This window comes from Bufo gargarizans, chromosome 10 (assembly GCF_014858855.1).
Source record: "Bufo gargarizans isolate SCDJY-AF-19 chromosome 10, ASM1485885v1, whole genome shotgun sequence".
In the NCBI taxonomy this organism is placed as follows: domain Eukaryota; kingdom Metazoa; phylum Chordata; class Amphibia; order Anura; family Bufonidae; genus Bufo; species Bufo gargarizans.
In genome coordinates this window covers 88,798,605-88,942,783 of record NC_058089.1, presented here as the reverse complement: position 1 = coordinate 88,942,783, position 144,179 = coordinate 88,798,605, and the positions used below count along the sequence as shown (strand labels likewise).

General features: G+C 44.4%; 1 protein-coding gene across 1 annotated transcript; it reads left to right on the top strand.

Annotated features, from left to right (window-relative positions):
- The first annotated feature begins 52,986 nt into the window (after positions 1 to 52,986).
- On the top strand, positions 52,987 to 105,377 carry DNAAF1 (dynein axonemal assembly factor 1). The gene is made up of 12 exons (XM_044270167.1): positions 52,987 to 53,196; positions 54,558 to 54,645; positions 56,776 to 56,867; positions 59,875 to 60,096; positions 62,335 to 62,501; positions 72,380 to 72,501; positions 72,969 to 73,135; positions 74,063 to 74,374; positions 77,321 to 77,427; positions 86,752 to 86,826; positions 89,072 to 89,336; positions 105,245 to 105,377. Exons 1-12 carry the CDS (start codon positions 53,085 to 53,087, stop codon positions 105,358 to 105,360), a joined length of 1,845 nt encoding a protein of 614 aa, XP_044126102.1. The 5' UTR covers positions 52,987 to 53,084; the 3' UTR covers positions 105,361 to 105,377.
- The last annotated feature ends 38,802 nt before the right edge of the window (positions 105,378 to 144,179 follow it).

Sequence of the window (144,179 nt, the reverse complement as noted above, 5' to 3'; positions counted from 1 at the left end):
TCACTTTATGTGGTTATAACTTTAAAACACTTTTACTTATCCAGGCCATTCTGAGATCATTTTCTTGTCACATATTGTACTTTATGACAGTGGTAAAAGTGAGTCAAAGATTTCATTTTTAGTTATAAAAAAATACCAAATTTACCAAAAATGTGGAAAATTAGCAAATTTGCCAATTTCAATTTCTCTACTTTTATAATAGATAGTAATAACTCCAAAAATAGTTATTACTTTACATTCCTAATATGTCTACTTCATGTTTGGATCATTCTGTGAATGGCATTTTATTTTTTGGGGACGTTAGAAGGCTTAGAAGTTTAGAAGCAAATCTTGAAATTTTTCTGAAAATTTCCAAAACACAAAACCCACTCAGGTCTGAAGTCACTTTGTGAGGCTTACATTATAGAAACCACCCAAAACCCTTAACTTTGTTAACCCTTTAGGTGTTCCACAAGAATTAATGGAAAATGGAGATGAAATTTCAGAATTTCACTTTTTTGGCAGATTTTCCATTTTAATCAATTTTTTTCACTAAGAAAGCAAGGGTTAACATCTAAACAAAGCTCAATATTTATTGCTCTGATTCTGTAGTTTACAGAAACACCCCATATGTGGTCGTAAACTGCTGTACGGGCACACAGCATTGCGCAGAAGGAAAGGAACCCAATATGTTTTTTTGAAAGCAGATTTCACTGGGATAATTTTAAGCTGCCATGTCACATTTGAAGACCCCCTGATGCACCTGTAACAGGGAGCCAGCAATGCACTTCCCCTCTGCAGTGCCGCTGGCATCCCGCTAGTGAAGAGGAGCGAGCACGTGGCTGGCTTCTTCGTCTCTATAGCTACCAGAGAGCGGGGAGGACCCGCCCGCAACACTTCCTCAGCGTGGCCAGCGTCCTCCATACCCCTAGGCAATGAGCACGTGGGGAACTGAGTGCCGATATTGATGAGTCGGCGGTCAGCTGTTCTGAGTTACGGGGGACGGGTCATGTGATGCTGGCCACGTCACATGACCCATCAGGAGGACCTATTTAAACAGGTAACCTGCTGGCCACAGGTTTGCCTGTGATTGGTCTTGCTACCCTCACTAGCAGTTTCCTATTGTGCATTTTTGTGTTCTTGGACCTCGGCTCTATTTTTGACCTTGACCTTGTGATCTCCCTGGATTTGACGTGACCTCTTGGCTTCTGACTCCGGATTGTGTTTTTACCTCGTTATTGTATTGCTCCCTGTGTACCTGCATGACCTCCTGGCTTTGACTTTGGCTTGCTTGACTCTGTTACAGTATTCCTCTTATCTTCTTAGGCCCCTGCACGTATCTAAGCGAGGGACTGCCGCCAAATTGTACGCCGTCGGTTAGAATGGGCCGTGCAAGTAGGCAGGGACAGAGGTGGGGTGGAGTTTAGGGCAGCACTTATCCCTCCCCTCTGTCGTAACAGCACCCCTAGAGTAGAAAATCCAAAAAAGTGACCCCATTTTAGAAACTACACTCCTTAAGGTATTAGAAACTGATTTTAAAAACTTTGTTAACCCTTTAGGTGTTCCACAAGAATGAATGGAAAATGGAGATGAAATTTCAGAATTGCACTTTTTTGGCAGATTTTTCCATTTTAATAATTTTTTTTTCAATTAACAAAGCAAGGGTTAACAGCCAAACAAAACTCAATATTTATTGCCCTGATTCTGTAGTTTACAGAAACACCCCATATGTAGCTGTAAACTGCTGTACAGGCACACGGCAGGGTGCAGAAGGAAAGGAATGCCATATGTTTTTTGGAAGGCAGATTTCACTGGGTTAATTTTAAGCTATCATGTCACATTTGATGCACCCCTAGAGTAGAAACTCTCAAAAAATTACCCAATTTTGGAAACTACGGGATAAGGTGGCAGTTTTGTTGGTACTTTTTCAGGGTACATATGATTTTTGGTTGCTTTATATTACACTTTTTGTGAGGGAAGAAAAAAAATAGCTGTTTTGGCACAGTTTTTATTTTTTGTTATTTACAATGTTCATCTGACAGGTTACATCATGTGGTATTTTTATAGAGCAGGATGTTACGGACGCGGCGATACCTAATATGTATACTTTTTTATTTATGTTTCAGTGTCTCCATATTTTGAGAGCCCTAGTTTTTATATTTTTTATTGTTTTAGTTAGGGTCTAATTTTTTACGGGATGAGATGACGGTTTGATTGGTACTATTTTGGGTTGTGTATGACTTTTTGATTGTTTGGTATTACACTTTTTGTGATGTAAGGTGACAAAAAATTGCTTTTTTGACACTTTATTTTTTTTTACGGTGTTCACCTGAGGGGTTAGCTCATGTGATATTTTTTTTTTTTTTTACATTCAACACGATAAAAGCATTTTTGAAACAATAAAATCATGTTTTAGTGTCTCCATAGTCTGAGAGCCATAGTTTTTGTATTTTTTAGGCGAATGTCTTAGGTAGGGGCTCATTTTTTATAGGGATGAGGTGATGGTTAGATTGGTAATATTTTGGGGGGCAAAAATTGACAGTCTTCATCTGAGGGGTTAGGTCATGTGATATTTTTATAGAGCCGGTAAATACGGATGCAGCGATACCTAATGTATACTTTTCTTTTTTTCCCTATTTTTTTTTTTTAATTGTTTACTTTAATTTGGGAAAAATACGCTTTTTTCTTTTTTACTTGAAACTTTAATTTTTATTTATTTTTTTACTTTATTTTCACTTTATTTTTTTGTCCCACTCTGGGACTTCAACTTTTGGGGGTCTGATCCCTTTTACAATGCATCACAATACTTCTGTATTGTGATGCATTGGCTGTTAGTGTATTACAGTAATAGACTTACAGCCTGCTTGCCTGTGAGATCGAGGGGGCTGGATTTCACAGACTCTCCCGGAAGGCAGCCACGATGCTTAAGGAAGGCATCAGGCTGCCTTCCCTGCCATCGGGTCCCCGTCACAGCATCGCGGGGACCCAATGGCTGCTTCCTCCCTGCACAGACATCGCACGTGCTGCGGTCAGCGCTGATTGCGGCAGTGCAGGGGTTAATGTGTCGGCGCATACAGCAGGGGTCCGGCTATCAAGTCACTGTAAGGTCACGTCCAGTTGCGCCGTACATGTACGGCGCTGGGCGTTAAGGGGTTAAACACAAATCATAAAATCCTTGCCATTGACCACAAAGAACAATAAAAGGCGCCACCTTATGTACAGATCACTTTTCTACAGCTTTCTGCTTTTCTATACACAGACATGATATACAGTGGGATGCGAAAGTTTGGGCAACCTTGTTAATCGTCATGATTTTCCTGTATAAATCGTTGGTTGTTACGATAAAAAATGTCAGTTAAATATATCATATAGGAGACACACACAGTGATATTTTAGAAGTGAAATGAAGTTTATTGGATTTACAGAAAGTGCTATAATTGTTTAAACAAAATGAGGCAGGTGCATAAATTTGGGCACTGTTGTCATTTTATTGATTCCAAAACCTTTAGAACTAATTATTGGAACTCAAGTTGGCTTGGTAAGCTCAGTGACCCCTGACCTACATACACAGGTGAATCCGATTATGAGAGAGTATTTAAGGGGGTCAATTGTAAGTTTCCCTCCTCTTTTAATTTTCTCTGAAGAGTAGCAACATGGGGGTCTGAAAACAACTCTCAAATGACCTGAAGACAAAGATTGTTCCCCATCATGGTTTAGGGGAAGGATACAGAAAGCTGTCTCAGAGATTTCAGCCGTCTGTTTCCACAGTTAGGAACATATTGAGGAAATGGAAGACAGGCTCAGTTCAAGTTAAGTCTCGAAGTGGCAGACCAAGAAAAATCTCGGATAGACACAAGCGACGAATGGTGAGAACAGTCAGAGTCAACCCACAGACCAGCACCAAAGACCTACAACATCATCTTGCTGCAGATGGAGTCACTGTGCATCGTTCAACCATTCGGCGCACTTTACACAAGGAGAGGCTGTATGAGAGAGTGATGCAGAGGAAGCCTTTTCTCCACCCACAGCACAAAAAGTGCCGCTTGAGGTGGGCTAAAGCACATTTGGACAAGCCAGCTTCATTTTGGAATAAGGTGCTGTGGACTGATGAAACTAAAATTTTGTTATTTGGCCATAACGTGGCGGCGTTATGCATGGAGGAAAAAGAACACAGCCTGCCAAGAAAAACACCCGCTACCTACAGTAAAATATGGTGGTGGTCCCATCATGCTGTGGGGCTGTGTGGCCAGTGCAGGGACTGGGAATCTTGTCAAAGTTGAGGGACGCATGGATTCCACTCAGTATCAGCAGATTCTGGAGACCAATGTCCAGGAATCAGTGACAAAGCTGAAGCTGCGCCGGGGCTGGATCTTTCAACAAGACAACGACCCTAAACACTGCTCAAAATCCACTAAGGCATCTATGCAGAGGAACAAGTACAACGTTCTGGAATGGCCATCTCAGTCCCCAGACCTGAATATAATTGAAAATCTGTGGTGTGACTTAAAGAGAGCTGTCCATGCTCGGAAGCCATCAAACCTGAATGAACTAAAGATGTTTTGTAAAGAGGAATGGTCCAAAATACCTTCAACCAGAATCCAGACTCTCATTGGAACCTACAGGAAGCGTTTAGAGGCTGTCATTTATGCAAAAGGTTCCCAAATTTATGCACCTGCCTAATTTTATGTAAACAATTATAGCACACTTTCTGTAAATCCAATAATCTTCATTTCACTTCTCAAATATCACTGTGTGTGTCTCCTATATGATATATTTAACTGACATTTTTATCGTAACAACCAACGATTTATACAGGAAAATCATGATTATTAACAAGGTTGCCTAAACTTTCGCATCCCACTTTAATTACAGGCAGGATTAAGGCTCGTTCACACGAACGTGTGCTGCCTATTTCCGTATTGCGGACTGCATTTGCTGAATCGCAATACACGGGCTCCGTTTCGTGTGTATTCCTTCACTTCAATGGGTACGCAAATCCGGAGATGCGGAATGGAAGCACGGAACGGAACACTACGGAAGCACTACGGAGTGCTTCCTGGGGTTCCGTTCCGTGCCTCCGCACCGCAAAAAGATAGAAGATGCTCTCTTTTTGCAGTACTGAGGGATCGTGGACCCATTCAAGTGACTGGGTCCACGATTGCCATGCGGCTGCCCCACAAACGGTGCCCGTGCATTGCGGACTGCAATTTGTGGTCCACTGCACGGGTTTTACACGTTCGTGTGAATGAGCCCATAGAGAGACAGATAAGACAGGATCCACCATTCACAATAGGTAGTTGTCAGGTCACAGAGCATGCCTAGAAAACTCTCACATCGAAGTCAATGAGGTTCCCTCCTGTCCATTGTGCCTATGGACTATAGGGCTGCCGCAAGGCACATTTTTTAATCGGTGTAAGTGCTGTTAAGAACAGCTCAGGCAAGATGGCCACCGCCATAATCAATAGAATAAAAAATCTGTAATCAGAAAATAAAAAGAGATTAGAAAAAAAGGAAATGTTTTAACTGTCAGAAAAAAAAATTGGTGTGTTTCTGATGATGCCTTTCTTCTTGACTTCTATTATGACTGAATGAATAACAGAATGTCTCTAAAGGCATTTCGTCATAGAATTGCGTTATGGTCCGTGGTAACGGAATCCATAACGCAATTCACCTTTTACTACCAAACGAAGTGTGAACGAATTTCAAAATATGAAATTCGCTCATCTTTAATTACCATACTCTGACCCGCATAACCATTTTATATTTAATTCTATGGAGCTGTTTGAGGGCTCATTTTTGTGGGGTGATCTGTATTTGTTTTGGACTGTGTATGACTTTTTAAATCACTTTTTATTTAATTTTTGTGGGCGTTGAAGCGATCAAAATCGATGAATTGCCTATTTTGATTTTTTTTTTTTCCGTTTTGGCATTCGCCAAACGGGATCAATACTTTTATACGCTAAAGCACTTTGGGATGTGGTGATACTAATGATCTTTATTTTTTTTTAAATGGTGATTTGATTTTTTTTGGATATTTTTAAAAACTTTTTTTTTTTTTTTTTAAACATTTCCTTGAAGTCCACATAGGGGACATGTGATCGTCTAATCGTTTATTCCACATACTGCAGCGCTCTTGGAAAATAAACGCTCAGGTGCCGTGTTTTGTTTGCAATTGCCCACAGCATTTGAGGGGTTAAAAGTCTGTAATTTGCATTATCGACGATCAAGGGCTCTGCCACCAGCTGTCTGCTGTGTAAAACAGCAGGGCCCTGGCGGCTGTGATGCCCACTCAGCTGTTGAGCAGGCCCCATCCTTAGGCTACTTTCACACTAGCGTTCGTCGGTCCGCTCGTGAGCTCCGTTTGAAGGAGCTCACGAGCGGACCCGAACGCAGCCGTCCAGCCCTGATGCAGTCTGAATGGAGCGGATCCGCTCAGACTGCATCAGTCTGGCGGCGTTCAGCCTCCGCTCCGCTCGCCTCCGCACGGACAGGCGGACAGCTGAACGCTGCTTGCAGCGTTCGGGTGTCCGCCTGGCCGTGCGGAGGCGTGCGGATCCGTGCGGATCCGCCCAGACTTACAATGTAAGTCAATGGGGACGGATCCGTTTGAAGATGCCACAATATGGCTCAATCTTCAGGCGGATCCGTCCCCCATTGACTTTACATTGAAAGTCTGGACGGATCCGTACGAGGCTATTTTCACACTTAGCTTTTATATGCCAATATAATGCAGACGGATCCGTTCTGAACGGAGCCTCCGTCTGCATTATTATGATCGGATCCGTTCAGAACGGATCCGATCGAACGCTAGTGTGAAAGTAGCCTAAAAGACCCAACATCAGGTGTACTTGTATGTCTGATGTCCTGAATGAGTTAAGGGAGCAGTAAGTAAACAAGTAAAGCAAAATTTGCGGTAGTGAGTATTACATGTTGCTGTTTTTTTCATGACGACGTTGGAAAGGAGGTCTGTATGCTGCCTTTTAGTCTCAGTCCAGCCATGGTTGTGGGGATATCAATTATGTTTCTATTTGTTTTGTTTTTTGTTTGGTTTTATAAAAATTGGAAAGGGGGTGATTTAAATTCTTAATACAGTCCTGATCAAAAGTTTAAGACCACTTGAAAAAGGGCAAAAAATCATATTTTACATTGTTGGATCTTAACAAGGTTCCAAGTAGAGCTTCAACATGCAACAAGAAGAAATGAGAGTGAGACAAAAAATTTTTTGAGCATTCAATTAATTAAAAATAACGATTAAACTGAAACAGGCGGTTTTTCAGCTGATCCAAATTTTAGGACCACATGCCTTGAAAAGGCCAAATCTGAGCAAAGATGTGGATTCATTGTCATTTTCTGTCAGGTAGTCACACGTTGTGATGGCAAAGGCAAAAAAACTCTCCCTTTTTGAACGTGGTCAGGTTGTTGAACTGCATAAGCAGGGTCTCTCACAGTGCGCCATCGCTGCTGAGGTGGGACGCAGTGAGACAGTCATTTGGAATTTCTTAAATGATCCTGAGGGTTATGGAACAAAAAAGTCAAGTGGAAGACCCCAAAAAATGTCATCAGCACTGAACCGGACGATACAATTGGCTGTCCGTCAAAACACTGGACGATCCTCGACCCAAATTAATGCCCTTACTGGTGCTGACTGCAGCCCCATAACTATCAGACAGCATCTGAGACTGAAGGGCTTCGAAAACAAAAAACGTCTTCAAAGACCTCGTCTCCTTGAACGCCACAGAACTGCTCATTTGGACTTTGCAAGAGAGCACCAAACATGGGACATTCAAAGGTGGAAGAAACTTTTATTCTCTGATGAGAAAAAATGTAACCTTCATGGTCCTGATGGTTTCCAACGTTACTGGCATGACAAGCAGATCCCACCTGAGATGTTTTCTACGCGCCACAGTGGAGGGGGCGCCATAATGGTCTGGGGTGCTTTTTTCTTCAGTGGAACAATGGAGTTTCAGGAAGTGCAGGGGCGTCAAACGGCCGCTGGCTATGTCCAGATGTTGCAGAGAGCATTCCTCATAACTGAGGGCCCTCGTCTGTGTGGTAATGACTGGGTTTTTAAACTGGACAACGCTACAGTACACAATGCCCGCAGGAGAAGGGACTTCCTCCAGGAGAATAACATCACTCTTTTGGCCCATCCTGCGTGTTCCCCTGACCTAAATCCAATTGAGAACCTTTGGGGATGGATGGCAAGGGAAGTTTACAAAAATGGACAACAGTTCCAGACAGTAGATGACCTTCGTGCGGCCGTCTTCACCACTTGGAGAAATGTTCCCACTCACCTCATGGAAACGCTTGCATCAAGCATGCCGAAACAAATTTTGGAAGTGATGAACAATAACGGCGGAGCTTCCTATTACTGAGTTCATGTTTGGAAGTTGGATTTCTGTTTTGGGGGGGTTTCGTTTTTTTGGGGAGGTGTGGTCCTAAACTTTTGATCAGCTGAAAAAACAGCCTGTTTCAGTTTATGCGTTGTTTTCATTAAATTGAATGCTCAAAAAATGTTTTGTCTCACTCCCATTTCTTCTTGTTGCATGTTGAAGCTCTACTTGGAACCTTGTTACGATCCAGCCATGCTAAATATGATTTTTTGCAATTTTTCAAGTGGTCTTAAACTTTTGATCAGGACTGTATTATTGTATTACTTTAAATTTTAGCCCCAGTTTGGGGACTCATATCACACAGACTGCAATAGTTTACTATCGCAGTCTATGGTATTTCTGCCGACTTGTTTGCTATGGAAGGCCTTGGAGCCTTCCAATGCCCCAGTCTCCCATAGCAACTGAAAGCAATTACAATTTTACAGTTGCTACTGATTGCGACATCTGAGGGGTTAAATGTTAATAATTAGTCACTAACACTGCAAGCAGCTGTCTGCTGTATAACGCCGCTTTTTATTTTTTCAGTGATTAAGCTGTGTAAGGGCTCAGCCACACAAACGTATTTTCTTTCCGCTTCCGTAATAAATTTTTGCGGACCGTAGGCGGAACCATTCATTTCAATAGGTCCACAAAGGTACTCCGTGTGCATTCCGTTTCCGTATTTCCGTTCTTCAAAAAAGTAGTGCATGTCCTATTATTGTCTACAAATCACGGTCCGAGGCCCCATTCAAGTCATTGAGTCCGCAAAAAATACGGAACGCACACGAAACACATCCGTATGTCATCTGTATTTTGCGGATCCATACTGTAGAAATGCTAGGCCCAGCCCATATTGCTCATGTGTTTGGTGATTAATAAGTTACTGTTTCCATTTCCGATCCGCAAAAAACAGATTGCATATGGAAACCATACGGAAACCATACGGATATGTTTTGTGGAATAACGGAACGGAGGAGGACTTAAATCAGAGAAAAAAAAACTCAGATATGGAACAACGGATCAGTGAAAAACGGACAGCAAAACAACAACGGGCCATTTTTTTTCTTTTTTTGTGGCACAAATAAACGGACATGGTGCATTGTTCATACACTTAATTTTACATTGGTGGCTATCATATTTTAACATAATAAAGCAATTTTAATGGAGGAAATGGTGTTTTGTGTCCTTTTGTTTTAAGCATTTTTATTGACTTTTATGTTAGTCCACTATCATGCACGGTCATACTTCCTCATTGCATAACTTCGCAGAAGTTCACCAAGAAATTTGATTCGTTCTGACATAATTCGCCATGAATTGCTATAAATCAGGTATACCCAGGCCACCCTGCCTAATCATATTCTTCCCACTTGGTGGCCCAATCTCAGTGTGAAGGCTTGGAAGTTAACAGGGCATTTAAAAATGGTGCCCGCTGGTGTGTGCAGAGGGAGCCAAGGCTACTGGGTGTCTGCTGTTTTAAAGAGCAGACACCCGGCACTAAAGGCACTTTTTACTCTTCAGATGCTGTGGTCATCCGGGTGTGCTCTGTCTCTCCCTGGCGGGGATCGGGGAGCCGGAGCGGCAGAGCGTGTATGCAGCAACTTCTGTTCTCCTGCGTGATGGTGCCAAAGATGATACACAGCATTTAGGCAGGAAACCCCTCCTCAAAGCAATAAAATTGAGGGATCCACAACAGCGAAGACCATAATCCCATGTGGATCCCTCCATAAGGTCCGGGATCCCACCCTACTATGAACCTTGTGGTATTTTTACCACTAGGCTTTTAAAATTATTAGGGTAAACCCAGATGCCGAACATAGTGGATGGATTAAACATCGCTGCCGGATTATTGCAGCAATACTGTCCCTAGTGCATGAGTGCTTGCTACATTTCTCCCTATGCTGAGCTCACAGGACAATGGCGGAGACTGCGCGGGATGACCCTTTTACAGTGGGATGCGAAAGTTTGGGCAACCTTGTTAATCGTCATGATTTTCCTGTATAAATCGTTGGTTGTTACGATAAAAAAAATGTCAGTTAAATATATCATATAGGAGACACACACAGTGATATTTGAGAAGTGAAATGAAGTTTATTGGATTTACAGAAAGTGCTATAATTGTTTAAACAAAATTAGGCAGGTGCATACATTTGGGCACTGTTGTCATTTTATTGATTCCAAAACCTTTACAACTAATTATTGGAACTCAAGTTGGCTTGGTAAGCTCAGTGACCCCTGACCTACATACACAGGTGAATCCGATTATGAGAAAGAGTATTTAAGGGGGTCAATTGTAAGTTTCCCTCCTCTTTTAATTTTCTCTGAAGAGTAGCAACATGGGGGTCTGAAAACAACTCTCAAATGACCTGAAGACAATGATTGTTCCCCATCATGGTTTAGGGGAAGGATACAGAAAGCTGTCTCAGAGATTTCCGCTGTCTGTCTTCACAGTTAGGAACATATTGAGGAAATGGAAGACCACAGGCTCAGTTCAAGTTAAGGCTCGAAGTGGCAGACCAAGAAAAATCTCGGATAGACAGAAGCGACGAATGGTGAGAACAGTCAGAGTCAACCCACAGACCAGCACCAAAGACCTGCAACATCATCTTGCTGCAGATGGAGTTACTGTGCATTGTTCAACCATTCAGCGCACTTTACACAAGGAGATGCTGTATGCGAGAGTGATGCAGAGGAAGCCTTTTCTCTGCCCACAACACAAAAAGTGCCGCTTGAGGTGAGCTAAAGCACATTTGGACAAGCCAGCTTCATTTTGGAATAAGGTGCTGTGGACTGATGAAACTAAAATTTAGTTATATGGCCATAACAAGGGGCGTTATGCATGGAGGAAAAAGAACACAGCATTCCAAGAAAAACACCTGCTACCTACAGTAAAATATGGTGGTGGTTCTATCATGCTGTGGGGCTGTGTTTCCAGTGCAGGGACTGGGAATATTGTCAAAGTTGAGGGACGCATGGATTCCACTCAGTATCACCAGATTCTGGAGACCAATGTCCAGGAATCAGTGACAAAGCTGAAGCTGCGCCGGGGCTGGATCTTTCAACAAGACAACGACCCTAAACACTGCTCAAAATCCACTAAGGCATTTATGCAGAGGAACAAGTACAACGTTCTGGAATGGCCATCTCAGTCCCCAGACCTGAATATAATTGAAAATCTGTGGGTGGTGTGACTTAAAGAGAGCTGTCCATGCTCGGAAGCCATCAAACCTGAATTAACTAAAGATGTTTTGTAAAGAGGAATGGTCCAAAATACCTTCAACCAGAATCCAGACTCTCATTGGAACCTACAGGAAGCGTTTAGAGGCTGTCATTTCTGCAAAAGCAGGATCTACTAAATATTGATTTCATTTCTTTTGTGTGGTGCCCAAATTTATGCACCTGCCTAATTTTGTTTAAACAATTATAGCACACTTTCTGTAAATCCAATAAACTTCATTTCACTTCTCAAATATCACTGTGTGTGTCTCCTATATGATATATTTAACTGACATTTTTTATCGTAACAACCAACGATTTATACAGGAAAATCATAACGATTAACAAGGTTGCCAAAACTTTCGCATCCCACTGTATATGACGGTTTTATAGGGCCATCTGCGGATTGACTGGCTGCACGGTATTATAGGTGGTCTCATGTTCCCGGGCTTCTTACTTTTACTTTGTAACACGTGCAGCTGCCATTTTAGGAATAACTGATTTGTTACCACGAAGCGGAAGGAATTTCTAATTTTTCCTAAACTTTGGACCGAATTCCGTTAGCAATGCATCAGCATGCAGTGATTGCCTTGTGGAGGGACCAGTAGGGTGACAGAGGGAGCCCACTCTTTCTGTCTAACCCTTTAGATTCCACAGTTAACGCAGCCATGGCATCTATGGGTTGAATAGTATGAAGGATTGTGGGTAGTTGTGTACCAAAGGAAGAGTAAATTTAGCAGTCCTTCACCCTAAAATTCATAAACATTATATATTCTATAAAGAGGTATTTCCAGCATAGGTTATTTTATTAAGCAGGCGAGGCATTTCACAGGAAGGGTTTATGAGATCCCTTTGAAAAGTGTCAAAAGTTATTTTTGATGGGAGAAAAGGTACTTTTTGCATGAAATTTGTATTTTCTCCCTGCATCTGGGTGGTTACAATACATTGATAAGTTAAAGGGGTTTTGCAGGGAACTTATTTTTTCAAACAGGGGCGAAATGATAATTAATCAATACTCACCCTCACCAATCCCTTCATGTTGCCGCTCTGACACTGCTGCGGACCCCGCTGCTCTCTACTGCTACCCTCCCAGCCAATTACTGGCTGAGGCGGATCACTACGGCCAGTGGAAAAGGCTGCAGAGCCAGTCACTGCACATGCCCTCCCATACTGGCGCCATACCTCCCCTTTTATCTGCACCGCAGTACTCCCAGCATGACTATGCAGAGCACAAGCCTCGCCATGCACATCTTCCCTCCAGGACCCTGCTGGGCCACTGGGCATTGTGACCTGCCCTTTGAACAACAAAAATCAAAAATACTAAATTATATTTATTATATATTTATATATATTTATATTTATTACTAGCAGAAGGACCCGGCTTTGCATGGGTATATTTAATCTATTTCCTTTAATGAGTGTGTGTCATTAAAAGATATCGACAGTATCTACTATAACAGTGACATCTACAGTACCCTGCCCATTTAAAGCTGACCTACAGCAGTGAAGAACAATGGCTGGGTTGTTATGAAAACCTGGTGTAAAACTGTGTGTATGTTGAGACTAAGGGCCTGCGAGCTTCTATTGGCTGATAAGGGTCATGTGACCAGGCTTCTATTGGCTAAAGCATTTTTGGGGGAATCTCACGCTGTGGTCATCCGGGTGTGTCCTTTTGAACAGCTCACTCTCAGACAGCAGCACTGTGCTGTCTAATCGTGACCTGCAGGGAGAAAGTCACTGTCCCTCCCACCCCTGAAGCTGACAGAAGTTGTTTACCTTCATTTTTTCAATCCCTGTCGGCTGCGGAGTGGGAGGGTGTGTGACCTAACCAGATTGGGGGCGTGATTTAGCGGATCCTAGGGGCGTTTTTTTTTTAAGTCCTGAATGGCCACCCTACCCGCTCCCTGAACGGTCACCTCCACAGCACTCCGCTCTCTTAACAGTGTCATTCATCCCTTTAAAGCTGGCCTGCAGCAGTGAAGAAAAATAATTGGGTAGTTATTAGGGTGGCCAGGTGTGACGGTCACGTACACTACACACAGGGGGGAGGATAGTGACCACTGCGCTCCACCCTCACCCCTGGCCCTGCCCACTTGTCTCGCAAGTCCTAATGACAGGGGACAACTAGACGGCAGTCCCTAACTTAGGATACGTGCTGGGAAGACAGACAAGACAAATAACGGAATGTGAACGGACCGGGTCAATACCTAGAGAGCTACGCAGCACTAAGGAATGAGCAGAAAATAGTCAGGAAAAGCCGAGGTCAAATACCAGGAGAGAAACAAAGTACCAGAGGAGTCCGCAAAGAATCGTCAGGTGGAAGCCGGGGTCAGGATACCAGGAGAGACGCGCAGTACAGGAGGAGCAGGCAAAGGATCGTCAGGGAACAGGGTCAGGTAGTATTCAGTAGTCCAACAAAATGCCAGGAACCTAGAATTAACAGGCAACCTGTGGCCAGCAGGCCGCCTGTATTTATTGTGGGGTCTGAGGGTCATGTGACGTGGCCAGCGTCACATAACCGACAGACAGACAAGTCGAGCACAGAGTGATCAGCTCGGTGCTCAAGGCAGACCTAGGAGCAGGGAGCCTCCCAGCTAGCAAAGCAGCCCTGGGAACGAGGCCAAACACAGATCCTTGCTCCTGAAGCTAAGCAGCGGGTCTGCGGCTGATGGGAGACTGAGTGCGCCCTTGGCACCCCGTGACACCAGGCGTCCGGTTTTTAGACTCCTGGTCCTCTGCCCGGCGCAAGGCCAGGACAGACGTGCAAGTGTCAGTCACGTGAGGATCGATACCACGTGTTTAGGTGAATGACATCGACTGAGGAAAATGAAAGAGGTCAGCGCATAGTTCAAAACTCTGCCAGGATCCCAAAAAGGGAGTGTCCTGTGCCCTTTATTTATACTCCATTCTAAGGGTGTAACCTCTTAAAGTATTGACATCATTGGTTTACAAATATTCCGACAATAACTTCTGATTGGTACACAAATAATACTTCTAATTGGTCAGAACTGAATCCATCTATTGATTGGTTAGAATTCTATATTCTACTAATGGGTTAATAGCTAAGAGTACTTTTTCTTTAGCAAGAAATGCATATTGGCTACTTAGCACATACAAACCTTATCTTATCACAACACACTCTTTATAATATCCAGTTTTCAAGAAAACTGGGTTTTCCTTAACATCTCCCTCCTCTTGTTTCAATTTCTGTGAGCGCTGAAGAATCTCTTCACATGGTAGATGTTTCCTCTGAGTCGATTGTATCATTTGTGTATCTAATGTGACACAATGAGACGTTTGGTCTGCGGTTTACAATCCGCAAACGGACGGTCTGGTAGAACGGTTTAAACAAACATTAAAAAACATGTTGAAAAAGGTAGTGTCTAAAGATCGGAAGGACTCGGACCTCCTTCTGCCCTATCTCAGGTTCGCAGTGCGAGAGGTACCCCAAGCCTCTACTGGGTTCTCGCCCTTTGAACTGCTATTTGGCAGACACCCTCACGGTCTCTTGGATGTGGTCAAAGAGGTGTGGGAACAACAACCCACTCCACATAAAAGTGTCATTGAGTACGTTACCCAGATGCAAGATCGGATAGACACAGTGTTGCGTCTTTGTTAGGGAGCATATGGAGGCAGCTCAGCGAGCCCAGAGTCGGGTCTATAATCTGCAAGCTCGGGTCCGGATCTTTAACCTGGGTGATCGGGTTTTGGTTCTGGTGCCGACTGTGGACAGTAAGTTCCTGGCTAGGTAGCAGGGGCCCTACGAGGTACTCGAGAAAATTGGAGATGTAAACTACAAGGTACACCAGCCAGGGCGGCGAAAGCTGGAGCAGGTTTACCATGTGAATTTACTCAAACCGTGGAAAGATAGGGAAACCTGTACAGAAGACAGGCCGCGGCCGGGTTTTCAAGGAGAAGAGGTACCGGACCCTCTGTCTGATGCAAGAGAGGCGGCTGCCACAGTAAAAATGGATGACAGCCTCTCCTCTAAACAGACTGAGGAGGCCAGGCAGTTTGTTAGTTGGAATACGGATGTGTTCTCGGACCTCCCTGGACGCACTTCCATTATCCAGCATGACAATGCCACTAAGCCTCAGGCAAAAGTCTAATTAAAACCATACCGAGTGCCTGAGGCTCGACGACAAGCCATATCGGAAGAGGTGCAGCTAATGTTGAAGCTAGACGTCATTAAGGAGTCAAAAAGTGAGTGGGCCAGTCCTATAATATTGATACCCAAGCCGGGCGGGACGTTGCAATTTTGTAACGACTTTCGAAAACTTAACAAGGTTTCCAAATTCAATGCGTATCCCATGCCCCGGGTGGATGAGCTCATCAAGAGGTTAGGACAAGCCCAGTATTTTTCTGTTTTGGACCTCATGAAAGGGTACTGGCAGGAGCCCTTAACGGAGGCTGCCAAAGAGAAAACTGCCTTCATCACACCTGAGGGGCTGTATCAGTATAATGTCTTACTCTTTGGTCTGCATGGCGCCCCGGACACTTTTCATCGACTAATGGACATTGTGCTTCGTCCACATCATCGGTATGCTTTGGCTTACCTGGACGATATTGTCATCCACAGTACCGACTGGGAAAGTCACCTACCCAAAGTTGTAGTGGACTCCCTTCGGAAAGCTGGCCTAACCGCTAACTCAAAAAAATGTGCGATAGGGTTAGAAGAGACTAAGTACCTGTGGTATGTCATTGGGCGCGGAGTCATCAAATCCCAAGCGAACAAAATAGAGGCGATATGGAATTGGCACCGACCTGTCACCACTAGGCAAATAAAGTCATTCCTGGGAATGGTGGGCTATTACATGAGGTTTGTTCCCCACTTTGCTACTCTAGTCGCGCTCTTGACAGGACTCGGCCCTGTCCGGGTCCCCGGTTTTGGTGACGCCCGACTTTAAAAGGGAGTTTATAGTACAGACCGATGCCTCCGAAGTAGGCCTCGGTGCTATACTGTCTCAAGAAGGCAACGCGGAGGAGCATCCCGTTGTCTTCCTCAGCCGTAAGCTCACCCCAGCAGAGACCAGGTAAAGTATAGTGGAGAGAGAGTGCCTGGCTATCAAGTGGGCACTAGAATCTCTCCGCTATTATTTATTGGGGAGAAAATTCCGCCTGGTGACAGACCACCCCCCTCTCAAGTGAATGAGTCAGGCCAAGGACAGAAATGCCCGGGTCACCCAATGGTTTCTCTCCCTACAAAACTTTAAGTTTTCGGTGGAACACAGGGCAGGCCGGTTACAGGGAAACGCGGATGCCCTGTCCCGGGTACACTGTCTGACATGTGTTCACCCCCTCAGGGTTGAACAAAGGGGGTATGTGACACAGTGAGAGGTTTGGTCTGGGAAAACAGGTATTTTCCACCCAGCATGTGCTGCTGGGCTGATTTACAGCCAGATGAGGACAAATACTTGACCGGATTTTAAATGCTGGTCCGGGTTTTGGCAGCACCTGGCTGTCCTTAAAAAGGCAGCTGGGCTCAGAAGCCAGGTCTCTGTGTTGGGATCTGGGAGCCTTGTGTCTGGATGAAGGCTTGCTACCTGTGTGGTGTGAAAACAGGTTAGTGCTGCTATCAGCAAGAACTCTTTGAGGCAGAATTGCTGCATGGTGTGAATTACCACCAACACCGCAAGGTGACTTTTTGTTTGAATATGACTGTTTGTGTTGTCACTTGCCTAAAGTGTGAATAAAACACTGAACTGTTTGATCCAAAGAACTTGTTGTTGCCTCTATACTTCGTCTTTAATCCTGTCTACCAGAGCGAGTCCCCACACTAACTACTAACCTATCTAAGCAAACAAATGAGACCTTAGACAGTCTGTACTTCACAGAGTATACAGATAAGCTGCATAGACCATGCAATGCAAGCATCGATTCCCGACGGTCTAGTAGTTGTTATTTTTTCTAAGCATTCATACATTTTATTAAAACCACGCAAGGAACACAAACATACACTAAGTGTATGTAGGTGCAGCATTGTTGTCCCATGCATCATTGTCCATAGTTCTGGATACACCTTCTTCTGCTCCTGTGTTGGAATCTCTAGGAGCTGGTAGGTCAGCTATACCGCTAGGAGCATCAGCAGTAAGCCTAAACGTTTCTGTGTAACTGTGGTCCTCTGTTGTACAGTAGAATCAGAAAGGTGAGCATCATCTTGGGCGATCAGCAGTAAGCCTAAACGTTTCTGTGTAACTGTGGTCCTCTGTTGTACAGTAGAATCAGAAAGGTGAGCATCATCTTGGGCGTTGCTGTCACTTGGTTGGACAGTGCTGTCAATCATTGCATATCCCTTGACCAATATGGTGCGGTCTGGAAGTGTAGCTACTTGGAGTAGGCCTGGAATCACCCTGAAGTTCCACCTCCGTCCTCCTCTGGTCACCACTACGAACACTTCGGTGATGGGAAGCCTGGGACGGACACTTCCTTCCTGCCAAAGATGCGCCTCCATCCAAACTTCCACTTAGGTCCCGGAGCTACTTAATATAAAACAGAAAGTGATAAACGCAGTAACAGTACCACCTGGGTGATTCCATTTGGGACCACCACTATAGTCTCTATACTGTTGAGAGTGTGCAGGGCGAGTGGGTCCGCAATTCCGTTCCGCAAAATGTAGAACAGAATTGCAGACGTGTGAATGGACCCTCAGGATTAGATAATGGTATTTCAGTAACATTGGGTAACCCTTTTGTTTCTGCAATCATCAATTCATTACAGTTATGATTTGCAATTGGATCAGACATTTCTACTACTCCCACTCCCCCCTCCTCTTCTAAATCCACTGGCATCAAAGTAGCCGGATTTAGAACTGTACATCGCTGTATAAGGTAATGTGGGGACTCAGTAGTGTCATCTCTTATTTTGTAATTCTGGCTTGAGACAAATGTTTCAGCTTGGTGGTGTGTAGTAGTTCACGTTCGCCTAACATGACTGTTTCTGTAGTGTAGTGGTTATCAAGTTCGCCTAAGGGCCCATACCCCTGAAGACGCCAACGAGCTTGGCCAAACATGTCGGGGGGCAGAGTGTGATCGATGTCATTTTAGCCAGTTAGAGCGCCGCTTAACTCCTCATGATTAATAGTATAAACTAAGTAAAGTGGATCTTAGACAGGACTCTCACAACCAATAGGCAGCTAACTGTGAAAAGAAAAGAGAACAGAGAGCACACAAATAAAGTGCTGAGCACTGTGTTAATACTCAAGAGAGAACCAGGTAGTGAATAGTGCAGTTCCAGTCCAATCCACAGGCACTATTAGGTTACTAGCGGCAGTGTACCTAACTGAAAGTTCTAGCCAAATTAGATTCATATCAATAAATGTTAAATTTTAGGTAATATAAAAGTAGCACGTGTCAATCAAGAGACAATTATTGGTCAAAGTGGTCATCTGTAAATAATAAAATTTAGAAGTCTCAACACGCGCGAGTGGGTCTAATGTAAATTTAGCGGGGAAAGACAGTCCCATTCTCTCCCCAGTGAAATGAGTACCTCTGTCTGACTCTATCACCTCTGGAATCCCATATCTGCAGACTACTTCTGACAATATTTTCTTAGCAGTGTTTTTGGCTGTAGCCGTAGTTATTGGCCAGCCTGAGAATACATCAATGGTGGTGACATACTCATACGTGCCCACCTTGGGTAGCTGTACCTTGGGTAGCTGTATGTAATCCACCTGCACTCTTTGAAATGGGAACAAAGGTTTGGGAGTGTGTTTCCTGAGGGTCTTTACGAACCTCCTAGGGTTTTGTCTGGCACATGTAAGACAACTTTTCAAAGAGGGTTTGAATTCCAGGTGCAAACCAATGTTCTAACACTAGTGCGCTCATAGCTCCTTTTGGCAAAAATGGCCATCATAGGATACAAACTCCGAAGCAAACATGTTCTACCATTTACCTTCCAGAGTTCTCCTGCCTTTGTGGCCCCCGCCTCCATTCATCCTCCACCTTTTTGTCTTGAGGCATTATCTGAGCCTGTAGTTCTTGCAAGAGCGATAAGTCTGGCGTAGTTGGCAAAGACAATGTCAGAAGTGGCAGACCAGCTGCTTGTTTGGCTGCTTGGTCTGCTTGAGCATTTCCCATGGCTAGCGGATCATCTTTCTTCACGTGGGCTGGTACTGTCACAAGAAGGGGAATGGGGAAGATGCAAACTGACTCCACCCAAGCCCCTGTCCCTGCCTACTTGCACTTACCCGTCCTAGGTAACGGAACGCAAGTGGGCGGCAATCCCTAACCTGAGTAAGTGCGGGAAGACAAACAACACAGACAAACACAGAGAGGTGAAACTAGCAAAAGGTCAAAACCAGGAGGTCAAGGCGGAAACAGGGGACAAGCAGAGGTAGTGTTAATATACAAACGAGAGTTAATAGCAGTAGAAGCAGTCGGACAAAGGGAGCAGGCGTGGACAGGTCTAAGTCAAAGCAGAAGTCAAATACCAGGAGTAGCAACAGTACAAAAGGAGCAAGCAAGAGACAAAGTCAAATAACAAGCCGGAATACAAATACTAAGTCAAATGTCGAATGAAAGATACACGAGGTATAGGACCTTAATGGGCCACCAGGTTTAAATAGGGGAAAGAAGGAGTCATGTGATGTGGCCAGCGTCACATGACTCATCCCCCTGCAAACTGCTAAACGCTGAGTGCCCAGTTCGGCACTCAGACTTTCAGCCGAAACTGCGGGAGCAGAGGACGCCGACCACGCTAGGGAGGCCTGTGCAGCCGGGTCCTCTCTACGGCTACAGCCAAAAACATTGCTAAGAAAATATTGTCAGAAGTAGTCTGCCTTGGAGACGAGGACGCAGCGCACGTCCTCACTCTGAAGTTATCGCAGGGCGCCGGCGGCACCGAAGGAAAGGAGCGTAAAGCCGGCGCCCTGTGACAGGTACTTTAACAATGGCTACCTCTGTGGGCAGCTCTAGGGCCTCTATGAGGCTCTGTACTGCTTCTGAATTGTTTTATTGGTTTGCCCGATGAAGTCAGAAATCCCCTAGTTTTCTGGATAACACCAAAGTCATGTGCTACCCCGAAAGCATACCTGGAATCTGTGTAACAAGTAATTCTCAGACCCTTACCCAATGTACATGCATCAATGAGTACCTTAAATTTTTTCGGGATCGGAATGGTGGACCCGGAAGTGCGGGTCTGCATACCCGGATCCGGGCTGCACATTGTGCGGCCTCATAGAAATGAATGGGTCCGCAATTCCGTTCCGCAAAATGTAGAACAGAATTGCAGACGTGTGAATGGACCCTCAGGATTAGATAATGGTATTTCAGTAACATTGGGTAACCCTTTTGTTTCTGCAATCATCAATTCATTACAGTTATGATTTGCAATTGGATCAGACATTTCTACTACTCCCACTCCCCCCTCCTCTTCTAAATCCACTGGCATCAAAGTAGCCGGATTTAGAACTGTACATCGCTGTATAAGGTAATGTGGGGACTCAGTAGTGTCATCTCATATTTTGTAATTCTGGCTTGAGACAAATGTTTCAGCTTGGTGGTGTGTAGTAGTTCATGTTCGCCTAACATGGCTGTTTCTGTAGTGTAGTGGTTATCAAGTTCGCCTAAGGGCCCATACCCCTGAAGACGCCAACGAGCTTGGCCAAACATGTCGGGGGGCAGAGTGTGATCGATGTCATTTTAGCCAGTTAGAGCGCCGCTTAACTCCTCATGAATAATAGTATAAACTAAGTAAAGTGGATCTTAGACAGGACTCTCACAACCAATAGGCAGCTAACTGTGAAAAGAAAAGAGAACAGAGAGCACACAAATAAAGTGCTGAGCACTGTGTTAATACTCAAGAGAGAACCAGGTAGTGAATAGTGCAGTCCCAGTCCAATCCACAGGCACTATTAGGTTACTAGCGGCAGTGTACCTAACTGAAAGTTCTAGCCAAATTAGATTCATATCAATAAATGTTAAATTTTAGGTAATATAAAAGTAGCACGTGTCAATCAAGAGACAATTATTGGTCAAAGTGGCCATCTGTAAATAATAAAATTTAGAAGTCTCAACACGCGCGAGTGGGTCTAATGTAAATTTAGTGGGGAAAGACAGTGACCTAAGAAAGTCACTGTAGATTCACAAAGTTGCAACTGCTCTTTGGAGGATTTACAACCATTTTCAGCAAGGAAAATAAGCAACGATAAAGTTTCCTCTTTACACTGTTCAGGACTGTGACAACAAAGTAACAGATCATCAATATATTGCAGAAGAACAGCGTCCGGATAGGCCGTCTGCCAGGACTGCAACACAGAGTGTAAAGCAGTGGAGAAAATATCAGGAGAAATGGCGGCCCCTTGTGGTAAAACGACCCATGCATACTGCTTGTGGCCGAAAGTGAAAGCAAAATAGGGCCAGCATTCTTCATGTAAAGCAGTGTTTCTCAAATAGTTGGGGGGGGGGGCGCCCCCCAGGGGGGCACCAGGCTCCGTAAAGGGGGGCTCGCAATGTAATATGCGGCAGGGAGATAAGCGCTTCCATTGTGGAAGCGCTCATCTCCCTTCCTCTGATCAGAGGCCGGCGCAGGCGCTGAGGGACTGGGAGGAGGAGCTGGGGGCCGGGAATAGCGGCGGGGCGGTGCAGTCAGTGTACTATAGCCCCGCCGCTCCGGTATAGCAATATAAAATATCTTATTCAATTAAAATGTATTAGATATGCCCCCTCACTCCTAAATTCCTAGTACCTTACATCCTATACCTAGGTTCTGTAATGCCGGCAGGTCGGGCGGGCGGCAGCGTAACTCCCTGGTGTCACGTGCCTGCGCCGCCTACTTTATGAATGAAGCAGGCGGCGCAGGCAAGTGACGTCAGTGAGTGACGCGCCGGCCTGCCGCAATTGTACAGAACCTAGGAATAGGATGTAAGGTACTATTAGGAATTTAGGAGTGAGGGGGCATATCTAATACATTTTAATTGAATAAGACATTTTATATTTGAATACTGGGGGGCGGCGGCGGGGGGGGGGGGGGGGGGGGTTTAGGCTGATCCGTGGATGGCACAGTTAAGGAGGGGGGGGGGCTGTGGATGCCACTGTTATGGGATGGGGGGGTCTGTGGATGGCACTGTTATGGGGTGGGGGGTCTGTGGATGGCACATATATAACAGTGCCCGCCACAGATCCCCCACCCCATAACAGTGCCATCCACAGATCCCCCCTGTAACAGTGCCATCCACAGATCCCCCCTGTAACAGTGCCACCCACAGATCCCCCCTGTAACAGTGCCATCCACAGATCTCCCCTGTAACAGTGTCCGTCATCCACAGAACCCCCCCGTAACAGTGTCCGTCATCCACAGATCTCCCCTGTAACAGTGTCCGTCATCCACAGAACCCCCCCCGTAACAGTGTCCGTCATCCACAGATCCCCCCATAACAGTGTCCGTCATCCACAGATCCCCCCCATAACAGTGTCTGTCATCCACAGATCCCCCCATAACAGTGTCCGTCATCCACAGATCCCCCCATAACAGTGTCCGTCATCCACAGATCCCCCCATAACAGTGTCCGTCATTCACAGATCCCCCCCATAACAGTGTCCGTCATCCACAGAACCCCCCATAACAGTGTCCGTCATCCACAGATCCCCCCATAACAGTGTCTGTCATCCACAGATCCCCCCCATAACAGTGTCCGTCATCCACAGATCTCCCCCATAACAGTGTCCGTCATCCACAGATCCCCCCATAACAGTGTCCGTCATCCACAGATCCCCCATAACAGTGTCCGTCATCCACAGATCCCCAGTAATAGTGCCACCCACAGACCACCATTAGTTCCAAACCCACCAAAAGCACACCTTTTGGTTAAAAATATTTTTGTTGTAAATTGATCCACATTTCTTTCTTTTTTTATTCTCTTATACGTTAATAAGGATACAGTGTTATGCAGAGGTGTACTTATTAATTATAACAATTTTATAGACAAATGATACTATTTACAGTCGCGCGGGGGACGCGAAATGTTTTCTTCTTCCTAGGGGGGGCATGACAGAAAATAATTGAGAAACACTAATGTAAAGGGACAGAGAAGAAAACATTTGCAAGATCAATGACAGTAAAAGATGTGGCATCTATAGGTACATGGTTTAACAGCATGTGTGTTACAGCATTTACTGCCTTTAAATCATGTACCATACAATAGACTGGAGGCTGACTCTTCAGTCTGTCTCTTCTTCACAGGAAATAGGGGCGTATTGAAGGGGCTTTTTAATAGGGATTATTAACCCTTTCCCCAGCAGATCTTATAGATTATTTGCAATAGCATCTTCCTGTGAAGAATTTAGTGGGTACTGAAGTACACATGGCGGTTTAGTGCCAGGTTTCAGCTGCACAACTACCGGAGTTACTAGTAGTCTGCCCACGTCTGTCTTGGAAGTCGCTCGCAAATGTGATGGCACTTCAGACATCCAATCTGGGGGTGTAAATTTAGAGGTAGAGGAGGCACTAAATGTCATTAAGGACATAAGTGCACACAGAGTCTCTTCAGGCACAGGGGTTGTGATTTGGGGTTTTCCGGAAGAGAAATCCACAGATGCTTTCATGGCACTAAGCATGTCAGTCCCCAGCAAATTGTATGGACTATCTGAGCTTACCAACACATGTGTGACAATAGATAAGGCATCATGAATGTTAAGTTTAACAGTCTTTGTTAGTGGGAGTTTAACAGACGTTCCCTTAACCCCTTGACAATAGATGTAATCTGGGGAGATAAGCTCCTCAGGCACATATTTGTCTTGTATTAGGGTATGGGCTCCTGTGCCTACCAAAAAGTCAATTGAATTCCCCGTGTCCTCACATGTGGATATGATGATTAGTTGTGGACCTGGGGATGTGTCAAGGGGGTAGTTAACGTTGAGGGAACTCACAGTATTGCCATCACTTCATTGAGAGTTCTGGGCAGTACCCTCACCTCTCTGGGGACATTTGCCTGAGTAATGCCCCTTTTTCCCACAATTCCAACATGTTACTTGGTCCCAGTTACGTACCCTTTTCTGGAACCCACCCTTTGGTTGGAAGGGTTGGTAAGCCATTATTGGCTTCTTTTTATTTTGTAAGTCTAGCTCAGCTGCCTTTGCTATGGCCACTAGGTCAGGAAACTGGCAGGTCCGCCAATCAGGGCGAGCCTTCTTTACAGCATCCTGTATGGGTGCTTTTAATCCAGACATGAATGTATGTTTTAGTAGTCTCTTGTCCTTACTGTCTCCTGTCTCATACCCATAGGCAAGCCAGAGCTGTTCTAAAGCTGTGGCGTAGTCAGCTACCGTCTGCTTAGCGTCTTGTGTTTGCGTCATAAAGGTATCAGTCTGATTGTCCTGTTGCTCTTTCACCTAGGGTTTAAGGGCCATGATAAATTCCTGGCCCAACTGGTCTGTGGCCTTATCTATAGGGACAGCACCAGGGGTCTTTGCCAACATTTGATTCTTAAGTACCTCCCCTTCTTTTGTTTCTAGAAGACTCTCCAGATCCTCCCAAGTGGCTTTATATGCTGTCTGGATACTTTCCAATTTACAAAGTGTAACACATAGCCAGCAACTCATTAGCAGTCCATGGACGATAATACTATTAAAGTGCTGAACCTGATTCACCATGCTAAATTACAGCGTTCTGTGTCTCTTGTCCACGGAAAGGCATTGACAGAGTGAGTTGACCATGGCTCTTCGCAGTCTTAAAGCATGTGGGCATAGGTGACTCCATGATGGCCTGGATCCATTCCCTCTATACCTCCCCTACTGCCTCAACGAAGGTTAATGGTGTACTATCGTCCGCTTTTGACATACGAAACGGGACACGCCAGGGATGTCCTCTCTCTCTCTTGATTTTTGTTCTTACCTTAGCGCCCCTACTCCGAACAGTGAGGATGAATCCCAATACTACAGGCCTCTCAGTGGGTGCCCAGGAATTTTTGATTGCAGCATATGTGGATAACCTGATGTTTACAATCACTAGGCCCCTAACCTGTTTCCCGAATCTGATTGCTGAGTTTAATATGTTTAACGGTCTAGCCAATCTGAAAATGAACTTTCAAAAATCAGAAACTTTCAAAAATCAGAGGCTTTAAATATATCATTAGCAAGCTCGCTGGAATCCACCATAGCTGCCTCTCTCCTATTTAGATGGACAGTCGGAGCCATCAAATAACTGGGGACTTGGATACCAAGGGATCTGAGAGAGGTGTACAGCAGGAATTATGCCCCCCTTTTAGGGCGGGTTAGAGTGGATCTCAATAGATGGTCAAAGAGGCTTTACACATGGTTTGGCCGTTGTGCCATATTTAAGATGAATGTTCTTCCTCGTCTGCTGTACCTCTTTCAGACTCTCCCCATAAAATGACCTCCAAGTTTCTTTATCACTGCTCACCGAGATCTTTTTAGGTTTATCTGGGCGGGTAAGAGACAGAGACTAGCCCATTCTCTACTTCATACCCCGAAGGAGCAGGGGAGCCTGGGGATACCCGATCTTCGCAAATATTATGCAGCCACCATGCTCCAACGGGTCATGGACTGGTGCCATCACCCTGCTTTTAAACAATGGTTCCCAGTCCCCCCTTGCTCTCTTACCTTTGGCGATGTCCCAGATTCCTAGATTGCTCTCTACCCACCCTACCATAGGCCCTACCCTGCTTCAATTTCACAAAAACACTAGTGTGACCACGATCTCGCCAACACCATCCCCACTGTTTCCAGTCCTAGGACACCTGGATTTCCCAGCTGTTCCCTGATGATCCTTTGCCTGCTCCTCCTGTACTGCGCTCAACCCTCACCCATGGCCCTGCCTACTTGCCTCACGAGTCCTGATGACAGGGGACAACTGGACGACAGTCCCTTACTTAGGATATGTGCAGGGAAGACAGACAAGACAAAATACGCAACTTGAACGGACCGGGTCAGAACCAAGCGAGCTACGCAGTACAAAGGGTTAAGCAAAGAATGGTCAGGAGAAGCCGGGGTCAAATACCAGGAGAGTAGTTAGTACAGGAGGAGCAGGCAAAGGATCGTCAGGGAACAGGATCAGGTGAGTATTCAGTAGTCCAACAAATTGCCAGGAACCTAGAAATTAACAGGCAACCTGTGGCCAGCAGGCTGCCTGTATTTATAGTGGGGAGTGAAGGTCATGTGACGTGACCAGCGTCACATGAACGATAGACCGACCAGTCGAGCACCGAGAGATCAGCTCGGCACTCAAGGCAGACCTAGGAGCAGGGAGCCTCCCAGCTAGCAAAGCCGCCCTGGGAACGAGGTCAAACACAGATCCTCGCTCCCGAAGCTAAGCAGCAGGTCTGCGGCTGATGGGAGACCGAGTGCGCCTTCAGCACCCCGTTACAATATTTGTAGACGAGTCATGCCATGTTGAACAAGAGTTAATGTACTGCATTGGTTATTCAAGTGGCCTCTCATCATTTATATTTGTTACCCACCATCATTATTGAGAGTTGAGACTATTGTATCAGTTTTTTCTAATTTTCTTAAATAAATAATAAAAAAATGAATGAAAAGTAACAGGCAGTATTTTATGCGAGATTTAGGGCTCATGCACACGACCGTGAGTGGGCCATATGTCCCGGAGCGGCATACATCGTGCGCATGGGACATATGGGTTACTATGATGCTGTGAGCATCGAGCCGCCCGCGGGACTATTGTCCCGCACTCATATGATCTTATAAGTGCGGGACAATAGCCCCGCGTGGGTGGCCCGATGCGCACAGCATCAAAGTAACCTATAATACTGTGCGCTCCCGTGCGCACGATGTATGCCGCTCCGGGACATATGGCCTGCTCACGGACCGTATGTCTTGGAGGGCATACGGTCTTGTGCATGAGCCCTTAAAGTAGCTTGTCACAGGCAAAAAGACGTGTAGCAGACATTTGACATGTTACATACCGCTGAGATAAATGTCTATTTAATGTTTGCTACACCTCCACATCATTATAATTTGTACTGATAGTACATTGGAATACTCTTCGACAACAGATAGAACCAATCTTTCCATATACAGTACATGTGATAAAACGTAGACACAATTTGAACAGTAAAAGTCGAATAGGAGGACTGGTTGTGAAGACTAAACCAAAAGGTTCACCTACATGAAATCTCTTCTAGATGTATGGAAAAGACATCATACTATAGAATATGCTGCCTTCCAAACCACATACAATATAGAGGAATATGAGATGTCAGAGCACCCTCTAGTGGAAGGCAACAGCAAATAGTTAAAGAATCGTTAACCCCTTAAGCCGCACCCTGGAACAATGTCTGTCTCAGTACACATTTTTACCATAATTTTAATGCCTTTTTTTTAATCAAGTTTCTGCATATTTTTTCTGAAATGAATCTAAATAGAGCAGACATTTTTTATTTTATTTTACTCTTACTTATATAGCGCTGGCATATTTCGTGGCACATTATCATCCCAATAGGGCTCACAATCTAAGTTACCTATCTCTTAGGCCTCCTTCACACGAACAAGTTTTCCGTCCAGATGAGACGAGTGTAGTGATTGCATTGCATCCGGACTGAATCCCGAACCATTCAGTTCAATAGGTCTGTGCACGTTTTTCACGCATCATCTCTGCGTTCAGGAAATATTGCAGCATGTTCTATATTGTGCGTTTTTCAGCCCTGGCTCCATAGAAGTGAATGGGTCTTGCATGAAAAACTGAAGGCACCCGGAAACAATGTATTTTCCCTGAGGATAGGTCATCAATATATATTATCAGATAACCCCTTTAAGTATATTTGGCCCTTGCCAAACATGGATGAACAACTGAACAATGGGAAGGAATTTTATGTTTAAAAAAGTTGCACACATCCCATAAATACTGTAAAGTAAACATCCTGTGACAGTCCAACTGCATAGAAGTAGCACTTAAAGGGGTTGTCTCATCTGAGACATTGGTGGCATATTGCTAGGATATGACACCGATGTCAGATAGGTGGGACCCGCACCTGTCTCCACGGCCACCCTCCGGGCATGCACGGCTACACTCCTTTCAATTCTATGACAATTAGATAAGCTGCAGTCTCCGAAACGTGTTGCAATTTTTACTCAAATAAAGAATATTATTATAATGACAACTTGGTGATCCCTTAACATCTGCAGCAGCGTCAACCCAAAAATGTCCATCTTTTCCTCTGTACAAGCCTACAGGAATGAAGATAAGAATTTGGTAGACATGGTTTCATATTACAAAAGAGATCTTTAATATCACTGACATCACAGTCGAGATTTTGAAGGAGAGTCCTACATCCAGTCTAAAGTGTCTGATTTTTAAATAATCTGGCAATTGGAGCCTGAGAGATGAGGAAGTAGGTAGTAGTGGAAACCAGGCCATATGAGGCCAATGGAAGAACAAGGAACATTACTGTAGATTCTCTTCTGAGATCCTGAGGAAGGATGAACAGGACATGGTAGCTTCAGCTGAAACAGAGATGATCAACCAGAAGATCAGCAGCTTGTAAGGGTGCAAATTTTCCAAACTACAATTAAGCCATTTGGCCATACACGTCTTTAGAAAATAGAATCAAATAAAACCAATGAGAATTTTATGTGGTGCTTCTCATATAAGGTGTGAATAGTTTAGAACAGTGTTCCTCAACTCCAGTCCTCGGGGCCCACCTACCGGTCATGTTTTTAAGATTTCCTTAGTATTGAGCAGGTGATATAATTAATGTCAATGCATTAGAACTTACCACAGGTGTTCATTCTGTGGGATATTCTCAAATCCTGACTGGTAGGTGGGTCCTGAGACCTGGAGTTGGGGAACTCTGGTTTAGAATATAGAGCAAACTCAACTACAAAAAGTACAAGACAGCTAACCAAGAGACTACTGCCCTCAGGATTGTCTGCTTGGAGCTTGGCTATGCTATGAACCATGCATACATCGGTTTACCAGATAAACACAAAGGGGATCATTTATTAGAACCGGCGTTTTAGACACCGGTCTTAATAAATCCCTGTGCTGGGTGTGGATCTGCCGGAGTTATAAAAGAGGCGCCGGCCTCTTCATAACTTTGGCGGATCCACCGCCGCTTTTAAATGCAGGACAGCTTCCGAGCTGTCTTCATTTAGACCTTATTCTACGTCACATCCAATTTTTACACCGGACGTGAGTGGGGAAATACGCCTAATATAGGTGTATTTCAGCTTTATAAATGACCCCCAAAATATCTGACTCTGTGATGTCTGAAAACAAAGAGGAAAAGCTGTTTAGCTGAAATTCCTCACATCTGCCTGTATTTTGTATATTACTACATAATGTTCTATGCATATTGAACGCGATTTTATTGACACAGTAGATAGCTGCATTTGTCTTCTTATTCTACCATTTTTCGACTGACTTTTATGGATGATACATTTTCAACATGTCATAGTTTTCTTATGTACACACACACCTTTTGTCCTCCTAATTTTTTTAAATATTTTTTCAAATTCACACATTACTGAAAGAAGGAATTAGCTTGGCTGATCTACTTTTCTCAGTGGGGTTTGATTCTGGATAGGTATTCCACTTGAGCACTGTTGTTCAAATAGCTAAACATAAGAGCCCAAAGGCATTCTTGGATCCAGTATCCTAAAGATAACTAAAAGAAAATGTTATTAGTAAAGTCCTTACTCCTTTTATTGTAATATAATACATTATGCCACCTTGAAACCTGATTTTACCTGTCCCACATATACAATCTGACTTAAAGGGGTTGTCCCATGAAGACAACTTACTGCTGGACTCTCCACTGATCACGAGAACGGAGGTCTGTTTTTTCCTGTTTGAATGGGGTGGTGGCCACGCACGCAAGCTGTAACTCCATTCGCTTCTGTTGGGGTGCCGGAGATAGCCAAGTGATTGAGGAAAGTTGTAATGCGAAGCCACGATGTAATTATGGAGAAAGGATAAATCTATGTATATGTTTATATTATAATTTATTAATATATAGGGGTGTGCCTCTGCTATTTATATCAGGTCTCCTTTTCCACCCTCATGCATCAGTAAGGGGTGGAGTCTCCCAAAACATCACGTGGTAGGGGAGGAGGCCTAGAAGATGTTGAGCTTGGCGTCCTTCACAAACTGAAATCTACCAGCAATTTTGTATGCAAAAAAAACATATGAAGATGTTTCCCTATGAGTTGTGAGTATGACATAATGACTTACTAAACAACAGGATGAATTTTATCTTTGAAGTCCATATGATCAAATTGCAGTCCTATAGATTGCATGGAATGGTGGTCATACTACTCTATTCACACATGGGACTTGGAATCCTTTGTTCTTGTGATCGGAGGGGGGTCCAGTGCTGTGACCCCCCCCCCCCATCCTTTTTTTTTTACTTAGATCCATGTTTGCTCCACTATGTTCTGTGTTCAACTCAAAGCCCAATTTTCAGAAGGACAAGACTTGCCCAACAATTTATTACTTTTGCATTTCCAGTGGTACATACCATATGTGATGCCAATTGCCATCTTTGCCCAGTCAGGAAAAACCAATGTATGCTTTGGTTGTGAGTTTGAATAGGGTTAGATCCATCTGAAGAAAAAGGCTCCTGCTTGATCTGCAGTGATTGTTGTGGTGAGCAGCTCAATGTGGGTACCATCACAAGTAGTGGACACCACTGCACCATTACATTTCATTAATACTTCAGCCTGTCCTTATGGTCCACATGTCCCATTTACTATATTTACCTGGATGGCTTGAGACCAGTTTCCTGCTGTTCTCCTATACTCCGATTGTTCCCACAGCACTGTGTACATATTCTTTTGCCAGTGGTATTAACAAGGATTGTTTTAAAGATTTCAGCATATTTTACTAACAAGGAATCAGGCTTAGCGTATATATTCCCCGGGAGACATATTCATATTGCAAAGCTCTGATTAAGCGATCCAGAAAGGTCTACAACAAAAGGGCAATTTCTACAAAATTACCATGCATCCTTAAAGGGGTTGTCCAGTTTTCTGGTACTGATGACCTACACTCAGGATAGGTCATCAATTTCATATCATGGGGGTCTGACTCCGGGACGGTCAGCTGTTTGAGGGGGCCACTATACTCGCATAGCTGAAATTATGAAGTTAGTTATACATGAAAAAAAAGTCCAGAGATGTTAAGCAGTTCCAGGTTTATCCACTGAAGCAACGACGCTCTAAAGAAGCCTTGGTTTTTTAGAACCTCCTTGGAGAAGATACCCATCTATAATCTAATCAGCTATAGCAATAAAATCAAAAGCCTAATTTTGTGTAGTTCCCCTTCTGCAGCTCTGATCTGTCATGATTCATCAGACTAGGTCACATTCTTCCATTGCTCCACAGGGCTGATCAGGGGGGCTGCATGCAGGGCGGTTTCTGCCATGAGGTGAGTCGGGGGTCGACCTGCTTCAGAGGGAGGTGGCAGTGCACGGCAGGACACAGGAGCCTATGGCTCCAATCCCCGTTGTTCAACCTTATGGCCCTCAGGCCTATGAAGCAGTTGAACGGAGCAGGAGGTCATAATGATATCATTGCAACCTCCTGCGCTGGGTAATGGGTAGCACGGCCACGTGGTTACGAACGTGTTCATGCCATCATACAGCCTGTGACCCGGCGCAGGAGGTTGCAGTAAAGTCATCGTAACCACCTGTGCTGTGACTCGGCTCTCCAGGGCCTGAAGAGCAGCATGGAGCTGGACATAGGTATTTTTTTTTTTTTATATATATATATATATATACACATGTTGGCACTACTGGGGGAGCGCATACAGGTGTGGATGGGGGGCTACAGGGGAGAGCATTATATATATTATCACTAGAGCAGTGTATTATAGTATGGGGGGCTACAGAGGGGAGAGCATTATATATACTATTACTAGAACAGTGTATTATAGTATGGGGGGCTACAGGGGAGAGAGCATTATATATACTATTACTAGAACAGTGTATTCTAGTATGGGGGGCTACAGGGGAGAGAGCATTATATATATTATCACTAGAACAGTGTATTATAGTATAGGGTGGGCTACAGGGGAGAGCATTATATACACTACAGGAGGTGCACTGGGCCACCACACGTCTGCTGTTTCTCTTTTAGTTGGAAACCTGTTGTAAACATCTGAATCCCTCCCCTGTCCTTTCTTGCCATCGTGACCAGACAGACACTGGAACCCATTCCTTTCACACTTCAGATCCATTGGACGGGGCTATACTGTGAGTGGGTCCGCAGTATTCCTACTGTGAATAGTTGAAGGATGAAACATGTACTGTATGTCGACCTCAGTGTGCTGGGCAGAGAAGTTAGAAAAAGGGCAAACAGCAGGTGGCGCTATACAGATAGATTTCAGTGAATAACTGCAATTACAAAAGTATTCAGATCCAGGGGCTGGTATGAAAAATGTAGAATATTTTCCGTGGGACGAGCTTTTATTAGCTCAAAACGCATCAGAGTTTTCTATGTCTGCATTTGGTTTTAACAAGACGTTGACGTTACAGAAAGAAGATGCGCTGAGCTTTCTACGTATTTTATCAGACATATAGGGCATATCCCATGAATGTCCAGATGGAAATACTCCTATAATTTTATTATCAGATTTTTGGTATTTTAAAAGGCATCTGTCAGCAGATCTGTTCCTATGACACTGTCTGACCTGTTACATGTGCGCTTGGCAGCTGAAGACATCTGTGTTGGTCCCATGTTCATATGTGCTGAGAATAATAATGATGTTTTAATATATGCAAATTAGCCTCTAGGAGCAACGGGGGCGTTACCATTACACCTAGAGACTCTGCTCTCTCTGCAACTGCAGCTCCCTCTGCACTTTGATTGACAGGAGCAGTCATGAAGTTTTCACTGCCTTGTCCTGTCAATCAAAGTAGAGAGGCCTCAGCAATTGCAGAGAGAGCAGATCCTCTAGGTGTAACAGCAACACATATATTAAAACATCATTTTTCTCAGCACTGCAGACACATAGGAACATGGGACCAACACAGATGCCGTCAGCTGCCAAGCGCACATGTAACAGGTCAGCCGGTGTCATAGGGACAGATCTGCTGACAGATGCTCTTTAAAATTCACAAACTTAGTTAAAAATAAAAATAAGTCCTGTTTTACCATTTACCTTTTTGCTTTGTTTTACAACAATATCCACGTCCGCAAACCAGAAAGGAAAAAATAAGAAACGCACACACCGTTTGATGCTGAAAACTGTTGTTAATAACGGTTTGTTTTTTAAACTTTCATCAAAAACCTCTCAACAGAGGCAGCTGTAGAACACAACCTGGTTATACATTTGTAAAACCTTACAAACAAGGTAAATAATAATAATAAAAACCTTAGACTTGTACTGCTGCTCCTTCCAAGCGGACTACAAGTCCCATAAAGATAAAATCTAGACTCTCTATACAGCACTGATAGTGCTCAGCAGCAGTAATAATAGGCAGTATGTACAGTCATATCTGCAGAACCCGCCACTTAATTCAGCAATCGGCGCGCATGTGGACAAACAGGCCAACGGCCGTTTCATGTGTCTCCATGCTTCAAGGCCTTTCAGAAGGGTGGAGACACAAGAACCAGCCGTTGGCCTGTTCGCCCACATGCATGCTGACTGCTGAATAACAGGTTATACAGAGAGTGGCGAGTGCCGCAGATTTCTTCTTCTGGATATTAATTCACAATTAGGGTAAAATGTCATCCAAGTGCAAAAATGCAATAGCCATTTTTTTCTGCAACCACTTTGGCTTCAGATGGCCGTGTGTGGTCTGGGAAAAAAGGTCTGTGAGATACCTGCATTTCCTGGATTGACAGTAGCTCACCTGACACGAACAGTGACTTCCTACCCAACCACCGGTCTACTATCCCCTATTCACAGCGTGATGTGATCACAGTACAGTAGATCCGTGGTCTGGCAGGAACTCACAGCATAATAAATCACTACGATGCTGTGAGTTCGGGTCACACGAGCAGCAGTCGGTCCAGGAAACGCGAGCTTCAGATGGTTCTTTTTTCCTAAACCACAGATAGCCTAAAATATATACCGACAACATGCCTCAAAAAAGGCCTCGTGCCTTGTAGAGGAAACATATAAATCTAAAATACGGTAGGATAGTTGTCTTTAGAGGTGCTGGAATACTTGTCCGGATGAGGACGGGACATAGGTACTGCCTTGTTCTTGTGCTGGGTAGACTCCTGGAAAATTATCTGAAGCTCCACGATAGCCTTGAGGATTTGGTGGTGGGACAGGGGAAACAGGCTGCAAATGTGATAACTGTGGTGTTGCTCGAGTGTGTGTGTACGGTGCTGTGTATGGAAGACACGCGGCTTGTTGGGTACGTAGAGTACTTTGAAAGTGTGAGTGTGTCTGAACGCCTGGGATGTACGGGTGCTGGACTGAAGGAGCTGAATGGCTTAGTAGATCGCGGAGTGCGGCATTTACCCTGTCACGAAATATCAGCCTCTTACTGATCGACAGTTGTTTCATCATGGGCACCAGGGAATTGCAGAAGTCAATGCAATCGTCGGGATAATCCTTAACCCTCTTCCCGAGCAATTGCTGGAATTTCAATTCCATCTTAAACCACATGGTTGCCTGACCTTCTTCCAATCTACGGATGGCATCTATATAGATGTCGTCCTCTTTGCTTTGTTCATGATGACGTTTACGTCCACCTCTCTCCTGTTTCAGACTGGCCACCATGGCTTCTGTTACTGGCAGATACGGATGAGTGGTAGAGACGGATGAGGAGGCAAGTGGACAGGGGGAAGCTTTGTCCCCTTTGGCTGCTGGACCTGCACCTTGCCCCTGAGACATGGTTGTTAAAGGCGCTTCTTGGGAACCTTGAGGATGACGTTGTTCTGTAAAGAGGATAAAAATATTAACGCAACTAAATTTTTATTATTTTTTTAAACTTATTAAATTTAATTTTTAATGCTAACGGGAAACACTTGTGCTAAACACAACATGACCTTTTGGTTTGGTGAAACGATTTCTAGCAATGCGTATATATAAAAAATCTGTAAAACAAAACAATGAAAAAAAATATAAGAATCACATACTTGCTAAGCAGGACTTGCGAATGCCCGCTATAACGGTAGTTGGTCTTGCGAGTGGGTGCAAATCCACCTGGGGCACAGGATTGCTCATTCAAGTCTTACAAAAATCTGTCCAGCATCAAATCTCCACCTTGTTTGTATCTCCTTTCCTGTAAGGAAACAGATGAATACAAGGGAATATGCCACCACATGAATGGCAGAAAAAAAGTCTGCAAAAAGTTTCACATATTTTTAAAGCAAAGTGCATGTTCACTAAGGAGTTGGCATCTGCATTCCATAGATACCAATGTTACTAAACCATGCAGGACACAATAGTGTGGAACAGTATAATGGCTATTCTGTCCTTAAAATTAAAAGTGTAGCAATGGAAAACAATGAGTCCAAAATGACATATTCAGCCTCATTCACACGTCAGTGTTTCATGGTGTTCTCCACGGACAGCACACGACACACGTCCCCAATTATTTTAATGTGTGTATTCAGACATCAGTGTTATAGCACGGTCCGTGGGTCAGTGTTTTTAGCACGGATGCATGCTCTATTTTGACCGTGTTCGCGGATCCAGCACGTCCATTATAGTCTATGGGTCCGTGAAAACCACAGACACACAGACCCAACACAGATCCTTCACAGACAGCTTCACGGATTTGTGCACGGACACAGACGTGTGAATGAGGCTTTATAGACACCATTTACCACTGGCTGACCTGTAGTCAGCTGAAGACATCTGTGTGGGTCCCATGTTCATATGTGCCCGCATTAATGAAAAAAATTAAGTTTTAATAAATGCAAATGAGCCTCTAGGAGCAATGGGGGCGTTGCCGTTACACCTAGAGGCTCTGCTCTCTCTACAACTATCTCGCCATTTTTACTTTGATTGACAGGGCCATGCATTATTACTTTTTCACTGCCTGACCCTGTTAATCAAACTGGAGAGAAAGTGGCATTCCCTCTACACCTCTGCCTCTAGGTGTAACGGCAACGCCCCCATTGCTCCTAGAGGCTCATTTTCATATAATAAAACATCATTTTTCTCAACATTGCGGGCTTATATGAACATGGGACCAGAGGTCACACTACATTTTTCCGTAAATTGAGGATTACAAGTATTACAAAGCAAAAAAAAAATATATATATACACAAGTATGGTATTATTCTAGTGAACCAGAAAATGAAGGTAACAGGTCAATTTTTACCATATAGGGAAAGCCGTAAAAACTAAACCCATAAAACTGTGGCAAAATTGCGTTGTTTTTTTGTTTTTTTTCCAATTCCACCTCATTTGGAATTTTTTTCCAGTTCCCGGCTTTGTGAATGGACAAATAAAAAGGTTATAGCCCTGGGAAAGTGGGGAGGGGAAAAACAAAAAAAAACGCAACAATGGAAAATTGCAATGTCCTCTAAGGGTTAAAGTATTAAAACACACACAAAAAAACTAATACAAATGTGATATCTTTGTAATTGTACTGACCCAGAGAATAAAGGGCACAGGTCAATTTAACACCGTAAAAACGAAACCCGTTTTCTGCAATGTGTAATATAAATGGTGCCAATAGAAAAACTTGTCTTGCAAAAAAAAAGCCTTCATACAACTATTTAAACATAAAAATAAAAAAGTTATGGCTCCAGGAAGACAGGGAGTAAAAAATAAAGATGAAAAATCACTGCGGCATTTGGGGGGATAACCCGTTTAACTGCCTAGATGCTGCAGCCGCTATTGACTGCATCATCTATGGAGTTAAATGGTTTGGAGTTATCCCCTATCCGGGGCTGGTGATCTCGAACGCTGTATCAGCGCAGTCTGATGGGGTGTCTTCAGTCCCTGCAGCCCGTACCATGATGAATGGCAGGGGCTGACCAGAGTACACAGGCTGTGCTGATATAGTACTCCTGATGAAAAAAATTAGAGTATACAATAAAAAAATAAAAATAAATAAGAACTATATCACAGGGCACAAAAAGGGTAAATTAATTGAATACATTTGTTTAACGGCTTAGCCCTGGTAGATATATTTGAAAGCTGTATCTAACCAGCAGAAACACAGTGTGAACCCAGCCTAGGGCCTCATGCACACGACAGCGTTCTTTTCTGCAACCGATCCGCATTTTTTGCGAATCGGATTTGTGGATCCATTAATTTCACTGGGTCCTCAAAAAATGCGGAAAGAACCCTGCGTGCTGTCCGAATCTGTAAATCTGTGCATCTATTCTATTTTGCAGACAAGAATAAGCAGTTTTACAATAAAGTGCCAGACGCATTGCAAAGCGCAAAATGGATACGGTCTTCTGCATGAGGCCTAAAAAAATTGAGGGGCAGATTTACTAATCTTGTCTAATTTTCAGAAAGGCAGTCTAAAAATCCACCAGATTTATTACACTGGCTGATGCTGGATGATAAAGGCTATTTTCACACTGGCGTTTTGGCTTTCCGTTTGTGAGATGCGTTCAGGGCTCTCAGCAACGGTCCAAAACGGATCAGTTTTGCCCTAATGCAGGAGGCGGACACCAAAAAACGCTGCTTGCAGCTTTCTGGTGTCCGCCTGATGAAACTGAGCCAAAATGATCCGTTTTCTATGACACAATCTGGCACAATAGAAAACGGATGCGTCCTCCATTGACTTTTTAATGGTGTTCAAGATGGATCTTGGCTATGTTAAAGATAATACAAATGGATCCGTTCTGAAGCTGAACGGATGCAGACGGTTGTATTATCTGAACGGATCTTTCTGTGCAGATCCATGACGGATCCGCACCAAACGCGAGTGTGAAAGTAGCCAAATTCTGCACACGGTGCAGATTTGTATGCAGAAAATCCACACCAAAACTGCACCCAAGTTCGCACTATTTATTGCGGTTTTGGCGCATTTTATGTTGCGGATTTTCTATTGATGGTGACAAAATTTGTCAAACCTCTCTCACTTTGCTGGCACTGTAATAAAATAAATCTGCGTGGAAAAAAACGCACGTAATCCGCAACGTGTGCAGGTAGTCTTAGGGCTCATGCACACGAACATATTTTTTTTTCCTTGTCCGTTCCAGTGGGTTTTTTTTGCGGCCCGTATAAGGAACCATTCACTTTAACGTGGTCGCAAAAACGGAAATGACTCTGTGTACATTCCCGTTCCGCAGAACATGTCCTATTAGGGCTCAAGCACACAACCATTGCTTGGGTCCACATCCGAGCTGCATTTTTTGCGGCTTGGATGAGCACCCCTTCACTTCAATAAGGCTACAAAAGATGCGGACAGCCGTCCGTGTGCTGTCCACATCCGCTGCTTCGTTCCATGGCCCCGCAAAAAAATAAAATAAATAGAACATGTCTTATTCTTGGCCATTTTGCAGACAAGAATAGGCATTTCTATCATAGGCTATTTGTTCCATTCTGCAAAATCCGCAATCTGCAAACTGCAAAACATGGCGCAGTCGGCGCATTACGGACAAGGCTAGGATCATTCTATTAGGGGCCAGCCCTATTAGGGCAATGCACACGGCTGGTATCCCTGTGTTGCGGATCCGCAAAACATCCAGCGGTGATGTGCATGAGCCATTACGGTAGTTTTTCTAGTCTAACTTTGTTCCACCTATTGTCTGGCGTACGGACTTGCATGAATTTTGTCAATTGTCAGCCTGTATTTTGGGGAAAAGCTTGGAAAATTGCCGGATACAATTGATTAGCAGTTACCTATGCTAGTTAGTGACGTTTGGTGGATTTTTTTCCACCTATACCCATGTATATACACGCTGGAATACACTTTCCTCTACCTACACATAGGGTTACATATGGGTACATACAGTAAGTGTCCATGTATATACACGCTGGAATACGCACACTTTCCTCTGCCTACACATAGGGTGGTTACATTGGGTACATACAGTAAGTGTCCATGTATATACACGCTGGAATACGCACACTTTCCTCTGCCTACACATAGGGTTACATATGGGTACATACAGTAAGTGTCCATGTATACTGTACATACCATAATCCTTGGTCAGGTCTCTGCATGCAGTTTTGGAAGCCAAAGAAAGGAGTGAATTCAAAAGAGGAGAAGTTTTATCTGTCCTTTCTACTTTCCCTCCTTTAATGATCCACTTCTGATTTTAGCTTCCAAAACCGCATGCAGAAACCTGATGGTGTGACCGTGCCCTAAAACTTAGCTAAAAGACATTCAGTTGGAAAGCTGGGTGACCAGTGAGCTGAGTCTGAAGATGGTTGGAGCAGGTGCAGTCACATTACCACTGCAAAGAAATGGGAGCAGACATGTAAAAACAAAAAAAAAGTGGTGGCGGAGATATCTGCAGACAGAAGCATAAAGGAGCACTGGGGCTACTTACCTACTGAGGGCTGGACAGAGGCTCTGGGCTGCAGGGATCTTCTGGTGCAGAGTTTCCAAGGAAATCCCCCACTTCCTGTGATGGCTAGACTGCAGGCAGAGGACAGCCAGTGGTACAGAAGGGAGACCCCTAGTGGTACAGAAGGAATACCCCTAGTGGTACAGAAGGGAGACCCCTAGTGGTACAGAAGGGATACCCCTAGTGGTACAGAAGGGAGACCCCTAGTGGTACAGAAGGGAGACCCCCAGTGGTACAGAAGGGAGACCCCCAGTGGTACAGAAGGGAGACCCCCAGTGGTACAGAAGGGAGACCCCTAGTGATACAGAAGGGATACCCCTAGTGGTACAGAAGGGAGACCCCAAGTGGTACAGAAGGGAGACCCCAAGTGGTACAGAAGGGAGACCCCAAGTGGTACAGAAGGGAGACCCCTAGTGGTACAGAAGGGAGACCCCCAGTGGTACAGAAGGGAGACCCCCAGTGGTACAGAAGGGAGACCCCCAGTGGTACAGAAGGGAAACCCTTAGTGGTACAGAAGGGAGACCCCCAGTGGTACAGAAGGGAGACCCCCAGTGGTACAGAAGGGAGACCCCTAGTGGTACAGAAGGGAGACCCCTAGTGGTACAGAAAGGAGACCCCAAGTGGTACAGAAGGGAGACCCCAAGTGGTACAGAAGGGAGACCCCCAGTGGTACAGAAGGGAGACCCCTAGTGGTACAGAAGGGATACCCCTAGTGGTACAGAAGGGAGACCCCAAGTGGTACAGAAGGGAGACCCCAAGTGGTACAGAAGGGAGACCCCCAGTGGTACAGAAGGGAGACCCCTAGTGGTACAGAAGGGATACCCCTAGTGGTACAGAAGGGATACCCCTAGTGGTACAGAAGGGAGACCCCAAGTGGTACAGAAGGGAGACCCCAAGTGGTACAGAAGGGAGACCCCCAGTGGTACAGAAGGGAGACCCCCAGTGGTACAGAAGGGAGACCCCCAGTGGTACAGAAGGGAGACCCCTAGTGGTACAGAAGGGAGACCCCCAGTGGTACAGAAGGGAAACCCCTAGTGGTACAGAAGGGAAACCCTTAGTGGTACAGAAGGGAGACCCCCAGTGGTACAGAAGGGAGACCCCCAGTGGTACAGAAGGGAGACCCCCAGTGGTACAGAAGGGAGACCCCTAGTGGTACAGAAGGGAGACCCCTAGTGGTACAGAAGGGAGACCCCTAGTGGTACAGAAGGGAGACCCCTAGTGGTACAGAAGGGAAACCCCTAGTGGTACAGAAGGGAAGCCCCTAGTGGTACAGAAGGGAAACCCCCTAGTGGTACAGAAGGGAGACCCCTAGTGGCCCTCACTTTACAGTCATTTTGGTAAATGAAGTGTTTTGGAATTTTGACCGTGGTTATACTGGCTATTAAAAGGGTTTTCTGAGATTTTTGTACTGATGACCTATCCCCAGGATAGATCATCAGTGTGTGATCAATGGGGGTCCGACACCTGGGACCCCCGCCGATCAGCTGCTGTGTGCATGAGCCTTTAGTCTGTCTAGTCTAGCTTTATGCCACCTATCTGCTGGCGTACTGACTTGCAGAATTTTGTCAACCTGTCATTTGGGGAAAAGTTAGAAAACAGTGCCTGATACAATTGGTTAGCAGTTATCTATGCTGGTTAATGAAGTTTGGTGAATCTTTTTTCCCCACCTACACACATGTATATACGCGCAGGAATGTGCATACTTTCTTATGCCTACACATTGGATTACATATGTGTACATAAGTGTAATCCGCACGCACTGTACTGTATAGGTCTTTGGTCAAGTTCAGGGTCGGCTCCAGGTTCATGTGGGCCCTTGGGCGATAAATCTTAGTGGGCCCCTTTGCGGCATTTTTTTACAGTGATATGTCCCCCTGTGGCTCCCACACAGTATAATGACCTCAAGTGCCCCTCAGAAAGTATAGTGACCCCCTACAGTATAATAACCCCTAGTGACCCCCAATATACTGTATGGGGGTCACTGGGAGTCATTAAGTCATTATACTGTATGGGGGGTCATTGGGGAATCATACTGATGGGGGCACTGGGATCATTACACTGTGTGTGGGGGGCACTACTCATTATACTGTGTAAGGGGCACTCACACAATATAATGGCCTCCTCACTCAGTATAATAGCCTTGGCCCCCTCATAGTGTAATGACCCCCCAGTGGCCCCATAGCTATCATTGCTGGAGCACAGTCCTTTTATTCACTTACTGCAGCTCATCTCCCTGCACTCCGGCCCAGCAGTGACACACGTCATAACATTACCGCTGGGCCGGGCCTGGAGGAGAGAAGGAGCGCAGGGAGATGACTCCCCTGTGCTCCAGCAACGAGATAGAAGCGCACATAGCAGCCGGCACCCGGGGTCTACCGCCCCCCTTGGAACGCCACTGTACAGTGGGCCCAGGGTCGGTTTTAGACAAAATGTGGCTCTGGGTAAAATCAAAAGTGGGGCCCCAAATATACGGTAGTAATAATATACTAACAGTCACATTTTGTAGATTCCGGCCCTCTCTTACACAGTTACACCCCATAAAACCACACACACAGATCTGCACCCTAATGGCCCCCAGAATACGCCACATGCCCACTTCCGTCACAGGAATGAGCTCCCCTTCCTCACAAAAAGCTACAGCAATGGAGCGGGTGGTGATACAGCATGTACCCCAGGACTGCACAGCACTAGACCCTCCCTCACCCGGTGGTGATACAGCATGTACCCCAGGACTGCACAGCACTAGACCCCCCCTCACCCAGTGGTAATACAGCATTTACCCTCAGGCCTGCACAGCACTAGACCCTCCCTCACCCAGTGGTAATACAGCATTTACCCTCAGGCCTGCACAGCACTAGACCCTCCCTCACCCGGTGGTGATACAGCATGTACCCCAGGCCTGCACAGAACTAGACCCTCCCTCACCTGGTGGTGATACAGCATGCACCCCAGGACTGCACAGCACTAGAACCCCCCCTCACCCGGTGGTCATACAGCATGTACCCCAGGACTGCACAGCACTAGACCCTCCCTCACCCAGTGGTCATACAGCATGTACCCCAGGACTGCACAGCACTAGAACCCCCCCTCACCCGGTGGTGATACAGCATGTACCCCAGGACTGCACAGCACTAGACCCCCCCTCACCCAGTGGTAATACAGCATTTACCCTCAGGCCTGCACAGCACTAGACCCTCCCTCACCCAGTGGTGATACAGCATGTACCCCAGGCCTGCACAGCACTAGACCCTCCCTCACCCAGTGGTCATACAGCATGTACCCCAGGACTGCACAGCACTAGAACCCCCCCTCACCCAGTGGTGATACAGCATGTACCCCAGGACTGCACAGAACTAGACCCTCCCTCACCTGGTGGTGATACAGCATGTACCCCAGGACTGCACAGCACTAGACCCTCCCTCACCCAGTGGTGATACAGCATGTACCCCAGGACTGCACAGCACTAGAACCCCCCCCCCCCTCACCCGGTGGTGATACAGCATGTACCCCAGGACTGCACAGCACTAGACCCTCCCTCACCCAGTGGTAATACAGCATTTACCCTCAGGCCTGCACAGCACTAGAACCCCCCCTCACCCGGTGGTGATACAGCATGTACCCCAGGACTGCACAGCACTAGACCCCCCTCACCCAGTGGTGATACAGCATGTACCCCAGGCCTGCACAGCACTAGACCCTCCCTCACCCAGTGGTCATACAGCATGTACCCCAGGACTGCACAGCACTAGAACCCCCCCTCACCCAGTGGTGATACAGCATGTACCCCAGGACTGCACAGCACTAGACCCTCCCTCACCCACTGGTCATACAGCATGTACCCCAGGACTGCACAGCACTAGAACCCCCCCTCACCCAGTGGTGATACAGCATGTACCCCAGGACTGCACAGCACTAGAACCCCCCCTCACCCAGTGGTGATACAGCATGTACCCCAGGACTGCACGGCACTAGACCCTCCCTCACCCAGTGGTCATACAGCATGTACCCCCCAGGCCTGCACAGCACTAGAACCCCCCCTCACCCAGTGGTGATACAGCATGTACCCCAGGACTGCACGGCACTAGACCCTCCCTCACCCAGTGGTCATACAGCATGTACCCCCCAGGCCTGCACAGCACTAGACCCTCCTTCACCCGGTGGTGATACAGCATGTACTCCAGGACTGCACAGCACTAGACCCCCCCCCCCCCCCCCGAATGGAAAAACGGAATGGAACTGGAAACACTACTGAATAAAAAAAAAAATCAGTTAAAAACTGCCCGCAAAACACTGAAAAAGCCATACGGTCGTGTGAACAAGCCCTAATGGAGCAATTTCCATTATTCTGTATAATTTGCAATCTGATGATTGCAAGTTGTGGTCCACTTGGGGACCTAACAAAAAGTAATAGAAAAAGTAAGATTTTTTTTTTGAATATATATAAATATAAAAAAATTAAAAGTAAAATCACCCCAATTTATATTATTGGCATCGCCGCATGCGAATACACCCATACTATAAAAATATTTTTAAAAAGTTAGCCCATATGGTGAAGGATGTAATTGCTGTTCTTTCATCACTTTATCTCCCAATAAAAAATGGAATAAAAAGTGATCAAGTCATACACGCCCCAAGATGGTATAGTCAAAAAATACAGATTTTCACTCAAATGAGCCCCCACACATCTCCGTAGACATAACTATATAAAAGGTATGGGGGTTACCGGGGACCAGGGGTTCTGTTAGGGTTGCCACCTTTCCCAACAAAAAGTACTGGTTACACAAATTAAAAAGGTTGGCATTAGTGTTGAGTGAACTTGTGTTTTAAGTTCGGCGTCTAAAGTTCGGGTTCCGGTTATTGAAGAATCGCTTTATGGATTCCACTACCACGGACCATAACGGAATTTAAAATCCATAACGCGATTCTTTGATAACCCGAACGTTAGACGCCAAACTTAAAACACAAGTTTGCTCAACACTAGTTGGCATGTGTACTTAAGTTTTATTTAGCCTCCATTTTTTAAATGATTCTGCTGGGATTCAAACTCACAGCCATCTACAGTCAAGAACATTAACCACTGGGCTATAGAGCTTCACGTTAACCTGCTGTAAATATATTATGGCTAAAAACCTTAGTAGTAGTTTCCCACATATTATGCATTCATATATATCAGAAGTATGATTTTATATATACTGTATATATATTTTTATTATTATTATTATTATTATTATTTTATTTTTTTCACTGGCTCAGTGACAGAAAACAGAGGGTGGTTATTAATGGTACACACTCAGATTGGGTCACTGTCACTAGTGGGGTACCTCAGGGGTCAGTATTGGGCCCTATTCTCTTCAATATATTTATTAATGATCTTGTAGAAGGCTTGCATAGTAAAATATAAATTTCCGCAGATGACACTAAATTGTGTAAAGTAATTAACACTGAAGAGGACAGTATACTACTACAGAGGGATCTGGATAGATTGGAGGCTTGGGCAGAGAAGTGGCAGATGAGGTTTAACACTGACAAATGTAAAGTTATGGGAAGGAATAATGCAAGTCTCCCGTACATACTAAATGGTAAAACACTCGGTAACACTGACATGGAAAAGGATCTAGGAATTTTAGTGAACAGCAAACTAAGCTGCAAAAACCAGTGTCAGGCAGCTGCTGCCAAGGCCAATAAGATAATGGGTTGCATCAGAAGGGACATAGATGCCCGTGATAAGAACATAGTCCTACCACTTTACATATTACTAGTCAGACCACACATGGAGTACTGTGTACAGTTCTGGGCTCCTGTGAACAAGGAAGACATAGCAGAGCTGGAGAGGGTCCAGAGGAGGGCAACTAAAGTAATAACTGGAATGGGGCAACTACAGTACCCTGAAAGATTATCAACATTAGGGTTATTCACTTTAGAAAAAAGACGACTGAGGGGAGATCTAATTACTATGTATAAATATATCAGGGGTCAGTACAGAGATCTCTCCCATCATCTATTTATCCCCAGGACGGTGACTGTGACGAGGGGACATCCTTTTGAGCCTCGAGGAAAGAAGGTTTGTACACAAACATAGAAGAGGATTCTTTACGGTAAGAGCAGTGAGACTATGGAACTCTCTGCCTGAGGAGGTGGTGATGGTGAGTTCACTAAAAGAGTTCAAGAGGGGCCTGGATGTATTTCTGGAGTGTAATAATATTACAGGCTATAGCTACGAGAGTTATTCTGATTGCCTGATTGGAGTCGGGAATTTTTTATTCCCCTAAAGTGGGGAAGATTGACTTCTACCTCACAGGGTTTTTTTCTTGCCTTCCTCTGGATCAACTTGCAGGGTAACAGGCCGAACTGGATGGACAAATGTCTTTTTTCAGCCTTATGTACTATTTATTTTGTGGCATACATTTTTTTACAATTACTAAAAAAAATATATAAAATGATACTTTGCTGTATAGAAATAACTGATACATGAGAAACTACTATGAGGTTTTTCTGGCACAGTTCTTTAGCTCAGTGGTTAAGGTTCTTGCCTCTAATGTAGAAAGAGCTCAAATCCCAGCAGAAACATTTCAGAAATAGAGGCTAAATTAGACTTAAAGAGATTCTGTCACCAAGTTTTGGGCTATAGAGCTGCGGACATGCACGGCTAGATCGCCGCTAGCATGTCTGCAATATATCTGTCCTATAGGGCTGTGTGGTTTTAATTTCTTTAAAAAAGGATTTTATAGATATGTAAATGAGTCTTGTATGTGTCCAAGGGGCTGTACTAACCTTCCTGGAGCCCAGCCGTGCCGAGACACGCCCGCCTTTCATCAACTATAGACTGCCGTAATGTCGCGATGAGCGAGCTTGCGCATGCGCAGTGCCGGTATAGTGTTCCTTCCCTGTGCTGGCATCAGCCTCATCGCAAGATTACGGCAATATATAGTTGATGAAAGGAGGAGATTCGAAGGACATAGGCGGTGCTGGGCTCCTTCACAGGGGGCGTGGCTGGGCTCCAGGAAGGTTAGTACAGCCCCTTGTACACATTCAACACTCATTTACATATCTATAAAATCCTTTTTTAAAGAAATTAAAACCACACAGCCCTATAGGACAGATATATTGCGGACATGCTAGCGGCGATCTAGCCGTGCATGTCCGTAGCTCTATAGCCCCAAACCTGGTGACAGAATCCCTTTAAATAAACTGGGTGTCCCCAAGCATACTGACAATGCTTGGGGATACCCCCCTTCATATTCATAGCACTGACTTCATATATCGACATAGCCATACATGGAGTCAGAGCAGGGACTCCTAAGCCGGAGACTGGAGTCCTGACTCTTCAGTAACACTGGGGATTCCCCACTGTACATCGATCTTCCCCATAGACCTGAGTGGACCCCCCCAGGAGCAGTTGTCACGACCCTTGGTCATGGTCGTGACTCTTTGAGCCGCATGCAGTTGCCCGTGGTTTAGTGTTGTGTCAACCGCAGCTGGGGGCACTTAGTGGTTTGCCTCAGGTGCGGTTGCTGCGGACAACAGGCATGCGTGCGGTTGCCTTTGGCAACGTGTGTTTGTGTGCACTTCCTTGTCTGTTTGTTGTGCACGAGGTGGTGTTTAGTATGCACTTGGACTCCTCCCTTCACCTGCGGTGGTCCGCGGCAACGTCTGTTGTTGTTTGCATGTAGTGGAAGTGTCTCGGCCTGTTGGCTGTTCTTTAGGACACGGTTGCCGCGCATGCCGTTGCCGGCGGTAACGGGTGAGTGAGTTTGTATGCTTTCCCCTTTATGTGTGTTTTCCCTTTCCTGTGGTGCTGGAAGGGTTAACTCTCTTCCCAGTGTGTGTGATGTCACTGGGTGTGTTCTGACCGGTGGGTGTGGCCACTTAGGCCTATAAAGCCTCTGTCTCTGGCTTGGCTCAGTAGGTTGCTTTCAGCCAGGCATAGCTGGAGCAGCCTCCTGTATATTACAATCTACCAGTGGGGGCCTCCCTTCTGGTCATAAATCTTTGTTACACGGTGTTATCTAGGTGTGTGTGGGGTTTTGTGTTATTGCAGCTTATGGTCCAGGGTTCCTGTGTGATGTCTGGTGTGTGCTGTGTTCCTTGGTGTCTTGAACTAACAGCACCTGCACATGGGTTCCTGGTTGTGTTGTCTGTGGCAGGTGAGTGTTGTGTGGATTACTTTTGCCTGTCACTGCCATAGCTGTTTCTGTTTCCCTTTGTAGCTTGGCCACATTAGACTCCTGTTTCTCCGTCTCCAGGAGGAACGGGCTGTCTACCGTGTTCTCTAGTTCAGGGCTGACTTGAGGGCTTGTAGGGACTATAGGTTCCAGCGTATGAGCCCTCCTACCATCAAGGTCGGCTCATACTGACAGGAGACAGGGTCAGCGTTAGGGACGCAATAGGAGGTGACCTGCTCCCTAATTCTGTGGTCCTGGCCCAAGTGGTGACCCTACCATCTCCTGGCACCGCACGGCTGGGGGTTTCCCCCACCTCTTGCCGTGACAGCAGTGGGCCCCAGCACTTGCTCGGGTTTGCTGGGTGCTGACACCGGCCCTGGTCAGGTTTCCTGATGTAGTTTTGGAAGCCAAAGAAAGGCGTGGATAAAAAAAAAAGAGGAAAAGATGTAACTGTCCTTTATACTTTCCCTCCTTTTATGATCCACTCTTCATTGTAGCTGCCAAAACTGCATGCAGAAACCTGACAATGTGGTTCCGCACTTGGCCTCATGCACACGACCGTACATTTTTTGTGGGTCAGACTGTCCTAGGCCTCATGCACATGACCGTGTGCCGGAATTGCCCGTGCTGTGGACTGCATTGCACACAGACTCTCATTAATGGGAGCATGCTATGCTAAATGATATATATACAGTATATTGTCTGGGGCACTTTATTTGTTTTTATCCTTATGGTGGCCAACCCCTTCACCGGTGTCAGACAGTATTGGGTATTTTGAAGTCCACAATGCCCAACCCTGTTTTGCCTCGTCTGTCTTTGGGGGAGAGTCAGCTCACCCCCTACACATGAGATAGCTGGTTCAGCCAACTTAGTTGTTATGTGTATTGCCACCATTTTACTGTTAATAGGGTTTATGAGATTAGACAAACACGGTTGCTTTCTGGCAGAAACAGTGCCTCTCTTGGCAGCTGGTGGTATCCTGTATTGCAGATCAGTCCCATTTACTTCAGTAGTAATGTAATGCAGCTACACAGTTAGGCCTCATGCACACGACCGTATTTTCTATCCGTGTCCAATCCGTTTTTTTTGCTGATAGGATGCGGACCCATTCATTTCAATGGGTCCACAAAAAATGTGGACAGCACACCGTGTGCTATCCGCATCAGTATGTCCGTTCCGTAGCTCCGCAAAAAAAATTGTGCTTGTCCTATTTTTTTATGTTTTGCGGACAAGGATAGGCATTATTACAATGGATCTGCAAAAATAACGATGTTGTCCGTTTTTTTTTTTTTTTGCGGACCGCAGTCGTGTGCATGAGGCCTTACTGAATTTTTCTGGAGAGGTATCTCCCACATTACAGGGATAAGATATGAGAACTATAACTCCCAGCATGTCCAGGCTGTTATTACGGGACATCAGTGGACATTACAGGGAGAGGGGTATGAGAGGAGAGAACTACAAGTCCCAGCATGTCCAGACTGTTATCAGATCTGCAAAAACGCTTCCGTTACAATAATATAACCGCATGCATCCGTCATGAACAGATCCGGTTGTATTATGTCTTCTATAGCCATGACGGATCCGTCTTGAACACCATTGAAAGTCAGTGGGAGACGGATCAGTTTTCTATTGTGCCAGATTGTGTCATAGAAAACGGACCTGTCGCCATTGACTTACATTGTGTGCCAGGACGGATCCGTTTGGCTCAGTTTCATCAGGCGGACACCAAAACGCTGCAGGCAGCCTCCAAAGCGGAATGGTGACAGAACGGAGGCAAACTGATGCATTCTAAGGCTACTTTCACACTAGCGTTCGGCTGTCCGCTCGTGAGCTCCGTTTGAAGGGGCTCACGAGCGGACCCGAACGCAGCCGTCCAGCCCTGATGCAGTCTGAATGGAGCGGATCCGCTCAGACTGCATCAGTCTGGCGGCGTTCAGCCCCCGCTCCGCTCGCCTCCGCACGGACAGGCGGACAGCTGAACGCTGCTTGCAGCGTTCGGGTGTCCGCCTGGCTGTGCGGAGGCGTGCGGATCCGTCCAGACTTACAATGTAAGTCAATGGGGACGGATCCGTTTGAAGATGCCACAATATGGCTCAATCTTCAGGCGGATCCGTCCCCCATTGACTTTACATTGAAAGTCTGGACGGATCCGTACGAGGCTATTTTCACACTTAGCTGTTTTTATGCTAAAATAATGCAGACGGATCCGTTCTGAACGGAGCCTCCATCTGCATTATTATGATCGGATCCGTTCAGAACGGATCCGATCGAACGCTAGTGTGAAAGTAGCCTAAGAGGATCCTTTTCGATTCAGAATGCATTAGGGCAAAACTGATCCGTTTTGGACCGCTTGTGAGAGCCCTGAACGGATTTTACAAACAGAAAGCCAAAACGCTAGAGTGAAAGTAGCCTTAACTGTATTGTATACACTGTAAAAAAAAAACAATGGCAGAACTGCTTTATTTCCCCTGCAGCACCTGAGGGAGAGGGAAGCAGCTGGAACCCACCGCAGGTCCGGCCACACTGGGGAGATCTGCATTACCCTGGGTTCACACCTGAGCGTTTCTCAAACGCGCGTTTTTGTCGCGCGTTTTTATGCGCGTTTTTTGTAATAGTAAACGCGCGTTTGAGTCATTGACTGCAGTGTCCTATGGCCACAAACGCGCGTCAAAACGCCCCAAAGAAGCTCAAGTACTTGTTTGAGCGTCGGGCGTTTTACAGCGCGTTCGTACGCGCTGTAAAACGCCCAGGTGTGAACCATTCCCATAGGGAAGCATTGGTTTTCATGTCTTGAGCGTTTTACAGCGCGTTTGAACGCGCTGTAAAACGCTCAGGTGTGAACCCAGCGTTAAGGCTAGGGATACACGGCGACTTCGGTCGTGGCCAGGATTGCTGAGTAGCAGTGAACCCATAGAAATCAATGGGATCGTCACAGCAGTCGCAAGAAATCCATCACGGCTGCCGTGTCCATCCCATCCATTTCTATAGGATCACTGCTGCTCAGTGATCCTGGCCACGACCGGTGTCGCCGTGTATCCCTAGCCTAAAGGTCTCCAGGGGTGACATCTCTTTAACTCCTTCCTGACCCACGCCGCACGGCACTGGCCGGGTCTTTAAATGCCTGTTTTTTCATACAGCAGGCATCCACAGCTCATTATAGCCAGTCGCAGACATTTAACACTTCAGATGCCATGGTCAAACACTATATATATATATTTTTTTTAAACAAAATACAAATTATAATCACCCCCCCCCCCCTTCTCCAAAATAAAAAAGTAAAAAAAAAAAATATACACATCATGGGTATCGCCACATACGAAAACACCCATACTATAAAATCATCTTCCCCATACGGCAAAAAATATCAAAATGGCCAATTTGCCGTTTTTTGGTCGCTTCATTTCCCACAAAACAATTAAATAAAAAGTAATCAAAAAGTCGTACGCACCTCAGAATGGTATCAATGAAAAGTACAGATTTCCCCGCAAAAAATGATCGCTCACACAGCTCCGTATACATAATTAAACGAGCCCTAACTGGTCAGTTTTATTGCACTGAATGTCGTAAATAAAAAGCCTATAAAACTGTGGAATTGCTTTTTTCCCCACTCAAATTGGTTTTTGTTTCCCGCTTCCCACTACATCTTATGCAATATTAAATGGTGGCATTGGAAAGTACAACTTGTCCCGCAAAAAAAAAAAAAAGCGGAAAAATAAAAAAAAGTTATGGCTCTGGGAAGGTGGAGAGCACAAAGCGAAAAACGCCAACGCCTCTGAGTTAGGGCTCATACACACAAACTTATTTTCTTTCCGTGTCCATTCGTTTTTTTTTTTTCGCAGACTGTACACGGAACCATTAATTTCAATGGGTCCACAAAAAAAAAACTGAAGTTACTCCATGTGCATTCCGTATGTTCGTTTTTCAGTTCCGCCAAAAAACGGACCATGCCCTATTATTGTCCGCATTACGGACAAGGATAGGACTGTTCTATAAGGCTCCATTCAGACGTCTGCAAATGGCTCTGCATCCGTTCCACAATATCGGGAACAGGTGCGGACCCATTCATTCTCAATAGGGCAGAATGGGATGCGGAGAGCACACTATGTGCTCTCCGCATTTCCGGAGCGCGGCCCCGAACTTCTGGGACGCGGCTCAGCAAAAAAAATAGAACATGTCCTATTCTGGTCCGCAATTGTGGACAAGAATAGGCAGTTCTATGGGGGGTGCCGACCGGGTGTATTGCTGATCCGCAATACACCACGGATGTGTGAATGGACCCTTAGGGGCCAGCTGTTCTGTTCCGCAAAATACAGAATGCACATAGATGTCATCCGTATTTTTTGCGGATCCGTTTTTTGCGGACTGCAAAAAAAATTACAGTCATGTGCATGAGGCCTTAGAAAGTGTTAAATGGGTGGGCAGGACTAGAAAAAGATGGCTGCCACCTTCCAAAAAACAGCCCCACACCTGTCCATGGGTTGCGCCTCCTACGGCAGCTCAGCTCCACTGAAGTGAAGGGGGATAAGCTGTAATACCACAGGCAACCTGTGGACAGGAGTGGGGCTGTTTTGGGTAGAAAGCCGCCATCTTTTCCCAGACCTGAACAACCCCTTTAATTTCTATACTGCTTTTCAGCTGTCAATGTCTTGCTGATACAGGACTGCTGAGGGAAGTGGCGGCAAAACACTGACAATAACGTCTCTGTCTTGTCCCAGACTAGGAGCGACGCCCGGGCGCATGCGCCGCTGGCTGTGGGCGGAGTCTCCGCGCGGAGCCTCTTTTTGTCGTTACCAAGGGCAGTCGTTGCTAAGGAAGACACTGGCTCCGCGGTGGCTGATGGGATATGCGTCGTTAGTTTCCATGGTAACGCCGGACGCCCAGAGTTTATCCGAATTAAACGCCGCTAAAAGTTTCTCCTATGTGCAGACTGTGAGGACCAGTGCGCGTTTTGTACAGATTTACCTACAAGTCATTTAGTCGGTTTCGGTTTTCGGGAGGGTAAAATGCAGCCACCGATAGAACAGTGTCCGGCCGCTGAAAAGCAAGAGGAGTGCAACCGGGAGAAGGACTGTACGGTCCCAGCAGTGACATGTACCGGAGATGTGACCCTGCCCGGTAAGTGACGGTTTGTATAAATGCACAGACATAGCCCTGACCAATAGTGTCGCTGTGCCCACAGCAACCAATCATATGGCTGCTTTCCTTTTTAAAACGTCTAGACTCAAATGAAAGCTGGATTCTGATTGGTTATTACACTGATACTGTTGGTTGGACCAATTTTGTAGTTTTTTGCCCCTGATCCATAAAAAAAATCAAAAAAAAAATCACTTGATTAAAGTTGGTTGATTTTAAATCAATTCTTGAAGGGGTCCCTGACATAAAGAGCAAAATAACAGCATCTGCAGCAGGATGATCTGTCTGACTTGTTGCACCATTCATATAGGGGTCCTAGGGACCCTTGTTTCCGTAATCAGTGGGGGTTCCAGGTGTTGGACCCCAGACATTATTCATTTATCAGCTATCATGTGAATGTATCCTTATTTTGTGGGTTCAGTCAGTATAATTTTTTTACCATGAGGCAAAGGTGGCTACAGTTTCCCAGGATGGGGGTTGATTTCAGTTCCTCTGGGTCAATCAGCCAGGTCTGAGAAGGGTTAAACACCTGTCAGCAGCTCCCTGACGTCTTCTAACACTGTACTGGTATAGAAAAGGGGTCTTTCCAAGACTAAGATATTGATGACCTGTCCTCGGGACAGTTAATCAATATCAGATTGGTAAGATTACGACACCCGGCGGCCTACTCGCAGCTTATGGTACATTGTTTAGCGGCTGTGCTTGGTATTGCAGCTCAGTCCCATTCACTTGATTAGGACTGAGCTGCACTTTGGCTCTGTGACCGATGAACGTGATGTCAGTGTCCTAGGATAAGGCCGGAGCTCTCACCGGTGCACCACGGTGTCTTCAAACAGCTGATCGACAATGATGCTGGGGGTCAGACCCCCTCCATTCTGATATTGATGACCTACCCTGAGGATAAGTCATCAGTATTCTACTCCCAGAAAAGCCCTTTAACCTCCACATTTAGGGAGACCAGAGGCCTGTGCAGGGAGACCAGAGGCCTGTGCAGGGAGACCAGAGGCCTGTGCAGGGAGACCAGAGGCAGGCTGAGAAGCCTCCGCATCATACAGTTATCTGGCGTCTTCAGCGTTCAGCTGACCATGGATTCTCCTTAGATTCTCCATAGATACCCTCCATTAGAAGGTCGTCTTTACATACAGTTCTCTAATAAAAATGTACATATTCCCTTAATAAATTCTATTACAGGACAGTTATACTCACTGCCCCCGACACATTACAAAAATGAAATGACATATACTTTCACTGATATCCACGTTCGCTTTCTTGAAGAAATTTGCAACTGTTTTTGCTTCTCATAAAAACTGTGTCATTTAATAATTGTTACTCATTTCTCAAAGGTGAAAACCCCATCTGTACTGAAAGTGGGGATCACAAAGACCTAATGAGCTCGGAAAGTACTCCGAAGGAGAAGGACAGTGGCCCCAGGTAACTATCTGTACATTGACCCCATACACTCCCTACTGCTGCATGCAGGATTAAAGGGGTATTCCCATCTCAGACAATTGGGGCATATCACTAGGATATGCCCCATTGTCTGATAGGTAGGACCCGAACCTATCTCGTAAACTGAGCTGGCAAAGTGAAGGAGGGTGCACTGCGCATGCGCAGCCGCTCTCCATTGATTTCTATGGGACCACTGAAAATAGCCAGCTGAATGGAAGCACTCAGGTATTTTCGGCGGCCCCATAGAAATGAATGGAGGCCTCCTTCACTTTACCAGCTCAGATTACAAGATAGATGCAGGTCCCATAGGTAGGACCTGCACCTATCAGACAATGGGGCCATATCCTAGCGAGGTTCTAGAAGTACATTTAAAGTATTGCTATAGCATTACACAGATTTTCCCAGCAGCCAAATGGCTATTGAAACTAATAATTACTAGCAGTTGGGCTACTACTCCATATACTCCTATACTCTGTTGTCCCATAGACATTGAATGGTCATGTATCACCTCTCCAATCACATAGGGGACTCAGAACCCGGTTCCCAGCAGTTGGACCCCCAGGGATCGTACATTTGTTACCTATACTTTATGTTCATGGACCAACACTGCCTTCATTCAGGACCTTCATCTGATAACCAGACCGGAGACTGGTTCCAAAGAGCAACTTTCTCCCTGGATAAACCGCCATGTCCACACAGTGTATACACAGAACATTGCTATAACAGATCACTGTGTACGGTCTCATGCACACGACCGTGTCCGTGTGCGTCCACGTTTTTTTGTGTGGACCAATTGGTCTTTTTGCAGAACGGACATACAGATGCAGAAAGCACACGGATGGTTTGTGTGCTTTGCGCTTCCATATGTCTGTTCTGCAAAAAGAATGTGTCCTATACTTGTCCTCAAAATGTGGGCCAAAAATTGCGGATGCGACATGGACGGTATCCATACTTTGCGGATCTGCAATTTGCAGACTGTAAAATACATCCAGTTACCTAAAGTCTCATGCACATGACCCTAATTTTAGTCAACGCCCGACCTGCATTCTCTGTTTATGGCCTCATGCACACGAACGTTGTTTTGGTCCGCTTCCAAGCCGCAGTTTTTGGGACTTGGATGCGGACCCATTCATTTCAATGGGGCCACAAAAGATGCGGATAGCACTCTGGTCCGCAAAAAAATATAACCTGTCCTATTCTTGTCCGTTTTGCGGACAAAAATATGCAGTTATATCAATGGCGGAATGCACACGGACGCCATCTGTGTTTTGCGGAACCGCATTTTGACGACCGCAAAACACACAATGGTCGTGTGCATGAGGTCTATCACTCACGGACCTATTCATTTATATAGGTCCACCAAAAAATGCAGAGAGCACACGGCCGCTATCCGCACTTTGCAGATCCGCAGTTTGAAGACCGCAATGCGTGCATGAGGCCTAATGCTTCGATTCCACTGCGGTGGTACTATGGGCAAACTGATCACTTCAGTATTGACTGGATCCACCAGTGATTTAATGCTTATCAGAGGCCTCCCAACAAGAGGATCAGGCATGTTGGACTTCAGCTGGGGATAAGATGCGGTAGACATGTCTGGCTATAGCTCGTCGCATTCTCTCCATTGAAACAGACGTGCACACTTGGCTGAGCGTACACGTTTTTGGTGAATGGGAGTAGAGGGTGAAGAACGAGTGACCGGCTGACGGCTGCGCTATGTGTGGCTTTAGTTTGCAGGCCCTGCTTTCAAACAACCGCATGTGGTCCACGAAACATGGTCCTTGTGACATCTGCATTTCCTGGACTAAGCGAGGCTTGTGCGAGTGAACTCGCTGCATCTTAGTGACTTATAATGCTGTAAGCTCCAGGTCTACCGTCCTGCATGTAAATTATGCTATAGGACAGTAGACTCGCCGCGGTCAGGCTGGAACTCACATCATGGAGGACTACGATGCAGTGAGTTTGGCTCCGACAAGCCACAGTCGGTCCAGGAATTGTGGCCATCACAGGGACTATGTTTCACAAGCAACACAGCCATAAAAGTAGCTTTAGTTCTTTCTGATTGGATAATAATTGCACAACGATTATTTTCTCATCCCTTTTGTCTTGTCCTAGGATAACCAAAAAGTACTTGAGAGAACTGTGCAAGCAGCAGAAATTGTATGTCACACCATATCTCAACGACACCTTGTACTTACACTACAAAGGTAATCACAATCCTGTACAATCGGGGGGTTTATGTACAAACAGTCATAAAATAGCAGAAAACAAGTCAACAGAAGAGGAATGAGGGCCCTGCTCGCAAGAGCTTACAGTCTATGAGGAGATAGGGGTGACACAGAAGGTAAGAAGAAGTGCAAGTTGTATACAATGGTCCAGCCATCCTAACACATTAGGGGAGTAGATATAAGGCCACCTGAGCCGTCACCAGCCGGTATCTGTAGTGCTTCTGAGTACATGGGGTGTGGTGGATACAGATGGATCAGGTTCAGAATGATGATGGGGGTTCCGGTGGATGGAGGAGAGTTAGATCAACGGATGTGATAGGCTAAACTAAAAAGATGGGTTTTTAGGGAGCACCTAAAACTGGATGTGGTAATTAACCTAATTGCTTGGGGTAGGGCGTTCCAGAGAGCTGGTGCAGCTCGGGAGAAGTCTTGGAGACGGGAGTGATGGGTTCAGATTATGGTGGATGTCTTTGCTGAACGGAGAGCAAGGGTAGGATGGTAAGGAGGAGCTCTGTCCAAGCGGCTCCTTCATGGGACAAAATAAAGAGATGGAGGCAGCACCAATGAAGTAGTAGTGAAGGAAGAGTCTTCTTTTAAGCTATATTTTGGCAGTCCAAACACATGCAACGTTTTGGTGATACCTTAGCCTACCCGAAGCTTGAGGAAGGATAAGGTATAGCCGAATCATCACATGTCTTTGGACTGCCAAAATATGGATTAAAAGAACAGTCTTCCTTCACTACTACTTCATTGGTACAGGTAGGATGGTAGACAGAAATGAAGAACGAGATGTAGGGGGTGCAGCACTGTGTAGAGCTTTGTGATTGAGAATGAGAAGGTTGAATTGAATCCTGTACTGTATGAGCAACCAGTGCAATAACTGGCACGGGGCTGAGGCATCGGAGTGGTGACCGGCACGGGGCTGAGGCATCGGAGTGGTGACCGGCACGGGGCTGAGGCATCGGAGTGGTGACCGGCACGGGGCTGAGGCATCGGAGTGGTGACCGGCACGGGGCTGAGGCATCGGAGTGGTGACCGGCACGGGGCTGAGGCATCGGAGTGGTGACCGGCACGGGGCTGAGGCATCGGAAGTAGTGGCAAGATAGATAGATTAGCCTGGCTGATGCGTTTGGGATAGGTTGGGGGGAAATTCTGGTGAGGGGGAGGGCAATTAGTAATTAGTTACAATCAAGATGGGAATGGATCAGGGCGACAATGAGAGTTTTTGTTGTTTCCACAGTAAGAAAGGGGCAGGTTCTAGAAATGTTTTTGAGGTGCAGGTGGCATGAGTCGGAAAGCAACTGAATATGGGGGTGAAGAAAAGATTAGTGTCAAACATAAGACTGAGACAGCGTGCTGCCTAGGCGTGATGGAAATGCCGCACACTGAGATGGGATATTAGGTTTAGGTAGGTTAATATATGGTGAAAGCACAAGAAGTTCAGTTTTTGAAAGATTCAGTCACTGGTGTTCTGTAAGGCTCCATTCACACGTCCGCAACGCGTTTTGCGGATCGACGAAGCCACCGATCCGCAAAACGCGGAAAGCGGCAATGTGCGTTCCGCATTTTGCAGACCGCACATTGCCGGCACTAATAGAATATGCCTGTTCTTGTCCGCAATTGCGGACAAGAATAGGACATGTTCTATTTTTTTGCCGAACGGAAGTGCTGATCCGCAATTCCGTTCCGCAAAATGCGGTATGAAATTGCGGATATGTGAATGGACCCTAATACAGCAGCGGTGAGGTCACCAGATGAAGTGTATAGTTGGTGTCAGTGGCGTACATAGAGAAGTAAGGGTCCCATAGCAAGGTTCAAACCAGGCCCCCCACACAGGACAGAAGGGTTGCCGCCTAACCCTCTTTCAATGACCCTTGGGCCATTTTTCCACTGCCTCATTTGCTAAAGATTGTTCCTTTTAGGGTCCATTCACAGTCTGCAAAATTGGTCTGCATCCGTTTCACAATTTTGCGGAACAGGTGATGACCCATTCATTTTCAATAGGGTCGTAATGTGCTGTCTGCATCCGTACTTCCGGATCTGCAAAAAAAAATAGAACATGTCCTATTCGTGTCCGCAATTGCGGACAAGAAAAGGCATTTTCTATGAGAGTGCCGGTGATGTGCGGTCTGCAAAATGCGGAACGCACATTGTCGGTGTCCGTGTTTTGCGGATTCCCAATTTGTGGATCCGCAAAAGAAATACGGACGTGTGAATGGACCCTTAGAGGGTAAAGTCCTGACCAAGTTTTTTTACCTCCAGTAGAAGAGGCGATGATCCCAACTAAGACTGGGCCCCCTCTTGCCCTGGGCCCCATATCGGTCGCATAGTCTGCCGCTATGGTAGTTACCTGGATGGTGTCATCAGCATAGAGATGACAAAATCCGCTCATAGTCTGTTGGATCGGGGCTGTGTGGAGAGAAAAGAGGAGAGGACCTAGGACTGAGCCCTGGGGGAGAGGACCTAGGACTGAGCCCTAGAGCCAGTGACCCATACAATAAAAGGGCTGCCAGAGAGGTAAGAGAGCAATAGACGGGAGCTGGTGAGTAGGAGATGGTGGTCTACAGTGTCAAATGCTGCAGAGAGGTCCAACAGAATGAGCAGAGAAAAGTCAATGTTGTATTTGGTCGTCAGCAGCTCGTCTGTCACTTTGTTGAGGGCAGCTTCAGTAGGGTATAGAGTTCAGAAACCAGATTGTAATGGGTCAAGGAGAGGTTTACCAGAGAGGTAGTGCATGAGGCAAAAGGCACAACTACAAGACTTGTAAATGGAACAAAAAAATCATTCATAACTGGTTCTTGCGTAGGTCGGGTCCTAATGGACAATCTCTCAATGATGTGCTATCCCTTGTACCGTTACATTTCATCCTCCTGATGAAGAGGCTTATTTTTACATTTTTTGATGTCATAATACCGTTTTTACAGACGTGTATTTTCCCTTAAGCAATGGACTGATCTTAATATTGGTTTTGTTCTCTGCACTTTAGGTTTTATGCGTTTGGAAAATCTGGAGGAATACACAGGCCTGAAATGCCTTTGGCTGGAATGTAATGGTCTTCAGAAGATTGAGAATCTGGACGCGCAGACCGAACTACGTTGTCTTTTTTTACATCAGAACCTCCTACACAAAATCGAGAATCTTGAACACCTTCAAAAACTGGACTCCCTCAACTTGTCCAACAATGACATCAGAACTATAGAAAACCTATGTGAGTGCTGAGCTCGGCATTCATCTGTATGTTTATGAGTACTGAGGGGTGTTAGTGGAAATTTTATGGATCTGTCTTAGGGCTTGTGGATCCGCAAAACACAGATGGCGCTTGTGTGCCTTCCGCAATTTGCAGAAGGAAACAGGAGGCCTATTATAGAAATGCCTATATTTGTCCGCAAAACGGACAAGAATAGGACAGGACTAAAAATTTTTGCAGGGCAACAGATGCGGACAGCACACAGAGTCCTGTCCGCATCTTTTGCGGCCCCTTTGAAATGAATGGTACCGTATGCGGAACTCAGAAAATGGCCCGTATTCGGAGCGCAAAATACATTTGTGTGAACGAGCCCTTACAGTGTAAAAGAAGCAGAAAACTGAAGATGGTAATCTCTTAAAGGGAATTTGTCATCCCAACTCTGGACTATTATCTTCAGAAATATATAGTATTGCAGAGTAGAGTAGTATTGCAGATAAGGAGTCCATATCACCATTTTTTTTATTTTCTACTGCCCCCCGGTTCCCTGTTGTCAGCATTCAAAGCTGCACTGAAATACAGTCAGGACTGCTGAGAGGACTCATGTGCACATGCGCTGCAGTCCTGACAATGTATTTCAATGCAGCAGGAAAATAAAATATCGACTCCATATCCGCAGTACTACTCATGTATTATTGTAGATAATGGTCCAAAATCAGAGCAATAGATTCCCTTTAAGCTGGCCTTTCACATTAGATAAAAATTGGTCGAACCCACCATATTTTTGCGAGAATGGTCATCCATTGTGTATGCAGTCTCTTGCCTATACCTGGACAGCAGATGTTAGGTGAAGGCAGAATTGGGCAGGTTGGATTTCAACAGGCTTCATCTTTTGTTCCTGCTCTCTTATCTGTCTGACATTGGCTTATTTCCCTTTCCTCGTTTAAAAAAAATGCATGCATTAGTTGGAAGAAATTGCTGTTGGCTGAATGGACGTCAAGTGTATGGCTAGCTGTGGTCTGCACTCACTACTTGCAGTCATACATGGACTATGGGGTGCATTTATTAAGACCGATGTTTTAGATGCCGGGTTAATAAGCCTTATACCTGGCGGTGAATCCGCTGCAGTTATGTAGAGGCGCCCGCCTCTTCATAACTTGGACGGATCCACCTCCGCTTCTAAATGTAAGACAGCTTCCTTGTAAGACCATTTTCCACACCTAAAATAGGCGTAGAAAATGGTAAATGAGATGGGCATGACGGCCTGTCCCCTTCTCCGCCCACTTTTTTAGACCCGGCGTGAGCGAGAAGAAGTCGCAGATTGTGGCACAAAGGACCTTTGCGCTGCAATCTGCGCCAGAAATATGTCTCATTTAGGCGTATTTCTGTGTAATAAATGACTATGTATTTATCACATTTTATTTAGTAATACTTAAAGAGGTTCTCTGGGCTTTTTCATATTGATGACCTGTCCTTAGATCAGCACCCCTGAAGATCAGCTGTTTGAGGAGATGGCGCGTTGTGCGCCAACTTACCCTCAGGATAGGGAATGAGACTGCTCTGTGGGGGTCCAACTGCTAGGAACCCCCATTGATCATGATTGGCGGTCCTGTATCTTCCCGTTCGAATAGAGCAGCGGTGGTCCATCACTGGAGATTGTGGGACTTCTGAAGAGAAGTAAAGGCAGAGTTGAATTGAGTGTTGGAGCAGCAGTCCAGGATGCACACTATTTATACAAGGAAACACGGGGGTCCTGTGACCACCCACAGATCAGATTGGTTTGGTTTGGAAAAAAAAACTTGGCACAAACCCTTTAAAAGGACATGGTTGCTGTAGAATACTGGAACCACCTCCAGTTTGGAGAATGAAGTTTCCTTGACCTGGATGTGTAAGCACAATGGATAACAGCCGATGAAATAGGGAGGAGAAGAAAGAAGAGCGTAGGCCTGGCGTGTGCACCGCTCTCTCCAGTGTGTGGGAGGTATGGGGACCACCATGGCGCATGATCAGGGTATGTGGAAAAAGTCTGGAGCTCAGTTCTAACGTGATTCCATTTTAATGTCATTGGGGGAGATTTATTAAAATTGGCATAAAGTAGAACTGCCTTAGTTGCCCATAGAAACCAATCAGATTTCACCTTTCATTTTCCAAAGGAGCTGTGAAAAATGAAAGGCGGAATCTGATTGATTGCTATGGGCAACTAAGCTACTGTAGTTTCCCTTTACGCCAGTTTGATAAATCTCCCCCGTTGTTTGTTTCCAGCTTGTCTTCCAGTTCTGAACACTCTACAGATCTCTCACAATCAGTTACAGACCGTAGAAGATGTGCAGCACCTACAGCAGTGCCACAGCATTAGCGTCCTTGATTTATCTCACAATAAACTGGATGATCCTGCCGTAATTGACATCCTTGAGAAGATGCCAAACTTGGTAAGTTGTCCTAGAGGCAAGTACCGTTCATGCACAGGTGACTTTCAGTACCAGGCGTCTGTGAGACATGTGCCTTTGGTTTGTCGTATGGTTCTTTTCTTTTACCAGCACTTGGAAGTACTTCTTAATTTTGGAAAGTCACTGGTATCATGGGGAATCCAGTGAGATTTTTGATGGACTTAAATTTTTTTTAATTCAAAGAGGAATCTTTTAAAGGGCACCTGTCAGCAGTTCTGTCCCTATGACACTGGCTGGCCTGTTACATGTGCCCTGAAGACATCTGTGTTGGTCCTATGGTCATATGTGCGCGCATTGCTGAAAAAATATTTTAACATATGCAAATACGGTTCTAGGAGCAACGAGGGCGTTGCCGTTACACCTAGATGCTCAACTCTCTCTGCAACTGTGATTAACAGGGCCACGTGTGATGGTGTTTTCACTGTCTGGTCCTGTCAATCAGAGTACAGAGGGTGCGGCAGTTGCAGAGAGAGCAGAGTCTCTAGGTGTAATGGCAACGCCCCCATTGCTCCTAGAGGCTCATTTGCATATAATAAAACATCATTTTTCTCTGCAATGCGGACACACATGAACATGGGACCAACACAGATGCCTTCAGCTGCCAAGCGCACATGTAACAGGTCAGCCAGTGTCATAGGGACAGATCTGCTGACAGATGCCCTTTAATTAAAAAAAACTTTTGCCCACTTTATCCGACTTCTGTGTTGTGGAAAAAGCGAAAAAGTTGCTTTAGAAATATGGTGTTCATTCTAAGCATTGTATTTCTTGACAACTGGCATCAATACATTGATAAATCTTCCCCCAATAGCCGCCTCACACTAATATACCGTATATATATTTATAGATAGATAGATAGACGTATATACAGTATGTATGTTCCGCGATCACTGAAAAACGCAACCATCGATTTCAACTAAACTTGGTATACACATCCCTTGCTACCTGGAAAGAAATCTTGTGGGGGTCATACGCCCCCCACAGCAGCTGCATGGAGTTTGTATGCGTCAACTGTTTTTGCTACACACATATTGCTCTGTAACTCATCGATCAATTTCTACTAAACTTGGTGCACATATCACTTACTATCTGGGAAAGAATACTGTGGAGGTAACATGCCGGTACACAATGAGTTTCTGTCTGTCTCTCTGTTCTTTATGCGCGACCAAACGACTGGACCGATCTTCACCAAATTTGGAACACGTGTACATCAGGTGTCCGGGAAGGTTTGAAACCGGGTCTCAGATTTCTAGGACGTACCAATACAGGCCTGCGAGTCTTTCTCTTCATATCCCAACTGCCATACACACGGTAACATGACCCTTATCAGCCAATAGAAGCTCGCAGGCCCTTAGTCTCCACATACACACAGTTTTACTCCAGGTTTCCATTTTTTACCCAGCCATTTTTCTTCACTGCTGTAGGTCAGCTTTAGGCTAGGGTACACGACAACAATAAGTCACACAACTGCACTGCTACATGTGTCGCGCAATTTTTTTTATAATGATAGTCCACGGTGTTGCACTGCGACATGTGACATGCTGCGACGCGACAGTCACAGAAAAATCCATCTTGGATGGATTTTTTGCAACGGTCATGTCGCAGTTGCAGCATGTCACATGTCGCAGTGCGACACCATAGACTATTATTATAAAAATTGTTGAGACAAATGTCGTTGTGTAGCCCTAGCATTAATGGGGCAGGGCGCTGTGGAGGTCACTGTTAAAGAGGCGTTCACTGTAGATATTACTATTAGGGGGCAGGCCGTTGTGGAGGTCATTATTAAAGGGGCAGACACTGTGGAGGTCACTGTTAAGGGGGCAGGGGCCACTATTTAATGGGCAACTGCTGTGGAGGTCAATGTTAAGGCAGCGGGGTACTGTAGAGGCCACTGTTCAGGGGGCGGCCCCTGAGGAGGTCACTGTCAAGGGAGTGGGGTGCTGTGAAACTCACTGTTAACCACTTCAGCCCCGCTAGCTGAAACCCCCTTCATGACCAGAGCACTTTTTACACTTCGGCACTACACTCCTTTCACCGTTTATCGCTCGGTCATGCAACTTACCACCCAAATGAATTTTACCTCCTTTTCTTCTCACTAATAGAGCTTTCATTTGGTGGTATTTTATTGCTGCTGACATTTTTACTTTTTTTGTTATTAATCAAAATGTAATGATTTTTTTGCAAAAAAATGAAATTTTTCACTTTCAGCTGTAAAATTTTGCAAAAAAAACGACATCCATATATAAATTTTTCGCCAAATTTATTGTTCTACATGTCTTTGATAAAAAAAAATGTTTGGGCAAAAAAAAAAAATGGTTTGGGTAAAAGTTATAGCGTTTACACACTATGGTACAAAAATGTGAATTTCCGCTTTTTGAAGCAGCTCTGACTTTCTGAGCACCTGTCATGATTCCTGAGGTTCTACAATGCCCAAACAGTAGAAAAACCCCACAAATGACCCCATTTCGGAAAGTAGACACCCTAAGGTATTCGCTGATGGGCATAGTGAGTTCATAGAACTTTTTATTTTTTGTCACAAGTTAGCGGAAAATGATGATGATTTTATTTATTTTTTTCTTACAAAGTCTCATATTCCACTAACTTGCAACAAAAAATAAAAAATTCTAGGAACTCACCATGCCCCTCACAGAATACCTTGGGGTGTCTTCTTTCCAAAATGGGGTCACTTGTGGCGTAGTTATACTGCCCTGGCAATTTAGGGGCCCAAATGTGTGAGAAGTACTTTGCAATCAAAATGTGTAAAAAATGGCCTGCGAAATCCGAAAGGTGCACTTTGGAATATGTGCCCCTTTGCCCACCTAGGCTGCAAAAAAGTGTGACACATCTGGTATCGCCGTACTCAGGAGAAGTTGGGGAATGTGTTTTGGGGTGTCATTTTACATATACCCATGCTGGGTGAGAGAAATATCTTGGCAAAAGACAACTTTTCCCATTTTTTTTTTATACAAAGTTGGCATTTGACCAAGATATTTTTCTCACCCAGCATGGGTATATGTAAAATGACACCCCAAAACACATTCCCCAACTTCTCCTGAGTACGGCGATACCAGATGTGTCACACTTTTTTGCTGCCAAGGTGGGCAAAGGGGCATATATTCCAAAGTGCACCTTTCGGATTTCACCGGTCATTTTTTACACATTTTGATTGCAAAGTACTTCTCACACATTTGGGCCCCTAAATTGCCAGGGCAGTATAACTACCCCACAAGTGACCCCATTTGGGAAAGAAGACACCCCAAGGTATGTCGTGAGGGGCACAGCGAGTTCCTAGAATTTTTTTTTTTTTGTCACAAGTTAGCGGAAAATGATGATTTATTTTTTTTTCTCTTTTTTTCCTTACAAAGTCTCATATTCCACTAACTTGCGACAAAAAATAAAAAATTCTAAGAACTCGCCATGCCCCTCACGGAATACCTTGGGGTGTCTTCTTTCCAAAATGGGGTCATTTGTGGGGTAGTTATACTGCCCTGGCAATTTAGGGGCCCAAATGTGTGAGAAGAACTTTGCAATCAAAATGTGTAAAAAATGGCCTGCAAAATCCGAAAGGTGCACTTTGGAATATGTGCCCCTTTGCCCACCTTGGCTGCAAAAAAGTGTCACACATCTGGTATCGCCGTACTCAGGAGAAGTTGGGGAATGTGTTTTGGGGTGTCATTTTACATATACCCATGCTGGGTGAGAGAAATATCCTGGCAAAAGACAACTTTTCCAATTTTTTTATACAAAGTTGGCATTTGATCAAGATGTTTATCTCACCCAGCATGGGTATATGTAAAATGACACCCCAAAACACATTGCCCAACTTCTCCTGAGTACGGCGATACCAGATGTGTGACACTTTTTTGCAGCCTAGATGCGCAAAGGTGCCCAAATTCCTTTTAGGAGGGCATTTTTAGACATTTGGATCCCAGACTTCTTCTCACGCTTTAGGGCCCCTAAAAAGCCAGGGCAGTATAAATACCCCACATGTGACCCCACTTTGGAAAGAAGACACCCCAAGGTATCCAATGAGGGGCCTGGCAAGTTCATAGAAATTTTTATTTTTCGCATAAGTTAGCGGAAATTGATTATTATTATTTTTTTTTCTCACAAAGTCTCACTTTCCGCTAACTTAGGACAAAAATTTAAATCTTTCATGGACTCAATATGCCCCTCAGCAAATACCTTGGGGTGTCTTCTTTCCAAAATGGGGTCAGTTGTGGGGTGTTTGTACTGCCCTGGCATTTGAGGGTCTCCGCAATCATTACATGTATGGCCAGCATTAGGAGTTTCTGCTATTCTCCTTAGGCCTATTGCACACGGCCGTTTTTTTTCCCATTTACTGGCCGTTTTTTGCATTCCGTATACGGTCCGTATACGGAACCATTCATTTCAATGGTTCCGCAAAAAAAACAGAATGTACTCCGTATGCATTCCGTTTCCGTATTTCCGTTTTTCCGTTCCGTTTTAACATAGAACATGTCCTATTATTGCCCGCAAATCACGGTCCGTGGCTCCATTCAAGTCAATGGATCCGCCAAAAAAACTGAACACCTATGGAAATGCATCCGTATGTCTTCTGTTTCCGTTCCGTTTTTTCCTGAACCATCTATTGAAAATGTTATGCCCAGCCCAATTTTATCTATGTAATTACTGTATACTGTATATGCCATATGGAAAAACGGAACGGAAAAACGGAACAGAAACGGAAACGCAACGGAAACAAAAAACGGAACAACGGATCCATGAAAAACGGACCGCAAAACACTGAAAAAGCCATACGGTCGTGTGCAATAGGCCTTATATTGAGCATACAGGTAATGAGATTTTTTTTTTTCGTTCAGCCTCTGGGCTGAAAGAAAAAAATGAACGGCACAGATTTCTTCATTCGCATCGATCAATGTGGATGAAAAAATCTCTGCCAAAAAAAAAAAATGGAGGGGAAAGGCGTCTGCCAGGACATAGGAGCTCCGCCCTACATCCATACCCACTTAGCTCGTATGCCCTGGCAAACCAGATTTCTCCATTCACATCAATCGATGTGGATGAATAAATCATTGCCGGGATTTTTATTATTTTTTTATATATATACAAAGTGTTTGCCAAAGCATAGGAACGCCGCCTTCTCCTCAGCTCGTATGCCTCGGCAAACATATCTGTTACTGCAGAGGAGAAAATCCCGTCTTGCAGCGCCGCATACACCGACTTGCGTGTAATCTGACAGCAGCGCAATGCTTCTGTCAGAATGCACATCGGTGCTGCAGCTAATCGATCGGTTGGTCCACCTGGAAGGTAAAAAAAAAAAAAAAAAAACAGGCCGCAACGCAATAATTTTATTAACTTTGCAACAGAGCATATAAACTTTAACTTTTTTAACTGAACATTAACCTGTTTGCTTACTGGTGTTTTTTTTTTTTTTTTTACCTTTTATAGAACAAACCTCTCCTTCCCCATGGGTCAATGTGCAAAGCGCAAATCGCCCAAAGATGTGGCGAAGTGCGTTATGCACTTTGTCCCAGGTGAAAGGAGACATTTGCAGCAGCTGTGTGAGTGAATGGGCCCTAATAGCCCTGTGTGCCTGTCCTGGTGAGATGATCCCTATGCTAATAGTGTACCTGTGAGTGGTACTTCCGGAAACACTCTCCAAAGCATAGGGCAGGGTGGTCAGGACAGTCAGGACAGAAATAGCGGGTGTCACGCCTTATTCCACTCCTGCTACAGACACGACATCTTTTTCGGGGTGACGGTTGGGTTGAGGTACCAGGAACGACATTGGGGAAATGTCGCTCGTGTAGACGGCTAACTACACTGGTGGATGGGGCCACGGAACCTCCTGGGTACAGGAGGTTCTCGATGATCTCTTCCTGAAATTTGAGGAAGGATCCAGTTCTCCCAGCCTTACTGTAGAGAACAAAACTATTGTACAGAGCCAATTGAATTAAATATACAGACACCTTCTTATACCAGCGTCTGGTTCTGCGGGAAACTAAATACGGAGACAACATCTGGTCATTGAAGTCCACCCCTCCCATGAGCAAATTATAGTCGTGGACTGAGAGGGGCTTTTCAATGACACGGGTTGCTCGCTCAATTTGGATTGTCGTGTCTGCGTGAATGGAGGAGAGCATGTAAACGTCATGCTTGTCTCTCCATTTCACCGCGAGCAGTTCTTCGTTACACAGTTCGGCCCTCTGCCCCCTTGCAAGACGGGTGGTAACGAGCCGTTGGGGGAAGCCCGCGCGACTAGTTTGTGCGGTACCACAGGCGCCAATCCGTTCTAGAAACAAAGGGCCGCACTTGTGTAAAAATTGTCCACATAAAGATGGTACCCCTTGCCGAATAAGGGTGACACCAAGTCCCAAACTGTCTTCCCACTGCTCCCCAGGTAGTCAGGGCAACCGACCGGCTCCAGGGTCTGATCTTTTCCCTCATAGATCCGAAATTTGTGGGTATAGCCTGTGGCCCTTTCACAGAGCTTATACAATCCCGGGCGCGCTTGCTTGGGATGTATTGTTTGAAGCCAAGGCGCCCGGTAAAATGTATCAGGGACTCGTCTACGCAGATGTTTTGCTCTGGGGTATACAAATCTGCAAATTTCAGGTTGAAATGGTCTATGAGGGGCCGAATTTTGTGGAGCCGGTCAAAATCAGGGTGGCCTCTGGGACGGGAGGCGGTGTTGTCGCTAAAGTGCAGGAAACGCAGGATGGCCTCAAAACGTGCCCTGGACATAGCAGCAGAGAACATGGGCATGTGATGAATTGGGTTCGTGGACCAATATGACCGCAATTCATGCTTTTTTGTCAGGCCCATGTTGAGGAGGAGGCCCAGAAAAGTTTTTAATTCGGAAACTTGGACTGGTTTCCACCGGAAAGGCTGGGCATAAAAGCTTCCCGGGTTAGCGGTGATAAATTGTGTGGCATACCTGTTTGTTTCGGCCACAACTATGTCTAAGAGCTCCGCAGTCAAGAACAGCTCAAAAAATCCCAGGGCCGAACCGATCTGAGCTGTCTCAACCCGAACTCCAGACTGGGCAGTGAAAGGGAAAACTACAGGTGCGGCTGAAGTTGGGGACTGCCAATCAGGGTTTGCCAGCACCTCAGGGATTCTAGGGGCTCTACGGGCACGTCTTTGCGGTGGCTGCGACGGGGTCACTACTGCATGTGCCACCGTACCAGCTTCAACTGCCCTTCTGGTGCTCGCTACTTCACCAGGTTGTACGGCAGTGCTGGTACTAGGTCCAGGGACGGCTGGGCTGCTGGTGTATGCCTCACCACGTAATCCGACAGCACCAGCCCCACTCTGCTGCTCTTGAAGCGGATCCTGCGCAACCTGTGGTCTAGCGACACGGGGCCGGGTACGCCTGGTGGTATCAGGGACCTCAGCCTCCTCATCCGACTGGGTCAGAAGCCTGTAGGCCTCTTCAGAGGAATACCCCCTGTTTGACATTTTGGGCAACTAAATTTAGGGGTATTCCCTGAGACTACCCAAGAAAAAAAAGCAAGCCTGTCTTACAAAGGGGAGGCTAGCGAAGTACCGGAGGCCGCTGCGGTTGATAAAAAATATCAAAACTGATTTTTTTATCGCCGCAGTGCGTGTAAAGTGAATGTACAGTGATCAAAAAAAAAATTTTTTCTGTCACTGCGGTGGGGCGGGCGTGGGCGAACGCACGTGTGGGCGACCGATCAGGCCTGATCGGGCAAACACTGCGTTTTGGGTGGAGGGCGAACTAAAGTGACACTAATACAATTATAGATCTGACCGTGATCAGTTTTGATCACTTCCAGATACTATAAAAGTACAAATGCTGATTAGCGATACGCTAATCAGCGAATAACGGACTGCGGTGCGGTGGGCTGGGCGCTAACTGATCGCTAAACTACCTAACCAAGGGGCCTAAACTATACCTAAAACCTAACGGTCAATACCAGTGAAAAAAAAAAAGTGACAGTTTACACTGATCACTTTTTTCCTTTCACTAGTGATTGACAAAGGGGTGATCAAAGGGTTAATTGGGGTGCAGGGGGGTGATCTGGGGCTAAAGTGTGCTGTTTGGTGTACTCACTGTGTAGCCTGCTCCTCTGCTGGATCCAACCGACGAAAAGAACCAGCAGAGGAGCAGGCAGCCATATAACAGATCATATTTACAAATATGATCTGTTATCTGGCACTGTGATTGGCTTTTTTGAAAATCATCAGCTTGCCAGCCGCGATCATTGGCTGGCAAGCTGATGACGAAATGGTCCTCTACGAAATGCCGGCCCGAACTGCGCGGGCCGCATAGCGCGTCATCTCGCGTCTCGCGAGATGACGCGTATATGCGTCGTTGTGCGTAGCGCTGCCGCCTCCGGACCGCACATCTGTTAGGCGGTCCGGAGGCTGTTAAAGGGGCGGGCTGCTGTGAAGGTTAAAGTTAAGGGGATGGGCTGCTGTGGAGGTCCCATTTTAAAGTGGCGGGGCACTGTGTGGGGTCAGTATTAAGGGGTGGGGGACTGTGGAGTTCTCTGTTAAAGGGGCGGGGTGCTGTAAAGGTCACTGTTATGGGGGATACTGTATCTTTTAAGGACACATACAGATGTAGCAGGGTTAACGCACAAACTCTTAACTCAAATTTCTTAACTCCCCGTGTTATCTTGAATGAAAAGCAATCGAAGGTGTTTGCTTAAAGCATTTAGTTTAGATAACACGTCTCATAAAGCATGAGTGTTAACTCTACTACATCTGTACAAACATTAAATGAAATAGACCCGTGCGAAGCCGGGTGCTTCTGCTTAGTATATTCTAAAATTGGCGGTCTGCTTCCACCATTTAAGGCCTATTGCACACGGCCGTTTTTTTTTCCCATTTACTGGCCGTTTTTTGCGTTCCGTATACGGTCCGTATACGGAACCATTAATTTCAATTGATCCGCAAAAAAAAAATGAATGTACTCCGTATGCATTCCGTTTCCGTATTTCCGTTTTTCCGTTCCGTTTTAACATAGAACATGTCCTATTATTGCCCGCAAATCACAGTCCGTGGCTCCATTCAAGTCAATGGATCCGCAAAAAAAACGGAACACATATGGAAATGCATCCGTATGTCTTCCGTTTCCGTTCCGTTTTTTCCTGAACCATCTATTGAAAATGTTATGGCCAACCCAATTTTATCTATGTAATTACTGTATATGCCATACGGAAAAATGGAACGGAAAAACGGAACAGAAACGGAAACACAACGGAAACAAAAAACGGAACAGCGGTTCCATGAAAAACGGACCGCAAAACACTGAAAAAGCCATACGGTCGTGTGCAATAGGCCTAATGGAAACTGGAAATATCTCTATGCACTGGGCTCCCCCTAGTGGTAACTGCAGAAAAATGCAGGAGGCAGGAATTCAGTGTAGGTATATTATCAATAAATCAGCAGCACAACTTGAGCCTCCACCTCAGTGGATTCATTAAATTGAAATCTAACGATGCTAGGAGTGTGAGGCTCCAGCCCACAGGCCTCAGTTAATGCACACTGAAAAACCGCAGCAACATTTCGACTATACAAAGTCTTTAGGAAGTCTTGCTTGCTTGATAAAGACTTTGTATCGTCAAAACCTCTGTGTTTGGTGAATAAAAACCTTATTGTTGCATTAGAAGAGGAGCGGTTTTACAGTGTGCACACCCCGTAGCAGTGGCGTTGTCTGCCTCCATGGTAAGTACGCCATTACTTTTTTTTTTATTACCCCAAGCAAATTCTTTCCAGTTTTCGGAAAGCCGTGCATCTTCAACTTTTTTCCTAGCTGTCTGCCGGAGATTCTGCGTGAATAATGTAAAATAACAAGAAGTCCACTTCTCCTCTCACATTAATTGCCATCATTCTGTCTTCCCCTGCAGCATGTATTAAACCTGATGCGAAATGAACTCATTAAGAAGATTCCTAATTACCGAAAAGTACTCACAGTACGGTTAAAAGGGTTAACCTATCTGGACGACAGACCAGTATTTCCAAAAGACAGGTAAAAATATATAGAAACAGATTTAAAACTGTGCTTTTAACAAACTTTGCATTAATCACTAGTACAGTGTATGTAAATGGGGAATAGCACTATTTCTGTCCATTATATGACTTGTATCTGGCATTTTTCTAGCAGTTTTACCTGTGTGCTTGCTGAATATCTAGTTTGCAGCCCTCAGACATGGTGGGCGGAGACTAGCTGCCATCCACTGTGCACAGAAAGTAGAGGAGAATCTGCATCCTAACTGTCTCACAGTCACTCAGAAGCAGGATAATGGAGAACATTACAGAGAAGTAGTGAGAGCTAGACGTTTCTCACTGATAAAACATATTACACAGTTTTTTTGTGATCACTTGTAGTATTGATTTATGAAAAGTTGTGTGAAAAGTTAGTGACCATTTGAAGCTCATTCAGTGCCAGAAAGAGAAAGGAGAACCAACAACTCTATGATTATATTCCTTTGACAGAGCATGTGCAGAAGCCTGGTCCAGAGGAGGCAGAGAAGCTGAAGCAGAGGAGCGAGATCGATGGGAGACCAAAGAAAGGAAGAAAATCCAAGATAGTATTGACGCTTTATCTGAAGTCCAAAGGCAAGCTGAGGAGAGAAAGCGCAGGAAGGAGATGGAAAAAGAAGGTATAAAACACTATAGATCCTAGAGGTGCATTTGCATATTGTAAAACTTCGGGGCACATTTATTAAGACCGGCGTTAAAGACGCCGGTCTTAATAAGCCCTATAGCTGGCGGTGGATCGCTAAAGTTATAAACAGTCATCGGCCTCTACATAACTTCAACGTATCCACCGCCGATTCTAAATGTAAGACTGCTTCCCTTCTGTCCTACATTTAATCCATTTAATCTTGAATGAGACGGGCCTGCCAGCCCGTCCCCTTCCCCGCCCGCACCCACTTTTTTAGACCTGGCGTGAGCAGGGATTAAGTTGCAGATTCTGCCGCAACATGATGTGCAACAGAATCTTGTGCCAGATATACACCATTTTTGTGGTATATATCTTGTCATAAATGTCCACCTTAATTTTTCTCAGCAATGCTGGCACAGGTGAACATGGGTCTGAGAGACATGCATTTAGCTGCCAAGCGCACATGCAGGAGATCAGCCAGTTTTATAGGTACAAATTTGCTGACAGATGTCCTTTATGGGGTTTTCCGGTAGCAGAATATTGATCAATATCTGATCATGGAGGTTTGTCACCCGGCATCCCTACGATGAACTGTTTGAAGAGGCCATGGTCTTCTCACAGCGCCGTACATTGTATAGTCGCTGTGCTTGGTATTGCAGCACAGATCCATTGACTTGAATGGGACTGAGCTGCACGTAGGCCATATGATCAATGAACATGACATCAGCAGGAGCGGACTGGTCATACATACTAGCAAGCAGTGGAGGTCTCAGAAAATGGACCCCTGCCAATGTTACATCAATAACATGTCTGAAGATGCAGGTGTCCATCATTACCTTTGCTTTATTTTAGTTAAAGGGGTCGTGCCACAAAAAAATACTCTACGTTTTGCATTATTCATATGTTGTCTTTTGTTGCTTAGGAAATCAGCAGATAGATAACTCAACAAACCATGAGGTGGAGGAGAAACACTGCAGAAATGAAGAGTCTCAAGAGAAGATCCAGAGATTCGTTGAGGAGACTTTAGAGGCTCATGAAGAGTTGACCACTGACATAAACAGTGACTGTCCAAGAAGTTCACATATACAGATTCTGGATGCTGATGAGCAGAAGCAGGTTCAGATATCTCCTGGCATGGATGCTGATCACCACACATTTACAGAAAGAGACCACAATGCTAGGAATAAAGACAAATTATGGCGTGTGGATACAGATTCTAGATATCTCATAAATGGTAAGCAGAATGATGACCAATGGGTGACTACTATAAAGATTTAATTTATAATACCCTAGCACATGCTATGAAAAAAGTCATTTTCAACATGAAATGGGATTGAGATTATTAATGCCTATGTACACATTTGCGGGCAATTTTATATTACATTGTACTCATTTTGAGCTAAAAATCATTTTTTTTCAGTTGGTTTTCATTAGAAATTTTGAACCCTTGTCTTTGTGCAGACCTGAGTTTCTCTAGTAGCATGATCTGAATCATCACTCTGTTCCGTCAGGCAACTCAGCGGACGGCTTCTTATCTCTTATCTCTTCTTATCTCTAAATCCCTTTCCTTGGTATCTGAGGAAAGGGATTTAGGGGTCATTATTTCAGAAGACTTAAAGGTAGGCAGACAATGTCATAGAGCAGCAGGAAATGCTAGCAGAATGCTTGGGTGTATAGGGAGAGGCATTACCAGTAGAAAGAGGGAGGTGCTCATGCCGCTCTACAGAGCACTAGTGAGACCTCATTTGGAGTATTGTGCGCAGTACTGGAGACCATATCTCCAGAAGGATATTGATACTTTGGAGAGAGTTCAGAGAAGAGCTACTAAACTACATGGATTGCAGGATAAAACTTACCAGGAAAGATTAAAGGACCTTAATATGTATAGCTTGGAAGAAAGGCGAGACAGAGGGGATATGATAGAAACTGCCTAATACATAAAGGGAATTAACAAGGTAAAAGAGGAGAGAATATTTAAAAGAAGAAAAACTGCTACAAGAGGACAAAGTTTTAAATTAGAGGGGCAAAGGTTTAAAAGTGATATCAGGAAGTATTACTTTACTGAGAGAGTAGTGGATGCATGGAATAGCCTTCCTGCAGAAGTGGTAGCTGCAAATACAGTGAAGGAGTTGAAGCATGCATGGGATAGGCATAAGGCCATCCTTCATATAAGATAGGGCCAGGGGCTATTCATAGTATTCAGTATATTGGGCAGACTAGATGGGCCAAATGGTTCTTATCTGCCGACACATTCTATGTTTCTATTATCTGACCTTATAAACACTCATTATAGCTCAATTATTATCTTACTGATAAGAATGTTACTTAAATAAGTGTTTATGACTTTTTAGTAATTTACAGATCAGGGTTCTGAGATGACCGGCACAATGTGAAAGTAAAAAGTACGACTCACACAGCTAGAAAAACCAGTTAATCTTTTGTGACAGAACTGCTCAATATTTTTAATAAAGGCCAATTAAAAAATTATTTTTAGCCCAAAATGAGTAAAATGCAATCATAAGAAAATTGCCCCCGAAGGTGTACATAGCCTTTAAAGTACCAAACAAAGCGACAAATCAGAAATGCCCAAGTTTATTAAAGGTGCCCATAGACCTTTAACTGTTGGCCAAATGTTTGATGTCCTCATACACTTGGCCAAGTGTGTATGGGGAAAGATAAGAAAGCCGCTTCCAGATACCTCTGGTGGCAGCTTATTTCCTGGGAGGACATAAGAATCAGGCTTTGAAATTCAACATGCTCGATCCTTCTGTTCCCTGATATAGGGCTGCCAGTGTCACTCTGCAAGGAGACGCACCCACAACTGGTAACACCCATCTGGACCTTCACTGCAAACTGCTAGTAATTCAGTCCTTACATCTAGCAGGAATAATAAAGGAATGGCACATTATAGCATCATAAGAACAGATGCTCCAGATTTGTTATTAAACAGGGAATGCAAGTAGCTACTAAAATAACAAATCACTGAAAATGTCAATACTAAGGGCATGGTCCAAAATTATTTACTGAAAGTAGAGCCCTATCTTAAATTGTAACCTTTATTCTAATCAAATTAAAGCCCCCAATAAACCTAAGTCAGTGGAGAAGAAACTAGACGTGAGGGTGACTACCAAGTTCATGGGAGTACAACCATATAAGATACTGTTATGCCTTGGGACAAAATAGCCATGATGTCACATCCACAACTTTATAAGGATCCACCACTATCCGCCACGAAAAATAGCTTTACTCCCAATCCGACACAATCTTGTCGGGAATGTGATCCATCCAATTCACCCTTTTCTATGTCAGGTTAGAAGCTGGTAACGCACAATGGTTGCGCCTATGTGGTCAAACATTCTTCTTCTTGAGTTAGTCTTTTATCCCAGTCGGGTCATAAGCTCTTGGTGCACGGTGATTGTGCATATGTGACAAGGTGTTCTTCTTCTATTGGTCCTAAGAGCAGACAGGTCCGTAGGTGATAGCCTTCACTTATTAGGCGTGGGGGTCATAGGACTGGTAACCTTTTTGCTGACAAACTTTCCCTGCCTAAAAGAGGAGTAATCGGCCTGAAAGGGACGGCCCCACTTATCAGTGGTTTTCCCTATTGCTAAATCACCCTTCCTACAATAGTAGAGTTCTGACGCGTTTCCCCTGTGCGTTTAAGACACTGGTTCATAAGCGGACTACCGCCTGGTGGTAAACATCGTATAGTGCCCACATAAAGATGTGTGGTGTGGCAAGTAGTTTAAAGATAGGGCTTTACTAATGACTAAAATAGACATGTCAGGAGAGGTTATGGGTCCTTCTTGTAGACCATGCTCACCTTTCTGGTCTGCGGCATGATGAGAAGAGTCTCAAATTTATACTGCTAATTTGTCCCACATCGCTGTTTCCACCAAAATATGGTGTAATCTGCTTAGTTTGTGTGGGCCAAAGTGTGAACCCGGTTTTAGGGTTTTGTGGCGTTTTTTGAGTCAAAGTCAGAAGGAAATGAAAAAACATAAAGGAAAGACATCTACTTCTATCTGCTGGATCCACTTCTAGTTTTGGCTAGAAAAACCTATGTCTGAGGTGTGTTTTTTTTTTTTTTGCAGAAACAGTGCCATTGATGTTGTGCTTCCTCTCTAGTGTATGCTCATCCATATTCTCGATCATCAATTTCCCTTTATTTTGTCCTTAGACTCACAGGAGGAGATGAACAAGGAAGGTTCTCTGACCACCGGACTGGTTGATGCTGAAGATCTAGAGATTGTTCCTCTGAACACCACAGAAAAGCTGTATATCGATGTATGTGAGACTGACTACACACTCCCCTAAATATCGGCCATCGTGCTTCCTTTCAACGCCCTGTAAAGTATACACTACTACAGAACTGGATACTTTAGCATTTACCTAATGTAATGTTATCAGATTTACTTTAGCAATGTGAAGAACATAGTAGTGAGAACTAGATTGAATTTAACATCTCCAATGTTCAGAGGGGGGAGAATTATTAAAAGCTACAGTATGTACACCTTTGGGGGGAGGGGATTTTTTTTATTATTGCATTGTACTCATTTTGAGCAATTTTTTATTTTTATTTTTTTATTTATTTTTTATGAATATGGCATCCTTTTTTCTGTACAGAGCTGAGGGGCTGTAGTAGAAGCCTCTGGATTTTCTCTCTTTTTCGTCAGTTGGAGAGCTGACGGGCTCCTTATCTCTGATCATTGACATTATAAACACTCATAGCTCAGTTCTTATCTTACTGATAAGAATGTGTCTTAAATAAGTGTTTGAGCCTTTAGTAGTTTAGAGATAAGGTTTATTAGACCACCCCAAAGTGAAAGTTAAAGTACCAGTCACACAGCTAGAAAAACCAGTTAACCCTTTGTGACAGAACAGCATAATATTTTTAATAAAGGCCAATTGAAAAAAATTAGACAAAGACTGGCACGCTGCCATGTTTCAGCCTTGACCCTTGTGTGCCGGAGTGAGAGGCGCCTAATTTATTAAGAGGCACATGCCTAAATAATAAATTACTGCAAGAAAATTTAGACAAGCACATCCAAAGTCACAGGTGCACATCCATAAAGCTAACATACAAACAGAAAACAATACACAGCAGCACACTGTTAGACATGCAAACAATAGAATTAGGGAATATTCTGGAGTACAGTGGTACTATACATGAAGGATGGAAGATCTTCGCACACATTTTTGATCAAACGTGTGTCGGGCCCATCTGCCAACGTCAAGGTGGCTTCTGCAGATGGGTACCTAACACTAACAGGACTGCCTCTCCTGGGCCTAACCTAAGCCTACAATGTTCACGACGGTGTAGAAACCAGCTATATTTATACTTTATTTAGAAGCCCTGGGCAGATGGGTGGGGAGTGCTCAATATAAAGGAGGGAGCTACTCTCCAAACATACTACAAGAAAATTTAGACCTGCACATCCAAAGTCACAGGAGCACATCCATAAATGTAACGTACAAACCGCACACTGTTATACATGCAAACAATAGAACTAAGGATTATTCTGGATTACAGTGATACTATACATGAAAAATGGAAGCTCTCTGCACACATTTTTGATCAAACGTGTCCGGCCCATCTACCAACGTCTGCAGATGGGTACCTAACACTAACAAGGTAGCCTCTCTTAGGCCTAACCTAAGCCTACAATGTTCAGGGCGGTGTGGGAACCAGTTATATTTATACTCTGCTGAGAAGCCCTGGGCAGATGGGCGAGGAGTGCTTAATCTAAAGGAGGCAGCTACCCTCCAAACACACTGTAAGAAAATTTAGACTAGCACATCCATGGTCACAGGTACACATCCATGAAGCTAGCATACAAACAGCAAACAAAATATGCCCTGAACATTGTAGGTTTAAGTTACACCCAGGAGAGGCAGTACTATTAGTGTTAGTTACCCATCTGCAGAAGCCACCTTGATGTTGGTAGATGGAAACACGTTTGATCAAAAATCTGGGCACGAAGAGCTTCCATGTTTTCATGTATAGTAGGTATAGAACCACTGTAGTCCAGGATAATCCATAGTTCTATTGTTTGCATGTATAAGAGGGTGCTACCATATTTTGTTTGCTGTTTAAATAATAAATTAGGTGTTCTATGGCATTCTGTGCGCCAAAAACTCATTTTTATGCCATCTAGGGATGATAGACTTGAGCTATAACTTGACACCAGTTTCTGGTGTAACAAAAGAGTGACCGAGCATTCGTAAAATGTAGAACCTTTATTGAGATGAGATAAAAATCCACAGCGGGAAAAACGGTACCGCTTACGTGTTTCCACCGACACAGAGGTCTTAGTCGTGCCGAGGGAGTGGTGTATGGATTCATAGGCAGTCCATAGACTTTCTATCAATCCATATGCAACTCGCTCTGTTCTTCGTGGAAAGCCATACAGACATGAAGAGGCATGGCGCAGAGCAGAGTGCTTTTGCCAGCTAAATTTAGTGAGAAGTCTTCAAGACCCCAAACAATCAAAACTTCAGAACATTGTAAAAATTATCGATTATCCTTTAATTTTCATTCATTGTGAAACATTTCTCCAAAGCCCCTTCAATATTAAAGCGGCACTGAGCTTTCAACCAACTTTGCATTAATCATTAACCACTTACCGCTACTCTAACGCCGAAAGGCGTCATCTCTGCGGCGCTCCCAGGCTACGCTAACGCCGATTGGCGTCATCTCGCGTGAGCCGAGATTTCCTGTGAACGCGCGCACACAGGCGCGCGCGCTCACAGGAACGGAAGGTAAGCGAGTGGATCTCCAGCCTGCCAGCGGCGATCGCTCGCTGGCAGGCTGGAGATCCGAATTTTTTAACCCCTAACAGGTATATTAGACGCTGTTTTCATAACAGCGTCTAATATACCTCCTACCTGGTCCTCTGGTGGTCCCTTTTGTTAGGATCGACCACCAGAGGACTCAGGTAGGTCAGTACAGTCGCACCAAACACTACACTACACCCCCCCCCCCCCCGTCACTTATTAACCCCTTATAAACCCCTGATCACCCCATATAAACTCCCTGATCACCCCCCTGTCATTGATCACCGCCCTGTCATTGATCACCCCCCCTGTCAGGCTCCGTTCAGACGTCCGCATGATTTTTACGGATCCACGGATACATGGATCGGATCCGCAAAAAGCATACGGACGTCTGAATGGAGCCTTACAGGGGGGTGATCAATGACAGGCGGGTGATCACCCATATACACTCCCTGATCACCCCCTGTCATTGAGATCACCGCCCTGTCATTGATCACCCCCCCTGTCAGGCTCCGTTCAGACGTCCGTATGATTTTTACGGATCCACGGATACATGGATCGGATCCGCAAAAAGCATACGGACGTCTGAATGGAGCCTTACTGGGGGGTGATCAATGACAGGCGGGTGATCACCCATATACACTCCCTGATCACCCCCTGTCATTGATCACTTCCCTGTAAGGCTCCATTCAGACGTCCGCATGATTTTTACGGATCCATGGATACATGGATCGGATCCGCAAAACACATGCGGACGTCTGAATGGAGCCTTACAGGGGGTGATCAATGACAGGCGGGTGATCACCCATATACACTCCCTGATCACCCCCCTGTCATTGATAACCCCCCTGTAAGGCTCCATTCAGACGTCCGCATGCGTTTTGTGGATCCGATCCATGGATCCGTAAAAAATCATGCGGATGTCTGAATGGAGCCTTACAGGGGGGGTGATCAGTGACAGGGGGGTGATTACCCTGATCACCCCCTGTCATTGATAACCCCCCTGTAAGGCTCCATTCAGACGTCAGCATGCGTTTTGTGGATCCGATCCATGTATCCATGGATCCGTAAAAAATCATGCGGATGTCTGAATGGAGCCTTACAGGGGGGGTGATTAGTGACAGGGGGGTGATCACCCTGATTACCCTGATCACCCCCTGTCATTGATAACCCCCCTGTAAGGCTCCATTCAGACGTCAGCATGCGTTTTGTGGATCCGATCCATGGATCCGTAAAAAATCATGCGGATGTCTGAATGGAGCCTTACAGGGGGGTGATCAATGACAGGGGGGTGATCAATGACAGGCGGGTGATCACCCATATACACTCCCTGATCACCCCCTGTCATTGATCACCCCCCCTGTAAGGCTCCATTCAGACATCCGCATGATTTTTTACGGATCCATGGATACATGGATCGGATCCACAAAACACATGCGGATGTCTGAATGGAGCCTTACAGGGGGGGTGATCAGTGACAGGGGGGTGATCACCCTGATTACCCTGATCACCCCCTGTCATTGATAACCCCCCTGTAAGGCTCCATTCAGACGTCCGCATGCGTTTTGTGGATCCAATCCATGTATCCATGGATCCGTAAAAAATCATGCGGATGTCTGAATGGAGCCTTACAGGGGGGGTGATCAGTGACAGGGGGGTGATCACCCTGATTACCCTGATCACCCCCTGTCATTGATAACCCCCCTGTAAGGCTCCATTCAGACGTTCGCATGCGTTCTGTGGATCCGATACATGTATCCATGGATCCGTAAAAAATCATGCGGATGTCTGAATGGAGCCTTACAGGGGGGGTGATCAGTGACAGGGGGGTGATCACCCTGATTACCCTGATCACCCCCTGTCATTGATAACCCCCCTGTAAGGCTCCATTCAGACGTCCGCATGCGTTCTGTGGATCCGATACATGTATCCATGGATCCGTAAAAAATCATGCGGATGTCTGAATGGAGCCTTACAGGGGGGGTGATCAGTGACAGGGGGGTGATCAGGGAGTCTATATGGGTGATCACCCCCCTGTCATTGATCACCCCCCTGTCATTGATCACCCCCCCCCCCCCCCCTGGTAAGGCTCCATTCAGACATTTTTTTTGGCACAAGTTAGCGGAAATTTTTTTTTGTTTTTGTTTTTTCTTACAAAGTCTCATATTCCACTAACTTGTGTCAAAAAATAAAATCTCACATGAACTCACCATACCCCTCACGGAATCCAAATGCGTAAACATTTTTAGACATTTATATTCCAGACTTCTTCTCACGCTTTAGGGCCCCTAAAAAGCCAGGGCAGTATAAATACCCCACATGTGACCCCATTTCGGAAAGAAGACACCCCAAGGTATTCCGTGAGGGGCATATTGAGTCCATGAAAGATTGAAATTTTTGTCCTAAGTTAGCGGAAAGTGAGACTTTGTGAGGAAAAAAACAAAAAAAAATCAATATCCGCTAACTTATGCAAAAAAAAAAAAAATTCTAGGAACTCGCCATGCCCCTCATTGAATACCTTGGGGTGTCTTCTTTCCAAAGTGGGGTCACATGTGGGGTATTTATACTGCCCTGGCTTTTTAGGGGCCCGAAAGTGTGAGAAGAAGTCTGGGATCCAAATGTCTAAAAATGCCCTCCTAAAAGGAATTTGGGCACCTTTGCGCATCTAGGCTGCAAAAAAGTGTCACACATGTGGTATCGCCGTACTCAGGAGAAGTTGGGGAATGTGTTTTGGGGTGTCATTTTACATATACCCATGCTGGGTGAGAAAAATATCTTGGTCAAATGCCAACTTTGTATAAAAAAATGGGAAAAGTTGTCTTTTGCCAAGATATTTCTCTCACCCAGCATGGGTATATGTAAAATGACACCCCAAAACACATTCCCCAACTTCTCCTGAGTACGGCGATACCACATGTGTGACACTTTTTTGCTGCCAAGGTGGGCAAAGGGGCACATATTGCAAAGTGCACCTTTCGGATTTCACCGGCCATTTTTTACAGATTTTGATTGCAAGGTACTTCTTACACATTTGGGCCCCTAAATTGCCAGGGCAGTATAACTACGCCACAAGTGACCCCATTTTGGAAAGAAGACACCCCAAGGTATTCCGTGAGGGGCACGGCGAGTTCCTAGAATTTTTTATTTTTTGTCACAAGTTAGCGGAAAATGATGATTTTTCTTTTTTTTTCTTTTTTCCTTACAAAGTCTCATATTCCACTAACTTGCGACAAAAAATAAAAAATTCTAGGAACTCGCCATGCCCCTAACGGAATACCTTGGGGTGTCTTCTTTCCAAAATGGGGTCACTTGTGGGGTAGTTATACTGCCCTGGCAATTTAGGGGCCCAAATGTGTGAGAAGAACTTTGCAATCAAAATGTGTAAAAAATGCCCTGCAAAATCCGAAAGGTGCACTTTGGAATATGTGCCCCTTTGCCCACCTTGGCAGCAAAAAAGTGTGACACATCTGGTATCGCCGTACTCAGGAGAAGTTGGGGAATGTGTTTTGGGGTGTCATTTTACATATACCCATGCTGGGTGACAAAAATATCTTGGTCAAATGCCAACTTTGTATAAAAAAATGGGAAAAGTTGTCTTTTGCCAAGATATTTCTCTCACCCAGCATGGGTATATGTAAAATGATACCCCAAAACACATTCCCCAACTTCTCCTGAGTACGGCGATACCAGATGTGTGACACTTTTTTGATGCCAAGGTGGGCAAAGGGGCACATATTCCAAAGTGCACCTTTCGGATTTCACCGGCCATTTTTTACACATTTTGATTGCAAAGTACTTCTCACACATTTGGGCCCCTAAATTGCCAGGGCAGTATAACTACGCCACAAGTGACCCCATTTTGGAAAGAAGACACCCCAAGGTATTCCGTGAGGGGCATGGCGAGTTCCTAGAATTTTTTATTTTTTGTCGCAAGTTAGTGGAATATGAGACTTTGTAAGGAAAAAAGATAAAAAATAAAAAATCATCATTTTCCGCTAACTTGTGACAAAAAATAAAAAATTCTAGGAACTCGCCATGCCCCTCACGGAATACCTTGGGGTGTCTTCTTTCCAAAATGGGGTCACTTGTGGCGTAGTTATACTGCCCTGGCAATTTAGGGGCCCAAATGTGTGAGAAGTACCTTGCAATCAAAATGTGTAAAAAATGGCCTGCAAAATCTGAAAGGTGCACTTTGGAATATGTGCCCCTTTGCCCACCTTGGCAGCAAAAAAGTGTCACACATGTGGTATCGCCGTACTCAGGAGAAGTTGGGGAATGTGTTTTGGGGTGTCATTTTACATATACCCATGCTGGGTGAGAGAAATATCTTGGCAAAAGACAACTTTTCCCATTTTTTTATACAAAGTTGGCATTTGACCAAGATATTTTTCTCACCCAGCATGGGTATATGTAAAATGACACCCCAAAACACATTCCCCAACTTCTCCTGAGTACGGCGATACCAGATGTGTGACACTTTTTTGCAGCCAAGGTGGGCAAAGGGGCACATATTCCAAAGTGCACCTTTTGGATTTCACCGGTCATTTTTTACACATTTTGATTGCAAAGTTCTTCTCACACATTTGGGCCCCTAAATTGCCAGGGCAGTATAACTACCCCACAAGTGACCCCATTTTGGAAAGAAGACACCCCAAGGTATTCCGTGAGGGGCATGGCAAGTTTTTAGAATTTTTTATTTTTTGTCGCAAGTTAGTGGAATATGAGACTTTGTAAGAAAAAAAAATAAAAATAAAATCATCATCATTTTCCGCTAACTTGTGACAAAAAATAAAAAGTTCTATGAACTCACTATGCCCATCAGCGAATACCTTAGGGTGTCTACTTTCCAAAATGGGGTCATTTGTGGGGTTTTTCTACTGTTTGGGCATTGTAGAACCTCAGGAAACATGACAGGTGCTCAGAAAGTCAGAGCTGTTTCAAAAAGCGGAAATTCACATTTTTGTACCATAGTTTGCAAATGCTATAACTTTTACCCAAACCATTTTTTTTTGCCCAAACATTTTTTTTTTTATCAAAGACATGTAGAACAATAAATTTGGCGAAAAATGTATATATGGATGTCGTTTTTTTTGCAAAATTTTACAGCTGAAAGTGAAAAATGTCATTTTTTTGCAAAAAAATCGTTAAATTTCGATTAATAACAAAAAAAGTAAAAATGTCAGCGGCAATAAAATACCACCTAAATGAAAGCTCCATTAGTGAGAAGAAAAGGAGGTAAAATTCATTTGGGTGGTAAGTTGCATGACCGAGCAATAAACCGCTAAAGTTGTGGAGTGCCGATTTGTAAAAAAGGGCCTGGTCACTAGGGGGGTATAAACCTGTGGTCCTTAAGTGGTTAATACAGTGTGTGTACATGAGGAATAACACTATTTCTGGCCACTGTATGACTTATCTGGCATTTTTATCTACTTGTATCTGTGCTTGCTAATATCTAGTTTGCAGTTCTCAGAGATGGTTTCTGGAGACTAGCTGCTGTCCAATGTACACAGATAGTAGAAGAGAATCTCCTTCCTAACATTCTCACATCACAGTCACTCAGATGCAGTCCCAGGATAATAGAAGACATTAGAAGTTGAGTGAAGTGAGTGAAGCACTTGTGCTGAGCTATAACCTTCCTATGAAGCTATGCAGTCCCTCATTATCTGCGCCTGTCTCCTCTGCTCCTGCTCACCCCTCCCCTCACCCCTGTCCATAGACTTGCATCGACATGTGTAATATGATCCGACTGCAGAGATGATCCATCCAGGATGGGAAATATGCATTTTTTAAAGTGAAAAGCGGGGTGGGTGGGGGGAGCTGGTACACAGCAGATAATAGGAGAACCAGACATTTCTCACTGATAAAACCTATTACAAAGTTTCTTGTGGTCGCTTGTACTATTGATTTATGCAAAATTGTGTGAAAAGTGACCATTTAAGCATTATTGGGGTCATTTATCAAACTGGTATAAAGTAAAACTGGCTTATTTGCCCATAGCAACCAGTCAGATTACACTTTTCATTTTCCAAAGGAGCTGTCAAAAAAGAAAGGTGGAATTTGGTTGCTATGGGCAACTAGGCCAGTTCTACTTTACATCAGTTTGATAAATGACCCCATATGATTCAATTTTTTCATTATGTCTTTTTCATGTTATGTTGCTTTTTTTACATCTAGATTTATGTAGATTTTCAGTACAGGGTCGACAATAAAAATATACAAGAGGAGTGTGAATTCACCCATTGAGCCCTTTTACATGGATTGATGCCCAGGCAATTATTGGGTATGATTTAAACATTCCCGATAATTGCCTGATCATGAATGGAGATGATATGTGTTTACCTACATGATCGCTCGCCCTCCTCCAAATACATTTTTTGCCAGATGATTTTATGTGCCCCATAAAAGATGTGATCATCCGATAAACGAGGCTTTGCTTGCTCATCATGTGATCTGCAGCACATAAAGAATGGGCGATTATCGGGAACCAGCATTTGCACCAGAGCTATAATTGCCCTGATCCTCAGCCCATCTGAAAGCGCCTTTAAATATTTTCTTCATGAGATTACTGTACAATGTCTTGTGTAAAGATTAGGATTAAAGTGTAACACTTCTCAGAATACAAATCACAACAGTAATCTCCTAATCTCTGGGGGATTTCCTCTGCAGATCTGTACTCAAATCGTAAACTCTTAATGATAATGAAGGATGTAACCCAAAATCAGTGCAAGATCTGTAATGCATTTACAATATGGCCAGGTTTTACCGATAAACCATCTCTGCTGTGTTACATAGCTTTAAGGGTAATATTTTTCTCCCTAATTGTTTATTGTACAGGATTTGCCAGATTTAGAAGATGTGGACCTTAATGAGCTGCCCCCAGACATGAAGGAGAACATCCCTACTAATAAGGTGAGTATTACTTTTGGAGATTTCACCTTTTGAATGTGTGAAAAGATAAGTCTTTCCTCGGATGTCTACACAAAATTATAGAGTTTCTAATTACTCAGCTGACTTGATATGTACTGATGGAAAGATTACAGGACAAGGAGGGTTCCAGCGTGCATTAAAGAGCATCTGTCAGCAGATCTGTCCCTATGACACTGGTTGACCTGTTACATGTGCGCTTGGCAGCTGAAGACATTGTGTTGGTCCCATGTTCATATGTGCCCGCATTGCTGAGAAAAATGATGTTTTATTATATGCAAATGAGGCTCTAGGAGCAATGGGGGCGTTGCCATTACACCTACACCTAGAGTCTTATTGCAACTGCCGATCCTTCTCGATTATGATTGACAAGGCCAGATAGTGAAAACGCCCCCGTCAATCAAAGTGAAGAGGGCGTGGCAGTTGCAGAGAAAGTGGAGCCTCTACTTGTAATGGCAACGCCCCCATTGCTCCTAGAGGCTCATTTGCATATATTAAATCCATTGTGCTGCAATGGACAATAATCTCCTATCCCCCTGATCACTAAAAAAGGGGCCCCAAGTTCTTCCTCTCTGCGTGACTATAGTTAGAGGAAGAGTTGAAATATCAAACATGTGACCACCGCTCCATGCAATCTGTGGGCCCAACACAAACCGCCAAGTGCGTCCGGTGGGTAGGTGATAAATGTCCATTGTGGCACAACCCCTTTAGCTAATGTAAAATATAAGGGTTCAGTATGTTCACACGGCAGACCTTTCATGCGGATTTCGATTTGTATCCAACCCTGAAATCCCCATGTCTCCAGCGTCTGATTTCAGTGGGAGTCCGTGCCGAATTTTTCACTCTAGGTTTTAAATTTGTGTCATGAAAAAAAGAAAGTAATGTCACATCTTGATGTGGAATCCATATATGAAATCCACTAAGCAAGCGTCTCTGGATAGCAGCATGTGAATTAGTAACATTGAATGAGGCCAATATGTCTGCGGCTCTGCGGCACATCATGTATTTTCTGGGGAAGTTACATTAAGGCTCCATTCACACGTCCGCAATGTGTTTTGCGGATACACGGAGCCACGGATCCGCAAAACACGGAAAGCGGCAATGTGCGTTCCGCATTTTGCGGACCACACATTGCCGGCACTAATAGAATATGCCTGTTCTTGTCCGCAATTGCGGACAAGAATAGGACATGTTCTATTTTTTTGCGGAAACGGAAGCACGGATACGGAAGTGCGGATCCGCAAATCTGGATGCGGACAGCACATTCCGGCCCCATTGAAAATGAATGGGTCTGCACCCGTTCCGCAAAATTGCGGAACAGATGCGGATCCATTTTGCGGACGTGTGAATGGACCCTAAAACTGTCTGGCTGTGGTGTCCTCGTCCCCTTCCACTAAGTCCTTTCTACTTTTTAAAGGGGTTTGTCTCACTTCAGCAAGTGGCATCTATCATGTGGAGAAAGTAAATACAAGGCTTACTAATGTATTGTGATTGTCCATATTGCTTCCTTTGCTGGCTGGATTCATTTTTCCATCACATTATACACTTCTCGTTTCCATGGTTACGACCACCCGGCAATCCATCAGCAGTGCCGTGCTTGCACACTATAAAAGGTGCTGGCCTCTCTGGTAACCCAGACTGCGGGAGTGCGCATAGGCATATGCTTTTTCCCTGTAATGTGCAAGCACGGCTGCCATTGCTGGATTGCTAGGTGACCGTAACCATGGAAATAGGGAGTGTATCATGAAATGGAAAAATAAATGAAGCCAGCAAAGGAGGCAATATGGACAATGACAATACATTAGTAAGTGCCTTGTGTTAACTTTCTCTACCTGATAAATGCCACTTGCTGGAATTAGACAAACCCTTTAAAAACAAAGTGATAGAAGTGTCAGAAAAAACTATGGGGGTCATTTATGAAACTGATGTAAAGTAGAACTGGCTTAGTTACCCATAGCAACCAATCAGATTCCGCTTTTCATTTTTCACAGCTTCTTTGGAAAATCAACGGTAGAATCTGATTGGTTGCTATGGGCAACTAAGCCAGTTAAACCTTACACCGATTTGATAAATCTCCACCATAATGTTGCAAATTTTTATTTTATTTTTTGAAAAAAGGGCATGTGCCAAATGACTTTTGGGTGCCAGAAAACTGGGGAATGGGATTTAGTAATCCCCCCCCCCCCCCTCCCAATATCTTTTATGACATTTATTTTACTGTCTGTAACAGGTTTATCGACCGAAGATTGAAGTGATATCAGGGGACAGTGATGAGAGTGACAGCGAGTGGGAGAAAGAAGTGACTGCAGGCCTGGGGGCCGATGAAGAGCCTACACGCCATCTACTAAGTATAATCTCTAATAATAAGGGATTGTCAGAGTCTACGGCGTACAAGCCTACAGGACCTCTCATTCAGGAAATGGCCGATGGTCACATGGAGGAAAACAGTCCATATAGGAATACCGGTCTGGATTCAGTGGACGTAACACCGCGGGGTAATTAATTATAGTTTATGTAATACAGCATCAAGGAGGACTGAACGACGGCATAGTCACAAATATTTCCCCTGAAAACATTGCTTCTAGAGCAACCTCGGTCTGATTCATGGCACCCAATGTAGCATGCGGCTGTTTATATGCAGACACCTCATAAAAGCAATCCTCATTCACCACAATATGGTCAATTATAGGGGTTGGCTGCTTTATGTCATGTCGTAATGTGTGAAAGTTAATGTACATTATATGGCGCTTACTAACATACTGCTGTAAAGTAGAACTGGCTTAGTTGCCCATAGCAACCAATCAGATTCCACCTTTCATTTTTGACAGTTCCTTTGGAAAATGAAAGGTGGAATCTGATTGGTTGCTATGGGCAACTAAGCCAGTTCTACTTTACACCAGTTTGATAAATGGCCCCCACTGGATCTTCTTTGGGGTTTTGTAGATAATTGAAGCCATGTCCTATAAAAACCCTCCCCAGCTCCTCTTTAAACTGTCTTAAAGTCTTCAGTATTCCGATACAGTTAAAGGGGTTATCCAAGACTATAAAATGCCCCCGCATATGTCGGGCCTCTCACAATGAATATACTTACATGGCTCCCTACGCCGCTCCCACAGAGAGTGGAGAGCCAGGTAATTATATTCAATGTGAGGGGCCCAGGAGTACGGGGGACATTTTATAGTCTTGGATAACCCCTTTAACACCTATGGCAAGGCAGGGAGCCATAGACTCTCCGTGCTGCCATTCTCTTGGCAACAGGCCGCTTTAGGCTTGTGGCCTAGAAAACTACAGAGTAGTGCTTTACTGTATGGTGGTATCATCTGGTCCCAGTATAGAATACAACCGACCAGCTAGTTAAAAGGCAGGAAGAAAATCTATAAACCGCACCTCCAAGAACAAGAAGCGACTGCTTATGGGAAAGGTAATTTACCAACAAGCAACACCTGAAGCAAGGGGTGTGGCAATCACCAAAACACAGACACCATAAGATCCTCAGTGAACTTGTCAATTCAACCCACGAGTTGCCAGTCTCTCCGATCTCCTGCTACCTGCCACGGGAACGTCCGTGACACGTGGCTTATGAAATATAGAAAACCGCATGGAATATTAACAAAAGCTCTATGGAGAGATAAATCCTCTCCCTTGCACCAGAAAAGTGGCTTAAAAAGTCGCAAGCTGCGTGTTTGTTCCTTTTTAAACAGGACTTGTTGAAAAGAAAAAGAAAATCACAAGTTCCTCTTTTTACACTGCCCTCGCCACTTTTCCAAAGGGGTGTGACCACTACTCGAAAAAAATTTATCTACATTGTTAGCTATTTTTCTAGGCAGGTTTATGATGGTTATATGGAGGCATCAGACCTCATACCCGTGACTATTTCCCGGTGCAACGAATATCCCATTTGCTTCTGATCAGAGAGATAAGACAGCCCTGACTCAACATAGGTTGTCAATATCTGAAATCTTTATTCTCCCAGCACATAGTTTATAGGGTTTGTTGGGGGTGGGAACATAGTGTCCTTCCAGATTCAATTGGACCAATCCTCCTAGAATTCAGCAGGCATTTGGGAAACATGTGTTTGTGAATATACAGTTGAAACTTTGATAAACAATGCTGACATCTGCTATATACAATACATGAAAGGGTTATTTTACATTGAACAGGTTTCTTCTCTCCATGCTAACAAGTTAAATAGGAAATCGCAGGTTCCTGTGAGGTGAGGTGTTAAATGGCCCTTTGGTCAGGAAGGCTGCTATTGTCCCGGACTGGCAGAGGGTGTGATATGTTAATGCAAGGTACTGCATTTCACAAGAGAGGAGGCTTGTATAATATATGTCTAATCTGTGATGTATCAAAAGTAAGATTATGAAAATCCCTTTCAATCCAACCATTGATCCCAACTTTTATATATATATATAAAAACGGGATCACTGTATGTTTTCCTCCTTCTAAGGCTGTGTGTGTGTATATGTATATATATATCTAAATATGTGTGTGTGTGTGTGTGTGTGACCCATGAAGACACTAAAGACTATGAAGGAGATGAAAAAAAAAACCTTCTGTGTAATTTGGCGCACAGTAGGAAAAAATCTCCTGCATAGTGAAAAGAGAGAAGAAAGAAAAGTAAGAAAAAACATAAGGCATGCAAGCTCTACACATAGATAGGATATTCGGGTTAGACATTTTACTGGGCTAACCCCGCCCTCCATGGCACATGGCTGCCCAGTAATATTACAGATAGGCAGGTACATTACACCTTATGCCTTGACCAATAGAAATTCTTTTTAGACCTGGAAGGTACACATTTGCACATTTCCTGAGAGTGCCGGTGGGTGGCGCTCAAACACTCACCATCCACCACCACACCCAGAACACGCGCAAATGAATCAGCCTTTTTTTAAACAAATGTGTCCCTAATCGGACAGCATCTATTTAATCTGGTACAAAGATGCTACTAACCCACAGTGAATCTCTGTTAGACATGGTTCCAAAAGGGGGGATCAGTCCCTGAGGAAGGTCTTTTAAAACAGAGTCGACCAAGAAAGGTGATATAGCATTCACATGGACACCAGTCTCACCAACCAATGTTTCATGTTGGGGCGCCCATGGTTCAGTGAGACTGGCATCAGCGTGCCATACCCCACCGTTGCTGATGAGGACCCGCTGGTAGCTTTCACTAAGAACATTGCTCTCAGAGCCAGCAGCCATTAGATCCCTCTCAAACCAACGGTGGCGGCTTTCACATGGGAAGTAGGAACCAGAGTGCTGATCTATAGACCTACATACCATTCCTAAGCCAAAAAGAAAGTCTACTATAGTCATCCTATGCTTAATAAAACTTTCCACGACAGTTCCCTCCTCTCTGCAATATGTCCACTGTGTTCTTATAGTCTCTTGCTGAATCTTCGGTTTCCTCAGCTTGCCCTCGTCGATTGTGGTGCTCCTTGGGTGTTATTGCCTCCATGATGATGCTCCGTCCTTCGGTTCGATTCTTCAGGGAGTTGACTCTGAGCCCTGATGTGGTAAGGTGTGACGTGGCGATGAACGTTTAGTTGGACATCGATTCCATCAAAGACATAGGTTGATCCGTGGTGTATCTGGGAGCTGCGATGAGGATGTGATTATCTGCACGTGACTGGGCCATCCGATCGATCAAACAGCAGGAGCATCTCACCAGGATATATATGATAAAGAGAAAAACAACAACATGAGGATATATACTCCTATTTCCTTCAACCAGTTACCTATGGAAAACAGGAAATCTCTAAAACCACCCAAAGCTGTGAAAGGATTCTATCTCTCATTAGTAATAGCCCTATCTATGCCCTGAATTACAATGACTTTATCCATATGGGCCTGGACTTTATCTCTGGTATCTGCAGTCCTCAATTATAAACTCACAGAAACCCCCCCCCCCCCCTTAGAAGCTAAAAGATAATCCAGTGCCATCTTTTCCTCTAAGACGAGGGTTGGGTTGGTGCACCTGTTGGCAAGGGAAACAAAAGCGAAATATCATCATAATCAATGTTTTTATTTTTTCAATCAGTTTGGTCATATATTCCTCTTGTATCTGCTGCAAGTATCTAGGCATCAGAATTAATGGACTCATTGTCCATGGGGCTGGGAAAGGTATGCCCATACTACTCCTCCCTTTGAGCATAGACCCATTTAGTGTCTTTGCTCATCCCTTGAATCTTTGATGCCCTTGCATATATTGTTCTACTGGGCTGTTTAGCATGCCCAGACAAAACTTGTTCCTCAGGTTCTGTAAAGTCAGGAACCTGTGGTAGAGTCAAGTGTGCGCACATCTCATCATCTGATTCTGTTGTTAATATTGTTGCTACGGGATACAATAGCACGTATGGGGGTGGGGCAGGAGTTGGGGATTCTACTTTGATTCTACTTTGTTGTTTTGTATTTGAACTGCACAAGTCAGTCCAAAACTTCTGCACATAGCCATGCTTGGCCACAAGTATTCATATACATTTTATTCCAATGAGGGTCTCCTTTGTACCATGGAAAAGTGTCCATGTCATTCAGACATAGGCCCTTGATCATGGCCATATGAAAGTCTGAAAAAGACCCTTCTTTTGGGAACGGGTCAGTACATTTCATTCCTTCTGTCCATTTAAACATATTATCAACCCAAGGATCAGTACAAAATGGACCTAAACACCTCTGGACAAACATTTTTTAGACTTTTCCCCAATTCATTTTTAGGAGACAGTTTCGCCATAGAGATTTGCAGCAGACTCAGGGTACATGATTTTCAGTTCCAAATTTTAAAATTGTTTCTTTATGGGATCCTTCTTACCATAAGAATTGCCCATTTTTTTACTTAGCTAAAATATACAGTGAGATCAGCTGAATTTGAAGGTTTATCTAAGGATAATTATGTTTGTGTTCAGTGCGAAAATACTTACTGATAAACCTTATGCTTATCAGTTTATGTGTTTTTTTTTTTATCCTATTTCTTCTAATTCAGGTTCATAACTACTCCTGAATTTATGGCAGATTTTTTAACTATTCTGGATGGTATTACTTCTAATTCAGGCTCATATTACTCCTGAATCTATGGCAGATTTTAAACTATTGATGGCCAATTTTATACCTTCAATTTCAGCATGAACTCGCATACAATCTATACATAATCTATACACAGTCTATACAGTAAAATTCAACCTTATACATATATATAACGACTAAAAATGCTTAAGCAACTATACAGCTATTTACAGGTTTAGCCAAGGATATTCGTTGCACACAATACTGTTTTTCAAATTAGGGGAATACACACCCCATTTTTTCTTCAGGAATATCAGATTCCTGCGGGATTTCAGATCCCTCTATTACTTTAGGAATATCAGATTCCTCTGGGATTTCAGATCCCTCTATTACTTTAGGAATATCAGATTCCTGGGAGACGCTTATCAGAAGCGCTTACCGGGTTCAAATAATCCACTCTTACAGTATAGGGCAGTAATAATATATATCTTAAATATAGAATCACTTACCCGATACTGCTTTGGTGGATCCCACCTTCTGACACCAAACTGTTAGCTATTTTTCTAGGCAGGTTTATGATGGTTATATGGAGGCATCAGACCTCATACCCGTGACTATTTCCCGGTGCAACGAATATCCCATTTGCTTCTGATCAGAGAGATAAGACAGCCCTGACTCAACATAGGTTGTCAATATCTGAAATCTTTATTCTCCCAGCACATAGTTTATAGGGTTTGTTGGGGGTGGGAACATAGTGTCCTTCCAGATTCAATTGGACCAATCCTCCTAGAATTCAGCAGGCATTTGGGAAACATGTGTTTGTGAATATACAGTTGAAACTTTGATAAACAATGCTGACATCTGCTATATACAATACATGAAAGGGTTATTTTACATTGAACAGGTTTCTTCTCTCCATGCTAACAAGTTAAATAGGAAATCGCAGGTTCCTGTGAGGTGAGGTGTTAAATGGCCCTTTGGTCAGGAAGGCTGCTATTGTCCCGGACTGGCAGAGGGTGTGATATGTTAATGCAAGGTACTGCATTTCACAAGAGAGGAGGCTTGTATAATATATGTCTAATCTGTGATGTATCAAAAGTAAGATTATGAAAATCCCTTTCATACATTTACACCAGTGTTCTGGTGTATAGTTGCACGGACTGCCGGAGGGTGGGCTTAATTTATGACCATGCCTGCGCCTCGTCATAAATTTGGCGCACCCGCCAGCAGCGCAGGGGATATCAGGACTGGCGCAGAAAGTGCCAGTCTTGATAAATCTCCACCTATAAAGGTTCATGCACAAAACCATATTTTTATTCCGCATCCAATACACATTTTTTGCAGTTCAGACGCGGACCCATACCACACGGATGTGATCTGTTGCTGTCCGCATCCGTCCGTCCATCCCACAAATTATAGAACACGTCCTACTGTAATCTTTTTTGCGGGCAAGAATAAGCATTTCTACTATTGGACCTGTGAAAAATGCGGCATGCACGTGGCTGGTATCCTTATTTTGCGGGTCTGCAGTTTTCCTAAGTAAGGGTACTTTCACACTAGCGTTGTTTGAATCCGGCGGGCAAATCCGTCACCGGAGCTGCCCGCCGGATCCGTAAAAACGTGTGAAAAAACGGATTACATTTGAATCCTGATCAGGATTCTGATCACAATGAAAAAACGGATCCGCCATTTATGGACTTTACCTTTTTTTGCACATTTTTCGGGTTTAACATGCAAAAGCCGGATCCGGTTTAACGGAACACACGGCGCTGGATCCGGCATTAATGCAAGTCAATGGGAAAAATGCCGGCGTTCAGTCAAAGTGTTCCGGATTTTTGGCCGGAGGTAAAAATACAACATGCTACGGTTTTCTGAAAAGCCTGATCAGTCAAAAAGACTGAACTGGAGACATCCTGATGCATCCTGAACAGATTACTCTCCATTCAGAATGCATGGGGATAAAACTGATCAGTTCTTTTCCGGATTTGAGCCCTTAGGACGGAACTCAGCGCCGAAAAGAAAAACGCTAGTGTGAAAGTACCCTTAGTGCCATATGGTCATCTTACATACACATAGGTCAACAGTAGCCAGAAAGTGGCCAACCGCTTTCAGTCGCTCTGTAGTGGTAAATTGTAATAATCATGGTGTAGCAGTATTATTTGGGCCTTGTATAGTGGTATTATTGAGGATATTGGTCTTTATATACAGTATGAGTTTTTTGTTTAGTCACAGTATGGTGGTATTTGATAACCATATATTTATGTAAATTATTTTTTGGGTGGGGGACAAATGCGTTAAAGCTTGTGCCCCTAATCTTTTGAGATCCTGGCAAAGGTTCACTTATTTCACAAATTGCTCCAGAATCGTGCCACAATGCAGTGATTTTACCATATATTGCTACAACATGTCAATGCACTCTTTGATTAAGTCGCTGGTGGAGTTACTTGTAGGGGCTCCCTGGAGGCTGCACCTTGTATTGCAGAAAAAGTTTTGAATGCCAAACGTGGGGTTCTGAAATTGCACAGTGAATAATAGTAGGCAGACACAGTACTGAACAAAGTGCAGGGCAGCCTTACTCCGAAAGGACATGTAGCGGTTATACTGTAGTAGGTACTACAGACAGGTGCAGTGCTTTGTGCTTAAAGGGGTTATCCAATCCCTATAATGACCCTCAGAATGCCCGGGGCCCCTCCTCTAGACCATACTTACCTGCTCCCTGGCACAGTGTCCCTCCGGATCCCTGCACGGCCGCCGCTGCATCTCCACGTCGTGTGGATAAAAAGATCCGGTAATGGGGGGAGCAGCCAATAGAGGGCCGCAACGGTGACCAACCTCCCTAGTGCCACCCGCTTTTACAGCACCTGAAAAACTCCGGAGACCAGCAGAAACCTGCCAGGCAGCTGATGCTTTAGGGTGCGTTCACACACGGCAGAATGTTCTATGACTGAAAATCTGTTTCATTAATGTAAGTGAAGCTTGCAGAAAACCATGTGCTTGCCGTAAAAACAACCCCCATCAGATAGTGCCGGGGCACACACTGCCGGCCAGGTTAGCTTGCACTGGGCATGTATTCATCTGCTCAATAGAAATAAAAATCAATGACAGGAGTTTTTTCTGAGGGAAGCTATAGATGGTGTAAACGAAGACCTGTTCTTACAGACTGTCCGTAATTAACAGACGGTTGGCAACAAAGAAATAATGTATCCACAGTCACATAAAAGATGGTGAAATCTTTTATAGATGGAAGGATGTTTTTCTCATCAAATAAAGAAAAGATGCAGATTTTTTTTTATTTTTTTTATTTTTTTATGGGGATTGATGATGAGGAAAGGGTTGAGATGAAAATGAATGATGGAGATGGTTTGTTTTGTTTTTATTTTTTGTTATGGGGGATTGATGATGGGTAAGGGATGAAGATGGATGAGGATGAGATTTTTTTTGTTTTTCTTTATGAGGGATTGATGATGGGGAAAGGGTTGGGGATGAAGATGGATGATGAGATGTTTATTCTGTTTTTTTTTTCCTTTTTTTTTATGAGGGATTGATGATGGGGGAAGGGTAAGGGATGAAGATGGATGATGATAAGATGTGTTTTTTTTATGAGGGATTCATGATGGGGAAAGGGTTGGGGATAAAGATGGATGATGATGATGAGATTTTTTTATTTTTTTTTCCTTTTTTCAGTTTTTTTTATGAGGGATTGATGATGGGGAAAGGGTAAGGGATGATGATGAGATGTGTTTTTTTTTTAATGTTTTTTTAATGTTTTTTTTTTATGGGGGATTGATGATGGGGAAAGGGTTGAAGAATATGATGATAACAAAGACTCTTCTGGCCTTGGCTCCTCAATGCTCATAGCTTAGTAGATGAGGTGTCCAGATGTTGTGGACTTGCCAGGATCTAGGAGTCTGATGATGACATTGAAGATAATGAAGACGATGATGATGTTGTTGAAGATCGTCTTCTCCTTTCCATTTGTGGACTGTGAGATGGTTGCTGTAAGAGGACACACAGACATCTCCAGATCAGTATCTCATATTATTTATTATTTGTCTACAGCCATGAAGGTAGATCATGGGCCATAATAATAATTCTACTGTATATGTGGATATCACAGAGTGGGATGATAACACTATGGGTGTCACTATGTATTACACTTACAATGTCCATATGGAAAGGTGGGTGGATGCTGCCGGACTCCACATCAGCCCAGTTTACTGGTCTGAAGAACGGGTGGGATCTGATGTTAGATGTTACTGCCAGGCGGCTACATGGGGACTTACTGAGGAGCTAAAAACGTAATGAGAGACCATTAATCAATATCCTTTTGGGTTATAACTGATATATATACACTGAACAAAAATATAAACGCAACACTTTTGGTTTTGCTCCCATTTTGCATGAGCTGAACTCAAAGATCTGAAACATTTTCTACATACACAAAAGACCCATTACTCTCAAATATTGTTCACAAATCTGTCTAAATCTGTGTTAGTGAGCACTTCTTCTCCTTTGCCGAGATAATCCATCCCACCTCACAGGTGTGCCATATCAAGGTGCTGATTAGACAGCATGAATATTGCACAGGTGTGCCTTAGACTGCCCACAATAAGAGGGCACTCTGAAATTTGCACAGTTTTGCATTACTGGGGGGTCAGAAAACCGGTCTGTATCTGGTGTGGCATCTCCGTTGCATAGAGTTGATCGGGTTGTTGATTGTGGCCTGTGGAATGTTGGTCCACTCCTCTTTGTGTGAAGTTGCAGAATATTGGCAGGAACTGGAACACACTGTCGTATACGCCGGTCCAGAGCATCCCAAACATGCTCAATGGGTGACATGTCCGGTGAGTATGCTGGCCATGCAAGAACTGGGATGTTTTCATCTTCCAGGAATTGTGTACAGATCCTTGCAATATGGGGCCGTGCATTATCCTGCTGCAACATGAGGTGATGGTCGTGGATGAAGGGCACAACAATGGGCCTCAGGATCTCTGTGCATTCAAAATGTCATCAATAAAATGCACCTTCGTTGTATGTTCGTTGTCCATAACATACGTCTGCACATACCGTAACTCCACCTCCACCATGGGCCACTTGATCCACAACGTTGACGTCAGCAAACCGCTCACCCACATGATGCCACACACACGCTGTCTGCCATCTGCCCTGAAAAGTGAAAACTGCGACTCGTCTGTGAACAGAACGCCTCTCCAACGTTCCAGACGCCATCGAATGTGAGCATTTGCCCAATCAAGTCGGTTATGACGACAAACTGCAGTCAGGTCCAGACCCCAATGAGGACGACCAGCATGCAGATGAGCTTCCCTGAGACGGTTTTTGACAGTTTGTGCAGAAATTCTTTGGTTATGCAAACCGATTGTTGCTGCAGCTGTCCCGGTAGCTCGTCTCAGACGATCATGGAGGTGGACATGCTGGATGTGGAGGTCCTGGGCTGGTGTAGTTACACGTGGTCTGCGGTTGTGAGGCCGGTTGGATGTACTGCCAAATTCTCTGACACGCCTTTGGAGACGGCTTATGGTAGAGAAATGAACATTCATTGCACGGGCAACAGCTCTAGTAGACATTCTTGCAGTCAGCATGCCAATTGCATGCTCCCTCAAACGTTGTGAGATCTGTGGCATTGTGCTGTGTGATCAAACTGCACATTTCAGAGTGGTCTTTTATTGTGGGATGTCTAAGGCACACCTGTGCAATATTCATGTTGTCTAATCAGCACCTTGATATGCCACACCTGTGAGGTGGGAAGGATTATCTCGGCAAAGGAGAAGTGCTCACTAACACAGATTTAGACAGATTTGTGAACAATATTTGAGAGTAATGGGTCTTTTGTGTATGTAGGAAATGTTTCAGATATTTGAGTTAGGCCTCTTTCACACGACCGTTTTTTATTTCCGTTTTGCGGGCCGTTTTTTGCGGTCCGTATACGGTCCGTATACGGAACCATTCATTTCAATGGTTCCGCAAAAAAAAGGAATGTACTCCGTGTGCATTCCGTTTCCGTATTTCCGTTTTTCCGTTCCGTTTAAAGATAGAACATGTCCTATATTTGGCCGCAAATCACGTTCCGTGGCTCCATTAAAGTCTATGGGTCCGCAAAAAAACGGAATGCATACGGAAATGCATCCGTATGTCTTCCGTATCCGTTCCGTTTTTTGCGGAACCATCTATTGAAAATGTTATGCCCAGCCCAATTTTTAATATGAAATTACTGTATACTGTATTTGCCATACGGAAAAACGGAACGGAACAACGGAACGGAAACGGAACCACAACAGAAGCAAAAAACGGAACAACGGATCCGTGAAAAACGGACCGCAAAACACTGAAATGGACATACTGTCGTGTGAAAGAGGCCTTAAGCTCATGCAAAATGGGAGCAAAACCGAAAGTGTTGGATTTATATTTTTGTTCAGTGTATATACACAGTCTATATGGCAATAAATTGAGATTCCACCATCATATTAATTTCTCTTCTCACTTATTGTCCAAATCTATCCTTCTACTACTTCTTCTATTCCCTGCCTCATTCTTCTCCAGATGATCCTACTCACCCCTTCTAGGATGTTGATGGCATCTGGGCACATCCATGCTGGATAATAAGGCTCGTCCTTTTGCAGCGATTGTTTGTACTGCATCCTTGTCCCGTAGCTGTTGAATGGCTGATCACCTGTTAGCATCTTAAATAAGGTGACGCCAAAGGCAAAGGAATCCACCAGATGATTGTAAGGTTCTCCGTTCATCATCTGTAATGACATCAGTTTAGAGATGAGTTGATGCAGATACTGTAAGTGTAAATGCCCAAAGGAACATCTTGGATTATTGTTATTTCTTAGATTACAAGGATCCTGTCTCTCACCTCTATCGTTATGAGTATAATGCTATACTGACCGTATCTACCCTCATACAGACTCAGAAATGGGGCTGCAGACATGGTAGCACTTCTACAGTCCTCAGATACTAAACATTACACAGATAGATGTGATCTCATCCTCCATTACACATTGACAGCTCTCTTTTCATAATGAATGCTCCTTACCTCTGGGGCGATATATCCAACTGTCCCTGCATAGCCTGTCTGCATGTCCTCCCCAAATACGCCAATGGCACATAGTCCAAAGTCAGCGATTCTGATGTGTCCGATGTTATCCAGGAGGACGTTAGCAGGCTTTATGTCACTGTGGAGAGAAACATTGTAAAATTATTAGACGGGGGATTAGATGAAACTGCTTTACAATCCAGGAAAAGATAAAAGAAGCCAAGTTTGGAGAAATATATACTGTAAATGTCTTCCTCTTTTGGCCTATCATGAAATGTAACAGTTGTACTTACCGGTGGATGATGCCGTGTTCATGCAGGAACTGGAGTCCGCAGACCATTTCTGATGCAAAGAATCTGTAAAGTGGAGAAGAGAGTTGATCAGTGTTATATACAGGAACATACACAGAACACACAATGATGAGACATCTATTTCCAGTCATATTCAAAACATGTTTCTTTCATTCTGAAACTTCAGTGCAAGTACAGTATATGAGTAAGACATTTACCTTGCTGTGTCCATATTTAGGGGCAGTTTTCCTGCCATAAATTGGCGCAGGTCTCCTCCGGCCATATAATCCATGACAATGATGAAATACTTTGCTGTCTCCATAGATGTTCGCAGGTAGGTCAGGAAGCGACTCCTGATAGCCAGTTCCATGATCTCAAGCTCTACTGAGATTTTGGTGTTCATGAGCTTTTTCTCCATTATTTTGACAGCCAGAAGCTCCTCGGTGTCTGGATCTTGTGCCAGGAGAACCTGTAGAAGACACAAAAATGATCAGACCAGGCACAATGAATAATGATTGGAATACATAGTATAACCACAATGACTACTCAGAAATGAAATTGTATTTCTGCATCTCCAGCCACTTAACAATGTTAGTTGGGGCTTTGATGATTCTTGAGTATTATGAACACACAGGTATCATGCACTTACCTTTCCATAGCCTCCCTTTCCAAGCTCTTTAAGGAAATGGAAGTCCTCATGGTCAATAGATGTTTTGGTGGTAATAAGACCAGATGAAAGGCTTTCTTTTACTGGCACGTCCCGGTTCTTGAAAGAGCCATTTGCTGGCATGTCCTGGTTGTTAGCGCCCTTTGATGGCATATCCCAGATATCAGAGCTGTCAGCTGGCATGTCCCAGCTGTTTGGGCCTTCACCTGGCATGTCCATGACATTAGAGTGCTCCGATGGCATGAGCCAGATGCCAGAACATGGCTTTAGGCTTGCACCTGCTGAGATAATAATTGCATTATTAAATATACTTCAAGGTCCATTATCAGGATAGTTACAATTTATTTTTAACGTAATGATTGAAAAACGAGTCCGATAAAAGTGGAAGATTTTCCCATAGCATCCACATCTGATGGCGTCTATTTATATATGTATGTAATGGCTGGAAATGCTCTCTATAATAGACCCTCATTAAAACATCACTTTAAGTGTAATTACTTTAAAAGGAGCTACAGTACAACGAAATATACATTTTCATAAATAGCATAAAAACCATACATATGTATAAAAACCTTAAAATTAGCCACAAACATATGCCCTTCGCTGTCCAGTCAGTGGTCTCACTATCATAACCAGTCAGTGTGTCTCTCCTAGCCATTATAGCAATGATATCAATTATGCTGATAATTTGTCTCCATAAGGTAAATGTAGGGTCTAGTCTGTGGGGTCAAACTTTACAGGGCAGATTCTCTACAAGGTTCGGTGCAGAGACACTTGCCTAGGGACGGTGATATCACCTTATCTAAAGGCATGGCAGGATCTATGAACTTCTACCACCCGCCCGTCTACCATATACCACTACTGGAGATCTGGAGATGTTTACAACTTCACATAGTCGGTGTTAAGAAGAGAGGTCTGACCACTGGTAGTAGCATACTGACTGGTTGGGCATAATTTTATTATAAATCGCCAAATCACCAGCAGTGTTGGAAAAACATATTATATGTGCTACCCTGTTACTAATTATCATCATTATTGATATTACTGCTATAAGGGCGAGTAGTGACACACTGACTGGCTGGCTATTATTCTCTGACCTCCGGACATGCCGTAGCCTATATTTGTGGGTAATTGTAAGTTCTATACATGTGTACGGTCTTATTGTACTGTAGCTCCTATTCCAGTAATTTATTATTTGATTTGAGGTGCAATTATTGTGTACTGCTGACATTTCTGTGCATTGTATTATTCGCTGTCTACACTTGATACATTATGTAATGATGAAACAAGTATCAGTACAACCCCCATCATCAACCTCCAGGCTGATTCTGTTTCCCTGTTCCCCTCTTACCTGATGTATTGGCTGGAGACACCATGCAGCTGTGATGTTCGTATTGTCTGGATGTGATGTTGACAGATGATGGCCTGGAGCTGTTTGCGCCATTTTTGTCTTCCACTGGGCTCAGATATCTGAGTCTCCTCCTACTCTGGAGAACCCAGTCTCTGTTGTTCTTAATCCTCTTCTGGGTTTCCAATCTTCGGAGGTTTAGACTCTCTGAGATTTCAGATCTGGGGCAAGTGATGCTTTTTGGTGTTATTTGGAGAAACTCTTCCGGTTCTAACTCTGCGCTGTTAATATCTCTGCGCAGTTTGAGGATGTTCTCCTTGTTGATCCTCCGTCTTGCAGGGACCTCTTCTCTGATGTCCTTTCTGTTGTTGAGAATGGTCTTCTGCAGTTGTTTATAGGCAGAGATTGCAGAGTCTGCCTCTTTGAAGTTCTCCATTTTCCTCTTTTCGGTGAGGATCGCATCTCTTGATCTTTCTTTCTCTCTCCAGATCTTTCCTTTTGGACACCACTTCTGAGGTGTCGCTATCCATATCCAGTGGTTTCTGACTACTTTGTCCAAAAGTGAACAAAGCTTTAGGATCTTCCATGATCCTTCTCCTCCTCTGAAGAACCCTTTCTCTTAGGATTCTTCTTCTCTCCTCCATGAAAGTCATTGTATATATCAATAATCGCTTCGTTTATAACGAAACACAGAGCGACCACCTCTCCTGTAAGAGTCGCAAGAGGCAGTGATTTTGGTGAAGTAGTTTGACTTGGAAGTAGAACGTGATGATGTCATCACATCACTTATGGCATAATTCCTGGTGATTGTGAGGTCACAGTACTGAAGTTCTACAAGTGCCGAGACATATCTCTAACTGTGAGGTCACAGTTCTGTGGTTTACAAGTTTTTTTTAATGATATAGGGACACAAAGTGTAATAATATACAATATCAAATATTTATTTATTTTTAAATCATATATAATATTTTGCCTGTGGAATTCAAAGAGGTTGAAAGGGAGGCTTTTTTATCTCCAAAACCAATGTCTGACTTGTCCATCATTTATTGCGATACCATTACCTTATGTATGAGCAAATATTTTATAGCTAAACTTTTATTGCTACAAATTGCAAGGAGGCTCTAGTACCTGTTGGACCTTCTCTAGTCTGGATAGTAGATGAGATACGGTTGGACATGGAGGCATACAGGTTCTCTATGGTATCGTGCGGCACTTTTGCCCACAGATGTTGCAGCTGGACCTGTAGATTCTCCACGCTCGTAGGTTGCTGAAGCTGGTGACCCAGCTGCTCCTATAAATGCTTGATTGGAGATAAATCTGTGCAACCAAGAAAGTGTTCTTGCTGAAAACATTCCTGGGAAAGCCTTGCTGTGTGTGAGCATTAGGGTCCATTCACACGTCCTTTGTTTGTTTCCTGATCTGTTCCGTTTTTTGCTGAACAGATCTGGACCAGATCTGGACCCATTCATTTTCAATGGGTCCTGAAAAAAAACGGACAGCACAATGTCAGATTTTTTTTCAGGACCCATTGAAAATGAATGGGTCCAGATCTGGTCCAGATCTGTTCAGCAAAAAACGGAACAGATCAGGAAAGAAACAACGGACGTGTGAATGGACCCTTATCCTGCTGAAAAATGCTACTTGTCATTTGTTTTTAAAGGGCTATTCACACAACTGTATTTGCAGTCCACATCCAATCCATATTTTTTGTCTATCGCAGACAGATCTATTCATTTCAATAGGGCCGCAAAAAATACGGAAGGCACACAGTGTGTTGTCCGCACTCTTATGTCCATTCCTCAGCCCCATAAAGAAGATAGAACATTTCCTGTTCTTGTCCGTTATGCTGACAAGAATAGACAGTGGGGCCCGAGAAAAGTGATGCACACTGGCCACATTCATATTTTGCGATTCACGGACCACAAAATGGATACAGTTGTGTGAATAGCCACTTATATAGTGGATTTCGAATATGACCTTCCCCACCAGTAAATTAGTATTTATTGCTTCATGAACTTTACATTGTGTTTGTTTTGCAGAGAACTGTAACAATGTGGACAGGACTCCTGAAGACCCCTCAACTCTTGGGAAGGAGACTACAGAAGATTGTACATATGATTTGGATAAAAACCTTAAAAACCTTAAAATTAAATAAATACTTATTTTTTTTTCCATATTTTCAAATTTTTCTTAAGCTGTTGATAACAGTAAAATGTGTGACTGGCCAATAACTGCAATGCTGTATGCGCGGAATACTTTCCACTCAGTAAATACTGTACATAACTATAACTCTTTGGGGGTTGGAGTTAAATAAACACTGACCCAGGGCCATAGACTAGCTGACATTCATTTGGCGGAAAGACATCAACCCCAACTCCTCCAATGACTTGCAGTTATCACCTCAGGTGTCAGTTAAAAGGGTTGTCTCATTTATCATGTAGAGAAAGTTAATACAAGACACTTCCTAATGTAATGACAAATAAATAGAAAAGTAGACATATTAGGAATCACCGCGTCTGTAAGAATCTGCTCTATAAAAATACCTCATGACTTAAACCCTCAGATGAACAAGGTAAAAAAAAAGGTGCAAAAAAAGGCTTTTTTTTTTGTCACCTTACATCACAAAAAGTGTAATAGCAAGCGATCAAAAAGTCATATGCACCCCCAAATAGTGCCTATTAAACCATCCTCTCATCCCACAAAAAATGAGCCCCTATCTAAGACAATTGACTAAAAACAACAACAAAAAATGACTCAGACTATGGTTATACTAAAATGTTTTTTTAAAAAAAAAGGATAATATAGTGTAAAACCAAAATAAGTTTAAAAAAAGTAGACATATTAGGTATCACATCTCTCTAAAAGACAACTTTTCCCATTTTTTTTTTTTAATACAAAGTTGTCATTTGACAGAGAGATTTCTCTCACCCAGCATGGGTATATGTAAAAAGACACCCCAAAACACATTGCCCAACTTTTCCTGAGTACGGCGATACCACATGTGACACTTTTTTGCAGCCTAGGTGGGCAAAGGGGCCCAAATTCTAAAGAGCACCTTTAGGATTTCACAGGGCATTTTTTACACATTTGGATTTCAAACTACTTCTCACGCATTAGGGCCCCTAAAATGCCAGGGCAGTATAAATACCCCACAAGTGACCCCATTTTGGAAGACACCCCAAGGTATTTTTTGATGGGCATAGTGAGTTCATGTTTTTTTTTATTTTTTGTCACAAGTTGGTGGAATATGAGACTTTGTAAGAAAAAAAAAGAAGAAATAAAAAATCATCATTTTCCGCTAACTTGTGACAAAAAATAAAAACTTCCATGAACTCACTATGCCCATCAGCGAATACCTTAGGGTGTCTACTTTCCGAAATGGGGTCATTTGTGTGGTGTTTCTACTGTCTGGGCATTGTAGAACCTCAGGAAACATGACAGGTGTTCAGAAAGTCAGAGCTGCTTAAAAATGCAGAAATTCACATTTTTGTACCATAAATATACACTTATTGCATTTTTTTTAATCAAAGACATGTAGAACAATAAATTTTGAGAAAAATTTATATAGAAATGTAGTTTTATTTGAAACATTTTACAACTGATGAGAGTGACAGCGAGTGGGAGAAAGAAGTGACTGCAGGCCTGGGGGCCGATGAAGAGCCTACACGCCATCTACTAAGTATAATCTCTAATAATAATAAGGGATTGTCAGAGTCTACGGCGTACAAGCCTACAGGACCTCTTATTCAGGAAATGGCCGATGGTCACATGGAGGAAAACAGTCCATATAGGAATACCGGTCTGGATTCAGTGGATGTAACACCGCGGGGTAATTAATTATAGTTTATGTAATACAGTATCAAGGAGGACTGAATGGCGGCATAGTCACAAATATTTCCCCTGAAAACATTGCTTCTAGAGCAACCTCGGTTTGATCCATGGCACCCAATGTAGCAGACACCGCATAAAAGCAATCTTCATTTACCACAATATGGTCAATTATAGGGGTTGGCTGCTTTATGTCATGTCGTAATGTGTGAAAGTTAATGTACATTATATGGCGCTTACTAACATACTGCTGTAAAGTAGAGCTGGCTTGGTTGCCCATAGAAACCAATCAGATTCCACCTTTCATTTTCCAAAGGAACTGTCAAAAATTTAAGTGAAATCTGATTGGTTGCTATGGGCAACTAAGCCAGTTCTACTTTACACCAGTTTAATAAATTACCCCTACTATATCTTCTTTGGGGTTTTGTAGATAATTAAAGCCGTGTCCCATAAAAACCCTCCCCAGCTCCTCTTTAAACTGTCTTAAAGTCTTCAGTATTCCGATACTGTTAAAGGGGTTATCCAAGACTATAAAATGCCCCCGAATATGTCGGGCCTCTCACAATGAATATACTTACATGGCTCCCCGCTCCCTGCGCCGCTCCCGCAGAGAGTGGAGAGCCAGGTAATTATATTCAGTGTGAGGGGCCCAGGAGTACGGGGGACATTTTATAGTCTTGGATAACCCCTATGGCAAGGCAGGAAGCCATAGACTCTCAGTGCTGCCATTCTCTTGGCAACAGGCCGCTTTAGGCTTGTGGCCTAGAAAACTACAGAGTAGTGCTTTACTGTATGGTGGTATCATCTGGTCCCAGTATAGAATACAACCGGCCAGCTAGTTAAAAGGCAGGAAGAAAATCTATAAACCGCACCTCCAAGAACAAGAAGCGACTGCTTATGGGAAAGGTAATTTACCAACAAGCAACACCTGAAGCAAGGGGTGTGGCATTCACTAAACACAGACACAATAAGATCCTCAGTGAACTTGTCAATTCAACCCACGAGTTACCAGTCTCTCCGATCTCCTGCAACCTGCCACGGGAACGTCCGTGACACGTGGCTTATGAAATATAGAAAACGGCATGGAATATTAACAAAAGCTCTATGGAGAAATAAATCATCTCCCTTGCACCAGAAAAGTGGCTTAAAAAGTCACAAGCTGCGTGTTTGTTCCTTTTTAAACGCGACTTGTTGAAAAGAAAAAAAATCGCAAGCTCCTCTTTTTACACTGAAAAATGTAATTTTTTGCTAAAAATTTGGTAAATTTCGATTAATAACAAAAAAGTAAAAATGTCAGCAGCAATGAAATACCACCAAATGAAAGCTCTATTAGTGAGAAGAAAAGGAGGAAAAATTCATTTGGGTGGTAAGTTGCATGACCGAGCGATAAACGGTGAAAGTAGTGTAGTGCAGAAGTGTAAAAAGTGGTCTGGTCATTAAGGGGGTTTAAGCTAGGGGGGTTGAGGTGGTTAATCAAGAAAATGCCGTCCACCTGGCAGTCGCACACATCAGTTAGTCGCACACATCAGTTGTGCTGCACTCAGGGCTCGGGCTGTTGTGTGCTCCTCCAGTCCCAGGCTGTAGAGAACAGAGAGCTGCTGATTGGTGGATTAGAATCTGATCAGCCAATCAGCACTTGCCCTCAGAGACATGAATGATAATTGCTGTTACAAACTGTCATTCCTGGTTGCCGGCTGCAGGAGGAGGAAGATGTCTCCCAGCTTTGCTGTATCACCCCCTCTGTCTGCAAGAGAGAAGCAGCCGTGTGTCTGTAGTGACGTCTGCGACCCCTCTTTAGATCCTGGTAAGTTCTCAGTCAGACATTGCAGGAGGGGGTCATTACTGGACCAGGGAACTGTATGGGATGATTTATGTGTATGAAGAGGTTCATCTAAACCCCTGCATAAGACCAGTGGAGCTGTTCATAGCAGCCAATAAGGTCCCAGTGCCTTTGGTTCATCTATTCACTGCCCCCTTTATCGTACTGGTCACTTCCCACCCTAATTTACAGATCACTGCCTTATCTTACAATTCACTTCCATATATTACTGGTCCCTGTCCTAACTTACTGGTTATTACCCTACCTTACTGGTCTCTATCCGCCCTATTTTACTGCTAACTGTCCTATCTTCAATTCACTGAGATTGATGATATAGAACACCAAAGAAGATATGTTGGGAATTATAGGTTATGTCAATGTCCTGTTTTTGGGTATGGTCATGAATCGGTAAAATCCGTTTTTTGATACTACAATTGGGGTTATGGATGATATTTATTGTGGGTGACTCTCACCACTTACCCATTATTAATTACTGTATTTCCCATTATCATATGTATCAGTGGTCTTAATAGTCTGACATTTCCACTGTTCTGTCTTACTGGTCATTACCCTGTCATACTGGTTATTATTCATCCTATCTTACTGGTCCCTGTCCTATCTTACTGCTTACTATCTCCCCTCTCTTCCTGGATGCTGCGCTATCTTACTCGTCAATGTCCCCCCTATTTCACTGGTCACACAAACAACAGCAACCATGATAACACCAAGGTATGGAGAGGCGATGTTTAAGGCTACTTTCAAACTGGCGTTTTGGCTTTCCGTTTGCGAGATCTGTTCAGGGCTCTCACAAGCGGTCCAAAACTGATCAGTTTTGCCCTAATGCATTCTGAATGGAAAAGGATCCGATCAGAATGCATTAGTTTGCCTTGGTTCTGTCTCCATTCCGCTTTAGTGTCCGTCTGACGAAACTGAGCCACAATGTAAGTAAATGGAAACGGATCCGTTTAATATGACACAATCTGGCACAATAGAAAACGGATCCGTCCTCCATTGAGTTTCAATGGTGTTCAAGATGGATCCATCTTGGCTATGTTAAAGATAATACAAACGGATCCGTTCAGAACGGATGCAGACGGTTGTATTATCTGAACGGATCCATTGTGCAGATCCATGACGGATCCGCACCAAAAGCGATTGTGAAAGTAACCTAATTATTATGTCCACTGCTTTTGGTAGTTCACAGCACAAGGAGAGATTTATCATTCCTGTACACCAGAAAACTGATAAACAAAAGTTGCAAATTCTGTTTAACCACTTAAGGACCACAGGTTTATACCCCCCTAGTGACCAGGCCCTTTTTTACAAATCGGCACTCCACAACTTTAGCGGTTTATTGCTCGGTCATGCAACTTACCACCCAAATTAATTTTACCTCCTTTTCTTCTCACTAATGGAGCTTTCATTTGGTGGTATTTCATTGCTGCTGACATTTTTACTTTTTTTGTTATTAATCGAAATTTAACGATTTTTTTGCAAATAAATGACATTTTTCACTTTCAGTTGTAAAATTTTGCAAAAAAAACGACATCCATATATAAATTTTTCGCTAAATTTATTGTTCTACATGTCTTTGATAAAAAAAAAATGTTTGGGTAAAAAAAAAATGGTTTGGGTAAAAGTTATAGCGTTTACAAACTATGGTACAAAAATGTGAATTTCCGCTTTTTGAAGCAGCTCTGACTTTCTGAGCACCTGTCATGTTTCCTGAGGTTCTACAATGCCCAGACAGTAGAAAACCCCCACAAATGACCCCATTTCGGAAAGTAGACACCCTAAGGTATTCGCTGATGGGCATAGTGAGTTCATAGAACTTTTTATTTTTTGTCACAAGTTAGCGGAAAATGATGATTGATTGATTTATTTATTTATTTTTTTCTTACAAAGTCTCATATTCCACTAACTTGTGACAAAAAATAAAAACTTCCATGAACTCACTATGCCCATCACGAAATACCTTGGGGTGTCTTCTTTCCAAAATGGGGTCACTTGTGGGGTAGTTATACTGCCCTGGCATTCTAGGGGCCCTAATGTGTGGTTAGTAGTTTGAAATCAAAATGTGTAAAAAATGGCCTGTGAAATCCGAAAGGTGCACTTTGGAATATGTGCCCCTTTGCCCACTTAGGCGGCAAAAAAGTGACACACATCTGGTATCGCCGTACTCGGGAGAAGTTCGGGAATGTGTTTTGGGGTGTCATTTTACATATACCCATGCTGGGTGAGAGAAATATCTTGGCAAAAGACAACTTTTCCCATTTTTTTATACAAAGTTGGCATTTGACCAAGATATTTTTCTCACCCAGCATGGGTATATGTAAAATGACACCCCAAAACACATTGCCCAACTTCTCCTGAGTACGGCGATACCAGATGTGTGACACTTTTTTGCAGCCTAGGTGGGCAAAGGGGCACACATTCCAAAGAGCACCTTTAGGATTTCACCGGCCATTTTTTACAGATTTTGATTTCAAACTACTTCGCACACATTAGGGCCCCTAAATTGCCAGGGCAGTATAACTACCCCACAAGTGACCCCATTTTGGAAAGAAGACACCCCAAGGTATTCCGTGAGGGGCATGGCAAATTCCTGGAATTTTTTATTTTTTGTCACAAGTTAGTGGAATCTGAGACTTTGTAAGAAAAAAAAATAAAAAAATAAAAATCATAATTTTCCGCTAACTTGTGACAAAAAAATAAAAATTCTAGGAACTCGCCATGCCCCTCACGGAATACCTTGGGGTGTCTTCTTTCCAAAATGGGGTCACTTGTGGGGTAGTTATACTGCCCTGGCAATTTAGGGGCCCTAATGTGTGAGAAGTACTTTGCAATCAAAATGTGTAAAAAATGGCCGGTGAAATCCTAAAGGTGCTCTTTGGAATGTGTGCCCCTTTGCCCACCTTGGCGGCAAAAAAGTGACACACATCTGGTATCGCCGTACTCAGGAGAAGTTGGGGAATGTGTTTTGGGGTGTCATTTTACATATACCCATGCTGGGTGAGAGAAATATCTCTGCAAAAGACAACTTTTCCCATTTTTTTATGCAAAGTTGGCATTTGACCAAGATATTTATCTCACCCAGCATGGGTATATGTAAAATGACACCCCAAAACACATTGCCCAACTTCTCCTGAGTACGGCGATACCAGATGTGTGGCACTTTTTTGCAGCCTAGATGCGCAAAGGGGCCCAAATTCCTTTTAGGGGGGCATTTTTAGACGTTTGGATCCCAGACTTCTTCTCACGGTTTCGGGCCCCTAAAATTCCAGGGCAGTATAAATACCCCACATGTGACCCCATTTTGGAAAGAAGACACCCCAAGGTATTCAATGAGGGGCATGGCGAGTTCATAGAAATTTTTTTTTGGGGCACAAGTTAGCGGAAATTTTTTTCTTTTTTTTTTTTTTCTCACAAAGTCTCCCTTTCCGCTAACTTGGGACAAAAATGTAAATCTTTCATGGACTCAATATGCCCCTCACGGAATACCTTGGGGTGTCTTCTTTCCGAAATGGGGTCACATGTGGGGTATTTATACTGCCCTGGCTTTTTAGGGGCCCTAAAGCGTGAGAAGAAGTCTGGAATATAAATGTCTAAAAAATTTTACGCATTTGGATTCCGTGAGGGGTTCATGTGAGATTTTATTTTTTGACACAAGTTAGTGGAATATGAGACTTTGTAAGAAAAAATAAAATAAAAAATATTTCCGCTAACTTGGGCCAAAAAAAATTCTGAATGGAGCCTTACAGGGGGTGATCAATGACAGGGGGGCGATCAATGACAGGGGGGTGATCAGGGAGTGTATATGGGGTGATCACCCCTCTGTCATTGACCACCCCTCTGTCATTGACCACCCCTCTGAAAGGCTCCATTCAGACGTCTATATGTTTTTTACGGATCCACGGATACATGGATCGGAACCGCAAAACACATACGGACGTCTGAATGGAGCCTTACATTGGGGTGATCAATGACAGGGGGGTGATCAGGGAGTGTATATGGGGTGATCACCCCCCTGTCATTGATCACCCCCCTGTAAGGCTCCATTCAGACGTCCGTATGCGTTTTGCGGATCCGATGCGTGGATCCGTAAAACACATATGGGCGTCTGAATGGAGCCTTACAGGGGGGTGATCAATGACAGGGGGGTGATCAATGACAGGGGGTGATCAGGGAGTGTATATGAGGTGATCACCCCCCTGTCACTGATCACCCCCCTGTAAGGCTCCATTCAGATGTCCGTATGCGTTTTGCGGATCCGATCCATAGATGCATGGATCCGTAAAACACATGCAGACGTCTGAATGGAGCCTTACAGGGGGGTGATCAATGACAGGGGGGTGATCAATGACAGGGGGGTGATCAGGGAGTGTATATGGGGTGATCACCCCCCTGTAAGGCTCCATTCAGACGTCCGTATGTGTTTTGCGGATCCGATCCATAGATGCGTGGATCCGTAAAACACATACAGACGTCTGAATGGAGCCTTACAGGGGGGTGATCATCCCATATAGACTCTCTGATCACCCCCCTGTAAGGCTCCATGCAGACGTCCGTATGTGTTTTGCGGATCCGATCCATGTATCCGTAAAAATCATACGGACATCTGAATGGAGCCTTACAGGGGGGTGATCAATGACAAGGGGGTGATCAATGACAGGGAAGTGATCAGGGAGTCTATATGCGTGATCACCCCATTGTCATTGATCACCCCCCTGTAAGGCTCCATTCAGACGTCCGTATGCGTTTTGCGGATCCGATCCATGTATCCGTGGATCCGTAAAAATCATACGGACGTCTGAATGGAGCCTTACAGGGGGGTGATCAATGACGGAGGTGATCAGGGAGTCTATATGGGTGATCACTCCTCTGTCATTGATCACCCCCCTGTAAGGCTCCATTCAGACGTCCGCATGTGTTTTGCGGATCCGATCCATGTATCAGTGGATCCGTAAAAATCATACGGACGTCTGAATGGAGCCTCACAGGGGGGTGATCAATGACAGGGAAGTGATCAGGAAGTCTATATGCGTGATCACCTCATTGTCATTGATCACCCCTCTGTAAGGCTCCATTCAGACATCCGTATGCGTTTTGCGGATCCGATCCATGTATCCGTGGATCCGTAAAAATCATACGGACCTCTGAATGGAGCCTTACAGGGGGGTGATCAATGACAGGGGGGTGATCAATGACAGGGGGGTGATCAATGATAGGGGGGTGATCAGGGAGTCTATATGGGGTGATCAGTGGTTCATAAAGGGTTAATAAGTGACAGGGGGGTTGTAGTGTAGTGGTGTTTGGTGCTACTTTACTGACCTACCTGTGTCCTCTGGTGGTCGATCCAAACAAAAGGGACCACCAGAGGACCAGGTAGCAGGTATATTAGACGCTGTTATCAAAACAGCGTCTAATATACCTGTTAGGGGTTAAAAAAATCACATCTCCAGCCTGCCAGCGAGCGATCGCCGCTGGCAGGCTTGAGATCCACTCGCTTACCTTCCGTTCCTGTGAGCGCGCGCGCCTGTGTGCGCGCGTTCACAGGAAATCTCGGCTCACGCGAGATGACGCCTATTGGCGTTAGTGTGACCTGGGAGAGCCGCCGCAATGACGCCTTTCGGCGTTAGCGTGGCGGCAAGCGGTTAAAATGTTTGTAAATGGCGTTTTACTGCCAGTCTCTCCATTTTTTGAAAGGGGTGGGCTTGGACATCAGCCCCAGAAGATTTATTTAAAGGGGTTATCCGAGTTAATAAAAAAAAATAAAAAAAATCTCTTAAAACCCATCTGGATATACATATAATTTGGTTAAGCTAGATTTCATCCAGTTAAAACCATATGTACACCTTTTCATGGTTCTGTTATTGCTTTGTTTACATGCTGAGGGGGCGTATAACAACAATGCCTGAGCCCTCCCTCATGAATATTTCTGGGCGTGAACAACCTGACCTTTCCCTCGCGCTGGTCTGCACTTTGCATAGAAAAAAAAACACACACGATCATCTCCTAGCTCACACTGGCAGAAGATCTTTTCATGCGGATGGGCGGATCCGTGTGGCAGTCTTTTTCACAGTTTTCCCGGTTTGTGCATGCGCATACCGGAAGGACGGATCCGTCTATCCGCTTGTCATGCAGATGAACGGATCCCTCTGGCAGTCTTTTTCACAGTTTTCATGGTCTGCTCATGCGCAGACCGGAAGGACGGATCCATCCTTCAGTTGTTTTGCAATGCCGGATCCGGCAGGCAGTTCCATCATCGGAACTGCTCGCCGGATCACTATGCTGCAAGTGTAAAAGTAGACTTAGTCCTGCGACCTCCCGCCGTGCTGCGCCGGAGCTCCAACCCCGTCCCCATTATAGTCAATGGGGATAGAGCGGCAGTCCAGCGGCACGGCCAAATAGCGTCAGGGCAGATCCGACAGGGTGAACAGCCTGTCGGATACGTCCTTCCGCTAGTGTGAAAATACACTTACGCTACTGTGAAAGTACCATTAGCATTATTTGTATCTAAGCAATATCTATATTATTCTAATATATATTCAATATAGATATTGCTTAGATAAATATATATATTGGTGGCAGATATGGATTATGTATAGCTGAATAAAAAAATATGATGGACAATTATTTATTTATTTTTCCCAGGGGGTGTTCAATGTGGAATGTGTACTAGTGGGGGGAACAGGGCTGTAAGAACGATCCCCAGACGCAGAGGGGAACGTGTACAAACTGGCACCTCTAACCCATGTGAGTGCAGGAGCTATAAACATACCCTGCTGCTGGAGAAGAGATCGCCTCGGCTCTGGTATGTACCGCGCATGAGCGATCGCATACCATCGCCAAGGCTGTGTGAGGAGAGGGAGAGAGGGGAGGGAACCAGAGGCTCTGACATCTCGTTTACAGAGCCTGGCCACTCCCTCAAGCAGGGAGAAGCCTGTAAACGAGACGTCATCACCAGAGCCGGCTTGCTGACGTCGGGGGTCACATGACCCAGAATTGAACTGGCCAAACAGTGAAAGATAGCTAATGTAAGTGATTTGAAGATACTTTCAATGGACTATATCAAGAGTAATTAGAATGAATTTATTTAAATCGGATAACCCCTTTAATGTATGCCAGTTTTCTGCTGTAAATGAGGACCGAAATCTATGGCAGCTGTGAGCTGGCCAATAATAAATTCAGGGCGCATAGACTGTCAGAGGATGCACTTCATTTTTAACCAGGCATGAACTTCATGATAAATTAAATGCATCCCCCTGCTCTTGATACATTTTCCCTGAGATGTTTGGTGAATGGAAAACAACTCCAAACCTGTTCTGACAGTTGCTGGCTATTATGGGATGATGGGAGTTGTATTTCTACAACAGCACTTGCTGAGCCAGAGGTTGGAGACCATTGTTCTAGAAGTTGAAATAATTTTGCATCAATCGTTATCAGGATTTTGGTTAATTTTACATGAAATTTTATATTTCTCCTCTTTTTCCTCCACAATTGCCTGGAAATGATTTATATGTTGTATTCTACCTTGCAGGTGTGCACGTGTCCATTTTGAAGGAAGGATGACATCACAGCTACAGAGTTGACCGTCTGATAGCCCAGCTCGACTGCCCACCTCTCCTGAAGACCCCTCAGTCGAGTGGAGGACATCATCTCTGAAAGAGGGTCCCACAGATGCATCCTAGCAGTTTGAGCACCACTCCTACAAGAGTCAATGCCCTGAGTGATTTCACTGGGGAATTACACCAGGGTGGTACTTGTGTTGGGATGCACCTCTGGCTGACTATCATCATTCTATAAGATAATGATGTAGATGTGTGTTGTCAATAACCCCATAAAGATTTGTGAATGCTTAGATGAAATGGCTACTATCAGACTACCAGGAATGGATGTCTAACATCCCATGATCTATGCAGCTTATCTGGATACTTCATGCAGTACGGGAAGTCTAAGTGGCCATTGATGGACAGGTAGGAAAGATAGTTAGCTAACAAATGAGAAATGCATATATGAGTGATAATGTAATAATCAAAAGAGGAGAAAATTTGTCAGGAAAGAATTAACTCTGATTTTTTGTATCAATCATTATCAGAGTTTTGGTTCATTTCTGGTTTCTTTCCACTTTCCTGCTTCTCCTCTATTGATATAACATTCAATTATTGCCTCAAAATGATTAATATGTTATATTCCTAGTTGAGGGCGTGGATATGCCCATTTAGTAGAAAGGATGACATCACAGCTACAGAGTTGACCGTCTGATAGCCCAGCTCGACTGCCCACCTCTCCTGAAGACCCCTCAGCTTTTTGAGAGTTGGGTGGAGGACATCATCTCTGAAAGAGGGTCCCACAGATGCACCCTAGCAGTTTGAGCACCACTCTTACAAGAAGAGTCAATGCCCTAAAAGCGTGATTTCACCGGGGATTACTCCGGGGTGGTCCTTGTGTTGGGATGCACCTCTGGCTGGCTGTCGTCATCCTTTTAGGTAGATAATGAAGTGAGTGCTGTCAATAACCCCATAAAGAAACGGAATGTTCAGATGAAATGGCAACTATGAGGTGGTCAGGAAGGGATATCTAACATCCCATGATGTATACAGCTTACCTAAATACTTCATGCAGCACATGCAGTTTAAGGGGCCTTTTTTAGACAGCTAGGACAGATAGTTAGCTAACAAATCAATGAGAAATGCATATATGAGTGATAATGTAATGATCAAAAGAAGAGAAAATGTGAACGGAAAGAATTAACTCTGATTTCTTGTATCAATCATTATCAGGGTTTTGGTTCATGCCTGGTTTATTTCCACTTTCCTGCTTCTTCTCTATTGATATAACATTCAATAATACCTGAAAATGAGTAATATGTTATATTCCTAGTTAAGGGCGTGGACATGTCCATTTTGTAGGAAGGATGACATCACAGCTACAGAGTTGACCGTCTGATAGCCCAGCTCGACTGCCCACCTCTCCTGAAGACCCCTCAGCTTTTTGAGAGTTGGGTGGAGGACATCGTCTCTGAAAGAGGGTCCCACAGATGCACCCTCGCAGTTTGAGCACCACTCCTACAAGAAGAGTCAATGCCCTAAAAGCGTGATTTCACCGGGGATTACTCCGGGGTGGTCCTTGTGTTGGGATGCACCTATGGCTGGCTGTCGTCATCCTTTTAGTTAGATAATTATGTGTGTGTGTTGTCAACAACTTCATAAAGATGTGTGAATGTTCAGATGAAATGGCTACTATGAGGCGGCCAGGAATGGATGTCTAACATCCCATGATCTATGCAGCTTATCTGTATACTTCATGCAGTACAGGCAGTCTAAGGGGCCTTTTCTAGACAGGTAGGATAGATAGTTAGCTAATAAATCAATGGGAAATACATATGTGTGATAATGTAATGATCAAAATGGTGAAAAACTTTAAAGAAATAAATTATTTCTGATACCCTGCCTCCCTGTAACTTAATTTCAATCATATTAATAATATATTCTGTTGTTCTTGAGAAAATTATACTTATATACGCATAAAAACCTTTTTAACAATAAGACCTCATATCTTGAGGACCCGTCGAGCCTACCATCAACACCCCCACATTCCAAGAAGACAGAACACAAGGACACATATCTCTGGAATATGACTGCTCGCATTCTAATTAGTTGTTTACCATGTTCAATACTACATGCTTTTTGCATGCTGTATGTGACTATATTGTCATATTACAATATATTGCCATATTACTTTATTGTAATCCCCTGCTGGGACCTTTAAAATGAGTGGAGAGGCAATTCTTCTTGAACTAGATGATAGCGTTAATTGTCTTATGAAGAATGCCTTCATTAAAGTGTGCAACGTTAACCAGTTGTTGACTGCCCATTTATATACATCTGTCGGGGTGTTGCATTAAACTCCACAAGGACATTTCTGAGTGTCCTTGCAGAGTTAGGATACTTTCACATCTGCGCTTTTACTTTCAGCTATTGAGATCCGGCATAGTGGGAAAACGCTTCCATTTTGTCCCCATTCATAGTCAATGGGGACAAAACTGAACTGAAGGGAACAAACAGCACCAAAATGCATTTCGTTCCATTTCATTGTGTTCCAATGACGCACACAAAAACACTGCAAGCAGAGTTTTTGAGTGCGTCCTGGGATGCAGAGCAAGACGGATGGTAAATTAATTTATGGCATGCATTCGGCTGGGATCCGGCTTTTGCGAATCCGCCATTTACAGACAATAAAACACTTACGACCGTGTACATGAGCCCTAATATGTATATTTACTCATATTCCTATGTAGTCCTACAGCCTGTCCACCTCATGCTGTGAGTAGAGACTTTATCTCTAGACCTCCATACATTTCCATGGGATTGAGTGATTTGCTTGTGTGAAGATTGGTGCTTATCTTATTAAACAATACCACAAGGGCCCAGTTGACCCAACATCTAGTATTAGCATAATTGAATTGGATTAAACAATAGATGTTCCCAAATTCAGCAGAGCCGAAATTTATCCTTTATCAAATACAGAAGGATCAGAACAATATGTGATACAACTCACACAATAAGATATATAATACACGCTACAGGATAGGCCGTCTGTCTATCGCAGGTCCGATTCTACCTAACTGGTCAGAAAATTCCATACTGGATAAATAAATTCAACCCGAATTCAAAGTCCTCCAACTGTCCTGAAAATTCTTAGATGACACTTAACCAGTTCTGTTTCAAAATAAAAGTCATAGCTTTCGTCAGTGTAAGTGGTCATGGGGAAAACAGCAGGACACTTTTATTTGAGCTCCTTATTAGTGTTGAGCGCGAATATTCGAAAAGCAATATTTTTTTTGCAAATATCGTCACTTTCGCGATTTCACCAATATTTAGAATATAGTGCTATAAATTCGTAAAAATTAATTAGTTTTTTTTTCCACAAAATTACTGTACACATATAATTGATTGTGTCCCAAAAGTCCAAAAGCTCCAATCTTACTCACATTGCCGAGTAAGTGATTGAGGCGCGAATCTTCGTATTGCGATTTTATTAGAGCTGATGCAAATATTGGCACTTATCCCAGAAGAGAGAGGCAAAGAGCTTAGCTTTCATATAGCACCATATTCGCGAATATGTAGAACTTTGAAATATTCGATTTACGAATATTCCGCTTTTTTTTTTGTTTCCACTGTACAGATTACAATGATCTGTACTCTGTAAACTACTGTCATCACCCCCCACTGTATCTTGATTGTGTCCCAAAAGTCCAAAAGCTCAAATCTTACTCACATTGCTGAGTAAGTGATTGCAGCGCAAATCAGTGTCTGTGCCCTTTGTTAGTTAAAGAAAAAAAAAAGGTTGTGTCCGTTTTTTACAGTTTAGTTGGTGTATTATCCGCATCAGTGTCTGCGCCATTTGTTAGTTAAATAAAAATAAAAAAATGTTTATTTCAGTGTTAGCTTTTTACTGTTCAGTTGGTGTAGTGTCTCCGTCTTTTGTTAGTTCAATCTAAAAACTTAAAAAAGAAAAAAAATATATTGTTAGTTTTTCAGAGTAAATTTTGTATATTGTCTGCATATTGCAGTATCTGTGTCTTTTGTCTGTTAAATAATAAAACAAAAAAAAAGTTTTTTTGGAATTATTATATATAATTTTTGTTTTATTTATTGGACCACAGTCCCCATCCAATAATGTTTTTCCCTAATTCCCGTTTTATATATATTTTTTCTATAATCCAATAAATATGAGGTCTTCACGATCGAGCAGCAGGGGTAAGAGAGTAGTTAGTCCCAGTGCTGGACCGCTGCCAGCACGGGGCCGCTCCTCTACCCACCGAGGTGCGGACGCAGGTGTCAGGGGCGTTTGCCTTATTCGATATTTTTTTGGCACTGGCAGCAGGCGATTTTCCTCTCAGGATGCCGAGGAAGTAGTGTCTCTCGTGGAACAAGCCAGTTCGTTTCCTGTAGGACCATAGGCGTGCACACGGGGTGTGCCTGGGCACACCCTAATCAAGCCGACTTGAGGTTTACAATATGCGCTCAGCCGCCGATTTCACTGTTCATTAGCGCACTGAGCACTGTGAGTGGCACTGTAGGCAGCAGAGCAATACAGCTGATGCCTGAAATCTCCAATAACAGAGCTCTGTTATAAGGGAGGAGGCTGCTGATTGGCCAGTATCAGCTGGCTGCCCTGCCATTGGTTGATCCTCTCACACCTCCTTCTCTCGGGAGCTTAACACAGCAGCGGTAGCTTTCTTTTCAGTTATTTTGAAAACAGGAAGCGCGCCACCCCTGCTGCTGATGAAGTGCCAGGGACAGCATAGGAATGGAGCCATCACCATGTGCCCAGGTGATGTGACAAGGTGAAGTGTCCTGCAGGCTTCTATCTACTGCTGGGTGGGAGGTCAATGTGGAGCTTTATGAATTGAAAAACTAATAGCCAAGACAGAGGCTAAAAAAAAAAACTGCTTCTGACCCTTATGTTAAAACATAACTTTCATTTGATTGCTTTAACACCTAAAAATCATTTTAAAAAAGCTGTTGTTTCTCTAGATGACATTATAGTAGTGGTAATAGAGTCTCAAGGGTCTATAAAAGCAGCTACACTATTTTTACAGACCTTTGAGACTCTATTAACATAAGGTCATCTAGAGAAAAAGCATTTTTTTTAATTCTTTTTTTTTTCTTCCGTTTAGGTGTTAGAGCAATCTAATGAAAGTTATGTTTTAACACCTAAAGGAATTTTTTTTTTTAAACTACTGTTTCTCTAGATGACCTTATGTTGATAGTAGTGTTAAAGGGGAGTCTCAAAGGTTTGCAAAAATTGTGTAGCTGCTTTTATAGACCCTTGGGACTCTATTTTCACTACTATCAACATAATGTCATCTAGAGAAACAGCAGCTTTTTAAAATTATTTTTTTTCCTTTAGGTGTTTAGGTATTAGAGCAATCAAATGAAAGTTATGTTTTAACATAAGGGTCAGAAACAGGGTTTTGTTTAGCCTCTTGGTTATTAGTTTTTCTATGTAAGTTCTTTGGATCAATGAGATTTTTTTCCCCCGTATGGTTTATATATGGAGGGCAATGTCCAGTGATAACAGAGAGGACTATACTGTATATTGTATGGGATGGTGCAGGGATTATACTGTATTGTATGGGATGGCGCAGTGGTTTTTATGCTCTTTGATTTGACAATTATCTTAGGTTTTCCTATCGCCCACCTTTGATGGCGCTGTGCCCAGCTCTGAGCCGAACCCGCTCAGCGGCTGCCAAGGCTTATAGGTAACACTGGTTCTGTCACCCCCGTGCTGCACTTTTTCGCCCCATAAGATGCATTTTTTCCCCCAAAAGTGGGGGAAAAATGCCCCTGCGTCTTATGGGGCGAATACTAATCAAGTTATTAGTACTAGAGGGCCAGGAAGCGCTATACTCACCTCTTCCTGGTCCTCATGCGCTCCACTGTGAAGGCTGCACACAGTGTGAGGCCACGCTGTGACCTCACACTGTGCGTGCCCACACAGAATACTGTACAAGAGGATTACCGAGTGCGAGCGGTGAGGAGCGGCAGCGTCAGGAGTAGAAAAGTTGTTGTTTTTTTTTATATGGGGGCACGGGGGGTTGATCTGAGGCACTGGGGGCTGATATGAGGCACTGGGGCTCTTATCTGAGGTCTGATTGGGGGTCATTTACATTGGGGTCTGACCTGAGGTCTTATTGGGGTCTTATTGACATTGGGGGTCTGATTGGTGGTCTGACCTGAGGTGTAATGATTTTTTTTTTTTCTTATTGTCCATCTCTAAAGCCTAGGTGCGTCACCTTTTGGGCCAGAGCGTCTTATAGGGCGAAAAATACGGTAAGTTTTAAAATTATTTCTTCTCCCTTCATTATATTGATAGTGCAGGTCTGTATGTATGTATACAGAGTGTATTTGTGTATATATATATGTGTGTGTATGTGTATATAATATATATATATATATACATACATACACAGGTGCGTGCGCTGCATCTGTGGTTGTGCCTTAGGGTGCACACCCTAATGCAATAGGCTGCGCACGCCTATGTGTAGGACCAACCCCCAGCCCCCAAGAATCGTCCCTGCCCCTGTTTGACAGCGACAGTGAGAGGGACACCTTGGGGGAGTTAATGCAGGAGGCTGACTTGCAGTTCAGTCCTCAGGGTCAGGACCTTATGGAAGGGATGGAGGAGGAGATGGAGGGGGTACTGCCTGTATGTACCCCAGGGACATCCCTTCCAACAGGTGCGGGCAGTTTCAGCCAGCGAAACCCCACACCTAGTCAGACCCAGGCGTCAGCGAGGGGACAGAGGATCCAGGTCAGGGGCCCCACGTCTGCTGTTTCCCTCAGTCCACCACTGGTTGGCCCTGTGTCTGACATATCGGGGGACGAAGAGGAGGGTGACAGAGAATGGGTGCCACCTCCCTTGTCAGGCATCAGCAGCACTGATAAGGAGGAAGGTAAGCACCAGAGGCAAATGGTGCGACAGGTTGCCAGTGAGCCCAGCGTCAGGGGCTCCACTGGTAATGGCAGTAGGAGGAGGCAGCAGCAGCCAGCTCCACCTATGCGCACCAAGCCTGAACAGACGCAAGTCAGCACCACCCCATCTGACAGGAGGTCGGTGCGTAAGTAGCCTGTTTGTGCTTACTTCACCCTGGCACCAGATGATGCCACAGTTGGCATTTGTAATCTGTGCCATGCTAGGGTGAGGAGAGGGAGGTCTGCGGCTCGGCTGGGTACCACTACCCTCACCCAGCACATACAGGTCAACTACTGGCGGGAGTGGGAACAGATGTGGGGTGGTCACAGCAGCAGCGCCACCAGCAGTGCGCAGGAGACAGCAGCTCCTGCCACTGTCCTGCAGCCACCCCAACCACTTCCAACAAGGCATTCCCACTCGCCCGCTCTCTCTCCTAGAGGTACTGGTACCAGCAGCCAGACCTCTGCCTCCACCGCACCCTCCTCTATGTCCTCCACTGCCGTCCGGCGCCAGCCCACGGTTGTTGACAGTTTTGAACGCACCACGCCCTACGCCCCCGGGGACCGACGAGTGCTTTCACTCAATGGGCTCCTGGCAAGGGTTATCGCCCAACATCTGCTGCCCTTCAATCTTGTGGACAGCGATCCATTCTGGCAGATGTTGGAGCAGGCACAACCCAGATGGCGTGTCCCCAGCCGCCATTTCTTTGCCAGGATCGGCGTCCCTGCCCTACACCAGCGCATTGTGCAGAATGTATCCCTGTCGTTGGATCACGCTGTCAGCGACAGGGTGCATCTCACAATGGATGCTTGGACCAGCAGGCATGGGCAGTGACACTATATCAGCTTTACTGCCCATTGGGTATCCCTCCGAGGCGCCGGGGAGGGATCAGCGGCATCTGACTTTGTGGTGTCGCCCCGGGGTGTCCAGGGGAGAACTGCTGATATCCACCCACAAGCCACTGTCTCCACGGCAGCTGAGCCCCCCAGCAAGCGTCCCCGTAGCTACGCAAGTGTGGGGCACGTCCGCTGCCAGGCCGTGCTCTAGCTTGTGAGCTTAGGGGAACGGAGACACACTGGACCTGATGTTCTGGCCGCACTTCAGGCTCAGATCCAGAAGTGGCTGACACCCCGCAGGCTAGTGGCAGGTATGGTTGTCTGCAACGGCAGCAACCTACTCGCCGCCCTCCATGCTGGCAGTCTAAAAACACGTGCCCTGCATGGCACATGTCCTCAACCTTGTTGTACAGAAATTCCTCCGAACATACCAAGGGTTGAGTGACATTGTGCCAAGGGTACAGAGGATTTCCAGCCACTTCAGACACTCCTGCAGCAGCACAGCAGCCTGCCACCTCACAGGCTGATTGTGGACAGTGTGACACGGTGTAACTCCACCCTCCACATGCTGGAGAGGTTGTAGGAGCAGCGAAGGGCGGTGAGGGAATACCTGCTGGACCAAGGCACTCCAGGGCCAGCCCACCCACTCCCCTACATCACTAATGTGGAGTAGGGGCAGATACAGCAGGTCTGCCATGTGTTGGCCCCATTTGAGCAGGCGACCAAGATGGTCAGCGGGGAGCATGTCGGCCTCAGTGACGTGCTCCCCATAGTGTTCCTACTGGACAGGACACTAGATTGTCTGCTCGAGGCTGGGGAGAGTGCCTTGTTGGAGCAAGAGGAGGCAGCAATGCTCCAACAGGACCAGGCCCGGGACGAGGAGGAGGAAGAATTTGTAGACATCCAGGAGCCTGGGCCTGGGAACACTACATAGAAGGGCTGAGTGCGCTATATTGAGGTCACCACACAGCAGAGCTGAGTGCGCGATATTGGGGTCACCACATAGCAGAGCTGAGTGTGGGATATTGGGGTACACCACAGAGCTGAGTGCTGGATATTGGGGACACCACAGAGCTGAGTGCTGGATATTGGGGACACCACATAGTAGAGATGAGTGTGCGATATTGGGTTCACCACATAGCAGAGCTGAGTGTGAGATATTGGGGGACACCACATAGCAGGGCTGAGTGTGCGATATTGGGGTCACCACATAGCAGAGCTGAGTGCGCGATATTGGGGTCACCACATAGCAGAGCTGAACGCGCGATATTGGGGGACACCACAGAGCTGACTGCTGGATATTGGGGTCACCACAGAGCAGAGATGAGTGCGTGATATTGAGGGACACCGCATAGCAGAGCTGAGTGCGCGATATTGAGGGACACGACATAGCAGAGCTTAGCGCGTGATATTGGGGTCACCACATAGCAGAGCTGAGTGCGGGATATTAGGGTACACCACATAGCAGTGCTGAGTGCGCGATATTGAGGGACACCACATAGCAGAGCTGAGTGTGCGATATTGGGGTCACCACATAGCAAAGCTGAGTGCGCGATATTAGGGGACACCACATAGAGCTGAGTGCGCGATATTGGGGTCACCACATAGCAGAGCTGAGTGTGGGATATTGGGGGATACCACATACAGCCTTTCTTCACAGGTGAACTTTCCCCATGCTGGATACCACACTCTGGCTTTTCTCGGCCAGTTTCCTAATTTTGACTTTCATATCTTTTTCACTATACAAATGAAGTCTAAACTGCATATTAACTAAAGTATATTTCTTTTCTATGTCAGGCTCTGCCAACATCAGGTCCCTCCTGAGCACACATTTTGGATTCCCAACGGAAAGCAGTAACTCAATGCTTATCTATAGGGTTTTGGAAGATGCTGGTTGTCCTCATGTAAAGCTTGAAGCTGCCCAGTGTCATTTCACGTAGTTGGTTCCGTTAAGGACCTGAAGCTCCTGTAGTGGCTGTCTGGTACACCCATGTCCTCACCTTAGGGTATCTTATGGTGCTCCTAACCAAAAAATTAGAACACAACATTTATATTTACATTATGGTATATTATTTTAAAATGCCATGGAATGTGTATTTTCACTTTTAAAGTTTCAAGTAAAAAGAATAATAATTGAACAAAATAGGGAAAAAAAAGGAGACATATTAGGTATCACCGCGTCCGTATCGACCGACTCTATAAACATATCACATGACCTAACCCCTCAGATGAAGACCGTAAAAAATTAAAACTGTGCTAAATAAACCATTTTTTTGTCACCCTACTTCACTAAAAGTACAACAGCAAGCGAACCAAAAGGCTTATGCCCGCCAAAATAGTACCAATCTAACCGTCACGTCATACCGCAAAAAATGAGCCCCTACCTAAGACAATCACCAAAAAAATACAAAAAAATATGGCTCTGAATATGGAGACACTAAAACATCTTTTTTTTAAAAAAAAAAAGCTGTTATTGTGTAAAACTTAAGTAAATAAAAAAAAGTATACATATTAGGTATCGCCACGTCTGTAATAACCTGCTCTATAAAAATATCACATGACCTAACCCCTCAGGTGAATAGCTTGAAAAAAAAGTGTAATAAAGCTATTTTTTTCACCTTACATCACAAAAAGTGTAATAGCAAGCGATCAAAAAGTCATACGCATCCCAAAATAGTGCCAAACAGTCATCTCATCCTGAAAAAAATGAGCCCCTACACAAGACAGTCGCCTAAAAAATAAATAAAACTATGGCTTTGTCATATTTGGTATTGTCGCGTCCGTGACATCCTGCTCTATAGAAATACCACATGATATAACCTGTTAGATGAATGTTGTAAATAAAAAAAATAAAAAATGGTGCCAAAACAGCTATTTCTTGTAACCTTGCCTCACCAAAAGTGTAATATAGAGCAACCAAAAATCATATGTACCCTAAAATAGTACCAACAAAACTGCCACCCTATCCCGTAGTTTCTAAAAGTGGGTCACTTTTTTGTAGTTTCTACTCTAGGTGTGCATCAGGGGGGCTTCAAATGGGACATGGTGTCAAAAAAACAGTCCAGCAAAATCTGCCTTCCAAAATCCATATGGCATTCCTTTCCTTCTGCGCCCTGCCGTGTGCCCGTACAGCAGTTTATGACCATATATTTGGTGTTTATGTAAACTACAGAATCAGAGCCATAAATATAGATTTTTTTGGGCTGTTGACCCTTGCTTTGTAACTGGAAAAAAATTATTAAAATGCGAAAATCTTCAAAAAAAGTGGAATTTTTAAATTTTATCTCTATTTTCCTTTTAATTCTAGTGGAACACCTAAAGGGTTAACAAAGTTTGTAAAATCATTTTTTGAATACCTTGAGGGTGTAGTTGGGTGGTTTCTATTATGTAAGGCTCACAAAGTGACTTCAGACCTGAATTTGTCCCTAAAAAGTGGGTTTTTGAAAATGTCAGAAAAATTTCAAGATTTGCTTATAAACTTCTAAGCATTGTAACGTCCCAAAAAAATAAAATGTCATTCCCAAACATGAAGTAGACATATGGGGAATGTAAAGTAATAGCTATTTTTGTTGGTATTACTATGTATTATAGAAGTAGAGAAATTGAACTTGGAAATATGCAAGTTTTTTCAAATTTGTGGTCAATTTGGTATTTAAAAAAAAATAAAAAGTCAACTTTTTTTTACTTCATTTTACCAGTGTCATGAAGTACAATTTGTGATGAAAAAACATTCTCAGGATGGCTTGAATAAGTCAAAGCGTTTTAAAGTTATCACCACATAAAGTCACACTCGTCAGATTTGCAAAAATGGCCTGGTCCTTAAGGTGAAAATGAGCCCGGTCCTTAAGGAGTTAATAATGAACACAATTCATGCTTGATTGGATCTATGAGGATTTTCAGTATAAATTCATATTTGCTTGATAATGCGTTGATGCAGTTAGTGGTAAAACTGACCTTTATACTGCAGCAGGGCAGAAGCTATTTCCAGTCTTGCATTAGCGACATCTTCTGCAGAGGTCTTCACAGCATCAATGGTTCTGGTCTTGAGAAACTCCTTTGCAAACTGGAATATAAAATTCTATATTTGTATTTATTTATTTTAACAGCAATTCACATTTATGAGGAATAGCTTTTACAATGGTGCAAGGATGTTTTCTATAAGATCCAAACTCCACAGCTGCAGGTATTCCATTGTGCTCCTTCTGTCTCGGGTATAAACCTCTTCAAAAACAAACTAATAAAAAAAGAAACACAAGTTTTAATTGAAAGTAGGGATCATAAGTAGAGTTGAGCGAACACCTGGATGTTCGGGTTCGAGAAGTTCGGCCGAACATCCCGGAAATGTTCGGGTTCGGGATCCGAACCCGATCCGAACTTCGTCCCGAACCCGAACCCCATTGAAGTCAATGGGGACCCGAACTTTTCGGCACTAAAAAGGCTGTAAAACAGCCCAGGAAAGAGCTAGAGGGCTGCAAAAGGCAGCAACATGTAGGTAAATCCCCTGCAAACAAATGTGGATAGGGAAATGAATTAAAATAAAAATTAAATAAATAAAAATTAACCAAAATCAATTGGAGAGAGGTTCCATAGCAGAGAATCTGGCTTCCCGTCACCCACCACTGGAACAGTCCATTCTCAGATATTTAGGCCCCGGCACCCAGGCAGAGGAGAGAGGTCCCGTAACAGAGAATCTGTCTTCATGTCAGCAGAGAATTAGTCTGCATGTCATAGCAGAGAATGAGGCTTCACGTCAGCCACCACTGCAACAGTCCATTGGCATATATTTAGGCCCAGCACACACACAGGCAGAGGAGAGAGGTCCCGTAACAGACAATCTGGCTTCATGTCAGCAGAGAATCAGTCTGCATGTCATAGCAGAGAATCAGGCTTCACGTCAGCCACCACTGCAACAGTCCATTGGCATATATTTAGGCCCAGCACACACACAGGCAGAGGAGAGAGGTCCCGTAACAGAGAATCTGGCTTCATGTCAGCAGAGAATCAGTCTGCATGTCATAGCAGAGAATGAGGCTTCACGTCACCCACCACTGCAACAGTCCATTGGCATATATTTAGGCCTAGCACACAGGCAGAGCAGAGAGGTCCCGTAACAGACAATCTGGCTTCATGTCAGCAGAGAATCAGTCTGCATGTCATAGCAGAGAATGAGGCTTCACGTCAGCCACCACTGCAACAGTCCATTGGCATATATTTAGGCCTAGCACACAGGCAGAGCAGAGAGGTCCCGTAACAGACAATCTGGCTTCATGTCAGCAGAGAATCAGTCTGCATGTCATAGCAGAGAATCAGGCTTCACGTCAGCCACCACTGCAACAGTCCATTGTCATAAATTTAGGCCCAGCACCCAGGCAGAGGAGAGAGGTCCCGTAACAGACAATCTGGCTTCATGTCAGCAGAGAATTAGTCTGCATGTCATAGCAGAGAATCAGGCTTCATGTCAGCCACCACTGCAACAGTCCATTGGCATATATTTAGGCCCAGCACCCAGGCAGAGGAGGGAGGTCCCGTAACAGAGAATCTGTCTTCATGTCAGCAGAGAATCAGTCTGCATGTCATAGCAGAGAATGAGGCTTCACGTCACCCACCACTGCAACAGTCCATTGGCATATATTTAGGCCTAGCACACAGGCAGAGCAGAGAGGTCCCGTAACAGACAATCTGGCTTCATGTCAGCAGAGAATCAGTCTGCATGTCATAGCAGAGAATCAGGCTTCACGTCAGCCACCACTGCAACAGTCCATTGGCATATATTTAGGCCTAGCACACAGGCAGAGCAGAGAGGTCCCGTAACAGACAATCTGGCTTCATGTCAGCAGAGAATCAGTCTGCATGTCATAGCAGAGAATCAGGCTTCACGTCAGCCACCACTGCAACAGTCCATTGTCATAAATTTAGGCCCAGCACCCAGGCAGAGGAGAGAGGTCCCGTAACAGACAATCTGGCTTCATGTCAGCAGAGAATTAGTCTGCATGTCATAGCAGAGAATCAGGCTTCATGTCAGCCACCACTGCAACAGTCCATTGGCATATATTTAGGCCCAGCACCCAGGCAGAGGAGGGAGGTCCCGTAACAGAGAATCTGTCTTCATGTCAGCAGAGAATCAGTCTGCATGTCATAGCAGAGAATGAGGCTTCACGTCAGCCACCACTGCAACAGTCCATTGGCATATATTTAGGCCTAGCACACAGGCAGAGGAGAGGTTCATTCAACTTTGGGTAGCCTCGCAATATAATGGTAAAATGAAAATAAAAATAGGATTGAATGAGGAAGTGCCCTGGAGTCCAATAATATATGGTTATGGGGAGGTAGTTAATGTCTAATCTGGACAAGGGACGGACAGGTCCTGTGGGATCCATGCCTGGTTCATTTTTATGAACGTCAGCTTGTCCACATTGGCTGTAGACAGGCGGCTGCGTTTGTCTGTAATGACGCCCCCTGCCGTGCTGAATACACGTTCAGACAAAACGCTGGCTGCCGGGCAGGCCAGCACCTCCAAGGCATAAAAGGCTAGCTCTGGCCACGTGGACAATTTAGAGACCCAGAAGTTGAATGGGGCCGAACCATCAGTCAGTACGTGGAGGGGTGTGCACACGTACTGTTCCACCATGTTAGTGAAATGTTGCCTCCTGCTAACACGTTGCGTATCAGGTGGTGGTGCAGTTAGCTGTGGCGTGTTGACAAAAGTTTTCCACATCTCTGCCATGCTAACCCTGCCCTCAGAGGAGCTGGCCGTGACACAGCTGCCTTGGCGACCTCTTGCTCCTCCTCTGCCTTGGCCTTGGGCTTCCACTTGTTCCCCTGTGACATTTGGGAATGCTCTCAGTAGCGCGTCTACCAACGTGCGCTTGTACTCGCGCATCTTCCTATCACGCTCCAGTGCAGGAAGTAAGGTGGGCACATTGTCTTTGTAGCGTGGATCCAGCAGGGTGGCAACCCAGTAGTCCGCACAGGTTAAAATGTGGGCAACTCTGCTGTCGTTGCGCAGGCACTGCAGCATGTAGTCGCTCATGTGTGCCAGGCTGCCCAGGGGTAAGGACAAGCTGTCCTCTGTGGGAGGCGTATCGTCATCGTCCTGCCTTTCCCCCCAGCCACGCACCAGTGATGGACCCGAGCTGCGTTGGGTGCCACCCCGCTGTGACCATGCTTCATCCTCATCCTCCTCCACCTCCTCCTCATCCTCGTCCTCCTCGTCCTCCAGTAGTGGGCCCTGGCTGGCCACATTTGTACCTGGCCTCTGCTGTTGCCAAAAACCTCCCTCTGAGTCACTTCGAAGAGACTGGCCTGAAAGTGCTAAAAATGACCCCTCTTCCTCCTCCTCCTCCTCCTCCTCCTGGGCCACCTCCTCTTCCATCATCGCCCTAAGTGTTTTCTCAAGGAGACATAGAAGTGGTATTGTAACGCTGATAACGGTGTCATCGCCACTGGCCATGTTGGTGGAGTACTCGAAACAGCGCAACAGGGCACACAGGTCTCGCATGGAGGCCCAGTCATTGGTGGTGAAGTGGTGCTGTTCTGTAGTGCGACTGACCCGTGCGTGCTGCAGCTGAAACTCCACTATGGCCTGCTGCTGCTCGCACAGTCTGTCCAGCATGTGCAAGGTGGAGTTCCACCTGGTGGGCACGTCGCATATGAGGCGGTGAGCGGGAAGGCCGAAGTTACGCTGTAGCGCAGACAGGCGAGCAGCAGCAGGATGTGAACGCCGGAAGCGCGAACAGACGGCCCGCACTTTATGCAGCAGCTCTGACATGTCGGGGTAGTTGTGAATGAACTTCTGCACCACCAAATTCAGCACATGCGCCAAGCAAGGGATGTGCGTCAAATTGGCTAGTCCCAGAGCTGCAACGAGATTTCGCCCATTATCACACACCACCAGGCCGGGCTTGAGGCTCACCGGCAGCAACCACTCGTCGGTCTGTTGTTCTATACCCCGCCACAACTCCTGTGCGGTGTGGGGCCTGTCCCCCAAACATATGAGTTTCAGAATGGCCTGCTGACGTTTACCCCGGGCTGTGCTGAAGTTGGTGGTGAAGGTGTGTGGCTGACTGGATGAGCAGGTGGAAGAAGAGGAGGAGGAAGCCGAGAAGGAGGAGGTGGCAACAGGAGGCAAAGAATGTTGCCCTGCGATCCTTGGCGGCGGAAGGACGTGCGCCAAACAGCTCTCCGCCTGGGGCCCAGCTGCCACTACATTTACCCAGTGTGCAGTTAGGGAGATATAGCGTCCCTGGCCGTGCTTACTGGTCCACGTATCTGTGGTTAGGTGGACCTTGCCACAGATGGCGTTGCGCAGTGCACACTTGATTTTATCGGATACTTGGTTGTGCAGGGAAGGCACGGCTCTCTTGGAGAAGTAGTGCCGGCTGGGAACAACATACTGTGGGATAGCAAGCGACATGAGCTGTTTGAAGCTGTCTGTGTCCACCAGCCTAAATGACAGCATTTCATAGGCCAGTAGTTTAGAAATGCTGGCATTCAGGGCCAGGGATCGAGGGTGGCTAGGTGGGAATTTACGCTTTCTATCAAATGTTTGTGAGATGGAGAGCTGAACGCTGGCGTGTGACATGGTTGAGACGCTTGGTGACGGAGGTGGTGGTGGTGGTGTTGGTGGTACATCCCCTGTTTGCTGGGCGGCAGGTGCCAACGTTCCTCCAGAGGCGGAGGAAGAGGCCGAGGCGGCAGCAGCAGAATAGGCCGAGGCGGCAGCAGCAGAAGAGGTAGCAGGGGGAGCCTGAGTGACTTCCTTGGTTTTAAGGTGTTTACTCCACTGCAGTTCATGCTTTGCATGCAGGTGCCTGGTCATGCAGGTTGTGCTCAGGTTCAGAACGTTAATGCCTCGCTTCAGGCTCTGATGGCACAGCGTGCAAACCACTCGGGTCTTGTCGCCAGCACATTGTTTGAAGAAGTGCCATGCCAGGGAACTCCTTGAAGCTGCCTTTGGGGTGCTCGGTCCCAGATGGCGGCGGTCAGTAGCAGGCGGAGTCTCTTGGCGGCGGGTGTTCTGCTTTTGCCCACTGCTCCCTCTTTTGCTACGCTGTTGGCTCGGTCTCACCACTGCCTCTTCCTCCGAACTGTGAAAGTCAGTGGCACGACCTTCATTCCATGTGGGGTCTAGGACCTCATCGTCCCCTGCATCGTCTTCCACCCAGTCTTGATCCCTGACCTCCTGTTCAGTCTGCACACTGCAGAAAGACGCAGCAGTTGGCACCTGTGTTTCGTCATCATCAGAGACATGCTGAGGTGGTATTCCCATGTCCTCATCATCAGGAAACATAAGTGGTTGTGCGTCAGTGCATTCTATGTCTTTCACCGCTGGGGAAGGGCTAGGTGGATGCCCTTGGGAAACCCTGCCAGCGGAGTCTTCAAACAGCATAAGAGACTGCTGCATAACTTGAGGCTGAGACAGTTTCCCTGGTATGCATGGGGGTGATGTGACAGACTGATGGGGTTGGTTTTCAGGCGCCATCTGTGCGCTTTCTGCAGAAGACTGGGTGGGAGATAATGTGAACGTGCTGGATCCACTGTCGGCCACCCAATTGACTAATGCCTGTACCTGCTCAGGCCTTACCATCCTTAGAACGGCATTGGGCCCCACCATATATCGCTGTAAATTCTGGCGGCTACTGGGACCTGAGGTAGTTGGTACACTAGGACGTGTGGATGTGGCAGAACGGCCACGTCCTCTCCCAGCACCAGAGGGTCCACTAACACCACCACGACCATGTCCACGTCCGCGTCCCTTACTAGATGTTTTTCTCATTGTTATGGTTCACCACAACAACAAATATATTATTTGGCCCAATGTATTGTATTCAAATTCAGCGGGATATAAATTTGAGGCCTAGTATTTAGGCGCTGGGTGACCGGTATGGATTTAGTGACAGAATTAGACTTGGAAATGCACAGAAGCGTGTGTGTGAAGTTATTCTGAATGACCCTATGTGCACCTTCAATATGATCTACCCTTTTAGGGATAGATTTCAAATAGCTCTGATATAGCAGAAACGACTAAATTATGAAATTGCTAAATTGGGAATTGTATTTCAACCCAGAACAAAAAATGTGCTTTGACGGACACTAAATAACTTTCCCAGCCACAACAGGACAGCGGTAACGAGAGATTTAGCGGGATATAAATTTGAGGCCTAGTATTTAGGCGCTGGGTGACAGGTATGGGTTTAGTGACAGAATTAGATTTGGAAATGCACAGTAGCGGGTGTGTGAAGTTATTCTGAATGACCCTATGTGCACCTTGAATATTATATACCCTTTTAGGGATAGATTTCAAATAGCTCTGATATAGCAGAAACCACTAAATTATGAAATTGCTAAATTGGGAATTGTATTTCAACCCAGAACAAGAAATGTGCTTGAACGGACACTAAATAACTCGCCCAGCTACAGCACTAGGGACAGATTTAGCGGGATATAAATTTGAGGCCTAGTATTTAGGCGCTGGGTGACAGGTATGGGTTTAGTGACAGAATTAGATTTGGAAATGCACAGTAGCGGGTGTGTGAAGTTATTCTGAATGACCCTATGTGCACCTTGAATATTATATACCCTTTTAGGGATAGATTTCAAATAGCTCTGATATAGCAGAAACCACTAAATTATGAAATTGCTAAATTGGGAATTGTATTTCAACCCAGAACAAGAAATGTGCTTGAACGGACACTAAATAACTCGCCCAGCTACAGCACTAGGGACAGATTTAGCGGGATATAAATTTGAGGCCTAGTATTTAGGCGCTGGGTGACAGGTATGGGTTTAGTGCCAGAATTAGACTTGGAAATACACAGTAGCGGGTGTGTGTGAAGTTATTCTGAATGACCCAATGTGCACCTTGAATATTATATACCCTTTTAGGGATAGATTTCAAATAGCTCTGATATAGCAGAAACCACTAAATTATGAAATTGCTAAATTGGGAATTGTATTTCAACCCAGAACAAGAAATGTGCTTGAACGGACACTAAATAACTCGCCCAGCTACAGCACTAAGGACAGATTTAGCGGGATATAAATTTGAGGCCTAGTATTTAGGCGCTGGGTGACAGGTATGGGTTTAGTGCCAGAATTAGACTTGGAAATACACAGTAGCGGGTGTGTGTGAAGTTATTCTGAATGACCCAATGTGCACCTTGAATATTATATACCCTTTTAGGGATAGATTTCAAATAGCTCTGATATAGCAGAAACCACTAAATTATGAAATTGCTAAATTGGGAATTGTATTTCAACCCAGAACAAGAAATGTGCTTGAACGGACACTAAATAACTCGCCCAGCTACAGCACTAAGGACAGATTTAGCGGGATATAAATTTGAGGCCTAGTATTTAGGCGCTGGGTGACAGGTATGGGTTTAGTGCCAGAATTAGACTTGGAAATACACAGTAGCGGGTGTGTGTAAAGTTATTCTGAATGACCCAATGTGCACCTTGAATATTATATACCCTTTTAGGGATAGATTTCAAATAGCTCTGATATAGCAGAAACCACTAAATTATGAAATTGCTAAATTGGGAATTGTATTTCAACCCAGAACAAGAAATGTGCTTGAACGGACACTAAATAACTCGCCCAGCTACAGCACTAAGGACAGATTTAGCGGGATATAAATTTGAGGCCTAGTATTTAGGCGCTGGGTGACAGGTATGGGTTTAGTGCCAGAATTAGACTTGGAAATACACAGTAGCGGGTGTGTGTGAAGTTATTCTGAATGACCCAATGTGCACCTTGAATATTATATACCCTTTTAGGGATAGATTTCAAATAGCTCTGATATAGCAGAAACCACTAAATTATGAAATTGCTAAATTGGGAATTGTATTTCAACCCAGAACAAGAAATGTGCTTGAACGGACACTAAATAACTCGCCCAGCTACAGCACTAAGGACAGATTTAGCGGGATATAAATTTGAGGCCTAGTATTTAGGCGCTGGGTGACAGGTATGGGTTTAGTGCCAGAATTAGACTTGGAAATACACAGTAGCGGGTGTGTGTGAAGTTATTCTGAATGACCCAATGTGCACCTTGAATATTATATACCCTTTTAGGGATAGATTTCAAATAGCTCTGATATAGCAGAAACCACTAAATTATGAAATTGCTAAATTGGGAATTGTATTTCAACCCAGAACAAGAAATGTGCTTGAACGGACACTAAATAACTCGCCCAGCTACAGCACTAAGGACAGATTTAGCGGGATATAAATTTGAGGCCTAGTATTTAGGCGCTGGGTGACAGGTATGGGTTTAGTGCCAGAATTAGACTTGGAAATACACAGTAGCGGGTGTGTGTGAAGTTATTCTGAATGACCCAATGTGCACCTTGAATATTATATACCCTTTTAGGGATAGATTTCAAATAGCTCTGATGTAGCAGAAACCACTAAATTATGAAATTGCTAAATTGGGAATTGTATTTCAACCCAGAACAAGAAATGTGCTTGAACGGACACTAAATAACTCGCCCAGCTACAGCACTAGGGACAGATTTAGCTGGATATAAATTTGAGGCCTAGTATTTAGGCGCTGGGTGACAGGTATGGGTTTAGTGCCAGAATTAGACTTGGAAATACACAGTAGCGGGTGTGTGTGAAGTTATTCTGAATGACCCAATGTGCACCTTGAATATTATATACCCTTTTAGGGATAGATTTCAAATAGCTCTGATATAGCAGAAACCACTAAATTATGAAATTGCTAAATTGGGAATTGTATTTCAACCCAGAACAAGAAATGTGCTTGAACGGACACTAAATAACTCGCCCAGCTACAGCACTAAGGACAGATTTAGCGGGATATAAATTTGAGGCCTAGTATTTAGGCGCTGGGTGACCGGTATGGATTTAGTGACAGAATTAGACTGGGATATGGCCAAAAAATAAACAGACTATTGCTGGTTAAATGCACTTGGTGTGACAGCTTCACCCTGATGTAGGCTTTAGCCAAAAAACAACCACACCATTGAGGGTTAAATGCACTTGGTGACAGGCGCAGCTTGCCCCTGATTTAGTATATGGCCAAAAAATGAACAGACTATTGCTGGTTAAATGCACTTGGTGTGACAGCTTCACCCTGATGTAGGCTTTAGCCAAAAAACAACCACACCATTGAGGGTTAAATGCACTTGGTGACAGGCGCAGCTTGCCCCTGATTTTGTATATGGCCAAAAAATGAACAGACTATTGCTGGTTAAATGCACTTGGTGTGACAGCTTCACCCTGATGTAGGCTTTAGCCAAAAAACAACCACACCATTGAGGGTTAAATGCACTTGGTCGCAGCTTGTGCTGGCGCACCACAAGACACAAAATGGCCGCCGATCACCCCAGAAAAATGTGACTGACAAACGGTCTGGGCAGCCTAAAAACAGTGAGCAATTGAGGATCAGCAGCTCAATGATCCACAGCTGCAGATCGATCAGTTAATCAAGTCCTTTGGAGGAGTTAATCTGCCTAATCTCGCCCTACTGTCGCAGCCGCAACCTCTCCCTACGCTAATCAGAGCAGAGTGACGGGCGGCGCTATGTGACTCCAGCTTAAATAGAGGCTGGGTCACATGGTGCTCTGGCCAATCACAGCCATGCCAATAGTAGGCATGGCTGTGATGGCCTCTTGGGGCAAGTAGTATGACGCTTGTTGATTGGCTGCTTTGCAGCCTTTCAAAAAGCGCCAAGAAAGCGTCACAAAAGCGCGAAGAAAGCGACGAACACCGAACCCGAACCCGGACTTTTACGAAAATGTCCGGGTTCGGGTCCGTGTCACGGACACCCCAAAATTCGGTACGAACCCGAACTATACAGTTCGAGTTCGCTCATCCCTAATCATAAGTTAAAGTGACAACACATGTTTCCAAGGCACACTACTCACCTCCAGTTTTGTTGTACTCTCCAAACATAGTTTGATTCATTTCCCAGTGGGTCCAATTAGCACAAGAACCTTTTTCGACCTGATGACAATCCAAAACATCATTTTTGAAAAAATATATTTACATAGCTGAAAAGAGACTTGTGTCCATCAAGTTCAGCTTTCCGCATATATGTTTTTGCTGTTGATCAAAAATAGGGAAATAAATCCCACTTTGAAGCACTTCCAATAGCACATGACAACACAAGTAAAGAAAGGTAAATTAACGTAGTCCTATAATAAATACCACTAAAATCCAGTGAGCGCTGAAGTTTAGAGGGCATAGCCAGAGATCTTCTGTGGGAATCCTCATCTGAAGAATACGGAGAAATCACAAAAATACATTTTGTTTGTATATTATATAAATTTAACGATGCATTGACACATTATATTACATACAAAAATATATATATATATATGCACATGTATGTATGTATATGTAATATGTGTGTGTTTATATATATATACACACACACACACACAGTAGTAGTAGAAGGCAGTAGTAGTCCCAGTTGTGATAAGAGCACTCGAGGCTGTGACTCATAAGTTGGGAGAGTGGCTTCAAGAGATTCCAGGTGGTGGGACATGTGAGATTGCTGTCCAGAAGAGTGCACTTCTAGGAACAGCTAAAATACTGTGCAAAACCCTCATTGTCCCAGGCCTCTGGTAGAGGACCTGAGAATGAGGAATAAACATACTTCCCAGGAGGGGTGAGAAAATCTATTTGCTTTTTGTTAGGCCTCATGCACACGACCGTATTTTGTGTCCATGTCCGATCCGTTTTTTTTGCGGATAGGATGCGGACCCATTAATTTCATCGGGTCCGCAAAAAACGCGGACAGCACACCGTGTGCTCTCCGCATCAGTATGTCCTTTCCGTTGCTCCGTAAAAAAAATAGTGCATGTCCTTTTTTTTTTCTAGTTTGCGGACAAGGATAGGCATTATTACAATGGATCCGCAAAAAAAAAAACGGATGCCATACAAAACATCACCCTTTTTTTTGCAGATCCGCAATTTGCGGACCGCAAAACACATACGGTCGTGTGCATGTAGCCTTAATGTGTGTCTATGAATAGCTGTTATTGTGACAAATAACTAACCTTTCCAAGTCTATCGAATTTTCCGGAAAATAATACCAATGGTGAATCCAACTGGTGAATAGGTTCCTGTTACAAAAGATTTAAAGTTGTAATGTAGAATAACATCACAAACATACAGCACAAGCATACACTAATTCACACTTGCCAGATGCTTTTTAATCAAGTGATAATAGTATGCATCAATCACCTGCATTATAGAGAAAGAAAAATAAACAATTTGTTATTTTTTATTTTTGCTTTTTAAACATTTTCAAAAGTGCAGACTCTTACCTCATCAGCTAGCCACTCTGTCCCATGTTGTGTTTTAAAGGACGAGATATACAGTTGGTAGGGTCCAACAACGGCTTGCACCGAGCCGTCATCTTCAGCACTCCACACCCTTTAACTGGAGGAAAAAAAGAAAAAGTTATTGTACTATTGGGAACCAATACAGGTTGAGTATATATTCAAATTCCAAATTAATCAAAAGCATTGGTTCAAAATACAGCATCCAATCTGCATGAGCTCTCCTTATAAATGTAAATATTCTGAAATAAAAATCACCTATGTTTAAAAGCATTTGTGATAAGGTGGTAACTAGAGTTGAGCGGACACCTGGATGTTCGGGTTCGCCGGGTTCGACCGAACTTCAGAAAAAAGTTTGAGTTCGGGACCCGAACTTGACCCCGAACCCCATTGAAGTCAATGTTGACCTGAACTTTTGAGCACTAAAATGGCTGTAAAAATGTCATGGAAAGGGCTAGAGGGCTGCAAACGGCATCACAATGTGGTTAAGAGCATGGCAAGTGCTCTGCAAACAAATGGGAAATGACTTTAAATAACATAAAATAAGTAAAAACAAAAAAATAATAATCTTGATCTAGGAGGACGAGGTCCATATGGAGTAGGAGGTTGAGGAGGCGGTGGATGTGGCAGTGTAGGTGGAAGCGGCGGTGGAGGAGGAGGTAGCCTACACTGCTTTATGGTTTTAAATTTTATTTTTAAAATCAGGGTACACCCCAAAACATTGGGAAATATAACCTGTGATAACCCCCTGCAGTCGTGCTAAACACACGTTCAGACAATACACTGGCTGCAGGGAAGGCCAGCATCTCCAAGGGGTAAAGGGCAAGCTCAGGCCATGTGCCCAGTTTGGAGACCCAGAAGTTGCATGGGCTGACCCCTGTCAGTCAGTTCGTGTAGGCGTGTTCACACTTACTGCCCCACCATGTCGCACGTCCCCGTGATATTCACGATCCAATTTGATATCTGCTCTATCAACTTTCGATGTTCTTTTCTGCGCCTACCATGGTGATCACGGGTGGCGGGGAATCAGGGTTTCAGGCCAGAGAGGGAGCGTGAGAAAGAGAGACCACATCCAAGGGGGGATGCATTTTTTCAAATTTAAATTATAGAGTTAAAATATGGGAGAAATTATTAAAGCATAAAAGTGTGACAACTTTTCAAAGTTTAAGCATTGAATGAAAGGATGTGGCGCGCATTAATTACTGAATAATGTATTACATTTTTCCCTGTCACCTATGCATAGCAGGTGTTTATTAACGTCTAAAATCGTATAATGTCAGCCCAAGAATGTAACAGAAAAATTATTGAATTTTTTTAAGCTGTCAACTAGGTAGAGGAGGGGTATATTACACCACAAAATTGGTGAATTTCATTAAAAATTGTAACAGACAAATTTTTTTTTTTTTTTTTACCCGTCTACTTGGTATAGCAGTGGTATATCACACCCAAAAATCTGTGAATTTCACCAGAGAATGTAACTGACAAATGATTATTTTTTAAACCTGTCTACTAAGTATAGCAGTGGTACATCACACCCAAAAATTGGTGAATTTCAACGGAAAATGTAACTGACTATTTATTTATTTTTTTAACCTGTCTACTAGGTAAAGCAGTGGTACATCTCACCCAAAAATTGGTGAATTTCACCCGAAAATGTTAATTTAATATATTTTTTTAATATAGCAGTGGAACTATACTGGCTGCAGGGAAGGCCAGCATCTCCAAGGCGTAAAGGGAAAACTCAGGCCATGTGCCTAATTTGGAGACCCAGAAGTTGAAGAGGGCAGACCCGTCATTCAGTATGTGTAGGTGTATGCACACATACTGCTCCACCATGTTGGTGAAATGCTGCCTACTGCTAAGACGTTCCATATCAGCTGGTGGTGCTGGTTGTTGTGGCGTGCTGACAAAGCTTTTCCACATTTCAGCCATCCTAACCCTGCCTTCTGAGGTGCTGGCGGTGTCCCAGCTGCGTTGGCGACCTCTTCCTCGTCCTCTGCCTTCGCCTTGTGCTTCCACTGTGCCCCAGCTGTCAGGTTAAAAAGACGACGCCTGCGCAACAAGACTGTTGTAATGGCTTGTCTGAACGCTGAACAAACACCACAGCAGTCTCAGGTATCACAAGCAGCGCACATTCAGCCAAGCAGCACACAAATGAACAGGCGTTCAAATGACCAAACAAATCGTTCTCGAGGCAGCGACTCGCAATCTGACGAAATGTCCGGTAACACAGTCGTCACAGACGAACCCCCTGAACCCCACAACGTTAGAACCGTTTATCTAGAACATGTATTCCATCAACAGCACGACTTAGTGAATTTTAACAGTGCCATGTACACAGAACATTCGCTAACCTCAAAGCCATTCGTTCATTTGTCAACGCTCTTGATGCTATACACGCAGCTAGACAATCTTTGCTAGATAGAGTTTTACAGGCCGGCGAGCTGGGTGATTATATCCAACTTAGACGGTGGCGAGACGTTTGACTCAGTTTTATCAAATAGATATTCTAGAGAAGAATTTAGCGCTGAAACATTTTTGAACAATATCGCTAACGCTTTACAGAGCAACGTGGAGTGCATAGCCGGTAGTTCACTTAAACTAGTCGTCATCATTGTCAGGGACCATCGCGGTGGTGCCCGAAAGCGTTTAAGTGGCGTAGCGTATAGCCGTATTATTGAACGCAAAAAACAACATTTATACGACTTTAACAATTACGATAATAACGTTTGTCTGGCCGCTAGTGTTTACGCTATTTTGTAGGGGGCCGCTTTGAGCGACGCTGTGTTGTTAGCGAAAGCCCAACAACTGCATCGCAATTTACAAATACCCGTTTAGTATCTTTTAGCGAAATTGTTGAGTTTGAAAAATATTTAAACATAACAATTAAAGTTTTGTATCACAATAGAGGCCAGTGGTGTTATTATCATACAGGCAACACCGCTAAAGAAAAGGCGGTTTATATACTGCATCATGAAAATCATTATTGCGGCATAAAAAATCTAAAAGCTTTTATCGGAGCCAAATAGTTATGTGTCCGGTGCAGCTCTGTATACAACAATAAACACCAACACGGCTGCATACAGTTTTGAAAAGCGTGTCAGCGGACGGATTGCGTTTGATCAGGACGATAATGCACGGTGCCTGATATGCATGGTGCTTTGTTGTTCAGGGATGTGCTTTGAAACGCATAGAAACATATCACTTAGTGATAACGCGTTTTGTAAGAAAAAAACTTTTAGCGGTTTTTGTTACAGATATATAGACTGGGGCGCTGAGCACAAGTGTAGCGGTCTAAAATGAAGCATCTGCGGAAGGCTGGTTGGCAAGTTTGAAGACCACGTCTGTTACATGCAGCCCTACAACACCAAACATTCGACTGACAAGTACATCTTTTACAACTTTGAGTGAATGCAAGAAACAGGCATACATATACCCAATTACATTTACGTGACTACATTATACTGCCCTAATTTAGGGCAATTTAGCAGTAAATCCTGTATGCACGATTTTGTACGCTTTTTTATCGACGGAAAGTTTTCCGGCTACATGTTCATAGCGCATAATGCCGGTCGTTACGGCGCTTATTTTGTTATACAGGAGCTGATCAACGAAAATTTTAAATTGACATTATAAACCAAGGCTGACGGTAAATGTGCGTTACCCTGACTGATTTAAAAATTAGATTCATAGATTTGTTGAATTTCATACCGATGAAGCTCAGTAAGATGCCCGAAGCTATGGGCTTTTTAGGCGCCAAGGATCACTTTTAGGCGCCAAGGGTCACATTTTTTAAATACGGAAGAAAATCAAAATTACATAGGCGTCGTCCCGGATGCGCGGTATTACTGCGATTACATGATGCCCGGCGAGAAAAAAGAATTCATGGTGTGGTACGAAGAACATAAAAATGACACCTTTAATTTTCAGGAAGAGCTAAGAGCTTACTGTAAGCAGGATGTTGAGGTCTTGAGAAGGGCTTGTGAATGTTACAGGTACACGATTATGGCCATGACTGAAAAAAAAAGTGACGCAATACTTTAAATGTGAAAAGAAACACAGAACAGTCACTAAATGTATCAACCCATATCAACTTATCACATAGGCGTCAGTATGTATGGCTATGTGTCGCTTTAAATTTCTTCCCGAAAATACCATAGCGATTGTCCCTGCAGATATTTACCACAAGACCCAGAAACGATTCTCAACACACGCTATACAGTGGCTCATGTACGTTGAACACATTGAAGGTATTTCCATACAACACACCTTAAAGGCCGGTGAAAAAAAGGTCGGTAAATACATTTTGGATGGCTATGTGATTGTTAATGGTAAACAAACCGTTTTTGAATTCCAAGGATATTTTTATCACGGTTGCCCCGGGTGCTATAATGAACACGATCGCAATGATCTTACCAAATCATCCTACGGGCAGTTGTACCAATCTTTCCTAGTCAGGAAAAGCCAACTACAGAGGCAAGAATTTATGTTCCGCGTTCTGTGGGAACACGAGTGGAACGAAAATGATCGCGAGTGATGAGGGGGTCAAAAACTTTCTGATTAAAATGAAATTCACAACACCTTTAGACCCTTGTGACTCGCTTTACGGAGGTCGCACTAACGCCATTAAACTTTATCACAAGGTACAGCCCGGTGAGACCGTGAATTATTACGATTTCACGAGTCTGTATC

What these genes read in the sequence shown, in the direction of transcription:
- DNAAF1 (XM_044270167.1), top strand. Translation starts at nt 53,085, where the DNA reads ATGCAGCCACCGATAGAACAGTGTCCGGCCGCTGAAAAGCAAGAGGAG. An exon ending in CGGAGATGTGACCCTGCCCG is followed by an intron (nt 53,197 to 54,557) that starts GTAAGTGACGGT and finishes CATTTCTCAAAG; the next exon opens with GTGAAAACCCCATCTGTACT. An exon ending in CAGAACTATAGAAAACCTAT is followed by an intron (nt 60,097 to 62,334) that starts GTGAGTGCTGAG and finishes GTTTGTTTCCAG; the next exon opens with CTTGTCTTCCAGTTCTGAAC.